This window comes from Tubulanus polymorphus, chromosome 1 (assembly GCF_964204645.1).
Source record: "Tubulanus polymorphus chromosome 1, tnTubPoly1.2, whole genome shotgun sequence".
NCBI lineage: Eukaryota > Metazoa > Nemertea > Palaeonemertea > Tubulaniformes > Tubulanidae > Tubulanus > Tubulanus polymorphus.
In genome coordinates, this window is record NC_134025.1 from 14,956,197 (window position 1) to 15,100,375 (window position 144,179).

A 144,179-nucleotide genomic window follows, 5' to 3' on the forward strand; every position below is an offset into this window, starting at 1 on the left:
TTCATATTCTAAGTGTATAACTAATTTATCTCCATATTTGTTAGTAACTGTAACAATATTTGTAATTAGATATTTCTTATGGATTATTAATTCTTTTAACTTCTTAAATTTATAATCTACTGATTTGACATTTGAAGTATTTTTTATTCTATCTAGAAATAATTTGTTGTTCTCACTGTGTGCTTGTTTACTCTCCATTTTAATAACATATTTTTATTAAAATTTGATTAACACGTTAGAATTCTTTTCATTATCTCCTTCTCTTTTGTTTCTTCTCTTTTGAACTTTAGATATACATCTAAATTGCATCCATAAGAAACTGTATGAATTCCATCATCTAAAATATATCCTTTATCATCAAATGGATTCAAACTAACCTTTTCTATCTCTTCAATAAACATTTCGTGATCTTCTGATATTAAACATTTCATCTTATGTTTTCTAACTTCTTCATTGAATATACAATTGATATAATCTTTGAAATGAATATTCTTTTCTACTACACTTTTAGTAATTCCTTTTGTATATATATATAATTCCTTTTAACTTTTTAGTATCATGTTCTTTAGTTTTATATGAATACATTTTAGATCTAATACCAATGAATTCAATCATTTCTTCACCACCTAATTCATCCTTAAACTTCCCGGGTCGCTTTTTATTATCATTGTTAAACAATTCATGATTTTTAGGATAGTTACTAAAATCGAAATGATGTTTTAATGTTTTTAAATCATCAGTTATGTTATTAGTTTTTATCTTTAATATGTAACTGTCAGTATCAAAGTATAGAATTTCTATATGCTTTTCTCCAAAATGAGGTTGTAATACATTATAATAGAATTCATACATCAATAGCTTTGATATTTCTAAAACTGAAGCACCAACATAGATTGGTTTATTAAATTTCATAGAAGTTCTTCTCATTTTAACTGCAGCTAAATTTTCATCAAATATTCTGTTACCTAAAAACTTAGGATATGATTGTAAATGCCTTATCCTTTTACCATTACTAACTAACTCAATATCATTTCTATTTCTAATATTTTCACAAGTCTTACCATAGAATGCATTGTTCATTAACTTGAAGAAATCTTTCTCAAAATCAGTTTTAGCTTCAGTTCTCTGTTTGGTGTCAAAATCTATATATTTTTCTAACCATTTAGATTGACTGAATGAAATCTATGTACTTTTTTTAGAACCATTCCTTGATTCAAATAAAACTTCAACATTCTATAATGTACTACATAATTATATTTATCTTCCTGAGTTACCATTAACTTTTCTGTATGAATATGATTTTCGGGTTTAATTCTTTTTTGGTAATTTGATAATTCTTCATGAGTTACAGTTTTATGTTCAGGGCAGTATGCTAGATTTCTAGATTTAAATTTAATATGTTCAGGATATTCTAAATCTACAACAAAGAAGTAACCAATATCTGAATCATCTGCAATATCTAGGATTCTTTTATTCCAATCAAATTTATCATTATTTTCATGTTGTAAAACTTCACTTATTTCAAATACTCCATAAGGTTGTGGTTCCATCATTGCCCAACCATACAAATTATTTGCATCTATATATAATAACTTATATACAGGGTTATCATTTACATTGAAATATCTATCCCCTAATACACCTGAAACTCCTCTTATAGATTTTTCAAATAATAATAATTGATCTATATTAGTTAACAAATCCATTTTTATATCCGTAAATTTTAATCCACAATCCCAAGTTAAACCTGGGCTAGAATAACAATGGCAATTATCAATATTGAAATATTTTGGGTTTACATCTCTAAACCTTCCAAATATATCCGATAATAATAATACATCTGATTTTAAATATAAATCTACTAATTGTCCATGATTTTTCATTCCAAAATGATTCCAAATATTCAATGTTCTATTATATACTTCATCTTTAACATATTCAGTTTTTAATTCATCATAGAATTGTTCTTTCAATAATTCAGTTATATTAAAATAATTATGATTTTTATAGAAAGAATATGGAATTGCGCCTTTATATCTCATTAATTGGAAATCATCATTATTTGGATAGTTTTGTTTTAATATTTTTAATTCATCATCAACTAATGATTTTGAAGTTATCTAATGAACTATTTAAAAATCTATATGAATCTATAAATCTTACGCAACCAAATTGGAATGATATATAATTCTCAGATATTCTAGCTAACATTTTAAATTTATAAGTTGGTATTTTATCTTTTGATCTATTTGAATTTAATCTTTCTATTTCATTATTAATTTCTTCTATTTTATGGCATAACTGTTTGATAAATAAATGTGCATCATATCCTGATAGATTATGAAATATAACTGGAAGAAAATTTACTTTTTTGGCTTGTAAATTGCAATTCTCATGCGCAGCGCCTCTAAACTTTCCATTCAAATGATCATAGTCTCTTACTTTTTTATCTTTATAATTAAATATCTTTTCACAATAATAACATTTACCCGTAAACACAAATGCTTCTTTATCTTCTTCTGTCATAATTATTTCTTTATTTGTATTCAATAATTTACTAAATCTTATTTCATATTCAATTAATAAGTCACAAAAATGATTGATAACATTTTCATTTCTATAATGATAATATTCACTTTCAATTAGTTCTGGATAATCAGATTTAATATATAACCCGAAAGCAGCAGCTGATTGATGAATCTTTTTAATTGTATTTGTTTTTGGTGGTTCATCTGAAAAATCATTTTCATTAGAATTTAATTTCTTTCTTTTATAATATATTTCTTTTCTATCTTGATCAGTTAATTCTTTATTTAATGATTCAAAATCTCCATATATTACAAATGGTACTTTATTTTTGTAATCATATTTTTTGAATTCTAATATTTTATCTTTTTCATTTGGTAAAACTAATTTACAATAATCATGATTATCACATAATTGTTTATGATTTAATAATGTACTTTTATTACTGAATCTATGTAAACATTTTCTACATATATTTTACGATGATGATCACTTTCTGTTCTAAAGAATAAATCGATTTGTTTAATCCACACATAATGATTTTCATAATATAACATATCTATAACATCATTTGAATCATAATCTTTTGATAGGTATAAAGGTTCTAATGTTAATTGTTTTATATTGTTGCCTTTTGTTTTTGGTAATTTGATTAAATCAAATACATTTATTCTCAAATTATTATCTCTTTCAATTTTGGGATATTTTTAATTCTAACTGGATACTTATCTATCTTATAATTATTTTCAAATGGTTTATAATTTGTTAATCTAAAACTATGTGTAATATCTTCTGTTGGATGTAAGCAACTTATAATTGTCCATAGAAAACATTTATCATCAAAATTTTGTACATTTATAACAGCATTAGTTTTAAATGGTAGTTTAATATAACTTGATGCTTCAATATCTGGTTCTTTATAATATGATACATTATTTTCATCTATTGGTTTTGATTTAGTTAACTTATTATATTTTGTGTTATACACATGTAAAGTCATAAATATTATTTCATCAAATATTAAACCTGATCCTTCAAAATATTTCTCTTCTATTTTAGTTTTTACTTCATTATAACATTTATCTAATTTATCATCTATATGTTGTTTTGAAATAATATGTTGTGAATGGGAATTCATATTATATATTGGTTTATCTTCAGATTTTATAAATTTAACTTTTGATGAAATACTTATTTTAGGATATTCAACATCAGTGATTATTTTTATAATATTTTTCATATTTTCTAAATGTTTTTTATTTTCTTCTAATGTTTTTCCTTTATGAAATTTAAACTCGATAGCTGCTGGGCCAATATCACTTTTAAATGCTTCGGTTATGTCTATATCTTTTTTATTATCTAATGAATTAATATAATTTCTTACATCTTCCATGTATGGTCTTTTATTGTTTAATTTATTTCTTATTCTTTCAATTGTCTTATGTTTCTTATCATTATCAAAATAATCCTAACCTAAAATATCATTATTCTTATTTCTAATATGACTTTTAGATTTTAAATGTTCATTATAATATCTTTTATCACTGAATGATTGATTACATGTATCACATTTGTATATTTCTTTTTCATTCTTTAATTCATCTAATTTAGTTTCTAATATATGATCTTCATATTCTAATTTCAATTTATTCTCTAAATGTGTTTTAGTTTTATTGTGTCTTGATTTTTGGGATTTATCTATATTGATTTTACATGTTGAACAGTAGTACTTATTTGTTTCCATTTTAATACTAATTTTTTCTAAAATTGATTTTACACATTTTATTCATTTAGAAGTTATTCATTTATATGTTATTCATGTATTATATATATGAATTATTACAATCACACTTTACTCACACTTTTAATGTTTAAAAATCTAAATCATACAAATATTTATATTGAAATATGTTTAAAATATATCTATATATCTATTTATAAGAGCTCGACCTCCGACCTCTGATCTAAAAACGCCATTTACTAATTTTTAACTTAGTTTAACTTTTAACTTAGTAACTAACTTTTAAGAGTAATAGGGGAATGTGGCTTTCATATCAAAGGTTGAAAGAGTTAGTGAGTAAAAAATAACAATAATTAGTCGCGCACACTCCTAATTCAACTGGAAATTATTGTTATTTTCATTTTTACGAGCTCGACCTTTCGACCTTTGGTATGAAAGCCACATTCCCCTATTACTCGAAACAATTCTGGAAATTGATAAATTCGCACAGCAATTCTAACATTCCAACTGACAACGTCACCCTTACATCCAATGACTTTTTTGATCACTTCGCTGACCTAAACGCTCACAATGAGACCGAAGTTTTGGATACGGAAACAGATCTACTTTTAGACGATATAGATGACTCTATGCTTAATGCTGAAATAACTATGCTAGAATTAAATAAAGCTATTCCTTCCTTAAAAAACAACAAAGCTACCGGTATGGATCTAATTTGTAATGAAATGATGAAAAATTTCGATGATAATTTACGCTCATTCTTTCTTCAACTCTTTAAGATGGTATTGATGAGTGGCATTATCCCAGAAAGCTGGACTATAGGCACTTTTAAACCGATATTTAAGAATAAAGCCAATATTGATTGTACGGATAATTATAGAGGTATAACGCTAGTTAGTTGTTTAGGCAAACTTTTTACAAATATCCTTAATAATAGATTAACATGTTTTATGAATGTAAATAAACTTTTAAGTGAAAATCAAGCAGGATTTAGAGCGGGGTATTCTACTACCGATCACTATTCCCACTTAAGTCTATTGTTGAGCTATACCTTAATCAAGGTAGACATCCTTTCTGTAGTTTCGTAGTCTTCCGCAAGGCCTTTGACTCCGTATGGAGAATTGCTTTATGGAAAAAGATGATGGCTTTAGGTATAAAAGGTCTCTTTTTTAACACCGTGCATTATGATTTAACAGAATGTGATTTTAAACCTTGCATTTCACAATTTAATAATTTTAAGTTAGAAATTAAAAATCATAATGGTTACTTAATTGATTTAAATAACTTTCCTGTGGTATATGAATTAGTTGTAAGATGTAACGAATAATTAAAGATTTTTTAATAATAATAGATATGAATATAACAGTAGGACCGAGTATATGTTTTGGGTTTGATTTTAAACATGGTAAAGAAATGAGAATTAAACTAAATGATGTAATTACTGATATTAAACGTAAACCATTTAATAATGCATCAATGATTAATAAAGAAAATTATAATATAGAAAAAGTAACTGATTTAATCAAAACATCTTTAGAATATTATGAATTAAATGAGGATGGAATTATCGATGATATTAAAAACATATTATCTAAAATATATGATAATCATAAAAGTAGTAATGAAATAAATGTTGAAATAATTATAACTAAGATAACTAAATATTTTGAAGAAGGTGATTTTTTTTGATAAATCAATGAATGATAATAAGTGGATCATAACTGGTTTATATAATGGAGCATTACTGTCAGTGGGAATGGTTGGTCATACAATGTTATTGAAGAAAGTATTTAAAATGGGTAATATTAATGTTGATAGATTTGAAATCAATGATATTTCAAAATTAACATTAGCAGTTACTTTATCTAATTTAACCATTGATTATTTAGAAAAACAAAAATATATTCCTCCTATTAACGCGTAATTTCTTTGTTAAATAAATGGCACCTGCAATTATAACTATTGTAGGGTCGGCAATTGTTAACGCTTTAGTATTTACAGGCGGTGGTTATTTATTCAAGCATATTGATAAAAATGGTTCATTTTCAGAATAAAAAAGACATAACTTAGCGTTAGAAAAATATAATAAAGCAGCAGAAGAATATAGAGAAAAAAGACAAAACTATATGGATTATATTAATAAAGAATTATATAACCAAAATATTTCACATAGAGATTTTAAGTCAGTTGATGATGCTATGAGTTTATATAATGCAGTAACAAATCGTGAAAAATTACATCTATATAAACCTAAATTATCAGATTATTATACACCAAGCAGTGAACAGAAGAAATATGAAATAATTTGGATTTTAGGTGGAACTGTTATTGTTATATTTGTAGCATATAAATTTACACTTAATTATTTATTATTTTTTGTTAAATAAATGGATGATAAAGTTGATAATATTGATATCATTCCTCATGATATAAATAAAACTAAATTAAAAAAATATTTAGAAAAACAATTATTATAATTAGAAAATGATTTTAAAGTTAATAAGAAAAATATTTAAAAAGTAAAATTATATATTATTTTATTATTAGTGGTTCAGTTACAATTAGTTCTGTTATAACATTTTTACCAATATTCAGTCCATTAACACCTTTAGCTATATCAATTGGCGTTTTAGCTTTAAGTTCAAGTGTTTTAACCGGAATAAGTTCAAAATTAAATATAAAAAGTAATAAAGAAAAAATTAAATCAAATAAAAAAGAAATAAATAAATTTAAAAAAAATACATTAGATTATATATTAAGTTTAAATGGTAATATAACAATTGAAAAGCAGGATAAATTATTAAAAGAATTAATAAATTATTAATTTTTTATTAAATAAATGGTAGATAGTTTTCCAAAAGCTTTCCAATATAATAAATCAATTAAATATAATATTCCAGCAATAGATCTTTATAAAAATATCACATATAGAAATGAAGTTTTAAATTCATTTATTAATTTAGATATTTATGTTACTGAAACTAATAATTTTAATGTTAAATGGAAAATATATTTAATGTATATACAATTAATTTTACAAATTTAAATGAGGCATAACAATGGTTATCAAAATCTAATATGAAGTATTGGCAGAACCAATTAAATTTTGCCGTTTATTGCGCAACAACAGGGTGTGCTATAAGATGGAATGATCATTTAAATAAACAAAGTTTATCATTAATATTATCACTTTTTATATTTCAAACATATTCTCAAATAAAATTAAAATTAAATGAATTAGAGTGTCCTTCACCAGGATCTAGATATTCTAAAGAATTAGATAATAATATTAATTTTTCTGAGTTCTATAAAATCTGTAATGAATTTAATATTAATTCAAATAATTTCAAAGCAAAAATTGGTACAATGGGTGGATTAGGAATATTATATACTAAAGAATTTGGTAAAATGATAACAAATTCGGATTTAAGAACACTAAATTGGAATGAATTACCAAAATATTATAATAATATACAACAACAAAATAATGATGGATGGATTAATTTCATATTAGAAAATAGTGAAGGTTTTACAAAATCAGGCATACAAAGAATAAATCAATCTATTCGAATATATTTAATTTGTATTTTAGGTGCACAAGTTGAAACAATATCACCAATATTTGGGATTAATAATACTTCATTTGATGCGCAGAAACAATTCAAAGTATTATTTGAAGATTCTATTCATAATGATAAAAATAGATCGATTCCAGAAAACATTGAAAGATATCAAAATTATTTATCAGATAAATCTCATGTAAGATTTAATTATTGCGTAGGTCCTAATTTATCAATCATTTCTGATGATTTAATATTAAAAATGAGAAATATAATTGGTTATAATAATTTGATTAAAACTGCAATAATAAATAATAAGTTTGGGTTAAATGATATAAATAAAAAAATTATCACTGCTCCAAAATTAATGGAAGGTGAAAAAATCAAAAAGAATATACAAACAACTGAAATTAAAACTAAGAATATTAAATTAAATAATGGTCCTAAATTAAAAGATTACAATACATCAGAAATATAAAAACTGATAATATTCAACATGAAATAATTGAAACTAATAATGATAATAAATCACATGAAAATACTTAATTAGCTATAACTTGTATAGGAATTGTAATAGGAGGAATATTATATTTCAAATTGTAAATTTTTTATTTTATAAATGGAAGGTGTAGAAGGAATTCCAATGGGAAGACACGGGAAATAATAATGATGGATATATTGATGATGATTATAATGATGTAGGTGTTAATGAAACTAATATTGATAATGATAGAATGAAATATAATTCTAATTTACCAGATAGTGGTTCTAAAGCCCTGTCAACAGAGGAGTTTGATAGAAGAACTAAATCGAGTATAAATACTGAAAATGAAATTCTAGATTTAGTAAAACAAAATTTAGAATATAGTGAATTTATTCATATATTCAAACCTTTATTTGAAAAATCTGGATATAATATAAATGATAGTGGTGCTAGACTTTTAGTAAAAGATTTGAAATTTTTAGATGGTGAATATTATTATCGTTTGAAAGATAATTCGGATTATTATATTAATATCACTTATAAAAATCAAAATAGAATATTAGCAGAATCAACTTTGCTTAAGTTAGAACCATCTAGAATTAAAAGAATAATTAATAGTAATGAAATCAAAAATGTTACACAAGAATAAAGAAATCAAAATATGCGAGTATTTAAACAAAGATTTGATAAATTATTTAAAGCAATCAAAAATAATTTAGAAACAGAAACAACTTCTGAACAGAATACAACTTCCAAAACTAGTAAACTTAAATCGAATAAAGTTCCAAATGAAAAACTTTTACTTAATGGATTACTTGCAACAGATCAAGAATTAGAAGAATTAGATACATTTTTTGATAATGCAATTAGAGAAATTACTAGTATAAGACTTGCATCTGTTAAAATTGCACATGATAAAAGTATAAGAGATTTTAAAATTAAAACTTTAGAAAATGAATTAACTGATGCAAATAAAGAATTAAATCAATAAAAAGTTAGATTTAGAACAACAAGTAATTGATGAAATAGAATATAGACAAAAAGTATTAAGTTTAGAAAAAGCAATTGATAATTTAAAAGATAATTTAGAAGTACAGACAGAAGAAATTAAATTTTTATCAAAATCATATGATTATTGTATAAATAGATTAAAAGTTATTATTAAAGAGTTAATAATAAAACCAGTTTCTGATATATCATTGAAAGATAGAATAAAATTACTATTTAAACTAGAAGGTTTAACGATTCTATCAATTCTAACAGCTGTAACTATGGTATTTACAACAATTGGTTTAGCTATTTCAAATTCTTTAAAATCTAGACCAAATCCTAAACCACCTGATGAACCCCCAAGTCATAATTCTATACAAAATAAAGTTAAAGATGGTTTGAAAAAATTAGCAAAATATTTATGTTATATATTTATTCATTTATGTTAAATATTTATATTTTTTTTAACTTTAGCAGATATACTAATTTCAGGATATTCTACGTCTGTAATTACTTTTATAATATTTTTCATATTTTCTAAATGTTTTTTATTTTCTTCTTATGTTTTACCTTTATGAAATTTAAACTCGATAGCAGTTGGTCCTGTATCACATTTATATATTTCTTTTTCATTCTTTAATTCATCTAATTTAGTTTCTAATATATCATCTTTATATTCTAATTTCAATTTATTTTCTAAGCGAGATTTAGTATCATTATGGCTTGCTTTTTGAGATTTATCTATATTGATTTTACATGGACAGTAGTACTTCTCATTAGCTTCCATTTTAATAACAAATTTTTTTATTAAAATTGATTTTATACTATTCGAAATCTATATCGTGGTGCCCTTTTTCATTCTCACCTTTATATATGAAAAAGAAATCACCTGATTATAATTCTTGAGAGAAGATACTTGCTAAATGCTAAAAATGAGTGTTGATAGAAAATCTTTGAAACGCAAGGTGGCCGAGGCAGAACGTCAGCGTAAACGTAGTAAAGATCAGAAAGAGATCTTTAAAAATCAAATCGAATCAAAAGTTCTAAAGAAAATGATCTTCTCGATGTTATGAAACAAGTAGTAAGCTGCGGTGCCAGTGCTGACCATAGACGACATACTGGAGTCTTGAACTCTTGTAGGACATAAGATGAATAACAAAATGAAATATAGCTGCAAAGCAGCGATAACGGGTTTTCTGGATGTATGTGATCGAAAGGAAAAATTAATTACCGGGAATTCGATGGAAAAAATAAAATGAGATGATTTGGATATTATCGGAGCAATCCTCTTTTTGGTTGAATGGTCTAACCCCAGTATAGTTCCCCGTGATTTGGAAATTCTCGGAGCCATCCTTTATTTACTTACTAAATGACGTCACAGACTGTTATTTCGCCGGTGCTTGTTGTCTAACAATTCAATTCAATTCTTTATTTACAGTAACCTAATAAGTAATTTTAAGTTTCAAATAGGATGGAAAGTACATTCAGACAATCTGTTGGTTCAGAGAGACCGTTATTACAGTATCATTTTATACATTTCGTTTCGAAGCTGTCAGTTGCCGAATCTGAATGAAGATGAATTTTATTTGACGAAATCGGCGGAAAATATATAATAATAATAATAATCAACAGAATTTCAAGAGGGTTTTCGACGAAAGTCTGAAAACCCTAAATATAGCTGCAAAGCAGCGATAACGGGTTTTCTGCACAGTCATTGAATCCTGTTCAATGGTTAATACAGTTTTATAAGAGGAAGCTCGACAAACAGTCAATTAGACCTTCTTGAAACCATGGACAACTGAACCAGATGTCCTATTTGACTCTAGAAAATCGACTGTTAGGCGATAATTACTCTTTATGATTTTGACAAAGCATTTAATAAGGTACAACATCAGCCATTACTAAACAAGGCTATTAGGAAACAGTATCAATGATAGGTTGCCGAAATGGCTCAGCATTATCTCTGAACGAAAACTTGTAGCTGAAATCAACGGAACGCTTCATCTTGGGTTAAGTCGTTCTAACTAGTCGAGTCACGCAAGGTAGTATCCTAAGTCGTCTTCTGTTTAATGTCCTGACAAATGACATGCACAGTTATCCAAAATATACCAGACCGAGTAAATTTCCAAAACGACCTTAACACGCTGTTCGACCAAAAAACTTAATGATCCGACAAGAAAATCTTGTACGCTTTTTGTTTGAACCAAAACTTTTCTTCATTCTGAAAGCTATGTTATTGTTGAAATGAAAAACTTTTTGTCCCGGCAAAAAAATTTGGTTGAGCGAAAACAATTTTTTCGAACGAATGTTTGAATGAAAACAATTCTGTTCGATTGAACGAAATACTTAATACTTTTGGTTCGGAGAAAAAACTTTTTACAATATACTTGTTCGAACGAAAAACTTAATGTTCTGAAAAGAAAATTCTGATCAAATTCAAACGATTCTGTTCAATCGAACAATTGTTCGAACAAAAATCCTTTCGTTTGGACAAAAAAAAGTTTGTTCAACTTTGTTCTAACGTTTTTTTCGAATTGGTTCAATCGAACAGAATATTATTGGTTGGAACGAAAGGTCTTTTTTCAAGCGAAAGGTCTTTTGAACGAAAAAAAAAGATATTTCTGGTGCTCCGCAGTAACTTAAAGCCGGACGTAGGTCAGCCTTGTGACGCGATGCGATCCTCGCGTTGCATCGCAAGTTTCGGTGCAAGTCGTGTCGCATCGCAGAAAGGTAGAACACGTGCGACTCCTTGTGACTGGCGTTGCTGAAAGTCGCAACCCGTTGCAAGGGAGCGTAGGTCGATGAGTCGTTGCGACATAATCGTCGCTGGCGGTCGCAGTGATAGGCGTCGCAGTGAATCACAAGCCGTCGCAAGGCCGACCTACGCCCTGCTTAAATCATAAGAAATTAATGAAATACCAGTTTCATTTATGATGAAAAAACTCAAATGAAAAGTCTGGCTTATAAAGCTGTCTGCTCAGACGAAATTTTCCAAAAAATCTTCATTTTTGGCAATAAAATTGATAATTGTGATTGATCGTTGCAAGTCACAACCAGTTAATCACTCATTAACATGCATTTTAATAAATCTTGAATCCTCCTTTACAGTGAACTTAGCTTTAACCTAGTAGAGGCTACTAGCCTATGTAGGCCTATGTATATGCGTAGGCCTAAAAATCTGGACAGATTGGTCGTAGGCCCATTGAATAACAACCCACCTAAATATCGTAAATTTTGTTTTGAAGTTCAATCCAATGAGTCCGTTAATAAACGCAACAATTATACTGTGTTTGTTTAGTAAAGCTCAGTACCGGTAGGCCTAAAGCCGCGTAAAACTCGATAAACACTTCAAGCGACACAGCGAACGATCTCCTTTCCCCCACAGCGAACGCTTACTCCGAATGTCAAGTGTGAGTCCAGCATACGGAAAGAAGTGTGTTATATACTTGTATTTAGTAAATACCTTGTGCATTTGACAATGATCGGTATGTACTGTAGGAAATATAGAGTATTGATGGTATTGATATAGAGGTTGAAGCCCGCGGCCGAATAAAGTAATATATTTTTTTTATTTTGATACCTCGTCGACATAACAGCTTTTCTCCGCTATATCTCTTCGGCGTGTTTAGTTTAGGCCTACGATTCCCCGGTACACTTAAGATTTATCTTAGTAAATACACGGTTAATTCGGTAAAGAAAAATAGGTATTGTTATTATGGTTATTATATGGATTGTATATGAAACAGCGGTAAGGTAACAAAGCCTATGTTCTTTTGGTAAAAATAGCGTGGAAGAAAATAATAATAATAATCTCGCGGATATCAATAGGGTTTTCTGTGAAATAACAGAAAACCCTAAATATAGCTGCAAAGCAGCGATAACGGGTTTTCTGCACATCCTCGTTCGTATTCTTGATCTTGTCTGAATACTGTGTCGACAATCGGAAGTTAGAATCCTGTTCAACTGTCAAAACGGTTTTATAAAAGGACGGTTACAAACAGCCAATGAGGCCTACTTTGAAACCATGGATGACTGGACCAGATGGTTATTTGACTCTGGAAAATCTACTGTTAGGCCTCAATTAGTCTTTATGGATTTCAAAAAAGCATTTGATAAGGTCCAACATCAGCGATTACTAAATAAGCTATTCGGAAACGGTATCAATGATGGGTCGTTTAAATGGCTCAGCAGATTTCTCTGAACGAAAACAGGTTCAGATTAGGAGAAGATTATTTTATTTGAATGAAGATTACTCATTGTAACGAAAAGACTATTTAGTTCGACCAGAATTTTGCTCTTTGGAAGGAAAAACGCTTCAATCGAACAACATATTTGCGGATCCGCGGAACGACAATGTAAAGAAACACGTTGATTATCGATCTTTACAGCTCAATAGTGCTTATGATATTCATAATATTCAGAGTAGTAAATATCATGTGGATCGGTACATCGGTGCACCGATGAAGAAATGGGTAATTGTTAAAATTACTGTTTGAAGACCGCGACTGAATGTGAAGGCTTGCAGCAGTAAATTTTTTTATTTACACTTGAATTGATAATTGAAGTGAGGACAAGCCTGCGGATGATTTCGGCATTACGACTCTAAAAAACATGTCGCCTCATTGAATGGGGCTCAATTTTCGAAGTTTACGGCCCGACAGTGCTTTTGTAACGTTGATTCATCAAAATTCCCATGCAGTAACTGTAGATCGAAGTGAGTTAAAAGAAAAAAAACGGATTGTATCAAAAACAGCAGTAGTTTGTAGTTTTGACGTCAATTGTCAAATAATAATAATAATAAACACGCGAATATCAATAGGGTTTTCTGTAATGTAACAGAAAACCCTAATTAGATAAGCTAGGTTATCAATTGAGTAGGTCGGCTCTATATACACGTCTTATCCCCCGTAGAATTGACAGTAACCAGGGTAAGAGGGATGTTCGTACAGTGCCTGTCAAGTTAAGACGTGCTCAGAATTCTCTTAGAAAAAAAAACACCAAAACGCTAAGTTTTGCGTCAAAGACGCACATTAAAGATATAGCTTGTATGTTTGATCCAGATTCTGTTTTCGTACTGTCTATTGATGGCAAGGCCACATAAGCAAACATCCATGCTCATGTGCATGGAATATGAGGTCAGACTCACAGACCACGATTTCGTGGTGGCCGGTTCGCACAAACTCACTCCGTCGGTGAATGCAGCATGTGAAATCAGAAGGCGCTTTTACGAAACTGAATCTTTGTAAATCGATTTAAGTTTCACGTTTACGGCACGCGGTTTAGTGAATCGGATTTGATAAATCAACTCGTTTATGGACGCGGTTTAGTAAACTGATTTATTAAATCGACTAACTTGCTCGGCGAGCAAGTTAGTGGCGATTTAGTCAGTGAAATCCAACATGGCGTCCTCTTCGGCCGCGGGCTTGAGACATCTATCGCAGACAATCATCTATCAATAATTCGGTCACCATTGACGCCCATTTTCTTTCGAATCGCAACCTAAGACTCATTTACGAAAAACGATTCGATTTACTAAATCTTTCGGTTTCCGACATCGAATCGGATTTAGCTAAACCGAATCAGATTCAATTTCGTAAAAGCGCCTAAAGCACCAACTGCTAAGTCTGATTTCGAAATTGTTTACTCAGGCCCAATGTATATATGTATCTGAAGTACAAATCATGATTCCAGCAACACTTTCACACATGGTCAGGATGATAGAATAATATAATATTATTATGATTATTAATTGGTATAATTATTTCATTTGTAATTTTAATATTTTGAAGTTTGCATAGTTCACGCTAATATTAAGCTTTGGATTGGTAATATCTGTTGTGTAGGAGAGTTCCATTCTTTCCGTGTCTGCGTGGTTGGATGTATTTCCATGTAAAAAAATCGGATTTTGATGCGTATGGTACGTAATAAATGAATGGTCCCAAAGGGTATCGAATTGAATGGGAGGACCTTCCTCCGGTGCAATAACTTTGCCTAAAATTATTCAGTTTTCTTGTAGTGAATCCGAGGCAATTGATAATTGGCTATCACAATTTTTACAGCGTCAGATTATTGAATTGGCTCACGAAAAAAAGGAGAGTTTATCTCGAACAGTTTTGTAGTTCCCAAAATGGATGGAGGTTATAGACTTATTTTGAATTTAATTCATTTAAATAAGTTTTTGAAATATTGTCATTTTAATATGAACTCTCTTTCTACGGTTCTTAAACTCATGACGCCTGGATGTTTCATGTCATCTTTAGATTAAAAAGATCCGTATTATTCAATACCTATTCGTAAAGAAGATAGGAATTACCTTCGGTTTTATTGGTAAGGCGTGCTCTATCAGTATACTTGTTTACCATATGGCATTTCCTCGGCGCCTTGATTGTTTACTAAGTTAGTAAAGCCGGTTTTGGAATCTCTTCGTAGAAAGGGTCATATTTCAGTAGATTATAACGATCATATCTATTTGCAAGATAATTCGATCAATGAAAATAATGCTAATACTTCAGAAACAGAGCTTCAATTAACAAAAGCTGGATATTTGATACATAGAACAAAATCAGAAAAAGAGGCTAGTACCCGAAGGAAATGGTTTGGTTTTTGGCTTAATTCGCTATCTTGGACAGTTTTCATTACAATTGATAAAGTTATCAAAATCCAAAGTGAATGTCAATCACTTCTTGATTCATTGAAACCCACTTCGTACCAAATTGCTAGAATAATTGGTATCCTGGATTCAGTTTTCTCAGCTGTTCCACTAAGATCGTTAACATTATTGGTATCTTGATAGAGATAAAGTGGTTGGACTAAAAATGTCTGCTGGTGATTTTTCAGCCAAAACGGATTTATCTTTGCAAGCTAAAGATAAAGACGAGAGTTCAGGTGCCCTCTAAATAGAATATTCTGTTTTCTAAATGTGACATGTTTTCAAATGATAAGTGTGTTACTTATTTCGATTTTAGTAAAGCCATTACTGAGAAATAAGACTTTAAAGTGGGATATTTTCACCAGGGTGAGTTTGCTGTAACACAGCAGGTGCGTGTTTGCTGTGAAAAACCCACGATCGCTGACGTCATTGTAGTCAAACACACATTTCCACGCACGTTGTACTACTGAAGAATAACAAACTTTTTGGTGCACTTTATGAATAGTAAAGCTATGGCAAACTAATAGATTTGATCAAATCGGTATAATTAGGAGAATTCCAGTCAAACATAAACTTACAGGTAAGTCTCGTTTAACTTCATAATCAATACAAGTTTCTAAGAACGAGGTCAAGGTTGTTAGAACGAGGTTTCACTGTATCAAGACCTCGATTGTTGAGAGATCATTTGCAATGCCATAAACACTACCAAGATGCAACATGAAAGTGATATATATTTTATTTACTCAAAAACCGATGATTGACAAATCAAGGCAAAATAACTGGGGTATCATCTAAAACCCAATGCAGCTAAATTAACACATTATCAACACTCAATTTCACTTGAAGTTATAGACCTAGGAATTCTCTATACTGCCAAATCGCAAATCTCTCTTGGCAGTACATTAAAACTTGCTTAGTTAGGATTTTGAATCCAGATCAGATAAGTGCGTTCTACTGTTTATCGAGGCATCCATGAACGGGTGTATGAATTAAATTACTTTACAACATCAAATGTTTACACATGTACTGCAAACCATATAGTATTAAAATAGGCACATGATTACTATACAAGTGATCAACCTAATTCAATTCTTTTAAGCCAATGCTTCTTATACCAGTCCACCAACAAATATGCACTGCATAATAGTGGACATACAAATGAGGAACATCTTCACATACCATACACCTCCTGAGGTGTATGGTATGAATACAGTGTGTCCAAGAAAATGGTTCCTCCGAAATGATAAAATATCTAAAATTTTTATATATAAATAAATTTGTGTGATGTATTGGTAATCAGTAATCATATTAAGGAAAATGGGTCATGTAGACCATACCTGGCTGGTTTTAAAATACTAATTATGAAGGGACTTTACTTCGAAACTAAACTTGATAAATTAAATTAGGCTGGCTTATGTCGACAAGCAACGCGATGCCTACCAACGCAACTGAGAGCAACCGCGATCGCAGCCCAGCTTATGTCGACTGCCCTTCGTTCGCAGCAACTGAGGCCGACTATTGGGATACGAGATCCTCCCCATTGCTTCCCTGCTTATGTCGGTTACGATTACTGGCAACTGCAACGGCTCAGATGGTCACGTGATAAGCATTGGGAGAATAAATTTGATTCATTTTGAATTATTGGGAAATCTACTTCTATTAGAAAAGCCATTTCTTTAAGATCTTTATCTTTCTGATTCTGTTTTGAATACAATGTGCTAGCGACATCACACCATGATTCTACCAATTTCGCTTCTAGATCTTCGGTCCAGTCATCTGCTGTGCTGAAAGTTTGGTCTACGTTTCGGAATTTGAAAGTTTATGACCAATTACGAATGACGCTAACTAGCGGTCATAATTTGTTCTATGTATATGCGGTCTCTTATTGGCTGGAACCCTTGCGCTCAGTTCCGTCGCGTCGCATATGAGCTTATGTCGGTTGCGATCGATAGCAACTGTCCGCCTACCGTAGGCCGGAGTAGAGCATGGGCAACTAGCTGGATACGGCTTGCGACGAGTCGGCAGGCATCGGGTTGCCGTCGCAAGCAAGTTTATGTCGAACTGATAGAGCAGCAACTGGCAGCCTCTCATAGGCGGCTAATTGGCGATAAACCCAGTTGCGTCGGTAGGCGTCGCGTTGCTTGTCAACATAAGCCAGCCTTAAGGGATCATTCATTTATTACATACGCATTAAATTTGACTTTTTCTACCTCCCCCTGTAGGCAAAATCGGTCAATTATTCATATACATTAAGCATTACAGTACGCAATTGCACTTACCCCTCCCATAATGCGTACATGAATGATCGTATCAATTAAGGGGATATTGAATCGAGTGACACATATTTACATTAATTATTCCTTGCTTAATTCGTAATCTAAGTTCGTATAACCACCCAATTCGTATAAAAGGTCCCAACTTTTTCCTTCATTATTCCCTTTAATTCCCATCTGATACTTTGAATTGTAGCCGTATCCACGGTCCATTATCTTCGAAACCATTGAAAAGGCGCTAGTAGTTTGAGCATGCAGTGACCACGCGACATATTTTCCCACCAGCAAAGTCTAACACAATGAATAGCCGTGACACACGGCATTTGTTCCAACGCCATGGGAAACAATTATTAGAAAGTTTTCATTTTTAGTTTATACGAATTAATAGATGAATCATTAATTCCACGAATTATACATAATGCATAGAAAATACCAATTACGTCTAATTCGTAGAAAGAACCACGGTCCTAAGAGATACGAATTAAGAGTTAATAGTTTACAAATTAATCATATGACAAAGGTTATATACGATCAGACAACAATAACACCTTAAAATCTTAAGCGTCTCATATTGACTGTAACGCACTGTGTCTAAAATGAACTGTATGTAAACATATGGACAGTTACTTATTGTCGTTAGAATTTTACAAGATTCTCAACATTTTCGACTATGTTCTTTTGATAAAATAATTTTCTTTATTACCAGATCTCTTTGTAATTGATTTGCTTTTTCGAGTGATCATTTCAATGGGGAACCGGTACACCAGCTATCCCGTCAGATGGCCCCACTGAGATATCAGACGTACTCCATCAGAATTAGTTCTTTTTGAAGTAACTTTGATCTCAATTTTCGGTCTTCCAATCCAAAAAATTAGGCAAATCACACATCGAAATAAACTCTAATTAGACTTTCGAGTTCATTTCTGCCACCATTTTCGTATATCATGCATAGAATTTGTGAGATTGTTGTTAGGTTTTAATTGCATTTGAGAAGAAATCTTGACGTCTTACTGTACACTAGCGTACTTATTGAACGTACTTAATGAACGGTCCCTTATACAATTTAGACTGCCGACATGGGCAAATATCCAAGTATTCTACTAATGTACGTATTACAATCGATTCAGAAAAAGATTGTCATAGATTAATAGGCCTATATGATACTAAGGCCTATGTGTTTCGTAATAGCCTATATCAGGAATAATTTTACACTTTCAAAAACTTGCCCTCTTCAATTATACATACTGTACTTACACATTAGCATTTAATAACCAAAAAGACATTCCTTAATTAAATGAGCAAAAAACAATGAAATAGGTCAACACAGGGGATATTATAACTCCCGAATCAGTTTTAAGGCAATGACAAACTAGGCAAATTTCATTGGGAAATCGATTTTTGAGGATTTTGCTTCTGAGAAAATCGAGTAATCTGAATTTGCACGAAGCAAATATGCCAGTATTTTCACACAATTCCTAATCAATAATTGCTAATTTAGCAAGTGCCACCTATACCTAATGATTACACAAACAAATATTTACGGAACCATGTGTATATAACCAGGACATCTTCCTTCGCAATGAATTCCCATTCATATGTCAACCTTTATCTCCAGAATTCAATCACAGGCAAATTACATGGCCCAAAGAAATTTGTATAGCTTTAATAACATATTATATTTCTGAAGGAATATTTTCATATACGATTCAATTCAAACTGATAATTTGTGTATAATGAATTTAATCATGATCCATATAAACCATGATTTATGCGCATAACTCCGCATAATATCCAAGTTATAAAGATTTAATACTTTCAATACACCATTATTTTCTATACTAAAAATTCATGTACAACAGCACAAAGACAAGTAATAAGTGAAAAGAAAAAGTGAAAATATCGATTATGGAGTTCGAATTTAACAAAGAAATCTAATAATAATAATAATATTACTTAAATACGGGACCAATCTATCTACTTTTACTCATTAACACCTCGACTGACAATGCTTCCTCCAGTTTATCCGTTGATTTCTTTTACACAATGCACATTCTTTAACGTATCATATTTCAGGCTGTCCAACTTCTCTCCAACATCGAGATTGGGTCATCATCAACACCTATCATCCGAATGGGTTGAGTCAACAGTCATTTGCAACATCTTACCGGCATCTTCATTATTTGGAAATAAAAAATCTTAAACCTTGACCATCAAACCAAATGAAGGTCCGGTTCATTTCCATTTCTTAATTCTTGGAATATCATCATATGCATCTTGATCTATATTCTACGCAGATTTCTCCTAAAATGAAGAAGTATTAGATTGGTTGATTGTCTGTGCTTTCTATTTGTTATCAAGACATTACTGTTGTCATTAAAACACCATGCCCACTTTCAAATGCTCAACCATCTAACAATTTCAATATTCATCGCCCCTGGTGACCATATACAAAGTCCAATGACCTTGAACTCACCACAATCATCGAACACGTCAGCAGCTACGATTTTTTAATTGACTGGGATAACAAAATATGCCTAGGTACCAATATAATAAGGAAATACTAAGTTATTCTACTATTACGCCCCCTGGTGACCATAGAATAACTAATGAGCTTGAAACTCACCACACTCATAGACCTTGTCATGAGCTACAACTTAACAACTTTGCGATTGTGGTAATAAAATATGCATAGGTACGAATACAATAAAGAAATACTAAGTTATTGTATTATTCATCGCCCCTGGAGGCCATACACAAAAACCAATGACCGTGAAACTCACAAGCATCATGTTATGAGCTACAACTTTCCGATTGATTGTGGAAACAAAATATGCTTAGGTATCAATATGGAAAAACTTTTTTCAACCTACAAATGAGTTCTGATGGCACCAAGATGGCCGCCAATTGTGTGATAATTGTCCTGTCTCAGGTACTTAAGATCTCTTTCCAAAGACCAAGTGCGCTAAAAATCCAGTGTCATCAAAATCATTGACCATGTCATGTTCTACACCTTGCAATTGATTATGGCATCAAATTATGCATAGGTACGAATATAATATAGAAATATTAAGTTATTGTATTATTCATCACCCCTGGTGGCCATAAACAAAAACCAATGACCTTGAAATTCAGCACAATCATAGAACACATTATGAGCTACAACATTCCAATCGATTGTGGTAACAAAATATGCATAAATATTAACATAATGTAGAAAAACTTTTTTCTACCTACAAATGAGTACTGATGATACCAAGATGGCTGCCAAATGCGTGATAATTGGCTGATCAAAAATACCTGTATCAGGTATAAAAAAACAGTCTTGAAATGTGATGGAATTAATCAGATTATCTCCATGTCAACAACATCAGGACTGAGACACCATGGGCTGCTTAAAGCACATCATATTCTAGCCTTTATTGCCTCTAAAGGCAAGGATTATGAAGGAACTTCATTTTGAGCAACTGGAGTTTGAAGTCGCACATGCACTACCCCTAGTTGTAGATAACAATTCTACAATCAATTGTTTGATGACATGATGGGTGTTACTAAACCTTAGACCCCCTAAACCTAACACCTAAGACCCATTAGGTCTTATGTTTAGTGGGTCTTAGGTTTAGTTATACTTATATATGATACACTAAACCAGGCACGGATCTAGGGGTCTTATAGGTGTTCTCGGAGACCCTCAGAATTTTCAAGTGCCCTTAAAAAATTTTGCTCGCGAAACAATTCCATGACTCAAAATTTATACAATTCAACATTATTTTGGGCAAAGATTTCAAAGATGTTTCGCTCGGATGTTCTTCACTTTTCAGTTGTCATAGTATTATTGCGCATCGAGCGAGAAGCTTAATTGTTGTGAGTGGGTGACGTCACACACATTCATCGATCCATTCATTCACAGCAATGAATATAGGCTAAAACTACGTAGGGTCTGTCGCTATCTACCCGAGATCGATAAATGGAACAAACTGACGTCAAATACAAAGACTTTTCGCTCAAGATTCGCATAGTCAGAGAGAAGCTAGTGAAAACAAATTAACATCTTTATTGTTAAAATCTATCAAAATGACATCAAAGCGATCTACTTGAACGGGAAATGACACACACAGGTTTTAAATACCGGTAGCCTGACGGATAGTGACATCTAAAATTTACCAGCCTGATCAAATTTCTACTAGCCTCGGGCTAGCGCTTAGATCGAACCCTGCAGGGTCTTACTTTTATATCAGCCTTCTAAATCGTGTATACATCCGCCATTGTGACCGAATAGTCCGATTTACTTATCATTTCGATATATGCCTGCCGCTTCTGATATAATCATACATCCATGACTATTACAATACGTGTTCTACTGATAATGAATGCAATATAACATTTCGACGTTCAGAGCTCATAATATAATCTCAGGAAGACATTCTACATCTTTGTCAATAATATTTTGCCAAATAGCTTGTATGTGTACACATAGACCTGTGACGTTTTGCACATCGATTTACGGTTCTCGTTTGTAAAATGACGCTGAATGGTTAACATTGTTTAGGTTTCATAATGCTTACGTTTTATAAGGCGCAAAAAATCTGACTCGGGCACGGTTAATGTGCATGTCAGCATAGCCATCTTTTGACAATTTAAACAGTTGTGATAAATCAATGTGAAGTCTTGATAAACGCAAGTGAAACAGCCACCTTTACCTTTTGGATTTTTGCTCTGATGTATGACTAGAAACAGCATTGATTTTTCGCTTTTTAACCTTCATGAAATCTAAAAGAGAGAGTGAAATAAATATCTTAAGCAAATCCTGCACACAACTGAAATCAAAACCATGTGAAATCAAAATGTTAGCAAATTTTTTATCACTTCATCCTATTCTTAGACGTATTGTCTAGACCAAAATTAATAGGATTTAGATAACTCAGTCAAAACTGGTTGATTTGACCAAAATATGAATACAACAATTCAGAAGATGGTGGTAAAACAAGCTGCTCCCTGTGTTTCAATACTCAGTCATCTTGGTTGTTTATTCAATCCAAGCAAACCCCTCATTGAATAGCTTACTTGGTTTGCTCAAACCTGGACATAAAACTTAGTTCATGAACCAGTCTACACACGTAAATGCAATCTTTCAGTAAACATCATCATTTTGTTCAAAATAAATGCACCCTTGATAATCACATGAATACCCATCCTACAGGCCTGTCCAGCCAGCGTCGCTCGCCGGATGATGTACCCATAAAGCATCTTGGGAATGGAAATTACAATTGCAATATTTTCATATCACAAGAAATTACAATTTATTACAAATTCTATCGAACAGAAAACACAGCGCTCATCTGCTACGACGATAATTCAGCCTGTTATCATACCAAACGTGCACGCGCCAAGCAGGGTTACAGCATCACCATATAAAAGTCTCTATGAGCATGTGTTTGTGTGCACAACAGTCTTATTTTAGCACTCCCGCGCACGTGGAGGCCTTGACGTATAGTGAACGTTTGCTTCACTTCAATCTCAATCAACACATTCACCGGGTATTAAAATGAAACAATACCTATGGCGATATGTGAAATGATTATATTCTCACCAGCAATGAGCATTTAAAATTCGCACATAGGATACGGCACCTAGTCCAATGAAACGTTTGCCATTAATGGCTTCCCATAATTATTTTAGTAGCGCCGGAATTCCACATATATCCCAAAAACAAATCACATTCGCTCATAGAGACAACGCCTCCCAATTGAGGTCATTGCAATACGCGAGAGCTAAGAATTTTCCAGTTTTTCGTTGAATTTAAACAAAGTTGACCATGACATCGACGGATGTTCGTCATGTCTTCAATCGCATCGATTATATGCCGTTTAACCCGAGAACCAATGAAAAAAGTGCTCATACTGCTGACAAAGGTAAACCAAAAATGAATATTGGAATTTTAAATACGTTGGAATAGATTTATATTTTAATAGATTATCCATTAAACTATGAAAAATATCCAATATAATCGTTACCAATATAAATAGGCAAATTGTAAACTATTCAATATCAACGGCGAGCATCAGGGATCCCAGAGAGCCTTCAGCAAATCCGCGGAAATTTCTGATGTAACAAAAAGAAGTATAGAAAATTGAATAAGGCAGTATCACGGCAAAGCACCCACATAGTAGGTGCCCTCGTGCCTTTCCCCCCCTCAAAGCTAGAGAATTTTAGAGTTTTCCAATCCAAGAGAGTGGTTTCCATGAAGATAGTGTATTTTTTGCAGCTGCATTACCGGCTTTTTTTAATCTAATATGTCGCACCATGGGGCCGCCATCTTGATTCTCACGTTAGTCTTGCGAGTCAGAAAATGAGATGGTTCCAATCCCAAAAACATTGAATGAGAACACTAGGGGCTGACTTTTATCGCGTCCAGATATCAATCCTGATAATGCGGTGAATTATGTGAAATAGTGTAAATGGAAGAATAGTGGAAACGACTGCGGTAACAGTTTATGGACTGGTTGCCTGTCAAATTCTGAGTCTAGACTGGTTGCCTGTCTAAACGCACATGTATCTTCTTAACCGTACGGCGCCACTATCCGCGTTTACACCACCTCGCCTTTTATAGTGCACTATTGATTTTTTAAATGTTAATGTTAGAACAACGATCGCGCTTATGATAGCGGCACCAAGTGAGCATCGTCATTCTTTAGCATTCATCACTAAGAATAACGATGCTGTTAATAGCAAATTGGAAGAGCTCACCCTACCACCCTTTATTTTTACATCATGATCTCGGAGACTACAAAAATGAGACTACACTCTGAGATTCCTGGAGCATACACGATATGAGATTTTAAGATAAATGATAATTCACTAGCATCAATCTTTAGGCAATAGGCCTATAGGAATTATATTTAACTAACTAGGGGTCCAGGGACGTTATGCCCATATGGCCCAATTCTCAATGAACTAACAATTTCAATATTTAACTGGTGACTATAAGTGATAGTTAGTATACCTTTCAACTCCCCCGGCCGGTGACCATACACAAAACTTAATGACCTTGAATCTCGTCACAACTAGAATTACGCCTTGCAGCCCTAAATATTACCCGCAATACACTTTCCCCCACTTTGTAAAAATTTAAGTCAAACACAGGTAAACCTGTCTCAACTCTTAACAAATTTCATGGATATCCATCAGATATTCCAGGCTGTCTCAACCTAAACAAGAAATTCAAGATGCTACCCTGGTGGCCATATCTGATGGCTGATGACCTCCATTTTCGAAAGTGATGAATATCTTACCCGCCCCAATCATCACACCAAGTTTCATGTTTGCGGGTAGTTTGGGAGATCTCTGGACAAGATTGCGTCCAGATGACGGATGACCTGACTCCAATAAACCCCCTTACACTTCGTTGCGGGGGCAACCCCCTTACACTTCGAGCTAAAATTTCGCAATGGATTTACAGTCACTAAATATGCCTAGGTACCAATATAGTCAACCCAAGATATAGCGCCCACATCAGTGCACACGCACGATTTTGGCGGTATGGAGAGTATTGTGGTATATCAGGGGTGTTTTACTCCTACTATGTATTCGTATCGAGATGCACATTGAAGTCTCCTGGCGGGTAAGCGGTGTAGGGGTATATGGGAGGGCGGTATATCGAAGGTTGTACATAGAAATATAGTAATATAGAAATACTAAATAGGCCTAATTGTGCTATTCATGACCCCTGGTTATAACCAATGAACTTGAAACTCACCACAATCATAGAACAGAGGGTTTCCGTGATGGTAAATGAAAGTCTGTAGTTAGTTATTATTGGGGGAAAAATTGTACAAGCCAAGTTTTGAGGATTTTTGGAGGCATTGTGCATTCTAATGGTATCATGTGGTCTATGCAGTAATAAAAATTACAACAGAGTAGTGCCTGTCAGGTGAACTTCATTCAATCATTGAAGTTTCATTGGCAGCGTATGGACAATAGGCCTACGAGTAATGGAACATAAAGGGTAGGAATGTCATTTGCCTACTGTCTGGGTGATAACACTATGCATTAGGGCCTATAGGGAACATAGGTATGGGCTATGCCCTATTACTACTACACTACGTTGTCAGCATGGCAATTTGTAATCAAAACAGATTGCGAGCTTTTGGATAGTTATTATTTGAATATTGTAGTGTCTTAACGGAATCTATCATCATGTTGATAATTGCTAGATTACTTATCGGATTATGTTGAAATGATTATGCATAGAAAAATGTACAGCTGAAAGAAAAAACGTGACTAACTTGAGTGACTTCAGGTGAAGAGAAGCGAACATGAAATAGATAGGAGCCAGGATTTTTCTTTTTAAAATAATAAAGACATTAAGCACGAATAAGTTGCATTTCCTTCAAATGACAATCCCCTACGATCGTCTGATAAAGTTTATTGCCACCATAGACTACCGCCCCCTGGCTCATTGAAGAGACCGGGAACCAGTCTCCAATTCAACTCAGAATTTATTTTACAGAAAAGCGGTTTTATTAGATATTAAAACTGAAAAATATAAATGTTCATACAGAGATTTTTCAAATGGCCACTAACGCAAGCACCCAATGAAAGTAAAAGAAAATTAATAGAATTTTGTAAAAACGTGAAAGTAAATGTTTTATTGTGAAATTTTGATTGTGTCAATAAAGAATGAATTGAATTGTCGGCAGCACTATGCCGCGCATGAATACCAATTTCAAGACTGATCATGCACGCTCAACCAAGGTTGGTATGCGCTGCTGAAATAGCAAAGACGATTAAACAAAATCATAAAACAATGAAAACGACAACCGATATAGCCAATATACGAAAGGAACCTAGATTTTATTACTGCATTAAATGTGTGTAAATATCAGAGCCCAAGAAAGTTTCTAACGAAAGTTATCGACTCCCCAAGCAAGTTATCAATCCGTGTGATAGCAATATGGGCTTGCAAGCATGCAAGCCCATGAAAATTGCGGAAAACAAATGAATATCTGACTTTAGCCGCGTTCACACTAGATTCGGCACTTATGAAGTACCGTACTTAGCTGGTGCCGAATTCACCAAAATACGGCGTTTACACAGCTAGTTACGATCATACGTAGAGTCCGCAATTCGGCACTTAGTAAGCCCAGTATAGTAATCACCCAGTCTGCCAATAGAGGGGAGTGTGATTAGTGTTTTGTCCTACGAGGATATTAATACGCAGCTAGCTAAGCGCCGAATCTGCGTTCACACTACAGAAAATACACGGCCAGCTCAGTGTCGTAGTGAGATTGGGTTTTCGGCGCGAAATCTCATTCCGTGCTTAAATAAGACTCTTTGCAAACCGTTCTTATCACTACAGAACCGGAATAATAGCTGTGTTCACACTAGGATTTCAGTACGGTAAGCGTTCACACTAGAAAATTATTCGAGGCCTATTCACGGCTTATTAACCCTTTAACTGGCAATCGGTCGCTAGCGACCGATTTGAATAGACCAGCTATAGTGAATAGAATAGTCAAGTATTGATTTCATTGAAGCATTCTAACTCATTTTCCTATCAGCAGATGGCGACACCAGACGGCCTACAATGTCTAACAAGGCAGGAAAGTGATATTTCATACATTTGGCATGTAGAAGGGGGTATGTAAACCACGTGTCACGTGGGTCAGATTTCGAAAATTGAGAATATCGTTAGTAGTAATGGCCAATGCACTAAAGACGTTCTCTAGTGAGTTTGGCTGATATTTTGGACATAGTAATGAAAGATTCTGATGATAATTCATATTGGGATGAATCTCATGACAGTTTTTTATTATGGGTGGCCCAAAAATCTGGATGACCTTGGGATCTGTGACCTTGGAGTCAGACCCTGAAGGTAACACCCAAAGTTCGCAAACATGGTATCATTTGAAAGCTTGTGAAAAGAGCTTTCATAAAATACATACAATATGGGGTTATCCCTCATATCTACTGAGTTATTAAATTTTCCCCTTGCAAGGTCCAAAATCTCTCATAGGCCGAAAAATACTTGCCAGTTAAAGGGTTAATCCAGTTGAATAGGAGAGAAAACCCTCCATTTTGTCAAATTTGAACATTGTCACCATGCTGACACAATGAAGTTATTTTTCTTGCGGGGTTTCAACAACTAAATCAGGGTTGGGTAGGCATGGTAACAATGTTCAAATTCAAGAAATCTTACAAAATGGAGAATTTTCTTTCTTATTTAACTTGATTAAAGGAGACTTTTTGCCAATGCTTCTTAATGGTACGGAACTGGAATAATATTGGATATTCCACTGGGTTCTGACACAAAAGCTTTTTGACCCCAGTATCCTAGGTACTATAGGCCTTAGTCTGAATACCAGTCGTTGATACAGGTTCCCTTCAACAGCTGACGTTAAACTGTCATAAGAGGTTAACACCTGTTTCTTGCAATGCAACTACTGATTTTAGTGTCAAATCAAATCTTTGTACTCAAATAAATTAAATAGTTACCTTGTTGACATTGAAAACGTGTTTTACGTTAATGATTTTGATGATTTAAATCGGGAACCCGAGAATTTATTGATATGATTTGAATTTATTGCCACGATCGGGATTTTCAATACGGACTATATTGATAAAGTCTAAAAATTTAATGTTTTTCCCTCAAATTACTCAATATGTTATTTTTTGTTGACAAAACCCATTAATTTTGGTGACTTATACCCTCGGAATTTGAAACAAGAAAAACATCTGCTTTGGCATCAATGTCAGTCCAAGTTCAAGTCCGACTCCGTAATTTATACTCCCATCATGCAACTCGCATATCCGCCATATTTGTTAAATATGTCACCAGATGGCATGCCAGTCAATCAGAAATATGTTCAGTTGTGCGCAGGCGTCATGACAAGTGAACTGTAATAAGTTTCTACGTATTAGGTTCCAATCCCGCAAATTATGTCGCTGGTTTATTTTGTTTGCCATAGGCCTATTAAAGGTTTCTCATAGGCCTATAGGAAATGATAAACTTTGAAAGCCCTAGTATCTATTTGTATGTACTAGGCTATAAGGTTTGACTCCGATATTGTGTAGGCCCTCAGTGTTCTCGCTGAGGGGTTTTAGCACAGCGGCCCGCCATGCTAAGGCACTTTACCGCCACGCAAATAAAAGATACGCCATGCTTAAAAAAATTCCACCATGCTTAAAAAATTATCGGGAGTTTATTTACTCATCTGGGTTTCTAAGACTGTCAGGTTCCAGGGGCGGATCCAGGGGCATGTTGTGACCATGTCAACCAATAAAAAGGGCACATGCCTATGTTCTTAATTTAGGGCAGGAAGGCATATTAGCAAATTTTCTTAAATTCTACTATCATTTTAGAGCTTTCTGAGCATATCTGAGAGGCATTTAGTCAAGAAACATAGGTTATATATTTTGGAAAAATATCCATTGTGTATCTCAGGTGGTTACGACGGCAAATTTTGATACAGAGAAAAAATAACTAGGGGTCCAGGGACACCATGCCCACTTGGGAAGTGGTTCGAAATGCTCAACAATCTAACAATTTCAATATTCAATGCCCCCTGGTGACCATATACAGAATCCAATGACCTTGAAACTCACCACAATCATAGAACATGTCAGCAGCTACGATTTTGTAATTGATTGTGATAACAAAATATGCCTCATTACCACTTTAATATGGAAATACTAAGTTATTCTACTATTCAACGCCCCCTGGTGACCATATTCAAAACCCAATGACCTTGAAACTCACCACAATCATAGAACATGTCACAGACTATAACTTTGTAATTGATCATGGTAACAAAATATGCCTAGGTACCAATATAATAAGGAAATACTAAGTTATTCTACTATTCAACGCCCCCTGGTGACCATATAGAATAACTAATGACCTTGAAACTCACCACAATCATAGAACACGTTATGAGCTACATCTTTCTAAATTATTGTGGTAACAAAATACGCTTAGGTATCAATATAATGTGGAAAAACTTTTTTCCACTTACGAATGAGTACTGCTGACACCAAGATGGCCGCCAATTGCGTCATAATTGGCTGATGAAAAATACCTGTCTCAGGTAGGCCTATAAAACACCCCTTTCCAAAGAATACCCATCACAAATTGCAATGAGAAATGATAAACCAGTAGGAAGCTACAGGACTCAGAATTTGGGCCAAAATTAACATTTTTGGGCACTAAAAAGGTCATAGGATGGCCATCTTGAGTCCGATCGACCCAATTTTTGTTATGCTGATGGGCCCTGGGGGAATTCACATATATCCGAAAGATCAAGGTAATTGATCAAAGCGTCTTCAAAATTTCCCTCAAAAAGTTCAAAAATGTGTAAAAAGTGCTGATTTTGGCGAACAACAATGGCTGCCAGTCGGCCATCTTGAATCTGACAGGGCCAGTTTTTGGGCGGAAGATGTGTCTGGGGTAGATACATGTGTAACCCAACTATCAAGACATTACCTTGAAGATCTTCAAAACTTCCCAAAATAACTGGATTCCGTCTACGGACGGACGGACGACGACGGACGAAAAGTGAACGCAATAGTCCCAAGTCCTAAAGTCCCAAGTGGGCTAAAAAGGCACTTTAAAATTCCGACCGTGTCGGTGACAGGTCTAAATCCGCCCCTGGGTTCACACGCTCAATTTTATAAGCCTACTGGTGCATTAATAATTGTAACACATTCTCATAGTTACTTATAGCCAAAAAAATAGCCTAACTGGATTCTGTCCACGGACGAAAAGTGAACGCAACAGCCCGCTGGTACAAGTCCCAAGTGGGCTAAAAATGCTATAGGTTCATGTCATCTCGCCCTCGGTAAATTGTGTCATCTTGGTAATTAGGTGGACACCAATGGCTCATTTGCATAAAGAAATAAACAAACACGAACAAAATGGCGATCTTTCTCGCCGATTTAAAGCTTAATTTCCGAGTGTAAAATGGATATAAAGACGATGATTTATCTGGACTGTATAACTCTGCTGATTCGATTAAGACCTATTTGAGGTATGCACACCCAAAAATAAGCGAAATATCCCAATAAGATCATGGACAATAGAAAATAGCCTAGACTATTTTAGTCAAAAGTTTTGAGTTACTACGATCGTCAAAAGCTACTTAGGATAATCAATCTAGGCCTATGCCAAAACAATAGTCCAACTTCCTAACTTCCATCGAATTACAGAACGGCCAGAAGGCCTATGACTGAGGTAGGTAAGTTGATGGGGGTTTATTTAAATGGATGAAATAGACACTCAAAGCCTAGTTCCTTTTTAGTCGGCCTACTACGTACCTGATATTTTTAATTGGACTAATTTTGAAGTTCGTATCTTCGGTGACGTTCCTAATGATTCTTTTGAAAGATAAGGCCTTGGCACCAATGATGACGACACTGCAACCCAATCAAATGATCCTGGCATGGACTTTTCATTCACACAGTCGAAGTTGTAAATGGCCAGGCACCTTTCTCTCTCCTCTTCGACCATTTCTTGTAATAATGTATCCGTATCCTTAATATCAATCTTACATCCGCTATCGTCTGAATCTTCGAAACATAATTTCCTACGAGCTCTGCTCTTAGAAGCCGACTGACGGCGTTTTAAAGACGAAATATCGCAAAATTCATTTCCATCCGCTGCGGAGCGCGCAACACACGCCATTTTCATGTCCGAAACAATGTATGCCTCAACACACGACACACACTACATACACTCACACTGTGAGTAGGCCCAGACACGCAGCGTGCCAGTGCTAAAGCGCGCGGCGCATTCTTCTGCGTTGTGATTGGTTGGATAGACAGTCCGAGTTCTATTGTTGGTTGAATACGCGTATGAACCGGCAGAGATTCTACCTTGGCAACGATCATCAGCTTAACTTTTGAGCCTTGAGAATGAAAATGGTGATAATTACTTACATACGTGCTTATGTCAAGGAACGGTGTATTGTAATTTAAGTATATACAGCTCTATAGTTCGTGCTCATCAATAATACTTAATTTGTGCCACCCAAACATACCAGGTGTTAGTTTGGCAGTCGTCTTGTATTTGTCAGTCTAGCCACGGTGCGACAAATTTACGACATGTCCGCACGGGGCAATTATTAAAAACCCAATTATAAGATCGAAAATTTCCATCACGATTTATTCCATGATTTTTCTTAAATCTATACTTCATCTTTTCTGTGTACCGATCTACCACAAAATAACTTAAAACAAACATTTGGAGAATTTATAACAGGGATCACGTGACCTGTTTTTTAAATGAATTATTTGAAGTTTTCAACACCAGTCTGGGACACTATAAAGGGAAATGCTAAGTAGGCTAAACAAAAGTTATATAACTTTTGTTTAGCCTACCTGTGTTATATAACACCAGGCCTATCATTTTTTCATTTAGTAAGAGTCGACTATCCTTTTAAATGAGTAATTTGTTCTATTCTTATAGCAAAACATAAACATATTCAGAAGTTTTCATTTCATTTTCGTTTATTTTTTACTCCGAACCGACCGACGGTAGTGTTTTACCGTAGAATGATCCGGCATTGGAAACGAATTCTATCACCAGACTTGCAGAGTTTACTACTCCACAGGACCCAGTTCCACAGTTGAGTTAAGATTTGAGTTAACTCATTGAAAATGAACTAATTTTAACTCAGAGTTAACTTGTGGAAAGTGGGTCCAGGTTAATACTTGCCAGAGCAAAAAGGATGTCAGGAAACTGGTCAGTGCTGCTCCGGCATTGGTCAGTTAAACAATTTTTTTCTAATCACACTTCCCTGGTTTAACTAATAGTCCTTATAACAGTAACAGTAACAGTAACAGTAACATTAAGTGATGGACCGCTTTTGCGATCTTAACACTGTTGGTTTAACATACACAGTTGTTAGATTTTTAAGTTAATGCACATTTGCCGAGATATCATTAGCGTGTATAGTTTGTAGTTAGTTTTTTGTTCATAGTCTTTCCAATAATCGTCCAGCCGAGCCTTGAACGAATTCACAGATGGTGCTTCCACAACTTCTGTCGGCAGACTGTTCCAGTAATTGATAATTCTATTTGTAAAATATTTCAGTCTAATGTTCTTGCGGCATCGTCTTTTTTTCCAACTTGAAGGACGACCTCTGGTGAAACGGCGTCTAGCATCTAACATGATAATATCATTATCGGTGGAATATACGTTAGTTATACTAGTTTGAATGTCTCGATCATGTCATAGCGTAATAGTCTATAAGTGAGACTAGGAATTTTAAGATATTTTAATCTTTCTTCATACGGCAAGTTTTTTACATTCACAATCATTCTCGTCGCTCTTCTTTGAATACTCTCTAATTTATCTGTTTCCGACAGAGAAATATGAGACCACACTGGATTGTTGTTCCAGGGTCCAGTTCCACAGTTCTGAGTTAAGATTTGACCCTAGGTTAAAACATTGAAAATGAACTGACTTTAACTCAGAGTTAACTCTAACTCTGGAACTGGATCCAGAATTGGTCGAACCAGTGATTTGTACAGCAACACAAACGCTTTGCTATCACGAACATTGATGGTTCTTTTTATGGTGTATATAGCACCCTAGCTTTCAGAACGACGTGGTTCACATGACGTTTGAAATTCAATTTATCATCAAATATTCCTAAATCGCGTTTGTATTCCAATGTTTTGATGACATTACCCTGAAGTTCATAGTTGAAAGTCGGTTTAACGCATCCAATTCGTAACCTATTTGCCTTATCAGGGTGGAATTTTAATTTTCACTCATCCGACCAACTCATTGCGCTATTTGACTATGCTGATCAGATCATTAGTCGTCCTAAAGACTTGATAACTTTGTATAATTTCGTATCATCCGCAAAAAAGCTGCACTGGAGTGGTGATTTTTGTAGGTAAGTCATCTATGTAAATCACGAAAAGCATCGGACCGAGCACGCTTCCTTGAGGAACTCCGCTTATCACAGGTCTCCAATTTGAAAAAGCTATCGTCGACACGAGAACTGTTTCCGATTACTTAAAAACGATTTAATTCACTCAGCGATTTTCCCGCAGATTCCGGTAAGCATTAAGTATATAGTCTGAAATAAAATGTCTCTGGTATGGGTGCTTGGAATCATGTCCTTAACTGTACGCCGAACTGTATCTTTGTACTGTATCTTTGTACTGTAGCAATACGGGTGTTAAATAGATATGGCTAGGGCGGCCCCCTGTTGAAAAATCCTAGAATAGATCCACCCTAGCATTTGGCCTAAGTTTAGAGTTCAGGATCCAGTTCCACAGTCATGTGATGAATTAGAGTTAACTCCGAGTTAAAATCAGTTTATTCTCAATGAGTTAAATCTTATTAATTCACAACAACTGTGGAACTGACTCCTGATTGTTGAATAAAGTTAATTTGTCTTTGATAACTTTATTATCACGTCCAGATGACGCTTTTGAGCTAGACCTCGGCCAATCAACGCCGACGGCGCCTAGCCTTATCAATTCCCGAGGCCGATATGAAACTACGCGGAGAGGGTAGCTTGCCCTCGGAAGATTGCATCGATAATACCGTAAGAAATAAATCAATAGAAAATATGGTCACTTACGGCTGAAACGAAAAACGCTTCTGGGGAGGGATACCGCACTCCCCATAGAAATCCTGCTTAGGCTAGCGCGACAGGGAAGGACAGACATGTTGTAATAAGATGAGAATAAACGCAGAAGCCTACCTTACTATAAACAAACTATACTATAGGAAGTCCTTTTACTTCCGTCTGGGATCGAGTTTTTGGGATAATTCACTTGATCGTTTGAACACATAGGCCTATGGGTAAAAGTGCAGATCTGCACGGTAAAGTGCAGATCCGCACCTCTCATGATTGACGCAATCTGCTGAATGACAGAATCCAGGCTAAAATCTTTCTACTCTCTCTAGTGAAGATATCTTAGAATTAGCCAATGGCAATGTACTGTTGAATTGCTGATGACATTTTGTATCTGAAACAATGATATTTCATGTTATTGATTGAACCGTTTATGCGAGGAGGTGCGGATCTGCACTTTAACCGATCTGCACCTGGGCATTCCTTTACTTTCGCACCGCACTATGTTCCACTCTGTCTACGTCCTTCAAACTTATGTCACTGGTGTATTTTTGTATGGGGAATCTTATGGTGAAGTCCGTTTTTTAATATCTCTCAACAGAAAATAAAATTCGCTTTTTTATAAAATTTTCTTCCTCCAGTTTTTACGTGCTGCAAATGGTCGCCATGTTGGGAATCAGTAAAAGTCGGACTATGGCCTCCGGTCTTACTAACTACCGACAGAAACAGTTAAAAAGACACATTTTTGGAATAGAATAGAAAAAATGATTATTATTATTGGATTAATAAAACGGTCAATGATGCCTAAGAAACATACATGATACAGAAAATAAAAATATACAAATATACAATATATACGTGCCTCTCGTCGAGTCACAGCGGATAAAATTGTCGGATCAAATCGAGCGCGCCGTCGAAAGAATTGTTACGCGTGCGGGTTCGACGCCATGCAAATTCCGCGAAGTACGTCGTCAGCAGACCCTCTGTAGTCCCGTGCATCCTCTTTTGCTTCGCTTTCGCACAGCTCCACAGATTTTCGACGTTGTTTGTATGCACTCCCGTGTTCGGATCCACGAAGTGCAAATTGTGATTAACAGTTGCGTGCTGATATCCAGCGCCGGGAATATTTCCAATTTGATTGTAAGCCGCCCACATATCGCTTAGAATCGTACTGCCCGGAGCAATGTGCTGCTGGATTAGTGGCAGTAGGGTTGCCGCATCCCTACGTCCATGTGGGCACTCGACAAGAAAAGCCTCCTTCGTTTCCACGCAAATTCCTCCGAAAACCCACCGCTGTGCGAAGGGGCGCGCGTGGTGGTTTGCCGCTCTACGGGCTCTAGAAACGAGTGTTTCGTCTATTTGGACCGTGAGGCCAGGACCACCTATCACCGGCGGGTTGATAAACAAGCGTTTTCGCAAAGATCCCGATGAAAATTGTTCCAATCAACCAGCGTTTTTTCCGAGAGCTGCAACATCTGTCCCATCGATGCTTGGCTTATATCTGAAAGCGACCAAAGATACGTAAGAAGTACCAATTTCTGTACTGTTACCCGCGAATTCCTGAACCAGCTACCATCCTGTAAACATAAATTGGAAACAGTTAACAATAATGGATCGAATGCTGCTGTGATTTGATATCAATAAAATTGCTGGAATGTCTCTTACTTTGACACTAATTGTTGAATGAGCCCGATTTGCGCATCTCCACACATATCCGATTGAATCACGCTGTTGTTGGCCTAAAACCATCGGTTCATTGCATTGTCTGCAATTAACCCTAGCTTTCAAAAGTCCGCGATCTTGGCACCACTGAATGATCGCTTCGTTGTCGTTGAGTTGTTGAATTAAATCAATGATAGTGATATTTTCGTGTGTTGGCCACTGTCCTCCGGCTCGAGCCATCTTGAGACGTATGATGCGAGGGCATTTTTACTTTCAGTATTTATTCATTTTGGAAATTGATGGCATCGGCGGCATTTTCCACAGGTTGTTAAACTATTGCTGTGGGTTTGTCTCATTCATCTCATTCCCACAGCAGTGAACTGCCGTGGGTTTATACATCGTTATATATATATACTAAAAGTCCTTTGATCATGATCTGTCACTCAGTCATTTGTTACATTGTATAAAAACAGAAGAGATGCCCAGGATCCCAGTAGCCGCCCGTGTGACTTTCCCATATCAAAAAGAAAAACAACCTATTTAAGGAAAATTGTAAATTTATTTTTAGGATTTTATGAACAACGTTACACATTTACAAACATTATTTGTTAGATGTTGAATACTTGAAATATTTTTCATACTTTTCTGTATCAATAAAATCAATTGAAATGAATTGATCCTATTACGACTTTTTAACACAACCAAAAAATAATTGCTGACGAGATGACCATCACCTGTGAAAAAAAAGCGAATTTTATTTTCTGTTGGAGATATTAAAAAACGGACTTCACCATAAGATTCCTCATACAAAAATACACCAGTGACATAAGTTTGAAGGACGTAGACAGAGTGGAACATAGTGCGGTGCGAAAGTAAAGGAATGCCCTGCACCTCTCCGCGTAAATGGTTCAATCAATTACATTGAATAGCATTTTTTTCAGATTCAATGTCATCAGTAATTCATACATTGTCATTGGTTAATTTTAAGATATCTTCAATAGAAAGATTTTAGCTTGGATTCTGTAATTCAGTAGATTGCGCCACTCACGAGAGGTGCGGATGTGCACTTTTACCGCCTATGTACCTCCATTTGGTCTTGATACGTATGACCGATGGGTGTTCGAAGTTCGCTGAATTGCTGAAAATGAAATGCTGAACATAATTACTAATGTCTATTTATTTTTGATTGCCCACGATCTTTTTGGGATATTTCGCTTAGTTTTGGGTGTGCGAACTTCAAATTGATCGGGCGTAGCCACCGGTGCGACAACTGCGACATTTGTCGCACCAATAATTAGGCCTATATAAGGCTTAAAATGGGACAGAGAAATGCTTAACTTCTCATCAAGTTACAAGTAACATGTAACATTAGGTTGTACTTCATTTTTGGAAAGCCATAAGGATATTTCCACGTTGTAATTTCATGTAATCTACTTTGCGAAACTCTCAAAGAATGCAAATATCCTAATGCAGTAACAGTCTGAAACCATTGTAAGTCAAAGTGAAATATGTGTAACGCTATGTAACACCCTGTAACATGGGTGTAACGGGCTGTAACGCTATGTGAAACCCCTGTTACTCAAAGTGAAAAATGTGTAACACCCTGTAACAAGGGTGTAACAGGCTGTAATGCCCTGTAACGCTATGTGAAACCCCTGTAACTCAAAGTGAAATATGTGTAACGCTATGTAACACCCTGTAACAAGGGTGTAACAGGCTGTGACGCCCTGTAACGCTATGTTAAACCCCTGTAATTCAAAGTAAAATATGTGTAACGCTATGTAACACCCTGTAACAAGGGTGTTACATAGCGTTACACATATTTCACTTAAACACGGATTTCACATGGTGTAACAAGAGTGTTACAGCCTGTTACTCCCTTGTTACAGGGTGTTAGATATTTCACTTTTAGTTACTCAAGGGTTTCATATATTTCACTATGAGTTACATTACACACATATTTCACTTTTAGTAACAAGGGTCTTATATCATGTTACAAGTTACATGTAACGCAATTAAAAGCTAAGCATTTTGTGGTCCCACTCTAAGCCACTCATGTCAATAATTGAAAAACCCATTATGCTAAAACGTTATAATGAACGTTATTCTGTATATTTAAATGGAGGGGGGTATCAAGTTCTTTTGAAGATGTCAGTGGTGCTAATATGGAGGCGTTGGTAATGCACTTGAGATTTTCGGTGTAGGCCACATCCAACCCAGTGACTCCAGCGAGTTTTGTTTATAGTGTTTATTGTATCACATATGGACCATGCACCCGATCTCACAGTATCAAAGTTGCCAAATTCAGAATACTTTTTAGGCCAGCCGTAGGCTGAGCCTATTACTATACAAATGGAGCGAATTTAAATGACATGGTTTCCACACAAAAGGCTCTTTTGCTTGCCAAGTGAGGGCATATTCGAACAAATCACGTATTTAAGCGTAATCCATTCTCGGAATCGTAGCGAGCAGAATTTTGAAATAGGGTCTCCTAAAAATGTTTTCTGCATTTTTCACGAAAGTTAAATCGGGAAAATTTCAATTTTTATCAGCCAATCAGGAAGTTGTGTCTTCCCTGTGATTGGTTTATCTGAAAATATCAGCAGCTGTTCACGTGAATTATCGCGATTTCATTACTGGCGCTTTTGCGCATGACGTCATGTATCAACACGCGACAATACTTCCGCGTTCGCTACGTGTTCGCTGATTGGCCCATTTACTGGGAAATTCCACAGAAGCCTAATGTGGTTTGTTACAAGCGCTGTGATTTGCCCGACCCGATTCTGGCATGGCTTTAGCTTAGTGGGTTCGAATCCCTTGACGGGTGAAGATGATGGATCCTATCAATATCTATTGAAACAAATAAGTTTCCCGGTTGGGCAGCCGCGGATATATACCGGAAGTGTTCCGGTTCGATATTTCGAGGTTTCTTTGAATTTTGGAGTGATATTGAAATCCGTTAAATACCAGCGGTAGATTGTGAAAACCCATTGCATGATATTTGTATTACTTAATCAACGAAAAGCGTCGGGGCCGCGCCAGGAGTTTTCGTGATTCAAGTAGCGCAATAGCCTACTTCTTCGTGTTCGTCCACCTCAATTTTCACTCCGCCGATCTCTGACACGGCTCTGTCCCCGTCGGCGCTGTGATTGCACTTTCGTACCACCAACATTTTTTATTTCTATATCAGGGAGGTCTGGAGAATAAAAAAGTCAAAATTTGGATATCACATAGGCCTGATTTCATCGAATAAGTCGACCATGGTCGTTACGTTTCCGTACTTATTACCACCTAAAATCGTCTGAACAATTTCGTCACAACCAACATTTCGTTTACAGAAATCAGGTGTTCACGTGAATCCGCGGTATCGTCTACTGTTTTACTTCCGGGTTTTTAAGATTTAAAATTGTATTTCAAGATCGATTTCTATGAAATCTTTAGTTGATTTGGTGTTTGGGAGGAATTTTTATTTGCTCTACAGAAAATTCATCCTTGACAATTGCGCAAGGTTCGCGAAAAAAAGGCTTTACCAAATCGGGTGTATGACCTTGATATGCTAATTAGCCATGTGCCTGAATTGCAAATTCAATCAAATTTTATTCTGCCAAAAAATGTTAAATACAATTCGCTTTCCGAGAGTTAATGGTATGCTGCATGGAACAAAGTTGTTTTGAGATGGGTCTTGAAGCTATTGAGGTCGAGAGATAACCATCTAGATAGTTCGTGAGAGTTCCAAAGTTTTGAAGACGCTTCAAGGTAATGTCTTGATATTTGTTTTATACGTGTATCTACCCTAGACACATCTTCAGGCCAAAAACTGGCCCTGTCAGATTCAAGATGGCCGACTGGCAGCCATTGTTGTTCGCCAAAATCAGCACTTTTTACACATTTTTGAAGTTTTCGAGGGAAATTTTGAAGACACTTTTATCAATAACCTTGATCATTCGTATATATTTGTATCCCCCGAGGGCCCATCGGCATGAGAAAAATTGAGTCGATCGGACTCAAGATAGCCGTACTGTGACCTTTTTTGTTCCCAAAAATGTCAATTTTGGCCTGAATTCTGAGTACTGTAGCTTTCTAATGGTGCGCCATGTTTCATTGCAATTTGTAATGGGTATTCTTTGGAAAGGGATCTTTTATATCCGAGAGGGTATTTTTGACCAGGCAATTATGACGCACTTGGCAGCCATCTTGGGGTCATCAGTACTCATTCGTAGGTGGAAAAAAAGTTTTTCCACATCATAATTGATACTTAAGCATATTTTGCTACTATAATCAATTGGAAAGTTGTAGCTCATGACATGTTCTATGATCGAGGTGAGTTTCAAGCTCATTGGTTTTTTTTATGGCCACCAGGGGGCGTTGAACAATACAATAACTTAGTATTTCTATATTACATTCGTTCCTGCTGTCTGTGTTAACACACGATTTTACTATGTAAATGATATTGAGCAGGGAGTGTATATTGATAAATATAACCCACAGATTACATCATTTATAAAAAGCAAATCTGACAGGCTGGCCATTGTGCCCCTTGGGGCTCTTGTTTCATAGTACTCTAGAGCGACTCAAACCGGTATTCTTCTGGTTATATTTCACTGATTCTGTAGGTTTTTTTTGTTCATGAAAAATGGACCATAATAAGGGATTTGACCAAAAAAATTCTGCTCAAGTGCCAAGACATGGAAACAGAAAATCGAGAGAGTACCGGTATTGATGTACGATAAGCTTACATTAGTTTATTACGTATTCATCAATAAATGGTCAAAGGCAGATCCAGCCTACCACTTGTATCGAGTGGCTTCTCAGGTTTGCCCTTCTATTTTTCTAGTTCGTGATTTTGACAGGCTCTTGTACTAACATGAATGTTCTATTCTGGGCAAGTATTCTGGAAGTAGTATAGAAAATGGTCGAAATGAATCTAAACGAAAATAATTAACTTCAAATGGGATAGATTTTATGCCCCAAATATGCTTAAATATTGCACCTCAGAACCTTGAAAAATCAATATTTTCTGGGGGAGTGCCCCCAGGTCCCCCGTTTTGTGCTATGATATAGTTGCCCTTCCAGTTCAGCAGTACTCAGAAACCGCTCTGGGATGGTGAAACATCTGGATCCGTCCCTAGACCAAAGATAACCTTAGAGGCATTATATTATCTAGGCCTACAGAAAAATTATTTAAATATGAGCTCTCATAGCCATCAGAACGCATCTCAGATGTTTTAATGTTCAAAATTTTCTTCGGGGAGGGCCCCCAAACCCCCCTCTAGACATTGCGCCTTCGGCGCTAGTTTGGATGTGCGCTCCGGACTGTTGCACCATTGAAATTTAGGTGGCTGCGCCCCTGCATTTTACATTGTTTTGAAGGATTGATGAATATTCTCGAAAATTGAGCTTTAAATCGGCGAGAAGGACCGCCATTTTGTTTGTATTTGTATTTTTTCTTTATGCAAATGAGCCATTGCACACATGCGCAATGAGGCGAAGATGTGTCAATTATATCATGGATGAAGCAGCTTCTTGTCGCCAAGAATCAATCAACGACTCACAATATTACCCTAGAAAGCTGTTTAGTAAATAAACAGGGCTTTGTCAAAGATATCAAAACAATGCGGTTTGGAAATGATTTAGGCCTATGATTGCGCAACCATTGCGGCCGTGCCCGCGTAGTGAAACACGTGCGAGCAATGTACTCTCCCCATAAAAAATAAACTTACCCTGATCACATGGTACACACTGCTCATTAACAAAAGAAGTAAACAAACTGGAACAAAATGGCAGTCTTTCTTGCCAATTTAAAGCTCCGAAAAAAATCTGAATCACACCACCTCGACAGAAAGGAGGTTTCGGAGACTCCAAAAAGTCACAAGACCAATAATAGAGTACAATTGCATGAGTGGCTTATAATGGGACCACAAAATGCTTAGCTTTTTGTTGCGTTACATGTAACTTGTAACATGATATAAGATGGGCTAACCGCCAGTGTAGCTCCTGTAATAGAAGATAACCCAGGAAGAAAGCCACTAAATATTTGGATGGATATATGAAAGCTGTGGGTACTGGAGTGTGTAATGGGTAGTGTAGTGTGATCTGTGTGCATTTGTGGCCAGCACACAGATCACATTGTTCATTTGGGTTTAGTCCTGGACTCGCGAGATTTTCATCAACACGGAAGTAACGTGTAATAAATGATGATTTGAATTGCATGACTACCTACCACCCCTCATTATTGTTGGAAAAGTAAACGTTCCGCACTGACTAAAAATTAGTAATAATAATTAATAACATTTTAGAAATGGCCAGAATTTTAACTTAGGTTCTATCTCATTTTTTTTTTTACAATTGCGATTGGTATAAATTTTTTTTAAATGGCCGATAAGGCTTCATGTTTCGTCTGCAATTCACTGCAAATAGTTACGCAACTATGCACATTTCAGTGTTTTTGGCAGCTGTACACTCAATCGGCACCGTTCGTGACTAGCTTCACTGCGGAATTATCATTAATTAACATCGCCATATCACAACATCAACTTATATTGTGCCTTAAAACCCTAACAGCCGAAATAATTGAAATGCACACACGATTTCTATCATTGAAAATTGAGAGAGTGGCCGTGTTTGTGTTCTGCTGCTTCGCGTAAATCCCGCGCGGTGGCGCCACTTAGCGGAGTGGGGCCGATACGTCTAGTCTGTGTGGGAGAGGAATGCCAGTCAGTGTGCGAAACGCCTGCTGATCTGCAAAGGTTGAGTGTAACAGGCTGTAACACCTGTAACACTATGTAAAACCCCTGTTACTAAAAGTGAAATATGATTGTGTGTAACTAAAAGTGAAATATCTGTAACGCTATGTAACACCCTGTAACACGGGTGTAACAGGCTGTAACACCATGTAAAATCCCTGTAAGTGAAACAGGCTGTAACGCCCTGCAACGTTACAGGGGTTTCACATAGCGTTTCAGGGCGTTACAGCCTGTTACACCCTTGTTGCAGGGTGTTACATAGTGAAACAATTTTAATGTCTTCGATCTTAGTGGCCGTTGTTTTCTTTTTGCTACGTCGCTTTCGCTACGATATCTCTTAAGTGAACGACTTATGTTATATATCTTACCTATCGGTATCTCTTGCTACCGATAACCTATTTATAAACGATTTGCCTAGCTCCTAGAATCCGGGATATAAAAAGTATACTTAACTTAACTCAGTAGTTTGCCTTTATCTGGTATAATATGATATATGTTTATTCCATTACCCGATATATAATTTCTTCTATGGTGTGGCTACAATCCTATAGTCGACCCGTCTGATCCAGATCCAATCCCTCGGCTAATATCCCGTACGATCCTGATCTGATCTCTCGGTTCTTCTCTCTCTACTACTCTACTAGTTCCCGTTCTCCTCTCTTACTTGGTCCCGTTCTCCCCGAATCTACTGAACTAACCTTTTTATCCCCAGAATATCACCCCAAGTCTCAATCCCTTTCCATTAGTTAATTACTAAATAAACTCCCAAACATTCTATATACAATAATATAACTAAAATACTCTATAAATCTCTACAAGTAGAGAGATCGCCACTCAAGACCATGGTTTCAACCAATGGTTATTAGGCCAGCCGTAGGCTGAGCCTATTACTATACAAATGGAGCGAATTTAAATGACATGGTTTCCACACAAAAGGCTCTTTTGCTTGCCAAGTGAAGGCATATTCGAACAAATCACGTATTTAAGCGTAATCCATTCTCTGAATCGTAGCGAGCAGAATTTTGAAATAGGGTCTCATAACAATGTTTTCTGCATTTTTCACGAAAGTTAAATCGGGAAAATTTCAATTTTTATCAGCCAATCAGGAAGTTGTGTCTTCCCTGTGATTGGTTTATCTGAAAATATCAGCAGCTGTTCACGTGAATTATCGCGATTTCATTACTGGCGCTTTTGCGCATGACGTCATGTATCAACACGCGACAATACTTCCGCGTTCGCTACGTGTTCGCTGATTGGCCCATTTACTGGGAAATTCCACAGAAGCCTAATGTGGTTTGTTACAAGCGCTGTGATTGGCCCGACCCGATTCTGGCACGGCTTTAGCTTAGTGGGTTCGAATCCCTTGACGGGTGAAGATGATGGAACCTATCAATATCTATTGAAACAAATAAGTTTCCCGGTTAGGCAGGCGCGGATACCTACCGGAAGTGCTCCGGTTCGATATATCGAGGTTTCTTTGAATTTTGGAGTGATATTGAAATCCGGTAAATACCGGCGGTAGATTGTGAGAACGCATTGCATGATATTTGTATTACTTAATCAACGAAAAGCGTCGGGGCCGCGCCAGGAGTTTTCGCGATTCAAGTAGCGCAATAGCCTACTTCTTCGTGTTCGTCCACCTCAATTTTCACTCCGCCGATCTCTGACACGGCTCTGTCGCCGTCGGCGCTGTGATTGCACTTTCGTACCACCAAAATTTTTTATTTCTATCAGGGAGGTCTGGAGAACGATTCAAAATTTGGATATCACATAGGCCTGATTTCATCGAATAAGTCGACCATGGTCATAACGTTTCCGTACTTATTACCACCTAAAACCGTCTGAACAATTTTGTCACAACCAACATTTCGTTTACAGAAATCAGGTGTTCACGTGAATCCGCGGTATCGGCTACTGTTTTACTTCCGGGTTTTATTTTAAGATTTAAAATCGTATTTCAAGATCGATTTCTATGAAATCTTTAGTTGATTTGGTGTTTTGGAGGAATTTTTATTTGCTCTACAGAAAATTCATCCTTGACAATTGCGCAAGGTTCGCGAAAAAAAGGTTTTACCAAATCGGGTGTATGACCTTGATATGCTAATTAGCCATGTGCCCGAATTGCAAATTCTATCAAATTTTATTCTGCCAAAAAATGTTAAATACAATTCGCTTTCCGAGAGTTAATGGTATGCTGCATGGAACAAAGTTGTTTTGAGATGGGTCTTGAAGCTATTGAGGTCGAGAGATAACCATCTAGATAGTTCGTGAGAGTTCCAAAGTTTTGAAGACGCTTCAAGGTAATGTCTTGATATTTGTTTTATACGTGTATCTACCCTAGACACATCTTCAGGCCAAAAACTGGCCCTGTCAGATTCAAGATGGCCGACTGGCAGCCATTGTTGTTCGCCAAAATCAGCACTTTTTACACATTTTTGAAGTTTTCGAGGGAAATTTTGAAGACACTTTTATCAATAACCTTGATCATTCGTATATATTTGTATCCCCCGAGGGCCCATCGGCATGAGAAAAATTGAGTCGATCGGACTCAAGATAGCCGTACTGTGACCTTTTTTGTTCCCAAAAATGTCAATTTTGGCCTGAATTCTGAGTACTGTAGCTTTCTAATGGTGCGCCATGTTTCATTGCAATTTGTAATGGGTATTCTTTGGAAAGGGATCTTTTATATCCGAGAGGGTATTTTTGACCAGGCAATTATGACGCACTTGGCAGCCATCTTGGGGTCATCAGTACTCAAAAAAAAGTCTTTCCACATCATAATTGATACTTTAGCATATTTTGCTACTATAATCAATTGGAAAGTTGTAGCTCATGACATGTTCTATGATCGAGGTGAGTTTCAAGCTCATTGGTTTTTTTTATGGCCACCAGGGGCGTTGAACAATACAATAACTTAGTATTTCTATATTACATTCGTTCCTGCTGTCTGTGTTAACACACGATTTTACTATATAAATGATATTGAGCAGGGAGTGTATATTGATAAATATAACCCACAGATTACATCATTTATAAAAAGCAAATCTGACAGGCTGGCCATTGTGCCCCTTGGGGCTCTTGTATAATAATAAGCCTAATGGATACTATGAATTGGAACAATGAAGCCTAAAGATGCCAGTTTGAAGGGTCTTGAATGTCGATCTACACTAAATGTTATAAACACAGCAGATGTTCTGCCCTAAAGTTATATGAAAAATATTTTACAAACAGCATTACTATTTAGCCAAAATAGCTAATTCGTAACAATAGCGTTACACATATTTCACTTTGAGTTACAAGGGTTTCACATAGTGTTACAGCCTGTTACACCCTTGTTGCAGGGTGTTACATAGTGTTACACATATATCATTCTTAGTTACTAGGGATTTCACATGATGTTACAGGGCGTTACAGCCAGTTACACGCTTGTTACAGGGTGTAACATAACGTTACACATATTTCGCTTTGACTTACAGAGGTTTCACATGGCGTTGTTGCACGTGAATTGAGTGGGAGCATTTTATTAAATTAAAGTAGCATTTTAATGTGATGTGATCACTTGTGCTCATAGAGACCATAAGGGATCTCAGGACCGACTTGACCTCTGCTCAAGGATACTGGGGCCCTTTATCACTTACTGAAAGTTTCTTCTCCCATGGAGGCCCAAGGTAAAGTCTTTATTTTCTATTGTCCACGATATTTTTTGTATATTTTGCTTAATTTTGGGTGTGCATACCTCAAATAGGTCTTAATCGAATCAGCAGAGTTGTGCAGTCCAGATAAATCATCGTTTTTAGCTCACTTGGGACTATTACAAGCGGGCTATTGTGTTCACTTTTCATCCGTCGTCTGTCCGTAGACGGAATCCAGCTATTTTTTGAAGTTTTGAAGACGCTTCAATGTAGTGTCTTGATATTTGGGTTACACATGTTTCTACCCTTGACACATCTTAAGCCCAAAAACTGGCCCTGTCTGAATCAAGCTGGCGCGAATCCAGACTATCGCACATGCAGCACGTGCGGTAGTCGCAGTTTTCGAATGCCCTTGAAAAATTGTTGTTACGGGAAAAAAGTAAATAAAAGGGCACACAATTTTTGGGCCATAAAAAATTATTTGCCATCAGTATTAGGACTAAAGCAAAATGTGAATGAAAATAAATTGCCCAAAATCAAAAAAGGCAATCTAAGGCATTTTCCTTTATTCAAATAGGCACTATTCTAAAAGAGACATTATTGTTGCTCTATAAATCTAATCGAAAAAGGGTAAATTTCACCAAAAATCTAAAAAGGCACAAGCAAATTGAATTTGAAGGCAAATTAAGTGGCATGATACCAATAAATTGCACTCAAACTCGCTCGCTGGGCATTAATACTGGCCCTTTTCAAAGTTGGTGCCCTTTTTCACTGTGCTGTAGTCACCGAATGGCCCTGGATCCGTGCCTGTCAAGATGGCTGACTAACAGCCATTGTTGTTCGCCAAAATCAGCACTTTTCACACATTTTTATGGTCGAAGACCACAGGGATCGTCACTGGTAAAAATTCTGCCGTTCACCGAACAACACCGGATATAGTCCCATAATGCTCTACTCCCATGGATATAGTCCCATAATGCTGTATCGATATAGAACTGATAATCCGATAACAAGTTGTCTGTAACATGCATTTGCCTATATCCATGATTCTAGCTATGAATATCATAGCCTGTTGTACCTAAGGTCCCAAAATCGTGATGAATTATGGAAAGTTTTGAGGCGCACGAAGGGCTCACCATATCAGTGAATTGACTATATCGGTTTTACTCGGCAATGAAGTGTTATACCCATCACTATCCTCACAGGTGCGCTTGTCTACTAATACATTCGTAAGTAGTTCATAGATGATGCGCAGTTTACACTGACAGGGAGAGTATCAGTAGCGTGGTCTCTGCTGTGTTTGTCAGTCGCTAGCCCGTATTTTATTTCTTGAAAGCACTGCGAGTGAAGGATTACTACCACTACCACTAGTAGTAGTGCCTGTCACATGAGCACTTCATTCATTGAAGCATCACATACATATAGAACAAAGTTTCATTGGTTAATGTGTGGGCTATACCATTATGGAAAATTACATGGACGATAACACTATGCTTTTTAGGGAAGGTAGACCCACGCATTTTATTATTGATAAAGATCGTTTTATTGAAATAAACTAAGACAAGAACACTACAATGTCTTTGGAGAACAAATAATCAGTTTATTTTCACAATTCATTTTTATCTCGGGCGAAGCCCGAGATGTTGTAATGGGTCCAAAAATCGAATTTTTGCTGACAAATGAGGTTATATCTTTTACACAAAGTCATACAATCTACTATGTTCATGTGCAAAATGTAGCTTGATCATGCGGCTAAAATCTGTTGGAAATGGAATTTTGAATATCGCGTACGTTTAAGAGAAATCGACGAATTTGTGGCGATTTTTCAAGAAATTTCAAGGAGCATTTTGTTTCATAAAACGTACAACGTTACATTGAAGTAAAATAACTGCTCCCTGCGTTTGGCTGAGCTCCCGCTGTCAATCAATGTAAGGGCATATTCGATTGACGCAGACAAACCGGTCTTTTAATCTTCTCATCTATTAATCTGCTCGGTTCTAGTTTCTCATTTCCCAGTCATGGGAGAGTCTTATATGTTTATTTTTAATTTGATAGCCGTAGTATCGATTCCGTCTCTCCATATCTATTTCATTATGCAAATAACCGAAGATTCAATCGATACGCTACTTCACGGAAGATTATGCGCGCACAATCGAATAAGCCCAAACCTCGTCTCGCTTCAAGTTTTTAGTTAGCGATATTTTACTTACTATACAACGGCACGCATAATCCTTTCAGTATGATATCCTGACAATGTGTTGAACTTGATAAAACCTCACTTTGAACGCTAAAGATCACTATAAATGTAAAAAAAACTACCAAAAATCACAAATTTAGCGATGACGCTCGAAGCAGCTAACGGATGTAATGACTGGTGCCGGGTGTCATCACTTTGTTGTTGAGTTCAAGACTCTTAAGGTGAATTTATTGCAGGCTACACTGATAAATATGAAATAATATTATGAAATAGAATTGATTTTTGAAGGACTACACTTGTAGATTCATAATAAAAATATGAAAAATACCAGGACTCGAACCAGCAATCGAAATTGGACCGTCAAGTGCTGCCACCATGTGATACCTGGCAACCAGTCTTTACATCTTCAGCCGTTGCAAAATGTTTTTTGATAATTTTAGGACACTTATAGTGATTTCTAGCCTTTGCAGTGAGGTTTTATCATATCCAACATAACGGTAGGTTATCATATTTAAAGGATTACGCGTGACGATATATATAGTAAGTAGAATATCGCTGATTGAAAACTTGAAGCGAGAGATTTTCATTGCAAATGAACTGGAGCATGGCGGATTTAGGTTCCAACTTCCGGTTCTGACTAGCGCCATCAAATGATTCAAGAACTTGCCGTATTGCCGCGATGATTGCTGATTAGATTTCAATGATGTTGTTGACCGAAATCAGCAGATTTTACACATCCATGAAGTGTTGAAGGAAAACCTTAAAGATGCATCAATCAGATGGCGCCTATACATTACAAAGATAACATTCTGCGCCCGAGATATTAAGATCCGTGGATCTCTTGTTAGAATTTTTCCGGATTTGGGGAAAACAGGAACATTTTTGTCTGGGGGAAATTGTCCATAATGGTTATAAGAAACCCTGGAAATGCGTGAATTTGTTTTGACTAATAAAACTGATATCTCCTCATGCACTCTCTTCAACCATATGGACGTTATGGTCCTCTTGTTGAAGTTTCGAAGACGCTTTGATCAGTTACCTTGATCTTCGATTATATTTGAATTAGCGGCCATCTTGGTGTCATCAGTACTCATTCGTAGGTGGGAAAAAGTTTTTCCACATTATATTGATACCTAAGCATATTGTGTTATTACAATCAGTTGGAAAGTTGTAGCCCATAATGTGTTATGATATAGGTGAGTTTCAAGGTCATTGGTTTTTCTATATGGCCACCAGGGGGCGTTGAATAATACAATAACTTGAATGATCGGTTGCAAAGTTGTAGTTCATGACATGTTCTATGATTGTGGTGAGTTTCAAGGTCATTGGGTTTTGCATATGTCACCAGGGGGCATTGAATAGTAAAGTAACTTAGTATTTCCATATTCAATTGGCAACGAGGCATATTTTGTTATCACAATCAATTGAAAAATCGTAGCTGCTGACATGTTCTATGATTGTGGTGGGTTTCGAGGTCATTGGTTTTTGCATATGGTCACCAGGGGTGTTGAATATGGAAATTGTTAGATTGTTGAGCATTTGAAACCATTTCCCAAGTGGGCATGGTGTTCCTGGACCCTAGTTTGCCCTTCTGGTTGCTCTGACTGTCATTCGCATGGGTGGATCTAGGGTTGTCTTGTATTAGGGGTGAACAGAGGGTGGGGGATCTGGGGGTCATCTGCCAGAATAGGCTATTTCAAATTCGATGTGCACAATTGTGCAATTTCCTGCATTTTTGAACTAATTTAAGTGTAGATAGAAATGAGTAGATAATTGCAACACAATTCTCAAGCCGGGGCTCGACAGTATTCTGGAAAATAAGAAATAGACACTCGGAACTTCGAGGCAAAGGGGCCCTGGTCCCTCGGGTCCCACCATTCCTAGATCCGTTTTTGTATATGGTCACCAGGGGGCGTTAAATATTGAAAAATTGTTAGATTGTTGTGCATTTGAAACCACTTCCCAAGTGGGCATGGTGTTCCTGGACCCCTAGTTCTATTTTAATGGGTTTGCATATTGCTATCACACGGATTGATAACTTGCTTGGGGAGTGGATTACTTTCGTTAGAACCTTTCTTGGGCTCTGATATTTTCACACATTTAATGCAGTAACAAAATCTAGGTTCCTTTCGTATATTAGCTATAACGGTTGTCATTTCATTGTTTTATGATTTTGTTTAATCGTTTTTGTTTTTTTCAGCAGCGCATACCAACCTTGGTTGAGCGTGCGGGATCAGGCTTGAAATTGGTATTCATGCGCGGCATAGTGTTGCCGGAAATTAATTCATTCTTTATTGACACAAAATTTCACCATAAAAAATTTTCTTTTATGTTTTTAAAAAACCCTTTTAATTTTCTTTTACTTTCATTGGGTGCTTGTGTTAGCAGCCGTTAGTAAAATCTATGAACATTATAAAATGTATGAACATTTATATTTTTCAGTTTAAATATCTAAAACTTAAAAACCGCTTTTCTGTAAAATAAATTCTGAATTGAATTGAAGACTGGTTGTCTCTTCAAAGAGCCAGGGGGGCGGTAGTCTATGGTGGCAATAAACTTTATCGGATGATCGTAGTGGATTGTCATTTGAAGGAAATGTAACTTAATCTTGCTTAATTTCTTTATTATTTTAAAAAGAAAAATCTATTTCCGTGTTCACTACTTCTCTTCACCTGAAGTCACTCGAGTTAGTCACGTTTTTCCTTTCAGCTGTTAATTTGTCTATGCAAAATCATTTCCACACAACCCGATAAGTAATCTAGCAATTATCAACATGATGATAGATTCCGTAAAAATACACTGCAATATTCAAATAACAACTATCCAAAAGCTTGCACTAACTTGGTCCGCGTCTACAATAAAACCATTCCGATTCCCAGTCCCCGTGTTTAACATTTCATGTAACGATTTAAGACAACACCGATCTCTTAGCTCTTTAACAGGTAATCAGTTCAAAGTTCGATTAATTCTACTACAGAAATAACCACCAAGCAAGCTTTCAGTACAACCACGTCGGCAAGCCCATTTGAGAATTTCTTTCTTGTTATTTTTTGTTTCAAGGTAATTAATTTCAGTATATGGTCACCAGGGGTGTTGAATATTGAACTAGATTGAGTAAGATCGTTAAGCATTTGAAACCACATCCCAAGTGGGTATGGTGTCCCTAAACCCATAGTGAGAAATTCGGCTATTACGCGATGATATATACGGTGTACATAATCAATGGATAGATTTATAGATGGACAGCTTTGAGCCAATGTTACAATTGCACAGTTCTTGAAATGAACTCCCTCACCTAGTATATTCTTGCCTGAAACTATCTCTGAAAATTCCTTTGAATATGTTGAAACTTTGTTTTTTAGGTAAGATGGCTACATATTCCGAAATACCAGTACAAGGTATGGTAACATTTAATGTTTTGTCATGGGATATTCAACGTTGGAGCTGTATCTACTGTCAGTTTGCATCCCCACTCAAATCCTTATTCATCAATCATATACAGAGGCATGTATCGCAGAAATGTTTTCAACGTGATAAACCTACAAGTACACAGGATAGCAATTATTCTTCAAGAACCACGTCGTCTTCATCCTTTCAGTCATCAATTGTGTTAGACCCCTCACAGCAGGAGTCCCTATTTTTTGATGATTCTGATTCACATGCTGATAATGATGATTTGATGCCACTGAAAGAAGGTCTCAATGGCTGTATCCACAAACCAATTTCAACGATTCCCGAAGATGATGAAGTTGTGAATCCGTCGACAACTGCTGAGATTTCTGAGGAAGAGTGTCTTCCTAAGGTTTTGGGCAAAAGTGATTCGGAAAACATTTCTTGTGAATATTCGGATGGTGTCAAAAATGCTATTGATGATATACATAATAAGCCTTTCCGATGTGGTATCAGTAAGACACATCCAAATATTTTGACACGGTTATTAAACCAACCAAAACCATTAACATTATTGGTTCAGCCATCAGCGTATGAGGTGAATCCAACAAGTCCTTTGGATATGACAAGTGAAGCAACCAAGATATTGACCAAGCAGAATCCGCTTGATGAATGTGATGATGTTCGACTGTATCACAGTCCAGAGAGAGACACGTAAGTGTTGTAATTACGCAAACGCATTTGTAAAAGATATAGGCCCTACATTTAGAAAGGGAAACAAAGATCGTGTTGACTTGTCCACTCGTTCACTTGTCCATTCCTTTATTTATCCTAAGTAGATCTAATCCCATTATTTAGGGATGTTTTATAAACACCTGTTGGGATGATATTTGGGCCATCCATGTATCTTCCATGGAGACATCTGCAGGCCAAAAACTAATCATTTGGAACCAAGATGGCTGTCTGGTTTATTTAGCCCACTTCGGACTTAAGTCTCAGCCCAGCAGGCTATTGCGTTTAATTTGTGGCTGGCTGGCTGGCTGTCCATCCGTCCATACGTCCGTCTGTCCGTCCGTCCGCTAACGGAATCCAGTTGTTTAAGTTTTGAAGATGCTTCAAAGGATTGTCTTGATCTTTGGTGTATACTTGTATCTACCCCAGATACACCTTCTGTCCAAAAACTGGCCCGATCCAGACCTGCTTACCCCTACGAGAATTCCGTATTTGCTACTGATTCTAATAGCTAAATACGGAAGTACGGATGCTCCATAAAAACTACGGTTTTTTAGCCCACTTGGGACTTTAGTCCCAGCGGGCTATTGCGTTCACTTTTCGTCCGTCGTCCGTCCGTCCGTCCGTCCGTAGACGGAATCCAGTTATTTTGGGAAGTTTTGAAGACGCTTCAAGGTAATGTCTTGATATTTGGGTTACACATGTATCTACCCTAGACACATCTTCAGCCCAAAAACTGGCCCTGTCAGAATCAAGATGGCCGACTGGCAGCCATTGTTGTTCGTCAAAATCAGCACTTTTTACACATTTTTGAACTTTTTGAGGGAAATTTTGAAGACGCTTTGATCAATTACCTTGATCTTTCGGATATATGTGAATCCCCCCAGGGCCCATCAACATAACAAAAATTGGGTCGGTCGGACTCAAGATGGCCGTCCTATGACCTTTTTGTGCCCAAAAATGTTAATTTTGGCCCGAATTCTGAGTCCTGTAGCTTCCTACTAGTTTGCCATTTCTCATTACAATTTGTGATGGGTATTCTTTGGAAAGGGATGTTTTATACCTGAGACAGGTATTTTTCATCAGCCAATTATGACGCAATTGGCGGCCATCTTGGTGTCACCAGTACTCATTCGTAAGTGGGAAAAAGTTTTTCCACATTATATTGATACCTAAGCGTATTTTGCTACCACAATCAATTAGAAAGTTGTAGCTCATAACGTCTTCTATGATTGTGGTGAGTTTCAAGGTAATTGGATTTCGTATATGGCCACCAGGGGGCGTTGAATAATGCAATATCTTAGTATTTCTATATTATATTCGTATCAATGCATATTTTGTAACCACAATCAATTGCAAAGTTGTAGCTCATGACATCATCTATGATTGTGGCAAGTTTTAAGGCCATTAGTTATTCTATATGGTCACCAGGGGGCATTGAAAAGTAGAATAACTTAGTTTTTAGGCCAGCCGTAGGCTGAGCCTATTACTATACAAATGGAGCGAATTTAAATGATATGGTTTCCACACAAAAGGCTCTTTTGCTTGCCAAGTGAGGGCATATTCGAACATATCACGTATTTAAGCGTAATCCATTCTCGGAATCGTAGCGAGCAGAATTTTGAAATAGGGTTTCATAAAAATGTTTTCTGCATTTTTCACGAAAATTAAATCGGGAAAATTTCAATTTTTATCAGCCAATCAGGAAGTTGTGTCTTCCCTGTGATTGGTTTATCTGAAAATATCAGCAGCTGTTCACGTGAATTATCGTGATTTCATTACTGGCGCTTCTGCGCAAGACGTCATGTATCAACACGCGACAATACTTCCGCGTTCGCTACGTGTTCGGTGATTGGCCCATTTACTGGGAAATTCCACAGAAGCCTAATGTGGTTTGTTACAAGCGCTGTGATTGGCCCGACCCGATTCCGGCACGGCTTTAGCTTAGTGGGTTCGAATCCCTTGACGGGTGAAGATGATGGATCCTATCAATAACTATTGAAACAAATAAGTATCCTGGTTGGGCAGCCACGGATATCTACCGGAAGTGTTCCGGTTCGATATTTCGAGGTTTCTTTGAATTTTGGAGTGATATTGAAATCCGGTAAATACTGGCGGTAGATTGTGAAAACCCATTGCATGATATTTGTATTACTTAATCAACGAAAAGCGTCGGGGCCGCGCCAGGAGTTTTCGCGATTTAAGTAATCAATAATAACAAGCAATAGCCTACTTCTTCGAGTTCGTCCACCTCAATTTTCACTCCACCGATCTCTGACACGGCTCTGTCGCCGTCGGCGCTGTGATTGCACTATTCGTACCACCAAAATTTTTTATTTCTATATCAGGGAGGTCTGGAGAATAAAAAAGTCAAAATTTGGATATCGCATAGGCCTGATTTCATCGAATAAGTCGACCATGGTCGTTACGTTTCCGTACTAACTACCACCTAAAACGGTCTGAACAATTTCGTCACAACCAACATTTCGTTTACAGAAATCAGGTGTTCACTTGAACCCGCGGTATCGTCTACTGTTTTACTTCCGAGTTTTATTTTAAGATTTGAAATCGTATTTCAAGATCGATTTCTATGAAATCTTTAGTTGATTAGGTGTTTGGGAGGAATTTTTATTTGCTCTACAGAAAATTCATCCTTGACAATTGCGCAAGGTTCGCGAAAAAAAAGGTTTTACCAAATCGGGTGTATGACCTTGATATGCTAATTAGCCATGTGCTCGAATTGCAAATTCAATCAAATTTTATTCTGCCAAAAAAATGTTAAATACAATTCGCTTTCCGAGAGTTAATGTTATGCTGCATGGAACAAAGTTGTTTTGAGATGGGTCTTGAAGCTATTGAGGTCGAGAGATAACCATCTAGATAGTTCGTGAGAGTTCCAAAGTTTTGAAGACGCTTCAAGGTAATGTCTTGATATTTGGTTTATACGTGTATCTACCCTAGACACATCTTCAGGCCAAAAACTGGCCCTGTCAGATTCAAGATGGCCGACTGGCAGCCATTGTTGTTCGCCAAAATCAGCACTTTTTACACATTTTAGAAGTTTTCGAGGGAAATTTTGAAGACACTTTTATCAATAACCTTGATCATTCGTATATATTTGTATCCCCCAAGGGCCCATCGGCATGAGAAAAATTGGGTCGATCGGACTCAAGATGGCCGTCCTGTGACCTTTTTTGTTCCCAAAAATGTTAATTTTGGCCTGAATTCTGAGTCCTTTAGCTTTCTAATGGTGTGCCATTTTTCATTGCAATTTGTAATGGGTATTCTTTGGAAAAGGATCTTTTATATCCGAGAGGGTATTTTTGACCGGGCAATTATGACGCAATTGGCGGCCATCTTGGGGTCATCAGTACTCATTCGTAGGTGGAAAAAAAGTTTAGCCACATCATTTTGATACTTAAGCATATTTTGCTACCATAATTAATTGGAAAGTTGTAGCTCATGACATGTTCTATGATTGAGGTGAGTTTCAAGCTCATTGGTTTTTGTTTATGGCCACCAGGGGGTGTTGAACAATACAATAACTTAGTATTTCTATATTACATTCGTACCTATGCATATTTTGCTACCACAATCAATTGGAAAGTTGTAGCTCATGACATGGTCTATTATCTTGGTGAGTTTCAAGCTCATTGGTTTTTGTATATGGCCACCAGGGGCGTTGAACAATACAATAACTTAGTATTTCTATATTACATTCGCTCCTGCAGTCTGTGTTAACACACGATGGTACTATGTAAATGACATTGAGCAGGGAGTGTATATTGATAAATATAACCCACAGATTACATCATTTATAAAAAGCAAATCTGACAGGCTGGCCATTGTGCCCCTTGGGGCTCTTGTTGATCATTAGTGTATATAGCTGCGTGCACATAGTCTATTGATTAGCGCACAGCAGACTAGCGCACAGCAGCAATGCTCAGACTGTGCCCGCGTGTTGTATACGTATCCTCAATCAAAACAAACTATTCAATAAATCAATACGGACGGATCCAAAGTGTCAACTGCCCATGAATGTATTTTTTTAAATATTCGAATAGAATTAATGATTACTATAGAAAAATATTTCTGCCGAGAAAATAGCTGCTGCTTCAACGATTCGAACCCGCTTTCTATTGTTCAGTTGCAACTGCCCACAATTCCAAAATTATCTTGGCGGAGGACCCACAAACTCCTGTGATGGCTTCGTGCCCACAGCGCTCGCGAGGAATCGAATGAGATCGAATTCATTTTTGATTGCTTTGGCAACTACTGTTGAGATCCCTCTGAAATTAAGGTTAACTGGTCATTTCGAGCCAGTGTCGACATCTGGCCAAAAGGGAGCATTCAAATAATACGTACAGTGGTTTTTCGGGGGGGAAGAGGGGGGTAAACAAATTACAAACTGTCTAGGGTTACAAGAGTATACTTAATTGGCTCTATAACACTTTCGTACCCCTCCCAAAATTTCTATTTCTGCATAATATTATTAATCAGGAAGTTCTGGAGAATAAAAATAAATTGATAAAATTCTGATAATTCAGGGCCGATTGCATTGATTAAATTCCTCCACTAATTACAAACTGAAAACGTCTGAACTGTTAATTCGCAATAAATTTGATTTAATTGATTTAAATTCTGTTTCTGGGCATATAACTTTCCTTCATCAGAACATCTATCTTTAAATCAATAAACATTTAAAGAGATGGTTTTGTTTAAAAATTAGGTTTTCGCCAAACTTTAAATGTCATGACATTTCAGTGACGGAAACTTTGATTGACATCCAATATGGCGTCATTCGTCGTAGCGAATCAGCGAATTTACATGCGATTTAGGGCCCTAAATATCAAAATTTTGACATAGAATATAGTTGCAAAGCAGCGAAAACGGGTTTTCTGCACAACCTTGTTCGTATTCTTGTTTTTGTCTGGATACTGTCGACCACGATTGCATGTATGCTGATGCAGACGCACCATGCTATTGAAAATGAAGGGAATTAAGAATCCTGTTCAACAGTCAAAACGGTTTTATTAAAGGAAGGTCTACATAGTCAATTTGGCCTACTTGAAACCATGGATTACTGGACCAGATGGTTAGTTGACTGGAAAATTGACTTTTAGGTCTTAATAAGTCTTTATGGATTTTGAAAAAGCATTTGATAAGGTACTACATCAGCGATTACTAAACAAACTATTAGGCACTGGTAATGACCACGGTTCGCTTATATGCCTCAGCAGATTTCTCTGAATCAAAATAGGTGGCCGAAATCAACGGAACTGTCTCAATTTGAATATAAGTAAATCTAACTAACTGGAGGTTCGTCTTCTTTTTGCTGTCCTGATAAATGATTAAATGTACAGGGCAATGATAAAATGTACATGACGGAGTAAATTTCCAAAACGACTTAACCCTCTAACAGGCAAGTATTATTTGGCATGTAAGTGATTTTGGACCTTGCATTGGGAAAACTGAATAACTCAGTAGATATGAGGGGTAATCCCATATTGTATGTATTTGATGAAAGCTCTTTTCATAAGCTTTTGAATGGAACAAAGTTTGCGAACTTTGGGGGTTACCTTCAGGGTTTGACCCCAAGGTCATATATCCCAAGGTCATCCAGATTTTTGGGCCATCCATAATCAAGCACTGTCATCAGATTCATCCCAATACGAATTTTCATCAGAATCTATCTTTACTATGTCTAAGATATCAGCCAAACTCACAAGAGAACGTCATTAGTGCATTGGCCATTACTACGGTCTTCTCCACTTCTGAAATCTGACCCACGTGACTCGTGCTTTGTATACCCCCTAATACATGCCAAATGTATGATATATCACTTTCTTGCTTTGTTAGAGTTTGTACGCCGTCTGGTGTCGCCATCTGCTTACAGGAAAATAAGTTAGAATGCTTCACTGAAATCATTACTTAACTATCCTATTCACTATAGCTGGTCTATGGCTATTGCTGGTATATTGTCACTATAGCTCAAGCTTTGTTCTGTACAAGGTCAGAAACATGGAAGAAGGGCTTCATCTGAAAAGGCATAACCCTTACAAAAAATCACACATGTTATTTTGTAAAAAGCATGTGTGATTCACATGTGTAAAAATGGGACATTATTTCAAAGATCACATGTGTGATACAGCCCTGTATGTGAATCACACGTGTGATTTTGTCCCAATTTTACACATGTGAATCACACATGTTCGAGCTCTACACGACTGTATTCACGAAGAAGTATAAATACACATTCATAATGGTCAAAATTTGACCACTTCTTTCTCTGGACATGATGGTTTATCCAAACTTCACAATATCCTAAAAACCCATTGCCTGAAAGGAGATCCACATAATGGCAAAACAAAATGTAGTTCCAAAATTATCAACCAAATGTAATAACTCACTTGTGTATATGTTAATGGGAATTCTATTTTCAAATATTTACAGATTTACTCAACGATTTATACTGTTGCAGGTTTTGTCCAATCTTCTTTCTAATTTCGGCCGCGGTAACCCAAGATCTATACTTCAAAACATTGATCTGGAATGAGACAAATTTATAAAACCTTTTAATCTTGCACACAATTCCAAACAATAAACCAATAAATCAATATCCCTAATATCAATCATCTGGTCACACCTACCATAACAGGACTCTTGACCTCTTTTTCAGTAATTTGTTCCGGCTGAAAGTATACTTTTCATTTTTCATTTATATAAATCACTACTCAAGGAAATGTATGTACTCATTCCCTAAATTAATAATGGAAAATTCCATTTTCATTTGTAAGTGATTAATTCATTTGTAGAAAGAATTGGCAAATACTGTTCAATACCGGCTGATCATTCAGTTCAATGTTAAGGAATCATAAGTATAGTATGCAAACGAGCATCCTTTTTCATGACTGGACAGATTGTGATTTAAAAAGAGTTCATGGTGTAATATAGGCCTACTTGAAAAATAGATTTTACCGATTACAGTAAATTCAATCATCATCACTATAAATATTTAATGAAACAATTATACAACAATTATAAAACAATTATATACTTGCCTTGGAGCTTGAATTCAAACACCAGACTGTTTGAACTAAGAAATTAACCATGAAAATTGACTAAAAATAGCAAAAATATCCTCAAAATAATTGCAAATGGCGATGTGCATGCCTGCATGGTCATTCCCAGTCCTTTGCTAGCCGACGCGAACGGTTCGTATCCCATAAATACCTGGTAATTTTTCGAAGGTTTTTTTGAATATTTATATTTTTTAAAAACTCAATAGCGAATGCAAAATCATAACCTTAATTTATTAATTTAGCCGAATGAAAAAAAAAACTAGGAATGGACATCCATACTAGGTTTTTGCACAGTAGGCGGGGCATTTAATCTAACCACCTACGTGTTGAAAATGTTGAAATAATGAGTATTATGGAAATATTTTTATTCCAAAATGGACTCTATGACTAAAATGCTGATGTTCAGAATTTGGAAAAAATTGTTTTCGTTCAACAAAATTTTTTTGTCTGGACAAAAAGTGTTTCATTTCATCAATAACAATTTTTTTGTCAGAACGAAGAAATGTTTTTTCAACAAAAAGCATGTTTTTCGATCAAACAATTGTTTTCATTCGAACGAGATTTTAGAACATTTAAGTTTCTTTTTGTTCGAACAGATATATTGTTTCATCGAAGCATTTTTCATTCCAAAGAGCAAAATTTTGGTGAAACTAAATAGTCTTTTCATTATAATGAGTAATCTTTATTCAAAAAAAATAATCTTCTAATTCGAACACAAAAGTATAACCGGAACCTGGGTATTCTTTGTATCTAATATCCATATCATGCCTTTAGGTTGAAGCCCATCTTCCATATTTCTGGCCATGTACGGAACACAGCGTGTTAAGGTCGTTTTGGATATTTACTCATTCCGGTGCATTTTAGATTACTGTGTATGTCATTTATCAGGACATTAAAGAGAAGACTACTTAGGATACTACCTTGCGTGACTACACTAGTTAGACCGACTTATTCCAAGATGAGGCTTTCCATTGATTTCGGCCACATGTTTTCGTCCAGAGATAACTGCTGAGCCATTTGAGCGACCTATCATTGATACCGTTTCCTAATAGCCTGTTTAGTAATGGTTGATGTTGTACCTTAACAAATGCTTTGTCGAAATCATAAAGAGTAATTATGGCCTAACAGTCGATTATCCAGAGTCAAATAGGACCATCTGGTCCAGTTGTCCATGGTTTCAAGTAGGTCTAATTTTCTCTCAAGTAGGTCTAATTTTGTCTCTTTTGTCGACCTTATAAAACTGTGTTAACCATTGAACAGGATTCTCAGACTGTGCAGAAAACCCATTATCGTTGCTTTGCATCCGAATCGTTTGCGTATTTATTAATTAAGTTATTTATTTGTTGTTGGAACTACATTTTGTTTCGAAAGAACACATGCCCTTTTATGTATATTCATGCTTCATACACGTGATAAAACAGACACAGACTTGCTGCAGTGTGGTGTATTGATCTGCGCATGTATGAGAAAAGTGCGCCTCGCGTGTGGCCTAGTTAAATTTTTTTTGGATACTGCAAATGATTCAACTGCCACGGTTCGTCGCGGGCGGCCGTGAAAAGCAGTGAATTTTATGGAAGGACAGTAAAATTGGGTAAGAGGGAAGTGAATCTTGGAAATTGTTCAATTTACGAAAATAAATTGTCTAACTTTAAAGAGCAAATGCCATCAAAATAGAATATTGTGTAAATTTCATTTTCAAATGTGATGTATTCACAAATATCCAATATGGAACTATTTCACTAGACATTTTGTGCGGTATTTTATCGTTTTAGGAGTGATTTGAATAAATAAACTCTTGCCATTGTAAGTGTTGCTACTGTTGTATATGCCATGATAATCGTGTATAAGTGAGTAGCACTGTAGGTCAGTGAATACGGTGAACAAATGATGTTTATTTTATCGATTATACATAGGCTACGCGTACTAGCGCGCACATGTGCTTTTGTTGATTGTCATAGTTAACATCATAAATAGCGCCACCCGCGGGTTGAATATGAACTATACGCACGGAGTGAAGGATAAATAGATAACTATTCCGCTAATGAGCTACCGGCTATGCGCGCACCTGCCGCTAGCGGCGCTGACTGTCAACTCGGTTATAGCGACCCCACATGAACCGGGATGTAATTCAATAGCGTACGGCTTTGAATGGGGCGCTTTGAACCGCTTTTCTCTTGAATGAAAGTTGGCCATGCCGACTGAATGCTGTGTTCCGTTGTGTGGGCAGCTCGGAGGACACGCTTTCCCGAAAGATGAGAGTAGGCGACGCATTTGGGTGAACGCAGTCCGACGTGGCGAAGCTCATTGGAAACCGTCGAGGCATAGTGTAGTGTGTCGGAATCATTTTACAACCAAAGACTACGTTGAAATTACCACTTCAGGTTTGTTTACACTTAATGCTCACAACAGGTGTTACATACATGGTGTTACAATGAATGAAATCAATTTGATATGGGATATTTAGAAGATTTTTTAGCCTGAGCAAGTCTCGTCAAAAGCCAGCAGAAGGGCTTGGATGGGTCGAGTTAAAAAAGTGTGGGTAGTCCTTCAATAATCTGGAAGTAGGGCCTCATCAGGCCTAAAGAGGCCTGTGAAATTTAAGTATCAGTTTACCGTCACCCGCCACGTGTGGACTGAAGACCGCTCTCGCATGAAAACATTCAATATGTACGTTTCAATTTTATGTTCTAAAAATCCGGAAAGTGGATATATAATGTACAAAACTTATAACAGTCATCGATAAAACGTTTTTTAAATCAATATTTAATGTGTTGATTGCCTTTTGAGGTTTGGATTGCAATGTTTATGTCTTGAAATTTAGGGATTATTATCGGGTGTGACTGCTTTAAGTCAGCTAACTTATTTTGATAGCTGAGCTACCACTAGCGCCATCTAGTGAACAAAAGTTGAAGTGTTGACAAATTTTACTGCCAACGCTGCCATAAATCATTGATTATGACTAGTCTCAGTTGAAGTTTAATATATTTATTGAATTATTCTATGTACAGGTACATCACCTCTGCAAAATCGACTGAAGAAAGATGCGGTACCATCAGTGTTTCCCTGGAATTCAGAAATTTCACCAGCAGGACTTAGCAGGAATGATAGATACATGAAACGTAAACAGCTTCTGTCGGAACAAGAATCTGCGGCCAAAAAACAATGTGAAGTGGCACTTTATCAAGTAGCAGCGCATGAAACAGTGGGGGAAAATTGTCAATGTAAGGACCTTTGAGTGAGAAATTGTGAAGATGCATTCCAAATTTACACTCAACAATAATAATCTTGCCTTTTCAGATCTTCCCGTTACTGTGTGTGAAGATTTGCCTGATTCTGCACCACCGATCACAAGTATTGGAGTACAGTGTGAAATTGTTTCGGTTTACTCTCCCTTGGACCATTACAGGAAAAATGATGACTGTTTTCACTACTACACTGGGTTGGAATCATGAAAGAAATTTTATTTTGTGCTCAACGTGCTAGGACCTGCAGCTTACAAGTTGAACTACTATCAGGGAATAACACCGATTATATCTGTCGAGGAACAATTTTTTTGTGTCTCATTAAATTAAGGCTATATAGATGTGACTTTGAACTTTCTCAAATGTTCAATATATCTGAAAAAATTGTGCGGAACATTTGCATAACATGGATTAATTTTATGGCCCATGAACTGGATGAAATCAATTGGTGGCCAGAAAAGAAGTTAGTTCAGTTTTACATGCCAACCGATTTTGCTATCAAATATCCGAGTAGGCGAGTTGTTCTTGATGGCACCGAATGTCCTATAAAAAAACCAAAGCACCCTTTGGTACAGCAGTCGACTTACTCCACATACAAGAATAGAAATACTATGAAGGTGGTAGTAGGAGTTAGTCCTGCTGGTGCTGTAACTTATGTGTCATCAGCATATGGTGGATCTACTAGTGACCGTCAAATAACAGAAAGGAGCGAATTGTGGAGACTTTGTGACAGTAATGACAGCATCATGGTGGACAAAGGTTTCAATGTTGACGTTTTGTTCATTCCCAGTAATGTCAAAATCAATATACCATCATTCTTTCGCAAGAAAAATCGCATGTTGGGTCCTGAAGAATTGCGTCTTGTGACTGAGACTTAATCAATATAAAGAAAATGATGAAATGAGAGAAACTGGTGCTGCCACCTTGTCCAGTCTAATAAAACAATTTTGAAATATCTAATTACAATTTGATTCCTTTTTAATTGATTTCTATTGAATTGCTTTTCAATCACCATGGGTCGAAATGTGAAATAAGAAAAATAAACCATTCGATTTGAGCTGTGTTACTCTTTCATGGGACTGCCTTTTATAAGACTGCCCTTTAGTTTTGGAACTGCAACACCTGAAAATCCAAGAAACAAAATTATAGTAAATAGTGTGCAGGTGGATCTTGCCCAGCCCCACATTCACACTGGCTTTCTTGTACCGCGCCAGTTACACCTAATGGGGGAACTGCTTGGCGCCCCTGGCAAGTGACTGAAAATTTTTGGCTATAGATGGCGCCACCATTTACAATATTTTAGCGTCTGCTTTTATGGGATTTACGGTAGTTTTTACGACTCTCCCTGTCACAATGAGTGATTTAACTCTCGAAGAATTGAAAAAAGAGCTTAAAGCAAGAGGAGCAAAAGTTTCAGGAAGGAAAAAAGAGCTCATAGAGAGGTAAATCATGTTTTTAATCCGGACTAAAACATAGACACTATAGACTAGTCGCTTTACATTCCCGGAATCCCGGGTTCGAGTTCAACCTGGGCCGGGAGTTCAAATGACTGAAAAAGGATATCTAAAGCATGTTTAGCACAAATTTACCCCAGCCATTGTAAATATCAACTTATCAACTGTCCATATTTGTGTGGGTGGTTGGCAGAGAAAAAATCCTATGATGATACACAGGCCTAGAGGCCCGACTGAGCTAGTCAAAACTTTCTGGTCTGCATGTACGCCTTCAGAAAGCTTTTTTGTTCTTCGTGTTAGAATTCTATAAGATGACACAGCAGTCTGATGAGCTGCAAAGTGAATATAAGATGGACCTTCTTGCTGCAGATGAATACAAGGATCTACATCCTGGGATGGTTAAAGATCTACCTCCAATAAGTGAGACACTGCTGTGCGAATTTTTAATCTTAGATGATCAGTGGCTTGATGCCAAGATCAAACAAAGACTTATACTAACAAAGGTGAGCGTGACTTTGATGTTTCCTAAGCTGGTAACACTAGATTTTCATCAAACTATCACTTTTGTTCTCTTTTTAAAAAAATATTAAGTGAGCTTTTTATCTTATTTTTTAGATTTCTCCGACATATACGTTTAGCGACCAGTCAGTTACATGTAGTTTTTGTAAAATCATCTGAAGCCCGCCCGCCTGCAGATGAATACAAGGATCTACATCCTGGGATGGTTAAAGATCTACCTCCAATAAGTGAGACACTGCTGTGCGAATTTTTAATCTTATATGATCAGTGGCTTGATGCCAAGATCAAACAAAGACTTATACTAACAAAGGTGAGCGTGACTTTGATGTTTCCTAAGCTGGTAACACTAGATTTTCATCAAACTATCACTTTTGTTCTCTTTTTGAAAAAATATTAAGTGAGCTTTTTATCTTATTTTTTAGATTTCTCCGACATATACGTTTAGCGACCAGTCAGTTACATGTAGTTTTTGTAAAATCATCTGTGTGGGTAGAGATGAAGAAAACTGTTCAATATTGTGTTGACATCAAACTTGATATGAACGGGGTTCTCCTTGAAAGCCAGTGTGAGTGCGGAGCAGGTCAGGGCCCAACAGCCCATTGTAAACATGTCGCGACAGCACTTTATGGTCTTTGCTCCATCCGATCTACTGGTGAAATAATCACAGAAACAACTTGCACTCAGGTAAGATAAATTTCTATCCAGTTTAATTTACTTAGAAACTGTCTCTAAAATGATAGTATAAATTGATTTAAGTAAAAGAGGGGCAACATGAGGTAACCGATTTTCATCACTTAGTCTGGCAGTAAAAAAAAGTCCAGATTTCTGTTTGCCAATACACGTGTTTCTATTTAAATAAAGTTTTGACCTACCTGTACAATTTTTTTTCAGGTTCTTCAGACTTTTCATAGAAGCAAAGCATTCAAGGGTAGTCCTATGAAAGACTCCACCATTGCTGAAGCCCGCCAACAAACAGCTTTCATATGATCCAAGACCAGATAATTTGAGAGGACGAGAAAATAGAGTGCAAAGTGTGACAAACTTGATCTTAAATTATCAGCTACAGTGATCTGTTTACAGTCAGATTTATTTCCATATGTCGAACCTGCGCCTACATCATGTGTGTACATAAAAATTACCAGACGATGCCAATAAAATGCACTCGTCCATCTCAGGGTCTGTGAACATAGGGTGTTGAAAAAATCAATTTTGAGTGGTCATATGGAGATATTCTAGAGTGTGAAGCTAATTCATTTAATTAAAAAGACTAATGTTCAGTTGCATTCTCTAGTTACAGGATATGCCATTTCTGCAGTTGTCAGAACCAGCTAATCCATATGCTGCTGAAAATGACCATATTTACATGAAAAAATCTGGTGTTGAGGAATTTTGAATTAGGGAAAAGGTAAGATAATCATAAAATAAATGTTTTTTTTCATTATGACGGCAGTGGAACCTCATTATAACGAACTCATGAACGGAATCGAATCTTTTATTTTTCAGTCAGCAATACTGTTTGGTCAAGATGGGTACACCTAATTTAAATTTTCTGACTTAATTTCAGATTTTACCAGGATCCGTGTCTGATATAGATGTAGAAGTAATAGAGAATGCTACATGTGGGCAATCTACAAACAAGACTTGGATTTCTTTAAGACTGAAACGCATGACAGCATCCTCATTTGGAAGAATATGTAAAGCCACTGCTGCCACTGATTTTAAAAAACTAGCATCTGATTTATGTTCCCTGCAGCCAGAACTCAGCGTTTCATCCATCGTACATGGGAGAAAATACGAATCAACAGCTATCACAAAGTTTGAGTCAGTGTTTGGCGTTAAAGTTAACAAATGTGGATTGTATATTTCAAAGGACAGGCCGTATTTAGCTGCATCTCCTGATGGTACGATTGACTCTGATACATTGATTGAAGTTAAGTGTCCTTATGCCGCACGCAATCAAGCAATTAACGAGTTAACTCTAGCGTATTTTATAAATGAAAATGGCTCTCTCGAACTGAAGAAAGATAATCCCTACTATTACCAAGTTCAAGGACAGTTATTTTGCACAAATGCAACAACGTGTTATTTCATTATTTATACATTTAAGGACATGAAAGTGATAAAAGTTATAAACAACAAAGACTTCCAGGATCAGATGTTCCAAAAATTTGATTTTTTTTTCGATGTATATTTCAAAGATGCTGTGCTGGAGAGGTACTTCTTCAGAAATTATTCAAAATATATGTAAATGCATTGCTGAAATACGTCTTTATTCTGTCTATGCATCTCGTGAAACAATAACAAGTAATTTAAAATTACAGAAATAGAAACAAATTATTTTCTGATTATGCTTCCAGCCATCATTGTTTTCGTATAGTTCATTGGATGTGTTAACATCTTGAAAGTTTTAGCAAGTCCAATGATTCTCAATGTGGTTCAAGTGCTTCATGTAAAACAGAGAAAAACTTCTTGCGCGACTCTAATCCTGTGTAGAAATGAATATTCTCATCTGTTTTTCCATAGCGGTCCAATGGGGTACAGTCAGCAAGAAGTTCACACCACTGGACACCCTAACTAACGGAAGATCGAACTGGAGTCATTTCAATTTCGCCAGAATAAATATCTGAAAAAAAGTTTGAAAAATAAGTTAAAATCTGTAACAATTTTTTTTTGCTTTCAATATTTTACTAAAGCTGTTTTATTTACTGTACAGTTTCATTTCGAAAGTCACCATAAACTTATCAATATTTACCTTCAATTTGCTTTTGATCGTCCAAATCAGTGATCGTTTCATTGGCTGCAACTTGGTCAAGGGCCTTCTTCCTTTGTTGTTCGGCTTCATAGGCCTGGGTCCAGTTGTACAGTTCCGAATCAAGATTTAACTCTTGAGTTAACTCATTGAAAATGAGAACTTTAACTCAGAGTTAAATCTAACTCACAACTGTGAAACTGGGTCCGCAGCAGCAACTTGTTTGGCAGAGAGTACTAAATTCCATTACTGGCTGATTACTGCTTGATGCCTTATTTCTTCGATACTACTCTAATCTGAAAGACAAAAGTTATAAGGAAATAAGTATCTCCATTATGTAGTTGTTAACATTCACAGTTGTTAACATTCACCGTTGTTAAAAATCGATATTACACGTCCATTTTAAATGTTTTATAAAAAGCTAGGCTACTAGTAGCTACTGGCTAAGAGATTTAATTACAGACTAGATGTAGCCAGTAAACTCATAAATTAACCTTTTCAGCAATTACAGAATAGTTCACAGACATCATTTAACAAAACGGGCAATATTAATCGTAGGCTATAGTACGTCTTATTTATGGCAAATTTTATACCGATGTTAAAAACCGGAACTGATAAAAAAAAACCGGAACCCCGAGACGAGAAAGCGTGTCAGGTATAAGTGCCAGATCTGCACCTCTCGTGATCGACGCAATTTACTGAATGACAGAATCCAGGCTAAAAATCTACTTTCAAGTGAAGATATCTTAAAATTAACCAATGTACTGAATTGCTGATGACATTTGAATCTGAAATACGCCCGGTAGCGAACCACCCGGAGAGGTGCGGATCTGCACTTTTTTACCGACACGACAGTGTATTCTGTTCTCGCGATTTAAAGCAAAAATTCAAATAAATACCTTTCGATCAGCTCCTTTTTTCTCCCAGACACTATAACACCCCGAAATCAAGTATCTTCTGGTTAAGAAATCGCGGAAAGTACAATTTTGATGGCATTTGCCCTTTAACAAACTTCGTAATAATGAAATAAATGATATCGTATCAAGCGACAGATTTTCATGGAAACTTCTTGATTCATTGAAGGGGGGACATCTTATAGGCTTTTTTTTATTACTTAGAGCACGGATTCTCTGAAATTCTATTGATGTACCACTTACGTGTAGTAGATGTGCATCAACAGACTCATATTTTAATTGTCGAATGGTCATGCGAAGACATAGTGTCACATTTAAAAACGTTTAAGCTTGGGCCTTAATTGCTTTACTATTAAAAGCTATCATGAATGAAACTATTGAAAGCCACATTCACTCAGTTGCTGAACTTAATTTTTCGTAGTCTCTCCTACTGTTCGCAGAGGGCGTACGGGTCTGCTGGCATAGCCACTGACTTGAGTTGTCAGTTGATACAGTTCGAGTTACTGCTGCATTTGTAACGCGGCTGGCGGGTCACAAAACAGTTTTTCAACTGTACTTAATATATTTTTTGCTATCTATAGTTCTGTTTCTGGTGGGTTTAAAATCTTCAGGACTGCCTACAATTCATACATCATGAAATGATCATATGGGTACTTTACATAGGCCTATTTGTTTCTAACTATAGTTCTATTACCTTGGGCCTCCATGGGAAGAAGTTTTCAGTATGTGATTAGGGACTCCAGTATCCTCGAGCAGAGGTCAAGTCGGTACTGAGATCCCATATGGTCTCTATGGGTTACTGGTCTGACAAGTTCAGCCAAGGTGTTAAATCGGTATTATATTAACTCTTCAAAAAATTCATTGTTGTAGCCATGGAAACGCATTAATCATTTTGGTTACATAATGAACGATGTCACTCATTATTTGAGTATATTTCGTTGGATACAAAAATATTAAACTAATAGAAATTATGTTTTGTTGAAGAAGGGTTGACTACGCATCTAACGACACCGAGTTTGAGAAATTTGGACATTCCAACTAGATTCTATGTACCCCTGAATCCAATAATTTGCATATTTTTGGTGGCAATGTTGGCAACATTACGTAGTTCAATATGTGGAATAGCGATGGTGACTTTTTGATAAAATAATTGAAACAACATTTTTTCGATGTACCATTCCAAAATTTTATTGAGAGTAATTAACCCACCGATAAATTATATGATACCCATCCCCCATTGTTATTGTACTGTTACCATGGCAACATGTACATATAGAATATAGTATATAGAAATGAACCAAAATCCTGGTTCCAATCCTTGTTCATCAGAAATTGTGTGTGGAAAAAAATTGATAAAAGACTCAATTATATCGTCACATTACGGATTACATCTACACATATCCATTACAACGAAAAACATTTGAATCAAAACAAAGCTCATTCAAATTAGAACAAAGCTGGATCTTTGGGTTTAAATTTCTCATGGATTTTTTTAATTCGGCCATGACAAAGCAGATCATCACTTTTGAGGTTCAATCACTACGTTCATTACATGTACAATGTATATGTTCATGTATCATAAAACTGGACATAGGTGCGAGTTAAGATTTTACTTGGATAACTCATTGGAAGATAAACCAATTTCAGCTCGGAGTTAACTAATGTGGAACTGCATCCGGAATGACAATAGCAAGATAAGCTCCAATTCTACTTAGGAAAATTATATTCGCGACATCCAAAATTAGGCTTAGATTCCCGAGATGTCCCTTATCTACGTAAAGTAAAATAAATGTGGCAAAAAGCTCTTAGATATCATCGCCTTCAACATCACACTCATCCTCATCCTATATATCACCAGTGTTCTCGCATTTTTTGCATTGACAGGCATCTGTGCATTGCAATGCATTTTGTGCGCACCTACATCGTCCACTACAGGATACTTTGCATTTACATGAAATTAGTTCTAGAATTGACTTCGGTGCTGGTTCATTAGACATCAGTTTAGGTTTTATACCACTATCATCTTGAACCAATCCTCTACCATCAGGTTTTGAATTGATCATCGGGACTTCTGCACTTCGCCATAATACAGCTTGATAATACGCACGGAGGATGTGGTAATGAAAGCTATCTGATGTTGGAGGTAGAGATTCTGCATTCGATCCAAATTTACTTAAGAAAATCTATCTGAGTTAATCCAGTGTTGAAACTATTGCTGATGATTTGTTTTTCATATAGCAAAGCACAATAAATTTCTCACATGTTCTGTGGATTGAATCAGTTAAATCAGCAGATATTCCCAGATCTTTTAGAGATTCAAGATCATTGAAATGTTCTTTTAGTTGTTTCCAGGCTGTTAACTTACCGATGCCCCTAACATGACTAACGCTATCACAACCGGTTAAACTATGCAGCGGTAACACAAATTCTACTATGTGACCCAATCCATGTACCACTTCATTGATATCGTATGTGCGCATCTTAACTCCCGATCCAGTTTTAAAATGAAGATGCTGCATATTTCAGAGTTGCCACTTCTCCGGATTTCTCCGGAATTCCGGATTTTAAAAACATCCAGTTTCATTTCCTTGCTTTTCGGGAGAAGTCAACGAACGTGAAAATATAGTGTTACAATCAAATCAATCCGGGATTCGACCCTAAACATCAAAACGTAACGGTTCCGTAGAGGGTTCGAAAAAGCCGTATTGTGCTGCCACGTAGTGGCAACAACCCCGCAGTACACGATTAAACCAAGATGACGCGACGATCGAAATCGACTGACGCTTCGTTTGTTTTTGGCTCTGGTTTGTATATGAGGTGTATTTGACGGAACCAATCGCTATTTGAAAAAATGATCTATACACATTGTTGTTATTGAAATATCTTGGAAAAGGTGAGTGAGTGTATAACCTTTGAGGAAATGCTTACTGAAAGTTTGAAGCGACAGAGTTTCATTGGATTGTAATTGACAGACGTGAAAATTGATACACACTTCCGGTAATGAAAGTGAGGCCTAAAACGCGTATTGCGTCAGAACGCATCTCCTGGCGTTCTAATTTCAAAAATTTCAAACCCCCGACTTATTTTCGGAATTTTTAGCATCACATAAGTGGCAACTCTGATATTTAATTTCTTGGCAAAATGAATGCACAGAACAAAGACGTCGGTATCCGGTGACCGAATTTCAATGTGTGTATTTTTCTCTGGCATATAGAGCATGCAATATTAAACGGCAGTCAGCTTCATCAACATTTGTATGCAACTCCAGAATATCATGTATATCGGTGTTAGATATCAACGTGGAATTACCGGCGGAAAATCCACCCATGATAACTTTTGTATCGCCAGAAAATTTGTGAGCTTTCACTTTATCATATAGGTACCGGAACATTTTTTTCTTGTTTTCAGGCAAAGTGATCATCTTGTTCCATATATGAGCTAATTTTGTTCCATCATTGATGATGTGTATTTTCAATCCATCCTCTTGTCGTCTGCCTCGCACCATACTCTTGACACTATCATTTTCATCTATGTATTGATCCATTACAACATGTACCTCGGCAAAATGTGCCAGATTTGATTGGATGCAACCAATAAACCATGCAGCAAAATCATGAAATGTCTGTTTCGGAGACGGTTTAAAACTGTGAAATAACATCACACCATCAATGATACACAGAGACTGAGAACGTTCACTGCAAAAGTCGTTGGCTATGTAAGGATTGGGTACCTCAATTTCGATGGCATCAATGAGTTTACTTTTATCATTGTGTAAAAGGGATCCCTTCACTGAAGCTAATGAAAGTGGAACAGACGTAAGTTCAAAACTCAGCATATCCTTCAAATCAACTTTACGATTTTGGCCAACAACCAACAAACGGGGGAAAAGTTCATGGTTCGCAAACTTTATCTCCTTTTCAACTTTTGAATTCCCGGTTCTCTGTTTTAAGCTCTGAAATGTTTTCAGCATAATTTTTTTGATCGGCCATTTCAGATCAAGCGTTCCATTTCGTAGCCTCTCCTCTATAAATCTGTCCATGTGCTTTTTTCCAACTTCCTTGACATTCATCAAATCACTCATATCATCAGGAGCATATATCCCTACAAATCAAAATCTTTGTCATCAGACATTTGAATCTACAAACCATGATTAGAAGTTTAGCCGATGGTTTCTGTACAGATGAGGGAATCGACCCAGGTGGCGGATTTGATAGGGGTAATGATGGTAAGCTTCAATCATCCGGGGGTGTGCAAAAAAATTTGTTATTATTAGATTCATTATTATGTGAGTGCAGAGCACTATACTGACCTGTAGCAATATTGAAGAGATGATCACCGTGTTCTACATTGAATGGGTTGTTCATCGTCGTTTTTATTGTGGAAACAATCTTCATCGCATCATTCTCGTCTTTTGAGATTCTAGGTTTTGTTGACTCTTTATGAGATGGTTTTTCTTTGGAAAGTCCGCATAAATCTCATACACATGTGGTGTGGTTACTCTGGATGTGTGTATTTTTCACCCATCTTTTGAAAAATTAAAAATATGCAGTTTGATTAGGACATATTTATCTAGCCTACCGGTATGTTGGCTTTGGCGCTGTAGACTACGCAAATGTATTTAAAACTCGTGTGAAACGCTTTAGAGGAGAAATATCTCAACAAAACGTGATAGATATATCATGATTTATCCATATAATTAAATTGATATAACGCGTTGATTTTCGCGATATCAGCTTTTTCAATATATCGATTTCACTAAGTGGACTTGATTTGAAATATCGTGATGCTGACGTCGATCTTGTGATATTGTCTCATACAAGTAGTGATTATCATATTCAGAATAATTGTATTTAAGTATTTACCTATCTCAAGTATCAGGATGGAGAGTTTTTCCAATCATGCCAGCCACACACTTTGAGTTGCGATTCAGTGTTTGTTCCAGTAAATGATCACTGGAAACACAGCTGAATGGTGATCCAGAACGACTGATGGCGTGTTCACCATCCATCAAAGCGAAGTGAACATCTGGTGCGATTGCTGGTAAATTCTTCATGTCAATCAAGTAAACCAAACTCCACCTGAAATTGTGTATATTTCATTAAGCCTGCTTTGGTCTGTGTTACCTTACTGTCGACAAGTTTGAAAAGGAGCCATTCTTAAAATTTGATTCAAACTTAGACATACCTACTGTAATTAGGACGATCAGCGACAAAAAAATAGGGCACCATTTCTGTCATGGTCTCCAGATGTAATGGCCAATTCGCAGTTCTTTCAGCACGGATGAAATTCAAGAGAATCCCGACCATGTCTAGATACTGTTGCCAGAATCGAAATGTTTTGGACTTCGTAATTCCTTCTTCTCTGAACTTTTTTAGTAATATCATTGTTGCGTCGATGCTGTCTCCTTTTTCTAGAAACTCCAATAGCAGTCTGGTCAAGGCTTCAAACATTAGTTTATGGCTACGTACACACCTATTATAGTGTGCTCCGTCCATTATTCTTTTCACAGTAGCAGTACCATACACATCAGACTCAATGAGAACATCCTCAATTCCACTGCATCGATAGAGTTTCCCGATCACAGCTAAGAAACAAAGTATTACATGAAATCCTCCAAGTCGTATAACTGTGTCTTTGAATACATCAGGGTAGTGAAATTGGATATCCTTTGCTTTCACGTATATTCCTAAGTCGAATGTTATTACACTATTCATCTGTCCTATCTGGTACATCATGTTTCCCAATTTGGCCGGCACACTAAATACAGTCTCATTTAAGGTTGGTGACTCAGGAATAATGTCACAGTATCGTACGTTGCAAAGAATTGGATCTATTCCACAACTTTTCATATTGTATACTGTCCACCCAGGAACCAGTTCGATTACTTCTAAATTAAACAGTGTATTAGAGACCGCGCGTTGTATAAGCCATATTGTATCTTCAGAGTTTTCAAATCGTTCTAATCCCTCAAGCCATTCAGGATTAACTTTTCCAAACATCTCCTTTTCAACTCGTTTCAGGGGTTTGAATGGTATTCCTATTTTTTCATTCGCAGGGTGGATCATATCAAATGGATACCAAGTCCTTGATTCTGATGGTCTTCTTTGGTACAAAATCATTGATGTAAAGTGTGATGTATTTTTCCCATCAATCGTTTCTTCGCTGAAGTCTAAATTATCAGCTACAGCATGAACAAACGTCCCGGGTACTATATTTTTTGGAATGTTACCAACTTCTCTTGTTTCTGCTTCCTTTTTGTCTAATAATTGCAGTTCTTGGTAACTGATGGAATGCCCCATTCTGTTCAACATCGATACTATCTGTTTGGAACCAGTGATATTCTTGATAGCAAATGCTAGTGAAATGTGCTTCGCAGTCTTCACACTTCCACCTGATATTGCATGAATTAGGTCTTGAGCAAAAGACAAAATAAGTCTATCAGTCTTCGAACTTGTAATAGGCCAGCATTTATCACCGCTACCACAATCACTTAATAAAGGGTCCAAAAACAAATACAAGTATTTTGGCAAACTGTTCCTGATGTCTTCATCCGTTGTTGATGGAGTTGCTGGAGGGTATTTTGATTCTTTAATTGAATTTCTAATTATCTTTGCAGTATGGTATATCGATGAGTTATCTACCATTTCATTATTCCACATTCCATCGCCGACATTACTTTCCACGGACCCATTCCAATTCTTACTTATTTCTAAAAACCAGTCTTCTTTAGAAATATTGCTGCTACACACTATTTGCGAATCCTTTCGATTGAAACTGTCATAGAATTCAATTTCGTCGCCAAAATAATTGATCAGTCTTTCTTTCAAACTTCTTGGATAATCTTCTATCACCATACCATTCAGATGTAGATAAGATATGTACATTTCATGGAGCTCTGAAAGCTTGTTAAGTTGCTTCTTAGTTGTCAAACTTTCACCCACTTTTCCAATCAACATCTCAAACGATGTGTCATACGGTGTAGTGGAATCGCAAGATTTTCTTTTTTCAGCATGTACAAACTTCGACATTGGGGATGGTAAATAGCTTTTGTGAATTTAAAAGAATCTGTCAGTAATACTTGCATCTCAACATCATGTTATGTTTGGGCCTGCTTTAGGAAAGGTTCTATAGAACCTAACGAGCTCAGCTTGAATGTTTTCGAGAATCCCTTGCATTTATCTTTTTGACAGATGAAACAACGGCTCCAGTGGTGAGTTATCCTTGGTTTTTTACAATCGGGCTCATCATTCTCATCAAGGTTCTGGAAAAGAGAAAACAATTAAAAGCAACTTAAAATTACCAATTCACGTTGTCTTCACCAAGCTACATTTTGACTACATATTATCGCACCACACACACGTAGGGGCTGATCTAGCGTCTAAGTTTCTTTTTTGGGGGGGGGGAGGGAAGGGCACCTACAGTAGACACCATCATCTGCGTCGCACTAAGAAGGGGCTGTCTGAAAATCTTGGAATTATCATGCCATTTAAGTGCATTCTGAGCACAGCTGAGAACATTTTACTATACAATTTCTACAATTTTAGGGCACTTGAACATTTTAGGGGGAGTGCGCACCCCCTGCAAACCCTTAGATCCGCCCCTGACACCAGTCACGACACACATGCACCACACATCAAAAACACAATTGGGCGAAAACGGCCAGTGCTGGATATGAACTAGGCTAAGGCAATCTAAATGGTAGCCTACCTAATTTGAGTATTATGAGGTGGCTTTTTTATCCTTTTTCTCATATGAAACACTAAAGGCTACGTAAACAGACCTTAGGGTTGGAAAAGTTCTTGCAAATTACATATCACTTGTTTATTTCATGTTTTAATTAAAGATTTATGTCTTACCATTTTGTACTCCATCCTGTTTAATTCATCAACCTTCATATTTCCATTGATCTTCATATTCATCAGTTTATATTCTTTAAAAATAGTTGCTATGCGGTATAAACTTTGTCTGTTGTCAAACTATCATGGAAACAAAGATATAGGGGACTGGTCACAGCTACCTGCTAAAAACTTTCTTATGGCAAACTACTAAATACTTCCATGTTGCCATGGTAACAGTTCAATAACAATGGGGGATGGGTATCATATAATTTATCGGTGGGTTAATTACTCGCAATAAAATGTTGGAATGGTACATCGAACAAATGTTGTTTCAATTATTTTATCAAAAAGTCACCATCGCTATTCAACATATTGAACTACGTAATGTTGCCACCAAACTATGCAAATTATTGGATTCAGGGGTACATAGAATCTAGTTGAAATGTCCAAATTTCTCAAACTCGGTGTCGTTAGATGCATAGTCAACCCCTCTTCAATAAAACATAATTTCTATTTGTTTAATATTTTTGTATCCAACGAAATATACTCAAATAATGAGTGACATCGTTCATTATGTAACCAAAATATATGATTAATGCGTTTCCATGGCTACAACAATGAATTTTTTGAAGAGTTAATATAATACCGAGTTAACACCTTGGCTGAACTTGTCAGACCAGTATCTCATTTAACCATCCGTTTTGATATCCATGCCCAAATGATAGTGTTTTAATCATGGAAACGACATTAAAATGAATGAATAGTAGTTGCTATAGCAACGATTTTCAAGGTCACGCCTGCAAAATCTTGACCAATGATAATTGGATCCCGGTACTTGAGATCAAGGGCTACCTTCAAAAAACCTTCCGAGTCCTGTAGCTTCCTACTGGTTTGCTATTTCTCATTGCAATTGCTGATGGGTATTCTTTGGAAAGGGATGTTTTATACCCGAGACAGGTATTTTTTATCAGCCAATTATGATGCAATTGGCGGCCATCTTGGTGTCATTAGTACTCATTCGTAGGTGGGAAAAAGTTTTTCGACGTTATATTGATACGTAAGTATATTTTGTTACAACAATGAATTAGAAAGTGGGTTTTGAATATGGTCACCAGGGGGCGTTGATTAGTAGAATATCTTAGTATTTCCATATTAAATTGGTAACAAGGCATTTTTTTATCACAATCAATTAAAAAATTGTAGCTGCTGACATGTTTTATGATTGTGTTGAGTTTCAAGGTCATTGGTTTTTGTATATGGTCACCAGGGGGCGTTGAAAATTGAAATTGTTAGATTGTTGAGCATTTGAAACCACTTCCCAAGTGGGCATGGTGTCCCTGGACCCCCCTAGTTTTACTTTTAAACAGGTCCTTAAGTAAAATTGCTAAAAATATTTTATATCGTTACATTATTAACTGTGTTTGTAATGACAAATAATGTGTTATAATCAGGACTTTATGTAATGTTAATTTTTCATTGAGAGATTTTATATTGCAATATTTTTGAAAATGTTATCAATAAAGTTTGATGAAGTCGGACAACCATTTTTCGTCTTCTCTGTGAAGTTTTTGCTGTGACTGTTATTCACTTAAGAGGTTTAAGAGGTATTCACTGATATGCAGTTTGAAACTGAAGTGGTTGTATAGAGCATCAAAAAAAAACCTCAAAAGGAATTACCAGCAAAAAGTTTCAGCTCATATGGATCTTTGTGAAAATAAGCCCAGAAAACAAGCATATTTTAAAAATAGGACAGTTTTGAATTCTAAATTACATTTCAGCACAAGTGATGACATATGTATTTGTTCTACATGTAAATGTAATTGATACGTTTAAAAACATTGATCCAGCCAGCCCGGCGAGGCGGGACCTGTTCCTTTTCCCAAACTGGAACTTCCGATTATCTCGACAAAGTCTCAAGGTCCATGGACTTCTTGTTTCGGAATATTTTTTGTAGTCTTCATCCAGATAATGAGATGAATAGGACGTAATCCATTTTATGAACATATGATTTTATTTGGATATATCTTTCTCATATATCCTTACAAACAAATTAAGCCTAAAAGACTTTTAGAAACGATGTGTTTTGAGAGTAGCTGTTATGGTAGGAGTTACTCTGACATAGTCACTATTTACAGGCGAGTGGTTTTACAGTCACATTGACTGCTAGGGTGCACTATCGAAACCAGATGTTTTAAAATGGTCACTTTTCAATAGTAGACTCTTCGAAAACAGCCACTATAAAAAAAACAAACCGAATTGAAAGGAATACTATTTCAGGGTGACTGTTTTGAAATGTATACTACTGGAAAAGTAGCCAATATCGTTAATTGCTTATTTTTCTCAAGTGTCTACTAAGTAAAAGTAGACGTTTGGGCTCGAAAGTGCGATAGACGTGTTCTTGGATTCAGCCTTTCATATCTAGCCAATCAGATTCGTGCTAATGATATAATGACTCTGCCGGTGAAAAACGTTGCATCCGATAGACTTAGTATCTAGACTCGTGGCCGCATTTCAGAAGTATAACAGGAACAAGGGCAGAGAAATGTTTGGGGTGATAGAGTTGGTGGGAAGGACGCTATATAATCGCGATTATTCCACTTCATTTGACTTTTGTTGTCAGGGCACCACAGTACTGGGGAATCCTGCTTTGTTGTGGTAACAGAAGTGCACGTTTACACGTCGGGGATTGAATCAATTTGGCAGTGTAGGTCTGTACATGAGAAGGTACAAAAATAGTACTTCAAGTACTATTTTTAACTTAAGTACTTAACTTAAGTAACTAAAATATATTTTTGAAAGTGGTTTATTTATTCACAAAATTTCTTAGGCTTACAGGATACTTTCCCACCATTTAACAGAATAGAAAATTATGTCCCCTATCGTACTGCTCGGAAATCGTTTTTCTCTGAACAATTTAGGTAGTCCCGAGTATTCCAAGATATGCGGAGTCTACTGTATTATCAGATTGTTGAGCATTTTCGTGCAACTTCTCAGGTGGAACATTGCTGTTTCCTGTTTCAGTATGGGATAGTGCGATCATATAATGGTTTTTACTGATTTTTCTTTTCTATTTGTACATCTGAAATCGTTTGCTTCTATCACTCGCAGACTAAAACAATCTTATGTCCCTTTTCACCTGGTGACATTCTTGGAATGTTTGTGTTATGTGCAATATTTTGTAACTTGTTTTCATTAATTTCAGAGCGAAAGTACATTCCGATTCGTCAATGATGAGTTCTAGGGTTTACAGGTGTAATCTCTGCGATTATCGAAGTGACCAATTAGATGAATGCAGACGCCACATCAGAAGTCATACGAATGATATATTTCGTTCAGAGGAAATCAGAACTCATGAGGCAATATCTGTCAGCAAAGCATCCATTGAAGTTGAAGAAAAACAATGTGACTCGCAAGATCAAGCTTTTTCTTGTTCTGAATGTGGTTTTCTCACATTGTCAAAATGTGAGTTGGAAAGCCACCAGTTAAGACATTCGGAGGATGAGGATTTTGAATGCTACCTTTGTTCATTTCGTTCTGGTACTTTATTAGATTTGCACACTCATTTAGAGAAAAGGCATGATCAACAGGCAGTTCATATGGCATTGCAGCTTCGGCGCTACTCTAAGGATGTACATCAGAGTACTTTGAATGACAAATACCGCTTAAAAGTTACAAAAGAAGGAGATTGTAGTGCATATAACGGGAACAATGCAGGATATAACTATAACAATAATATTGATGCTGTTTATGAAAAGACGCCAGAATCTGATAATGTACATGGCCATGAGATAGAGATGCACTGTTTCATAAATTCAAATTTGGATGGTGAAATATTTCACGAGACAAACAATAACAATGGCGATAAGCAGCAACTCATATCTCCTAGGAAAATATTTTGTGATGAAAATCTGGGATCTAGGAATAATAACACATCCAGATATCCAACAAGTTTGCATGAAACAGAATATTCAATGCCATTAAACGTTTCAATAGCACACCAATCCATGTTGGTGACAACTGGGCAGTACCTATCTTTTCCGAGTGGAACAAGTATAGTAAAACCATCTTTATTTTCTTCAGTGCTGAGGCCAACATTCAAATTCCCAAGTCTGGCATCACCGTCATCAAATAATGTAGAATTTACTCTACATAAACCTCCAACTGTGGAATATCAGTCAGCTGTAGCATTTTCTCACATGCCCAGCTCTTCTAGTCAGATGTCAGAGGAATCGATTGAGATAAAGAAACTGTCACCAAATGAGGATGAAACAACTCTAAGTGATAAAAGTCCACGTAGTTTCAATAAATGTAGAATATGTAAATTTGAAACTTACAATCGCAAACTTTATCGTGATCATCTACAAGAGTGTTATAAGAATCGTCTACGACTGGGGAAAAAGATGCATCATTGTCAAATATGTAGTTACATGACTAGTCGGTTGGGGAACTTGAAACGCCACGAATGGACTGTTCACAAGAAGCCAAAGCCTGTAAGACTTTTATCTTCCCTTCTCCCCCACCAATTACACAATATCTGTCTGGATACAGATAAAGAAACATCATGACATTTCAGTCAATACAGTTAAAATCCGTCATCTTTTATAATGCCACAAATTTGATCAATTTTACTTAAACTCAATTATAATACCATTCTTTCTAATGCTAAATTCATTATGACGCCATGTTTTTCATTGGGCCCAACGGTGGCGTTACAAAGGACTTTTAGTGTACTTAATTACCCAAAGATTCCGTATACTAACAAATACATCTGAACACAAGCTTCCGTTTTATTGGTTTTGATTATAACTCTTTCAGTGCCCAGTTGACTTGTTGACAGATTATTTTAGGTCATACAGTGCCCTGTCGACGGAAGTCATTATTTCAAAAAGCAGTTTTATTTTTCGTTGAGAAATCAGGTGAGAAACCTGCTGCTAGATGGCTTGATTAAATGGCGGTGCTCATTAGTTTGTTTTGATGATGCGTTTTTGTGCTGTTGCGATTGAAATTATTTGAGTTTTTGTTTTTAATAATTTATTGTATGTTTAGCTTCGTTTGCGATAGTGGAGCAGGCTTTCAACTTATATAATATTGCGGTACGTTTTTCAAATGGCATTCAGATAAAAAGTTTTTTGAAATAAAATAATTATAATTTATCGTGAATAATTATTTAGAATATTACAGTAGAAGGTGAGAACTGTGTTTTCTGTTTAGTAGAAATTGTAATAGATTTAAATTTCTGACCGGAGTTTATGACCTGATACTAAGCAGCAAACTATTGTTTCGCTGAGTGTGTAAGTCGAGGTCAATATTTTAGTGGCAAGATCTGGGGTTTAAAATGATCCACTTACATATAGGTATATTATATGGTACCGATAGCTTGCACAGCCCTAGATTGGAAGAGGTTGCCAAGACTTTCAATATTCAGCCACCCTCTGATTGGTGGTATCATATGAATTTTTAATCTAATTTTTTTTCATATTGTGAAGAATAAATATTTTCTCGAAATTGTTATCCTACCTACCTGTACCCTACAAATTTTGGATATGGGCCGTAAACAAATGTATATTTTCGGCCTTATTTTACTTCAAAATAATTCTTTGATAAAGATTTAGGCCTAATACAATGTAAAATCGAACTTGTAAAATGAACTTATGAACTCAGTAAGTTTTCATAGGTAATGCCCTTGCCAAAGAAGCTCCAGTATTCAAGGTAAACCACTTTGCCCATGGGCGATATTTTGCATTTGAAAGTACCCGTAGTGGGTACCTATCCACAAATAACAGAACTGGCTACACATAGGTCACATAACCTGATTATAGGCTCATTTCCTAATTATGATAACGTGTAATCTTGTTTCTGACAGTAGAAATAAAATATTCCATAGTGCGTTGTTAGCTGATGCTAGATACCATATTTGTTCATTTTCATACTTGAAATTTAGGGAATTATCAAATAAATAGGTTACTGAGCTATAATTCATGCAAATTAGTTCATTTGCATAAGACGTAGATCACTTTCAGCAAAATAAATCATTGCCAAAATCTTCAAGAGCCATACCCTACAAACCTTTCAATTAAAATAAAGTTCTATTCATATAGTTTTCACTTGACAGAGCTCCAAAGGTACTATTGATTTTCCTACTCTTTAGTAAAAAATGTTGGGCACTCTGAGGGCTTTTCCCAAATCACATGTGGACACTGAAAGAGTTAAAATAACCTCAGGGGCTCGTATTTGAAGTTTGGGGGTGAACTGTAGCCTAGATCATCCAATATCCAAGATACTATATGTATATAAAGAAAAGGGTGGAAACTCGTATACTGACACTTCGATTTAAATTTGCTATTTCTCCTAAAATATCCAAAGGATGTTTTCTTGAAGGCCATTGGATAAAGTTTCACCACTCATAATCGCGATAAAATGCGTCGTAGATTGCAATTGCTGTGGCAGCAAAAATCCAAATATATATATATATATATATATATATATATATATATATATATATATATATATATATATATATATATATATATATACACATATATATATATATAGTTACTTGGATATTGGATTATCTAAGCTACAGTTCACCCCCAAACTTCAGATACGAGCCCCTGTGAAAATAACTTGCTTACAAATGCATATAGGCGAGGTCCATTTGACAAAGAGTGACCTGGCAGATTAAAGTCAGTTTAAGATTAAAGAAGGAAGTCTCGGCGCATAGATTAGTATGAGTTATGCGCTATATAAGTAATAAATTATTATTGCTATAATGATAATGATAATTATTATTAGTAAAGCAGTGAACGGCGTTTCTCTGTGATTGGCTTAGCAACAGATATACGCAGTTGTGCACGTTAGCCTACGGTATAATATATTCTTTCATAACCATTGATGAAACACTATGTCCGTGTTTTGACGAATTAGAGCCCCACCCTAACATAACAGGAAAGATGAAATCCAAGAAAAAAGTTTCCTTCACATTACAGTTGAAACGTCGAATCATTAAAATTATTAGTTTAACGGAAACTTTAAGGATTTCATCTTTCTTGTTATATTAGTGTGGGATCCTCTATTTATATAATATTTTACTTCCAGGTTTATTTTACGATTAAAAATTGTATTTCCAACTCGATTTCTGTGAAATTTATTTTAGAAGCTGATTCAGGTTGTGGGAGGACTATTTAAGTGCACAAAAGACACTTTGCCTTTGATTCATGTGTATTTATAAGTAAAATGGCTATATGTCATATATATAAGTTCAGCGCATACATGAATGCTCAAATGATTAATTTGCCAGATGTTTGATTCCAGCTTCCATTGAATTTTTTACACAGCAAAAAACCCACAAAATCCAGTTCAATTCATTTTTGTTTTGAAAAAATCATGAGATCTAATTAAATTAGTTTTATTCAGAAAAATCAAATTTGAATTATATTCAGCAAAAGTTATGCAAATTGTTTAGACAAATAAATCTGAAATATTTGTCAGAACGTTCCATTGGCAAATTAAGACATTGAATGTAGAATTCAAGAATAAGTCAGTCCTATCTAATCTATCTAATGAATTCAAGCAGATACAGTGGAAACTCGTTACGAACTGCTGGAGGAAAAATAAAAAGTGCGTAATATCCGATGGTTCGTTAGATCCGTTTCACATCATGTATGAAAAGAGAACACCCCCTGGTGTGATGAAACACGAACCAACTGGTTTCATTGGAGTAGGCCTACTATTTAAGTATAAATACTGTCGGCTAATTAATCGCTAATTGACAAATAAACTATGAAATAAAATACAAGTTTAAACCAAATTCAGATATGCTCTCTGTTAAATTTAATGAGTCCCTCCTAGGGGATGCGACGGAATGAAATGAATATCCAGGAAATATATAAAAACGCTATGCCGGTTAAAACGTCAGAACAATAAACTTCGGAGCGTTAAGTCCCTTATTCAATTTCTCTGATGGTCTCAATCGTTTTGCGAAGTACGTTTTAATTATGTGCATATCACTGTTTAAACTGGCTGAAACAATGACCGACTGCTGTGCTTCAAATTGTAGCAGCCAGCAACATATTGTAAATCTGTATCGCTAATCTAGAATTAAATAAAGCAACACTGTCTCTCGGTTTGAAACTGACAATAAATAAACAAGTGTGATTGATCGTGGCCTAGTGATCGTAAGAACCGATGAAAATATGTAATAGGACTTCCAAAACTAAGGCATCTTCACCCGTCAAGGGATTCGGACCCACTTCGCTAAAGCTGTTACCCGAACCCCTTGACCTCACGAGTCGTTGGAGTCGTTACTAGCCGACCAGAATCCGGTCGTACCAATCACAGCGCTTGTAACAAACCGTCAGTAGACTTCTGTTGGTTTTCCCGTTAAATTGACCAATCAGCGAACGTTTTACCGAACAAGGAAGTATTTCGCAAATCGGTATATGACGTCACGCGCAATAGCGCCAGTAATGAAATCACGCTTCGTGAGGCAAGGGGGCTGGTGGAAGCGAGTTCGGGAGTGATACCGGACCCCTGGCAAGCGAGGATGAAACCAAGGTCGTTATAACCGAAAGTTCGTTAGAAAAGGGTCGCATGTTTCCGATGATATTTTACTTTGGATGTGAGAAGGATTTGGCCGGGGACTTTTAGGCCAGCCGTAGCTGAGCTTATTACTATACATATGGAGCGAATTTAAATGACATGGTTTCCAGAGTAAAGGCTCTGCATATATTCATACAAATCATTCATTAGAGCATTAACTATTCTCCAACCCCTATGAAGCTGAATTTTGAAAGAGGGCCTCGTTAAAATTTATATGACATTTTCCGCGAAAATCTGATCGCAAAGATATCTGTTTTAAAAAGCCAATCAGAAAGCAAAGACTCCTCTATGATTGGCTTAGCCGCAGAGATCAGCAGGTGTTCAATTCAATTCAATACATTTATTTGCATAGAATACAATATGTAAACATATATACAATCTACCCAGGCTTAGCGAAGCCAGAAAGGCCGCTTAACGCTTGCACCCATACAAAAAACAAAGCAAAGTACCATAACAAAAATATACACAAGTTATACAAATATAATTAACATTATGACTCAGCAGAATGTGGATGCTAATTATTTTGTGATTGATTAATTATTATACAGTTTGGGGATTCAATAATTTAAATAACAGTTATAGCAGTTGATATTATTGCAACATTTAGATTACTATAAGTGGAGATGAGATGAGGTCTTTAACATACATTTTATGGATGATTTACTTCGGAGGTCGATAACGTTTCTAATTGGTAATGTTCTCCATATATTTGCAAGATATTCTTTCGGTGATTTTGTTTCTTTAAAATGTGGGTTTGTAAGTGAAGAATAGTTGTGGTCGAGGTGAATGCTTTTAATGATTAGATAGTTTGTTGAGAGAAGATCTGCAGTAAAAAGTTTTTGAAGTATTTTGGAGGGTTGTATTTCCGTCGAGTACTTTACCCTTTCCTATGGTTTTTGCCAATATTTTCTAAATTTGGATTGATCGCCAATGGTTTTTCTATACGACCCGGCCCTGCGGTATTGCATTTTCGCCATAAAAATCTAGGAATTAGGAATATAAGGGAGTTTTCACGCTCATAACGGTGAGTCCGTTCGGTTTGGGGGTTATCCCTGGTTTCTATTTTTCCGTAATAATTTTATTTACAAATATAATTTAATTGAATTGAATTAATTATTGTGACAGAAATAATTATGCCGCCCCCTCCTAAGGGTCAACATCGTGGCGGTGAGGGATGCGGGCATTTGTTCGGCGCCTGGGACAATCACGATTCGTGTGCGTCTTGCAGGCGCAAATCTGGACAAATCTGTGCAAGGAGTAATCCTTGCAAGATTTGCGAGGTGTGGTCCGAGGACCTTAGGCTTCGGGCCGATAAGGCTCTGAAGCTAAGAGATCGTCGTCGATTTAATAGTAGGCATTCGTCGGTTTCGGCCGACGTCTCTAATTATATTACTAATCGTATAGCGGAGCGGTCGCCGATCGTTCTGGTACGATCGGCTTCCCAACTCCGTTCACCGGGGAGGAACGCCGTCACCGGTCTCCGGTCATTCACCGGTCGTTGGTCGTTCGCCGGTTCGGCCGGTTCAGACTATATGTTCTGAACCAAGCGCGCATCGCGGTAGTCGGGATCGGCCGGCACCGGTCCGGTCCAGACGTCATCCGGTTCAAAACTTCCGCTTCGTACATCGTCTGATTCTGATCGTCGCTCCGGGGATAGAGCTCGCTCTCCCACTAGATCCAGACGCCTTGAGCGTAATAAACGCACAAGGTCTCCTTCTCGCAGATCAAGGTTTGATCGCGAGAGGGATTACGATCATTATTGCAGGAAGTTTCGCCGTCGGTCTTCTCATCGTTCGTCGACGTCGGTTAGCGATGAAGGCGATTCTTCTAGCAGGTCTCGATCCCGTTCGAGGGACCGTCACCGAAGTCGGGATACGGGAAAAGGTAAGATTCAAGAATAGGGGACTAGGTTGTTAATACAATTTATATCAACCCGCCATCTAAATAATTACCTCCACTGTAATTTGCATTAATTACTACAACAGCCGACGTTTTTTGGTCAAAGTAATAGACTACTTAGAAACCACAACAACCCAAACTAATCCGTCAATATAATCACAAATAAACGAACACGGCCCGCCATGACCGTCAAACCATCCGACTACTATCATCTGAAGCGGGGTGTCCAGCGGGCGCAACGGAAAAGCCGCCAATGATACAATATCAACCAGTAATTTAACACCCGTTCTTTGGATAAATGGAAAACAACATTACGGTGACAAAAACAGACACCACACAAAAATGAAGAGACAACAAAATAAGGGGGCACCTCCATATTCACAATTCACATGCCAAAGAACAAGGACTTTGTGTAGATATTCCCCCCCCCCCCAATTTTCATGAAACAACCACAAACAACTCATCAATTACTTATTCATAACAACTAATTTTATTTACTTACGGTACATAAAACAAAATTAATACAATCCTCAAATTTAATGCATCAAATTAAATAAGCAATCAAACCTACGATCTTAACACACAGTCCCAGTACCGTACACTCACTCTCACTCACAGTACACGCTTACACTCACACTAAATTATTAGACACTCATTCTCACTCGTACTCAAACTACACACTCTCACCTACGAGCAATTATCTAGTTTAGATAATTGCTCGTAGCTCTCACAGTACACACTCTCACTCACCGTACACGCTTACAGTCACTGACTCTCACATTACACTCTCACTCAAACACTTTCACTCACTGACGCTCACAGTACACACTCTCACTCACCGTACACGCACACGGTCACTCACTCACAGTCTCACTCTCACTCAAACACTTTCACTCACTGACACTCACAGTACACACTCTCACTCACCGTACACGCTCACAGTCACTCACTCACAGTCTCACTCTCACTCAAACACTGTCACTCACTGACACTCACAGTACACTACCACTCTCTCACTCACCGTACACACTCACAGTACAAAGTACACAGTACACTGTACACAGTACACTCACTCATCTTTTATCTGAATCTGTTCAACATTTTTTGAGGTGTAGTCGTAGAGCTGCAGAGTTGTCTGTACATGTACCACGTTCTATATATATATTTTTTTTTTCAGTTGTTGAGGTGTCGAGGTGTAGAGCTGTAAAGTTGTCTGTACCAAAACCACATTCTCTCTATATCTTTGTCAGTTGTTGAGGTGTCGAGGTGTAGAGGTGTAGAGTTGTCTGTACCAAAACCACATTCTCTCTATATCTCTGTCAGTTGTTGAGGTGTCGAGGTGTAGAGTTGTCTGTACCAAAACCACATTCTCTCTATATCTCTGTCAGTTGTTGAGGTGTCGAGGTGTAGAGCTGTAGAGTTGTCTGTACCAAAGCCACATTCTCTCTATATCTTTGTCAGTTGTTCAGGTGTAGAACTGTAGAGTTGTTAGTCATAAAAGCCACGTTCTCTCTTTATCATCATGTGTAGGCTATGTCGCACCGCCATCTATCCACCAGTCCCTTTTGGATTGCTAAGTATCGCCAGGTACCATCTATAGACAATTTACGGGAGCTACCACCCGCTATAGTCCCCTATTCTTAAATCGCACCTCGCTGCAACCTCTACAACAGGTAAGCCTATTCCTGATTGTCTGGTTAGAAGTTCGCCAGCCCACTCAGTTGTTCGGAATTCTGACACTAAATTCCTGGATGCTGGGGTAGGGTCTGATTTCAATGAGGATCCGGTCCCAGAAGCGGCAATTCCTTCTGGGGTCGTTCCTGTCGCGAGCAATTTTGGGTTGCCCCATATGATGGGGACTTCCCTGGCTCGCAATGTATCTCAGTCCCGTTCAGTTTTATCCGAACCAGCGGGGGACATGCCATTTAGAGCGATGATTATAGAGTTTTTTGTCAAACACGGGGCAACTCGCGCTAAGCCCACAGCAGCTCCTCTGGTCGGTGAGTCAATGGAAGCTTATCGCCCTCAGGATTCCGATCTTAACGTTTTACGGGAATCGTCAGCGGTTTCAAGAGAATGGGCTCGATTGGATACGCAATTATGGGGCGAATGTCGCCCTGGAACGTTTTCGTTTCCCCCTCCAGAACGGGGTATGAAATCTGGGAAATATTTTAGTTCAACCGATCCACCTATAGGCGCATTTCGCTCGGCGTATTACGCAACTCCAGGTGCTGTGGATCACAGTCATTGGTCGCTCCACTTCGCTACCGCTCCGCTCCGCGACCAATTGATTTATTTACAATACACAAATTCATATAATCAAATGTATTCAAATAATAATAATTATTCTGTTATTCAACTGAAATACACACGGTTATGAAAATATATTATAGTTTTAAATTACTTTTAATATTTGTTTTTAATGAACTCGACCATTCAACCTTTAACCTGAAAGCCCATTACCCCTATTACTCTTAAAATAATCATATACATGAATAACATTTAAATTGACAGATTATTCAATATAAAAGTATATATTTACAACATTATTTCAATATTCATATTTGTGTGAGTTAGATTTTAAACATTAAAAGTGTTAGTAAAGTGTGATTGAAATAATGCATAGCTGTTTATACTAGAACATGATTCTATTTGAGCCTATATACATTTCATGTAATGAACTATTGAATAAATCTATAAATTCACGGCTGTTACAGCTGTTACTATGACGCCGAGACATATGAGTCATTATTGCAAACGTGTAGAGAACACTCTAGAACCGGAACCAGATGACGTGGCAAGAAATGAACAGGCGCTGTAACATTACGCTCAGGATATTCTATCTCTCGAAACGAAATTAGGAGTTTATAGTTTACAATTCTAAATCTAAATGTAAGTACTGTTTTTTGTAGTTATTGGGGCTATTAAATATGAAACCTTTAGATATATTTAAGTGTATTTAGTATATCTTTTAGATGGCTAGAGTTGCCGCTAATATCTTTTAGATAAATAAAACGCCATACGCATCAAGAAGTGATAGAGAAACTCAAGATACTCTTTCTGACCAGGGAAGTGTGATGAGATGGAATACGGACGCTATTGTGCAGCTCTTGTCGAATGTGCGTTGTAATTGCCCTAAAGCCGATAACGGTTCGTCGCCGAGCGCTTTGTTACGTAACGCGCCGATAAGCGATAACCAGCGAGATCGGGAATCTCCGTAATAAATCAGTTGTTTCCGAATATCGGTTTTTCATCCCATAATAAACTTATATAAAAATTCCTCTGTAAACTGGTTAAACTCAACACCTGATTTCCCCTCATCAATTTTAGTCGATCAACTTGTATTCACAATTGTCTTAAATTTAAGTGCCCCCTAGTTTGTCTCTTAACTGCTTCTCTTTAATCTGTTTTAGTGTGTAACTGTTTCTACGTTAATTTTCCTTTAGTTAGTATCATCTCTGATTACTTGAATTAGTCTCTTTGTCTCTGGATTGTATATATCTTTCATAATTTCTGTAGTATTCATTATTTCTGAAGATGACTATTAGGACATGGACGAAACGTTGAATAAACTACTAACATTTTTGGACTTTTTCGTTATCATTGTGGGATTCTCTCTACATCGCTTCAGACGGATATAGTGTTTTATCAATCGTGATATCGGTTCTTTCCGCTGTATTAAAATGGCAGCGGTTGTCAACGAAATTATAAATGATGACGATTTTGACGATCTATTCTTTGATAGTGACGAATTGGTTCAGATCGATACGGAAATATTACGGGAATCCTCTGGATCAGGATCAACTAATTCGGCCGATTCTAGTGAGTGTTATTCCTTTTGAATCAATGAAATATCGGAATAGTTTCCACCTAATTGCAGGCACTTCTTTCCTTTTCTTATTCATATAGGTACTTCTCAGGCTCAGCTGACCAGAGACTGCGATCTGAACACGAGAAAACACACATACAGGTATTTTTTACATTTATTTTTATAATCAATACAATCCTTTTAGGTTATAAAATAATAAACGAATACAAAAAATAATACATAAACATAATATAAAAAATCCAGATAAGTACATGTTAAAATAATAATCATTATTATTATTTTCGCAGGAACACTATATATTTGGAAAAGGCTATGACTGAAGTGATTAACCATCGAGTATTTAAATTCAGTTCAAATGGAATGGCAGCAGTACATTATGGAAAATCGATCGATAAAATTTTGACTACAAATAAGTCGCCGTCCAGACTTGGAATTAACCAGTGGTTTACATGTCCATTGTTTTAATTTGATAGTAACAGGGACAGTTTTTTTAACGTTTTTGTTCTTACGCCATTTTTGTAATTTGACACGACACATATTACAGATATATATCGGGTACTGTTCAGTATCATCATCAAAATCAATGTTGAACAACTCCTTCACATGGCTTTTGAAATTATTTTTATCGATAGGACGACGATCCGGAGGTTTCGCATTTTTTCCACACAATCGACAAAGATCCATGACTAAAAACAAAAAAAGGTTAATTAAATGAGATTGCTGATGCTATTTAGGCAACTTTGTTTATATGGGGGACAATAATTTGTAGGCCTAATGTAAGCGTTATTAAGTAACATTATTATGTAGTAAATACACATTTTAAAGATCATACTTCGTGTATATGTTTGTGTCGTAACATAGCAACATGACGTCAGAAACGAAAGCTGCGCGAGTCTGGGCCGAAATATTTGACATCTTCAAGGCCCAAATAACGCTAAACCCGGAATCGGAACGAACTGGCAAAAACATATGTTTAACACATAAAAACAGACTTTAATCACAATATAAATACTTAATGTTCCGATACCGGGTTTCGGAGATATAGAAGAATAAAAATACATACCTTTTTGGACAAATTTTACGAGAAATTGTTGAATTTCAACCGATTTTCGATAGAAAAATATGTGCATACAGAGCCACTTCCACGTTGTTCAATGAACTGCAGTGCGCATGCGTAGTATCGATCGCAGAACATTTATCTGGCTAAAACTATTGCGGGTTGTTCTGCGACCGAATCAAAGTTGATGTTGACTGGTGTTCAGCTGGTAACACACACTCGATAAGCGTAGCTTACTGCTGTTGCGGTAACCTTTGATGTACGGGCTGAATTGAATAGCCTACATCCGGCAATTAAAAGCGTCCGTATTCCATCTCATCACACTTCCCTGTTCTGACTGAGGAATCAACAGCAATGGATATCGAACCAATAGAAATTAGCACAAGAAACACAAGAATCGCCAAAAGATCGACGAAGAAACTATATAAGAATTTCAAAAACATTAAGACTCCAATGATTAGGTTTAACATTTATTGATGTAGTTAAATATTTACCAGCAATTGAAAAAATGTTTGTAATTATAAATTGTATTTATAGAAATCAAATGATGTATTGGAAGAAACGGCCGAACAACTTGTATAATGTATTGTGTAAATCTGATTGGTGAATTTTTATGTTCAGTCGTTTCTATTATGATTAGCGCATGCGCATTAAGCAAAAGCGCGCATAAATGGCCGCATGTAACGCATGTGACGAGGACATGAATGCGTTTGAATTTTCTATGTTCGGTCGTTTCTATTTTACAGAATTTATAGAATGAATATATAATTATGATTAACACATGTGCATTAAGCAAAACCGGCCATAAATGGCCGCATGTAACGCATGTGTTGTTTCTATTTTACAGAATTTATAGAATGAATATATATTTATGATTAGCGCATGCGCATTAAGCAAAAGCGCGCCTGTATGTCCGCATGTGACGCGGGTATTGTAACTAGTATGATTTAGATATCAAGGAATCGAAACTGACTTATCAAAAGCAGCGAGGAATGAAAAAGGATGACGTTGGTCGAAGAAATGGAAGAGGATTCTAAAATATTAACCAATTTAGTAAAAAATACGTATAATAAATGGAACCAGAACAACCACAAACTATCAATATTACAAATAACACTGGTGTTATAAATATATATTACAAGAAGTGTTCTAAATGTGAATTAGATAAATTAGCTTTAACAGAATTTAGTAAGCGTAAGATTAGCAAAGATGGTTTTCAATATTGCTGTAAAACTTGCACTAAACTATATACCAAACAATATCGAGAAGATAATATAGAACATTATAATTATTATATGGCAGAATATATGAGAGAAAGATATCAAACAGATACAGTCAAACAGTTACCAATATCTAAATTTAACATGAATGATGAATACAATAAAAAACTTATTTGGGGTTGGAAAAATTTAAGACCTTTAGAAAAGAAGGAAAACATAATTAAATCTAATAAACTAGATTTACAGTTATATTTAGAACAGTTAACAAAGGCAAAGAAATTTATTGATCAATGGAACAATGATCCAAATAATGAACAATACGTTGAGGAATTTGATATCAAGGATCCGAAATGACTTATCTGGACAGTTATAATTACTGCTCCTAATAGATAAACAAAAGTAGTGAGATATCAAATAGAATTCAAATAAAATATATTAAAAATTACATATCTTCAACAAGCTAGTATTAGTTATTGTTTTTTTAATACTTTCTTTTCAAAAAGAATACTTTATATCACAAATAAAAAATACTAAAAAAACAATAACTAATACAAATTCTTTACCTTTAACTAAGCTAGTATTAATCTAAAGAGATACTGGTATCATTTTATAATACTTATAATATTTTTCTTATTAAATTTCTCTAATATAAATGTCAAAGAAATCGAGTAAGAATAGTATTGATATTGAAAAAACATTAGATGATTTGGGCATTAGTGATAATAAGGATATTCCGGCCAAAATTGAAAATAATATTCAAGTTAATTGTAATATAGATTATGAATACTATTTATATTGTAAACACCATCTTGAACTATTCAAGAATTAGATGCTATGAAACCAGATAAAGTAATAAAATATTTTAAGATTTATGAAGAAGCTAGATTAGCTAGAATAAATGATTCTATTTCAGATGGTATTGTCAAATGTTATTCTAAGTTATGTAACCAGTTAATACCAATTGATGATGAAAATAAATTATATAGTGATTTGAAAAATGACTACTTAGTTATGACTGAATTACAAAAATGGGTTGGTTATGCTTCATTTCAATTAGGATCGGTTATGACATTAATTTCTACTGGTGTCATAACATTTTCGAACATTAAGCCTATGGAATATAAATCAGGTAAGAACGAAACAGATGAACGAAACGCTGTACTACAACCAAACGTCGAAACAGAAAATGAATCAGAACAAAAATTAACTAAAATAAATGAGTGATAGCGTTAAGAAAAAGGCTAGATCCGAGAAACAAATTAAATGGGCAAGAGAATTAGGTAAAAGATCTTCAGAATTAAAAAAAGCTAAGAAAAAGAAATTAACTGATATAAATGAATCACAGACTTTATCTGATATTGATTCAAATAATAATCCATCTAATTCTTCTAATGCTGGAAGTAATTATAAATTATATATTACAATTGGATTAGTAACAGTTATTATATTATCCGGTGTAATATATAAATCAAAATTCAAATCTGACGATAAAGATGATTCCAATGACAATAAACCTATCATACCAGAAAATAAGTCAAATGATAAAGTCATTGAAAATAAACCAAGATTATTATTAATGGATTAAAATAAGATGAAAAAAGAACAATATTTAAGAGAGTTATATTATAACCCAGAAAGTGAAGTATCATATTCTAACGTTTCAGAATTATGGAATAAAATTAAATCTGATAATGAAAATGGTGATGGTGCCGTATGGCACCCACATTGTGGTATAAAATATAGTGAATTGAAATCATGGTTACAAAATCAACCAACATATCAAATCCACAAGAAAATGGATAAAACTTATTTAACAAGAAAAGTTATGGTTTCATATATCGATCAACAATGGCAAGCAGATTTAATTGACATGAAGAACTTAGAAGAATACAACAAAGGATATTTCTGGATACTGAATGTTATAGACATATTCAGTAGATACGCATGGTCAATTCCAATCAAAAATAAAACTGGTATAGAAGTAACAAATGCTTTTAAATCAATATTTAAAGAAGCTATTCCAGATAAGATACAATTTGATGAAGGTAAGGAATTTTATAACAAACATTTCAAAAAACTATTATCTGATAACGATGTAGATTATTTTTCAACACACTCAGATAAAAAAGCATCTATTATAGAAAGATTTAATAAAACATTGAAAACTAGAATGTGGAAATATTTTACTGCTAATGAAACGTATAAATATATCGATGTATTAGATGATTTAGTGAAAGGTTATAATAATTCTAAACATAGTTCTATAAATATGAAACCTATACAAGCTAGAAAAGAAGATAATTCGGAAATAGTTTGGAATAATTTATATGGAGCATTTGTTACACATGATTTTGGAGAACCTAAATTTAAAATAGGACAACACGTAAGAATATCTAAATATAGAAAAACCTTTTATAAAGGTTATACCCCAAATTTTACAGAAGAAATATTCAAGATTAAAAAGATAATATTAACTAAACCATTTGTTTATAAATTAGAAGATCTAAAAGATGAAGAAATATTAGGTTATTTCTATGAACAAGAATTATCACTTGTACCAAATCCAGATGAAATAGAATACAAAATAGAAAAAGTATTGAAAACAAAAACTCTTAAAGGAAAAAAGTATTCTTTGGTGAAATATAAAGGATATGATGATAAATTTAATGAATGGATTTTATCTAGTAAAATTAAAAGAATAAATGAATAAAGATTTATTTATATTTGAACCGCATAATATGTTAGTTACTGGTGTAACCAATTGTGGTAAAACACATTTCATATTAGATTTGTTAGAAACTGTTTATAAGAATCATTTTGATAATATAATATTATTTTGTCCTACTTATGAAATGAATAAAACATATAATAGAGATATAGTTAAGATAAAAAAGTTTATTATATTAGATCCTAAAAAAGTAAAAGAAAATTTAGATAATTGTATTAAAATAGCAATTGATACTTATAAAGGATCAAATACATTATTCATTATAGATGATTGCGCAAATTTACATGATTCAAAAGTGAGAGAAAGTGAGTTATGTTATCTAGCTTTCTCTGGGAGACATTTTGGGATAACAACATGGGTTTTAAATCAAAAATATAATTCAATTGTTAAAGACTTTAGGGAGAATATAAGATTTCTTTTATAACAAAGATAAAAAATCTATGCAACAATCATTGGAAGAAAATCAAATTATACCTACTGAATTACATGATGAATATATGAATAAATTAAAGAATAATAAAGGTTCAAAATTATTACTGAGACTACAATTTCCCTATGAATATAAATTTATAAAATAACTATTTATATATCTATCTATCTAATACGTATTAAATACGTATTAAATACATTAATACTTAAAACCCCCTTTTTTAAAATAAATATTATTCATACAATTTTCAACCAATTTATTTTTATTTTTTTCAACTAATATATGAATAAGAAAATAATAAAGGTTATTTATTATTACTGAGGTTTCAATATAAATTTAAAAAAGAAATATAATTTAAGGTATTTTCAAATAATACGTATTAGATACGTATTAGATACGTATTAGATACGTATTAAATACCTTAATACTTAAAACCCCCTTTTTTATTTACTATTATTTTATACAATTTTCAACCTTTATTACTTTTTGAGTGTTAGATAATCACTTTCTGAATCACTTTCACTATCAGACCCTAACAATTTATTCAAATGCTCTACCGTATCTTCATAAATAATTGGTTTATTGATATACTTATTAGTCATCTCAACTATATCTTTATTTTCTGATTTAAGTTTGATAGAATCTTTATTATCAATGCGCTTTCCTGTATTTTCATTATTATCTTTATTAGTGTTTGCTCCTAATATTTCATTTACAGTGTTTGATCCTAATATTTCATTAGCATTGGTTAGATCTAATTCATCTTTATTAGGTGTTGCTAATAATAAATCTTCATATATTTTTTCACCATTTACTTTTTGATTAGAAACAAACTTTGTAACATATCTAAATGGGTGTTCTATAAATTCTTTTAAACCAACACGTTCTATAACATTATTTATATGTACCCTTGTATTCATATGTTTATTCCAATTTGATGGAGCGTTTGAAAATTCACTTTTACAATATCCACAATAATTTCTATTTTCACTAACATTTAATATTATTTCATTATTAGATGTAGAAGGTATTACATTATTAGATGTAGAAGGTATTACATTATTAGATGTAGAAGGTATTACATTATTAGATGTAGTAGGTATTACATTATTAGATGTAGTAGGTATTTCATTATTAGATGTAGAAGGTATTACATTATTATCAATTACATTACTTAAATTATCAACAACTTCACTTTTATTATTATTGATTTCTATTAGTTTAGTTTTATAAATTTTGAAAATAGGATCAAATATCAAAGCTATATTACAAGGTATTACATAATATAAACCATCATTATTTTCATGTGTATCGATGTATGGAATATGTTTATATACTTTACCTCCTTCCATTTATATAATAAATTTTTATTAAAGTTAAAATTTTAATACATAACACTATTTAATTGAGAATTTACAATATTTAATTGCGCGTCAGATATAATATAAATATGCATTTTAAAATTTTTGATTCCTTTATTCTTTGTCATGAATAATTGTATTCCATCTTTAGTGTTCTGTAGTTTTTTTCCAGAACCATGTAATCTAAAATCTAACCATAATGCATATTTATTACCGGTATAATAATCAATTTGATTAATATTACAATTTTCAGATGATTTCACTTTTTCATTCATAAAATGTTTTCTAATTTCTGGCCATTGATCAATCATTCTCATTCCTTGACAAAATATTTTATTTGCTATTCCTTCGATAGTTATTTCTACTTTTGTTATTTCAGGATTATAATAATTATCAACATTTATTGCGCCATTAGTATATGTTGCAATGGTAAAAAATATTAATATACCTTTAATAGATCTTCTTGGGAAGTTATTATTCTCATTAATAATTTCATCATTTGCATTAATAGTTACAATTTTAAATTTATCAATATAATCATATAATAATGAAAATCCTTGATTGTATTGAGTTTGAATTATACTTGAAATATTTTCATCAGTTACTGTGTCATATTCTAAACATATATTCGATAATTTATAACTCATATCGTTATTAACGCTAGATATTACAATTTCATTAACAGGAGCAAATGTTATCTCAAATATAACGTCTTCTTGAATTGCGTATTCATATAAAGGTGCATTGTTATTTATCAATTCAAAGTCTAATGGAATTGACAGCTGGATATAGCTGGAACTGATTGGATTCCTTGGAATATCATATTATTTCTATTTTCTTTAGTTAACCATAAATCTTTATAATGCATAAATAAATTATAATCATCTAATGAGAAAACAGTTTCTGGACCAATCTTTATTGTTAATTTTTTAATCAAATATCTTCCAACATTATCAACAACATAATTATTATTATTACCGATTACTTTTATATCAGCTGATAAATAAATACTATTTGGAACATAAAAAGTATTTTGTGTTAATCGAGGAATTCTAACATATAAAGTTTCATCGGGATTAATATTAGAAGGGTTATGAGTAATTATATGATGTGATCTTTCTGCTTTAATAGCATTAGATATTCTATGATTCTTCGAAGGACTTATATAACTCCCACTCATTTATTTAACAAAAAAATTAATTATTTATTTTTTATCATATTCACTAACCCAAAAATAATAGCACTTACAACTGTAATTAAAAATAAAATAATATGTTCAGCAGCAAAGTTAATAATGTTTCCTGCAGATTTCAATATAAAACCAACAATTGATGCAATAACTCCTGGTAAAGCTGCAGCAGATTTTTTAGATAGTTCCCATAGATATTTTGCTAATTTCTTTAAACCATCTTTAACTTTATCTTGTATAGAATTATTATCATTCGGGGGTTTATCCGGTTTATTTGGAGTAGGAGTAGATTTTAAAGCATTCCATATTGCTAAACCAATTGTTGTAAATAACATAGTTACAGCTGTTAGAATTGAAAGAATTGGTATTCCTTCTAATTTAAATAATAATCTTATTCTATCTTTCAATGATATTTTAGAATCTGGTTTTATCAACAAATCTTTAAGAACATCTTTTAATCTTTTAAAATTATTACCAAATTCTTTTAATAATATATCTCTTTCACCTTTCAGTACTTCTAAATTATCTTTTAAATTATTAATTTCTTTTTCTAAACCTAATTCTTTTTGCCTATATTCTATTTCATCAATTGCTGGATGGTCTAAATCAGACTTTAATTTTTCTATTTCTTTATTTTTATCAGTTAATTCTTTTTCTAAATTGTTAATTTTAATATCTCTTATACTTTTTTCATTCGCAATTTTTTCAGCCGATTCTTGCATACCTTTAATTTCTCTACGTGTTTGTTCAGGATATAATTCTAATTCATCATCAGTTAAATCAAATAATCTATTTGGTAAAAGTTTTTCAGTTTGAACTTCGTTTGATTTAGGTTTACTAGTTTTGGAAGTTTTATTCTGTTCAGAAGTTGTTTCTGTTTCTGGATTATCATCGATTATTTTAAATAAGTCATCAATTCTTTGACTAAATACTCTTATATTATCATCGCTTTCTTCTTGTGTGACATTGGTTATTTCATTACTAATACTTATTCTCTTAATTTTATCTAGACCTAATTTTCTCAAAGTTGATTCCGCTAATATTTTATTTAGTTTTGTTCTTTGATCAGTGATATCAATATAATAATCACCATCCAAACGATAATAATATTTACCTTTACAAAGTTTTAATTTTTGTACTAAAAGTCTGGCGCCTCTATCATTTATATTATATCCGGATTCTTTAAATACACGTTGAAAATCATACATAAAATCAATATTTTCAATATCTTCCTTTGATAAACCTGGGTCTAAATTTTCAGTAGGTATTCTCGATCTAGTTCTTCTATCAAATTCATCTGTTTATGGGGCTTTAGAACCACTATCTGCTAAATTAGAATTATATGCTGATTCATTACCATCATCAATATTAGTTTCATTAAGATTAGCACCTGCATCATAATCATCATCAATATATCCTTCATTATTATTTCCCATGCCTTCCATTTCATAATCTCCTCCACCTTCTGCCATTTACATAATAAAAAAATTAAAATTTAAAATATAATATTCCTCCGATTACAATTCCTATACAAGTTAAAGCTAATTTAGTATTTTCATGGGATTTATTATCATCATTTAGTTTAATTATATCATGTTAAATATTATCAGTTTTTATATTTTCTGATGTATTGTAATCTTTTATTTTAGAATCATTATTTAATTTAATATTATTAGTTTTAGTTTCAGTTGATTGAATGCATTTTTTATTTTTTTCACCTTCCATTAATTTTGGAGCAGTAATAATCTTTTTATTTATATCATTCAATCCAAATGAATTATTTATTGTTGCAGTTTTAATTAGATTATTGTAACCAATCATGTTTCCCATCTTTAATACTAAATCATTAGAAATAATTAATAGATTAGGGCCTATACAATAATTTAATCTATTATGTGATTTATCTAAATAATTTTGATATCTTTCAATGTTTCTGGAATAGATCTATTTTTATCATTATGAATGGAATCTTCAAATAATACTTTGAATTGTTTCTGCGCATCGAATGAAGTGTTATCATTTCCAACTATTGGTGATCTTGTTTCAACTTGCGCGCCTAAAATACATATCAAATAAGTTCTAATAGATTGATTTATTCTTTGTATACCTGATTTTGTAAAACCTTCACTATTTTCTACAATGAAATTAACCCAACCATTATTATTTTGTTGCTGTATATTATTATAATATTTTGGTAATTCATTCCAATTTAGTGTTCTTATATCTGAATTTGTCATTATTTTTCCAAATTCTTTAGTATACAATATTCCTAATCCACCCATTGTTCCAATTTTTGCTCTAAAATCTTTATTTGAATAAATATTTAATTCATTACATATTTTATAAAACTTAGAAAAATTAATATTATTATTCAATTCTTTAAAATATTTTGAACCTGGTAAAGGACATTCTAATTCATCTAATATTAATTTTATTTGAAAATATGTATGAAATCTAAAAAGTGATAACATCAATGGTAAACTTGGTTTGTTTAAATGATCATTCCAACTAATTCCACATCCTGTTGTTGCACAATAAACAGCAAAATTTAATTGGTTCTGCCAATACTTCATATTAGATTTTAATAACCATTGTTTTGCCTCATTTAAATTTTTGAAATTAATTGTATACACATGAAATATATTTTCCATCTTTACATGAAAATTATTACTTTCAGTAACATAAATATATAAATCAATTAATGAATTTAAAACTTCATTTCTATATGTAATATCTTTATTAAAATCTATTGCTGGAATATTATATTTAATTGATTTATTATATTGGAAAGCTTTTGGAAAACTATCTGCCATTTATATAATTAAAAAAATTAATAATTAACTAATTCTTTTAATAATTTATCTTGTTCTTCAACTGTTATATGACCATTTAAACTTATTATATAATCTAGTGTATTCTTTAATTTATTAATTTCTTTTATATTAGTTTTAATTTTTTCTTTATTACTTTTTATATTTAATTTTGAACTTATTCCGGTTAAAACACTTGAACTTAATCCTAACACGCCAATTGATATAGCTAAAGGTGTTAATGGACTGAATATTGCTAGAAATGTTATTACAGAACTAATTGTAACCGAACCACTTATAATCAAATAATATATAATTTTAGATTTTAAATATTTTTTCTTTTTTATCTTTAAATCACTTTCAAATTCTAATATTTGTTTTTCTAAATATATTTTTAATTTAGTTTTATTTATATCATGAGGAATAATACCAATATTATCAACTTTATCTTCCATTTATTTAGCAAAACAAGTTACTAATTAGTAAACTTATAAGCAACAAATATAACAATAACTGTTCCCCCTAAAATCCATATTATTTCATATTTCTGTTGTTCTTTACTCGGGGTATAATAATCTGATATTTTAGGTTTGTATAGATGTAATTTTTCTTTATTGGTTACCGCGTTATATAAACTCATTGCATCATCAACTGATTGAAAATCTCTGTGTGAAATCTTCTGATCATATAATTCTTTGTTAATATAATCCATATAGTTTTGTCTCTTTTCTCTATATTCTTCTGCAGCTTTATTGTATTTCTCTAATGCTAAGTTATGTCTTTTTTGTTCTGTTAATGATCCATTTTTATCAATATGTTTAAATAAATAACCACCACCAGTAAATGCAAAAGCGTTAACAATTGCCGATCCTATAATAGTTATAATTGCAGAAGCCATTTATTTAGTAAAATAATTACGCATTTATATGGGAGGAATATGATTTTAGTTAAATTAGATAAAGTAACTGCTAATGTTAATTTTAAAATAACATTTATATCAAATCTATCAACATTAACACTTCCCATTTTGAATACTTTTTTAATACCATTGAATAACCAACAGTTCCAACTGATAGTAGTGCGCCATTATATAATCCAGTTATTATCCACTTATTATCACTCATTTATTTATCAAAAAAATTACTATCATCAAAATATTTAGTTATCTTATTCATGATTAATTCAACATTTATTTCATTACTACTTTTATGATTATCATATATTTTGGATAATATGTTTTTAATATCATCAATAATTCCATGTTCATTTAATTCATAATATTCTAAAGGTGATTTAATTAAATCAATTACTTTTTCTATATTATAATTTTCTTTATTAATCATTGATGCATTGTTAAATGATTTACTTTTTATATCAGTAATTACATCATTTAGTTCAATTCTCATTTCTTTACCATGTTTAAAATCAAACCCAAAACATATACTCGGTCCAACAGTTATATTCATTTATATAGTGAAAAAAATTACTCTCTACATCTTATAACTAATTCTTAAATTACAGGAAAGTTATTCAAATCAATTAAATATCCATTGTGATTTCTAATCTAAAATTATTAAAACGAGGAATGCATGGTTTGAAATCACATTCTGTTAAATTATAATTTATTTGCGTTCCAAATTCTTTAACATTCTTCAATTGTAAAATGTTTAGTAAACCAGAATTACAAGTTATATATTTAGTTGCTTCGAATGTTTTTGTTGGATCGATTAAATTGCAATAAATATAAAAATGCGTGTAAGGTATTAAGTTTGGTGTAACAGCATCAATATTTGTAAAAGATCTATCTGGAAGAATTCCTAACAGTTTAGCTATAGGTTTTTTTTACCATAAATTTATGTTTTTCACTATTAGACAACCTTATCTTAATTCTATCAGAACTATCACTTTTTAAAAATCTAATACTAAACCCAGAACTACTACCTAATTTGTGCCAGGCTTTTCTATTAATTTCTTGTGCTAATGTATCTACATTATATAACCCCGGTTTTAAATATATATAGACCCATGAATCTATGTGTCTATTAAAAACTAAAAAGGCTCTATGTTCAATAGTTTTATTCGATATATTATAAAAAGAATTACATAAACTTATATTAACTAATTTTAAATCTACACAATTCTTGAATTCTCTATCTAATTGTACTAGTAAATTATGTGATTTATAATTAGTAAGTCTTCTAGAATCAACAAATATTCTGTATTCTTTTAATTCTACCATTTATTTTACATATTTTATTCGAAATCTATTTCATGGTGCCCTTTTTCATTCTTACCTTTGTATACGAAATAGAAATCTCCAGAACATAATTCTTCTAAAGTCTTCACTTGATAATCTATGAAATCTATCCGGTAAATATGTTCTGAATTTATATGTATTTCCTTTTAATCCTTCATATTCTAAGTGTATAACTAATTTATCTCCATAGTTATTAGTAACTGTATCAATATTTGTAATTAGATATTTCTTATGAATTGTTAATTCTGTTAACTTTTTGAATTTATAATCTACAGATTTTACATTTGTGATATCTTTAATTCTATCTAGAAATAATTTGTTGTTCTCACTGTGCGCTTGTTTACTCTCCATTTATAATACATATTTTTATTAAAATTTGATTAACACGTTAGAATTCTTTTCATTATCTCGTTCTCTTTTGTTTCTTCTCTTTTAAATTTTAAGTATTCATCTAAATTGCAACCATATGCAACTGTATGAATTCCATCATCTAAAATATATCTTTTATCATCAAATGGGTTTAGACTTATCTTTTCAATTTCTTCAATAAACATTTCATGATCTTCAGATCTTAAACATCTCATCTTATGTTTTCTAACTTCTTCATTGAATATACAATTGATGTAATCTTTGAAATGAATATTCTTTTCTACTACACTTTTGGTTATTCCTTTTAACTTTTTAGCTTCACGTTCTTTGGTTTTATATGAATACATTTTTAGATCTAATACCAATGAATTCAATCATTTCTTCACCGCCTAATTCATCTTTGAATTTACCGGGAACTTTTTTATTATCATTGCTAAACAATTCATGATTTTTAGGATAGTTACTGAAATCAAAATGATGTTTTAATGTTTTTAAATCATCAGTTATGTTATCAGTTTTTATCTTTAATATGTAACTGTCAGTATCAAAATATAATATTTCTATATGCTTTTCTCCAAACAATGGTTGTAATACATTATAATAGAATTCATACATTAGTAATTTTGATAATTCTAAAACTGAAGCGCCAACATAGATTGGTTTATTAAATTTCATTGATGTTCTTCTCATCTTAACTGCGGCTAAATTTTCATCAAATATTCTGTTACCAATGAACTTAGGATATGTTTGTAAATGCCTTATCCTTTTGCCATTACTAACTAACTGAATATCATTTCTATTTCTAATATTTTCACAAGTCTTACCATAGAATGCATTATTCATTAACTTGAAGAAATCTTTTTCGAAATCAGTTTTAGCTTCAGTTCTCTGTTTGGTGTTAAAATCTATATATTTTTCTAACCACTTAGATTGACTAAATGAAATATATCTATGTACTTTTTTTAAGAATAGTTCCTTGTTTTAGATAAAACGTTAACATTCTGTAATGTACTACATAATTATATTTATCTTCTTGAGTTACCATTAACTTTTCTGTATGAATATGATTTTCGGGTTTAATTCTTTTTTGATAATTTGATAATTCTTCATGTGTTACAGTTTTATGTTCGGGACAGTAAGCTAGATTTCTAGATTTAAATTTTTTATCTTCAGGATATTCTAAATCTACAACAAAGAAGTAACCAGTATCTGAATCATCTGCAATATCTAGAATTCTTTTCTTCCAATCAAATTTATCATTATTTTCATTCTGTAAAACTTCAGTTAATTCAAATACTCCATAAGGTTGTGGTTCCATCATTGCCCAACCATACAAATTATTTGCATCTATATATAATATCTTATATCCAGGGTTATCATTTACATTGAAATATCTATCACCTAATACACCTGAAACTCCTCCTCTTATAGATTTTTCAAATAATAATAATTGATCTATATTTGTTAACAAATCCATTTTCATATCTGTAAATTTTAATCCACAATCCCATGTTAATCCTGGACTTGAATAACAATGACAAGGATCAAAATTAAATAATAATAATACATACATGATTTTCTATTTTGAAATGATTCCAAATATTCAATGTTCTATTATATACTTCATCTTTAACATATTCATTTTTTAATTCATCGTAGAATTGTTCTTTTAATAATTCAGTTATATTAAAATCATTATGTGATTTATAAAATGAATATGGAATTGCGCCTTTATATCTCATTATTTGAAAATCATCATTATTTGGGTAGTGTTGCTTCAATATTTTTAATTCATCATCAACTAATGATTTTGATAAGTTATCTTATGAACTATTTAAAAATCTATATGAATCTATAAATCTTAGGCAACCAAATTGGAATGATATATAATTCTCAGATGTTTTAGCTAACATTCTAAATTTATAAGTTGGTATTTTATCTTTTGATCTATTTGAATTTAATATTTCTATTTCATTATTGATTTCTTCTATTTTTTTGCATAACTGTTTGATAAATAAATGTGCATCATATCCTGATAGATTATGAAATATAACTGGTACAAAGTTAATTTTCTTAGCTTGTAAGTTACAATTCTCATGTGCGGCGCCTCTAAACTTTCCATTCAAATGATCATGGTCTCTTACTTTTTTATCTTTATAATTAAATATCTTTTCACAATAATAACATTTATCTGCAAACTCAAATGCTTCTTTTTCTTCTTCTGTCATTATAATTTCTATATTTGTATTCAATAATTTACTAAATCTTATTTCATATTCAATTAATAAGTCACAAAAATGATTGATAACATTTTCATTTCCGTAATCATAATATTCACTTTCAATTAGTTCTGGATAATCAGATTTAATATATAACCCGAAAGCTGCGGCTGATTGATGAATCTTTTTAAAAGTATTTGTTTTTGGTGATTCTTCTGAAAAATCATTTTCATTAGAATTTAATTCCTTTCTTTTATAATATATTTCTTTTCTATCTTGATCAGTTAATTCTTTATTTAATGATTCAAAATCTCCATATATAACAAATGGTACTTTATTTTTGTAATCATATTTTTTGAATTCTAATATTTTATCTTTTTCATTTGGTAAAACTAATTTACAATAATCATGATTTTCACATAATTGTTTATGATTTAATAATGTACTTTCATTACTGAATCTATGTAAACATTTTCTACAAAGATATATTTTATGGTGATCATTTTCTGATTTAAAAAATAAATCTATTTGTTTAATCCACATATAATGATTCTCATAATATAGTATATCTATAACGTCGTTTGAATCATAATCTTTTGATAGGTATAAAGGTTCTAATGTATAATGTTTTATGTTGTTACCTTTTGTATTTGGTAATTTGATTAAATCAAATACATTTATCTTTATATTATTATCTCTTTCTATTTTTGGGATGTTTTTAATTATAACAGGATACTTATCTATCTTATAATTATTTTCAAATTGTTTATAATTTGTTAATCTAAAACTATGTTGTTTATAATCTTCAACCGGGTGTAAACAACTTATTATAGCCCATAGAAAACATTTATCATCTTCATTTTGCTCATTTATTACAGCATTAGTTTTAAATGGTAGTTTAATATAACTCGATGCTTCAATATCTGGTTCTTTATAATATGATACATTATTTTCATCTATTGGTTTTGATTTAGTTAACTTATTATATTTTGTGTTATTAACATGTAAAGTCATAAATATTATTTCATCAAATATTAAACCAGATCCTTCAAAATATTTCTCTTCTATTTTAGTTTTTACTTCATTATAACATTTATCTAATTTATGATCTATATGTTGTTTTGAAATAATATGTTGTGAATGAGAATTTATATTATATATTGGTTTATCTTCAGATTTTATGAATTTAACTTTAGAAGATATACTTATTTTAGGATATTCAACATCAGTTATTATTTTTATTATTTCTTTCATATTTTCTAAATGTTTTTTATTTCCTTCTAATGTTTTTCCTTTATGAAATTTAAACTCGATAGCTGCTGGGCCAATATCACTTTTAAATGCTTCGGTTATCTCTATATCTTTTTTATTATCTAATGAATTAATATATTTTCTTACATCTTCCATGTATGGTCTTTTATTGTTTGATTTATTTTTTATGCTTTTAATTGTCTTCTGTTTCTTATCATTATCTTTATCAAAATAATCTTCACCTAAAATATCATTATTCTTATTTCTAATATGACTTTGTGATTTTAAATGTTCATTATAATATCTTTTATCACTGAATGATTGATTACATGTATCACATTTGTATGTTTCTTTTTCATTCTTTAATTCATCTAATTTAGATTCTAATATATCATCTTTATATTCTAGTTTCAATTTATTCTCTAAATGTGTTTTAGTTTTATTGTGTCTTTTTTTTGGATTTATCTATATTGATATTACATGTTGGGCAGTAGTACTTATTTGCTTCCATTTTAATACTAAATTTTTTATTAAAATTGATATTAGAAGTTCAATGATTTATATCATGCATTATTTCGATCACACTTTACTAACACTTTTAATGTTTAAAAATCTAACTCACACAAATATGAATATTGAAATAATGTTGTAAATATATAATTTTATATTGAATAATCTATCAATTTAAATGTTATTCATGTATATGATTATTTTAAGAGTAATACGGGTAATGGGCTTTCAGGTTAAAGGTTGAATGGTCGAGTTCATTAAAAACAAATATTAAAAGTAATTTAAAACTATAATGTATTTTCATAACCGTGTGTATTTCAGTTGAATAATAGAATAATTATTATTATTAAAATATATTTGATTATATGAATTTTTGTATTGTAAATAAATCAATTGGTCGTGGAGCGGAGCGGTAGCGAAGTGGAGCGACCAATTGATTTGATACAATATGCTTTTAAAATTTAAAGTATTGATATCTTAGAATCTATATTTAGTTATAATATAAAATGCACACGGTTATGAAAATGTATTATAGTTTTAAATTACTTTTAATGTTTTGTTTTTTAATGAGCTCGACCGTTCGACCTTTGGCTTGAAAGCCCATTACCCCTATTACTCACATTCCGTTGTCGGCTCGGGGTCAGGCTTATCTTGTGTTAGCCTCCCGTCAGTCAGTTATGGACTCCAGTTCCAAAGCTCGTCTACCGGATATTGTGTCCAATGCTTTGCTGAGAGCTCCATTGGGGACGTCTTCACGTCTCTTCCCCGGTTGGTGCGCTCCTGTTTCCGTCGAGCTGAGGAAGATTCGGGAGGTCCAGACCAAGTCCGCCGTCCGAACTCCGTGGAAAAAGCGTTCTGGTCCGACGCCGGCGGCGCAAGGTTCGACACGGACGCAAACAGGACCAACTCAAACTTCAGCGCTTTCTCAGGTGGCAACGGATGCCGGTTGGAGAACTAGCGCGCAACTTCAACAATCATGTCAAACCTTGACCAGTCGTAACAGTTCCGGTTCGTATCGAGGCAAGGGGAAGGCTCCAAAAAGGGGCTCTTCCTTTTGGAAAAACTCGAAATGAATTCTCGGGACCAGTGGGAGGTTGTCTGCAGCAGGCAGCAACCCACTGGTCCGACCTTTTCGAAGACGGTTGGCCCTCCCGGGACGTCTCTTGTGGCTACCGTCTCCGTTTCCCAAGGCGACCGCGCCTGACGAGGTCACCTCCCGACATGCGGCCAAAACCAGGTCAGGAGACTCTAATCTCTCCGGCTTTCAAGGAATTGGCCGAGAAGGGAGTGATAGAACCAGTTTGCAACGAAACTTCTCCCGGCTGGTTTTCTCGAATATTCATGGTACCAAAGGCCACAGGGGGTCAACGGACGGTGATAGATCTGTCATCCCTCAATCGGCACCTAGACATTCCAAGGTTCCGGATGAACAAACCCAAGGACGTGATTCAAGGGCTCCGTCCGGGTCAATGGGCGGCTTCGTTGGACCTGAAAGATGCTTACTTTCAGGTTCCAATTCACCCAGATTCCAGCGATTTCTCAGGATAAAGTGGAAAGGCCGCCAGTTCCAATTCAGGTCTCTTCCATTTGGCCTCAGTACGGCCTTGTGGGTTTTCACCAAGTTGGCCAAGTCAGTTCAGAAGGTGCTTCAGTCAAGGGGTGTTCGACTGTTCGTTTACCTCGACGACTGGTTTATAGTCGCGAACTCCGCTCAAGAATGTCGGGATGCAATGACCTCATTCTTGGACTTAGTCCATCAGCTAGGGTTCCGCGTAAACAGGGAAAAAATCTCAGTTGACGCCGGCCCAACAGTTCACTTATCTCGGCATGGACTTCGATCTCCGAATCGGCAAAGTCTTTCCTCAATGGCTCGAGTAGCCAAACTTCAAGAAGCTGTAGCGGGAGTGTCCACAACCCCAAGAACAGCTCGTTACTGGTCACGGCTTCTAGGTTCCATCAGCTCCATGGGTCTGGTGGTGCCCTTTGGCCGCCTCAGAAGCAGGCGCTTGCAACAATATTGGAAGGTCTTCTGGTCTCGGTCGAAGGGCAACTGGGAGACCTTGATTCCCGTACCTCCAACCGATCTAAGTTCGGATCTTCATCGGTGGGCGGCAACTACGAATCTTCGGCGCGGGGTGTCACTAGCCCCGTTAGAGGCTCCAGTTCGTGTATTCACGGATGCCAGTCACCAAGGATGGGGGCACATCTGGAGAACCGAGTCAAAGCCGGGAGATAGTCTCGCTACGAGGCCACCAACCACATAAATTTCCTGGAAATGGTGGCCGTGTGGAAGGCCCTGAAGTTCTTTCACAGGAGAGTGGAGGGCCACCACGTTTGGTTAGCCACAGACAATTCAACAGTGAGGGCTTACCTTCAGAACCAAGGGGCACACACTCAGAAATCCTCACGGATCTGTCGGCCAAAATTCTTCTTTGGTGCCAGACAAAGGGCGTGTCCCTGACTGTGGCACGTTTAGCAGGGAAAAGGAACGATGATGGCCGATGCTCTTTCTCGTCGAGGTCAGGCTATTGCGACAGAATTGGTTCTCCACCAAGAAGTAGCCGATCGGGTTCGAGGCATGTTTGGCAATCCGCTGCTGGTTCTGTTTGCCACCCGGTTCAATCGGAGGTGTCCTCTGTTTGTTTCCCCGTTTCCAGACGCAGAAGCGTGGGGGGTCGATGCCTTCTCTCTGGACTCGTCGGGGATGCATGCATGTTCCCGCCCACACCAGTCCTGCCGCGCTTGCTGGATCAGATAGAGAGATCAGTCAATTGCAACATAGTTCTGGTAGCACTATGTTGTCCGGCTCAGAAATGGTTCCTACCACTTCTCAACCTACTGTGCGACAACCCCCAGGATTCTTTCGAATTTCCCATCGCTTCTGTCTCAGGGGAACTTTCGGCATCATCCAAACAGCCAGTGGTTAAATCTGCTCGCCTGGCCAGTGTCCAGTGATCCTTGTCAGCTTCAGGCTTTTCAGAAAGACTTTATTTTTGCTGTTCTTGGCTTGCTCGGCCCGTCGCTCTTGAGATTCATGCGCTTTCAGTCCGACAAGTTCTGTTGTCTTCGGGCCAGCGAAGGAATTTGTTTCGCTGCGGCATGCTTTGGAGTTTTTGGCAAAGAACCCACGGCCAGGCTCGGTTGGGCGTCAATGGCGAATTGAAGCCCTAATACATCGAGTGGAACCGGGTCTTCCGGACAGGACATTATGTCCTGTGCGGGCGTTGTGTTTCTATTTAGATCGCTCTGCTCCACGGAGGGGTTCGCGGGAGCGGTTATTTATTCCGCTGCTGGATCACCTGAAGGGTGATATTTTTCGGGACCCAGTGGTCCGATGGGTCTCCTCACTGATCAAGGACATTTTATTGAAGGAGAATCTTTCCTCGGAGGTAGTGGTTTCTCATCAAGTGAGGTCTATGGCTACTTCCTGCGCAGCCTTTTCAGGTGCTCTGTTGGAGGAGGTCTGTCGTCAGTCTAGCAAAAACCATAGGAAACGGTAAACAGTACTCGACGGAAATATTACGAAGTACTTACCCTTTCCTATGGTTTTTGCCAATATTTTCTAAATTTGGATTGATCGCCAATGGTTTTTCTATACGACCCGGCCCTGCGGTATCGCATTTAGCTACCGGCGAAATCTGCCATCTTTTTACGTCATAGCAGACCCAAAAAATGCAGCTATGCGGGGCAGGTGGGCGGGATTCCCACCATAGGAAAGGTTAAGTACTACTCGGAAATACAAATTTTAGTTCCAAAAATTGTAATTTTTGAGCGTGTCATAGATGAAAAGAGTGGCTTTAAGTGTGTAGAGATCATTTATTTTGAGAAGATTGAGTTGTTTGAAGAGTGGTTCAGAGTGGGCAGTAAATTTAGACTTAGTAATAATTCGAGTTATTTGTTTTTGAAGTAAAAGACATTTTTGCGTGTGTGGTGAGTGACCCCATGATTATATACCATAGTTTTTTTAAGTGAGGAAGGACAAGTGCATTGTAGATGAGGATGGGGTGATTTCGATTTAGAATTTGACTGCATTTATATATGATACCTAGGCCTTCGTTTGTGAACTTTTTCTATGTGGAGTTTCCAGTTAAGGTTTTCTTGTAAAGTAATGCCTAGAAAATTAATGTTATCTACTCTATTTATCTCTTTACCTTTAATACAGAGTTTTAGGGGATTTCTCAGTGCATTACTAATGAAAGGCTTAGACGTACGTTGACTAGAGTGGAAGAGGATAAATTTGGTTTTTTTCCACGTTGAGAGATAGTATTTTAGCAAGTAACCAATCGTGAAGAGAGTCTAAATCCTTATTAACCTTTGTTAGAAGAGAATTTATGCCCCTGTCATACGCCAACCCTGTAGTGTCGTCTGCAAAAAGAACTAAGTCTAAGTTAGGTGTTGAAATGTACAAGTCATTGATATAAACGAGGAATAATAATGGCCCGAGGATAGAACCTTGAGGCACTCCACAAGAAATCTCAGGAACGGATGATTTAACGGATTGAAAAGAAACATATTGGTGTTTGTTTGATAAAAAGGAGGACAACCAATTTAGAGCAGTTCCTCGTATACCGTAGCGCTGAAGCTTATGAATAAGAATATCATGGTTGAGCGTGTCATAAGCTTTAGAAAGATCAAGAAAGATTCCAATTGACCAGTATTTGTTGTTGATAGCTGTGGATATACGCTCAGTTAACTCCATAATGGCATGTTAAGTTGAGTGGCCCTCTCGGAAACCATATTGAGATGAAGAAAGGTTGTTATCTAATTAGCTAATTAATCCATTATGCATGAGTTTTTCATGAACCTTTGACAGAGAGTTTAATAAAGATATTGGTCTGTAGTTTTCTAAGCTCGATTTATCCCCTGTTTTGTGAAGTGGAATTATTTTTGATATTTTGAGTGAGTTCGGAAATATACCTAATTTAAATGATTGGTTTATGAGATTAGTTAGCGGGGAAGAAATTAGTAAGATAATTTGTTGTAGCAGAAATGTGGATAGCGAGTCATCGCCGTAACTGTGTTTCGATTTAAGATTGTTTACCGTGCGAATAACTTCCAATTCTGTGACTGGCGTTTGAAAAAAATTAGTATTGTGCCTAGGTGTACGATTTTGATAGTCAATGTATGACTGCGTTGGAGTAGGAAATTTTCCGGCAAGATTTGGCCCTATGTTGTTGAACTGTTTGTTGAATGAGTTACCTATTAAATTAGGGTCCGAGGTTTCTTCATTGTTTATGTTGAAGGTGTGGATAATGTCAGACTTATTGTTAGTTTTACCGATGATAGTTTTGAGAATGTTCCAGGTTTTTGGTTTACCTTTGTCAGCGATATGTAGTTGGCATTGAGCCAATTCATGTAAAATCGCGGAACGTTTTTTTATGTGAGCATTTGTTTCATTGTTTCTCGGCTTAAACGACGTATAATCGATGCGATTGAAGACATGGCGAACCTCCGTCGATGACATGGTCAACTTGGTTGAAATTCTACGAAAAACTGTTTTTGGCGTGAAAATTCTTAGCTCTCGCGTATAGAATTGCAATGACCTCGATCGATTGGAGGGCGTCGTCTCTACGAGCGAATGGGATTGGCTGTTTTTTGGATATACGGGGAATTCCGGCGCTACTAAAATAATTATGGGAAAGCCATATAATGGCGTACGTTTCATTGGACTAGGTGCCGTATACGTGCGAATTTCATATGCTCATTGCTGGTGAGGATGTACTTATTTCACACATCCGCCATAGGTATTGTTTTATTTTAATACCCGGTGATTGTTATGATTGACATTGATTGAGGTGTAAGCGAATATTCACTTACACGAGGCCCCCACGTGCCCGCGGAGTACACGAAACACGCACAAGCTCGTACAGTGCACTAATAAGGGTGATGCTGTAATGCGTGCAAGTTTGACATGAAAATATGCTGAATAATCGTAGCAGAAGATGAGCGCTGTGTTCGATAGAATTTGTAATAAATTGTAATTTCTTGTCACCTGAAAATACTAAGCAGGAAACTATAAGGTCTGTCGAGGTCTGAATATTGTAGTGGTAAATTCCTTGATTTGAAACGATCTTATAGCCGATTTCTTCTGTTCCGGTATTTTAGCTTCCGCGGCCAACATTGGAAGAGGTTTCCAAGACCCAATACTCAGCCACCCTCTGATATGTGACATCATATGAATTTTAGGCCATCCCAAAATAATGGTCTGTTTGCCGTTACCCGACCGACCCGACTTCAAAGGTACCGAGTGAAAACTTTTTTCTGATTCATTGAAATAAATTTCATTTTTGATAAAAACGGCTGACCGACCGACCCACTGCCGACGTATAAGCTACGTAATGATTGAATTCAAGTGTGCATCGTGTGAAAACATGACATGTGGCCTAATTTAAGTTTTCAGGTAACTGGCAGTGTTCCAATAAGCTGCCATTCATTCTAATAGTGAATAAATTAAAGCTGGTAACGTAAAAGCGCGCACATATTCAATGTACTGTTTCATTTTTGGTTCGAAGAACGAGAACCTAAGCTATCGTCAAGTTGCAGTCATGAAGTCACGTGACAGGATCGGAAGATTTTTTTTTCAGATTGAGTGATACGCCTCAATGAAATAGGTCCGCATACGTAATTCGCTTGTCTTAAGAATATTATAATTATCATGATAGATATATTCACATACTCTGAATAATATCATTTTCTAAAATCATGCATAATGAATGCCGATTTAGCGGTTGGTAAAAAAAAATCATTACATCTACTCGCGCATAAATAAACCATCAATGCTGAGCCTGTTAAAGCGACAGTACCCGTACGTACAGCCATACACACGTTGATGCCGACACCGGCTTCCACTTCAAAAGTTAAGAATAAAATATTAGAAATATTTGTAATCCGATTTACACCAAATAAACCTTTAAAGTAGGTATTTAGCATCGGATATTGTGCCGAAAATTCTAGTTTGATACACTACATAGTTTTTCAAGTAAGCGCATTTTTAGTGTAAACCAATTATGTTGATTGACAGGCAGGCTCAGCTGCGCGCCTCATTTTATCGATGACATCAGATGTTAACAATAACATTAACACGTGCGCAATGCAAACGGAAAACAAATTGAATTTTTTTAAACAAACTTCTCTAATGGAATATCAATTTCTTTTCATAATTTGCCTCTCTTTTATGTGATTTATAATTTGTACATCAGACTTTGCTTCTTCGAACCCCAGGACATTGAAGTCCTCTTGTTAACAGAGATGACGCTCTGGACAAAGTTATAATTTTAGAATTATTCTTGAAATCTACGCTATTAGACAAATTTCCCTTGCACAACGTAGATGATTTTTTTGTGATATTGTTTCCATGTAAAAAAGCCCAAAGGTGAAAAATTCGTTTTTGTTGCCCTTAAATTTTGCAAAAAAAGATTTCTACCGACTCATGCTGAAAAGTTGAATCGGTGTTACGGCAAACAGACAATTATTTTGGGATGGCCTTATTTGAATATTTTTTCATATTGTGAAACATATTTTTTTGAAAATATAAAATAGTTTCCCTGCCGCGCCTACCTGTACCCTACAAAATTTTGGACGTGGGCCGTAAACAAATGTATATCCTAGGTCTTTTTTGACTACAAAATAATTCTATAAGAATGATAAAATACAATATAAACTTGCGGAACTTTGAAGTCACGAAGATTTTTCAAGCAATGCCCTTATTCCAAACAACCTCTAGCTTTCCAGGTAAACCACACTTTGCCCATGGGCAGTTTATTTAATATTCCCATTTGAAAGAGAAAGTGCTTTTCGAACATTAAGTTTCTTGGAAAGTTTAATTATCTCATTAAGTTTGTTGCGATATTTTTTAAAGAGAAAGAGTTCGACTTGATAGGCAATTTCATTTGTTCGGGCCAGTAGATGTTTATATTTCTTATCACGATTATACATAGATTGTATGATACCCCTGGTTATCCACGATTTTTTGCCATTCTAAATTTGTGGAATTTCTTTTTGGTGGATGATGCATTGGAAATTTGACGGTTAATTACTGAGGAGAAATTGTCAGAGTTAGTGTTTACTGATAGAGATAGAGACTCATCAAACGAGGTAAGGATATTTGAGTCTAAAATGTTGTCGTGAATCTTTTTGATGGCAGATTTATCTAAGAAATTGTTGGAAAAGGAGAATTTACTGTTTGGTGCTTCTGTTATAGTCGTATTGCAGGTGAAAGTAAGAAAATGGTCAGAAAGCGGAGACGTGACTATACCAGAAGAGTATTTGTGTGAGCGGTTTGTGAAGATATCTATTAATGAAGAGCTTTTGTGTGTAACTCTCGTTGAAGAGTAATTAGGGGTTTGAAGGAATTACCAACCATCAATTCAAAGAATTGGGAACTGTAGTTTTCATCGTTACACTTAAGAAGATCTATATTGATATCACCGCGGATAATTATTTCCTGATTTTTGTTTTTTGATTTTGTGAGAGTATGTTTAAATTTAGTAATAAAGTCGGATATGTTGCTATTCGGGGGTCTACATACTGAGCCGATGATCTTTTAATTTTTTCTAAATTTACTTCTCCAAACATTCACAAATTTCCACTGGAAGATATCATCCTTGCAAGACGTTAAATCATTCATTATAGAGTATTGAAGGTTCTTACATATGAAGAGACCTACCCCACCTCCATGAGCATTACGACAGAAGGCTTCAAAATTGTATGAATCTAACTTAATAGTACAAATCATTTCGGAATCTAATTTGATCTCTTGAAGAGAAATAACATCAAAATGAAAGTTGCACTTAGATTGGAGCAAATATAAGAAAGTTGATAAGTCCTCAATTTTACTTCTTAAACCGTTGCAGTTCCAATTCAAAATTTTAAGGTTACTGGTTCTTAATCATTTTTTCTGGAGTTCAATAGTATCAATTAAGGTATCTCATTCATAATAAGGAGAGGGCGTAAAATTGAAAATGTCATCGTTCGTATCATTTTGAGATGCTGCTAAATTAATTTGGTTTACAACTAAGTTGAGGTCAAGTGGCTGAGTCATTATTATACAAATTCAGTCTAAGAGGTGGTGACATTGGATATTCAAAATTTTGATTCAGGACCAGTGTTCACGTGAACCCGCGGTATCGTCTACCGTTTTACTTCCGGGTTTTATTTTAAGATTAGACTGGTTACCGGTCTCTATCTTCAATTAGAGACCGGTTGTGCCCATCCTCCATTTTACATTCTCGATGCATGTCAAATAAGGTCAAACATGTGAAGTAGCAAGTTATTTTCTGGTTAACATGGCGTCTCTTCGAATCATCATCATCATCATCACCATCATCTTTATTTTCCTTTTCAATTTCAGTTACATATAATGCAAAAACATTATTTACGTGTAGCTGGTGTTATAGCTTCCATTGTAATTTGCTGTTCTCAAGCCAATAAACCAATTCCCGGTTGTTTTTTTAAATTTTTACAGATTTTGTTCTGTTTTTTCTTTCGGTCGTTATATTCATTTGACGCATCAAAATCGCTTTCAACGATCAAATAGAGACGATTTGGCCCAGGTCAAGTTTGGCGATAGCGCGTTCACTCGCAAATCACCCATTCGATACAAAATAATGCTTAAGCAAAGCGAAGAGAGTCATTTCCGGAAACAGTTGCAATTCACGCAAAATAATTTGAATTGGGCTCGCGCTAAAATTTGGCTCGAATAAACAAAGGACACAGTCGAGCCAAACAGACACGGCTACGGGCCCATTTGGCACCCGGTGAACAATTTATCCGGGCCAGAAGCACTCGTCTGATTGCGGCTATGTGTTATGCGACCCGAAGAAATAACCAATCTGGGCTGTCTTTTTCATACACAACGATACGACTTGAAACGATTTGAGACAAAAAGGGAGAAGGTAAACGACTTATTCCAAATAGGATATTCATGAAGTTCTCAAAATACTTACGTCAGATCGTTCACTGTGTCCTTTGTTTATTCGAAACATATACCGAACTGATTATAAAGCAAAGAGGACATGTTTCTCAGTCGAAGAATGCCCGAATTTACGGTAGACTGCGTTTACCCCGGAGTTGATTACGCAATAATACAAGAGCACCATGGGGCCTTGACGCGTAGCTTCACGAATTATAAAAGATCTCAAGACCTGGCCTTCAATCAATTTCATACTTCGAATGCTCGAAGAAAAGGCATAAATCATTTCCATGACTTTTTTTTGCAGAAACTTGTTTTAAACGGAAATATCAAGATAAAAATAAAAGATTGCTTTTTTCAGAATTACATATGAATGATGAAAACACACCTTTTTCAACGTGATGTTTTGGTAGAATATCAGAGGGGATCCATGCTTCAAGTAGTTAAAAAGCCTAACATTTCTCCACTTGAACCAAAGAATTCTTATATGAAAATGCGTCAAATGAGACGATCTCAAAATACATCAGGCGAATACGTGGTAGTGGGATTTCCCCAATGACTCAAATAGAGATCTTCCGATGCTGAAGGATTTCATTTATTACATACGTACACTGTATGAAATTGAAATGAAGTTTGTTAGACAATTTATTATTATAAATATCAAAATTTCTTACAATAATACTTTATTACAATAATCAAAATTCAAGATTTCAAGATATTTGTTTATTTAGCCAATCAGCGCACATTAAAAAATATTTAGTCAGGGCGCGCTTTCTCTAACACACTTCAGATCGTCCACAGTTAACATGGGTTTAACCACTTCGCATAAAAATTATTAGTTTGAAAAAGAACTGAAATCATCAGGCATTATACTTTTTATCAGCACAATTTTTCCAAAAAAGACTGATCGACCATAATTCACTCATGGTCTGGATTCCATCCGAGATTGTTTTATTGGAAATGGATTGAAAACCCCAGACATACGATACTTTATAAGCACACTTGGAGCAATTCCCCGCAACCTTTCAAAAGTGATCAATAGCGAGCATGAGAGGGTACCAGATTTCCGAGAAATGTTAAGTCTTATGTTTAGGGGGTCTTAGGTTTAGTGACACCTATATATGATATACTAAACCTAAGACCCATAAACCTAAGAATAATGATATCATAGATAATGTTAATACAATTGAAACTAATGACACCATAGATAATATAAAAGATAATGTCGATACAATCGAAACTAATGACAATGAAACAATTGATGATTCTAAAAAACATTGTAATGTTTGTAATTTAGATATTTCTAAAAGTAATTTTTCGAAGCATAAAAATCTCAGGCGCATATAGAAAATGAAAGGGAGTTAGAAGAACATGAAAAGAAACTAGAAGAAATAAAAAGAAATAAGACGTGTCAATATGTTTGTAATTTAGATATTTCTAAAAGTAATTTTTCGAAGCATAAAAATCTCAGGCGCATATAGAAAATGAAAGGGAGTTAGAAGAACATGAAAAGAAACTAGAAGAAATAAAAAGAAATAAGACGTGTCAATATTGTAATAAGAAAAAACCTGTTGATGAAAATACTCATTATAAATCAAAATTACATCTAATTAATGTTTATAAAAATGTAAGTATGATACCATCGTTAAATAACCCAATGAAATATATCAAATATTTTGATCCTAAAACTAAACAATATTATATATTCTATAAGTTGTTATTTGAAAAATTATTAGCTTATGCAGAAGATAATCCTAAACAAATATATAAATTATTGTATTCGAGAAAAATTGATTTAAGTTATCTAACAAAAAATTTTGGATATCATTTTGATTTCTATTTTGATGAATACTTTGAAAAATTAAGAGAAGGTCAGATACATACTAATTATCATAGAATGATCGCTCAACTAAAATTAATAAATATACGTAAGCATTATTATGAATTAGATATAAACAAAGATGATTTTATAAACTTACTAGAAACAAAATTAGAATAATTATTGTAAAACTATTTATGATATTTATGTACTAGACGTACGAGTAAGAATCTAAGAATTCTTACTTTCTTACTCATACGTCTAGTACATACATATATAAATTAGTTTTTATGAAAATTAAAAATATAAATTATTGATTGAAGTAAAGAAATAGTTATAACATAATCTATTTTTTCTATTTTTATTCAGTGAAAACATAATTTATTCATTTATATATATTTCATTTAATAATTTAAATTTGTAATTATTATAAACTGTTTATATATCTATGTGCTAGACGTACGTAAGAATCTTGGTAAGAATCTTGGTAAGGATTCTTACGTACGTCTAGTACATAGATATATAAATAGTTTCAGAATAATTATTCTAAATATAAATTATATATTTGTACCCCTGTGTAAACATAATTTATAAACATAGTTTTAATTTATTCATTATTATATATTTCATTTAATAATTTATATTTATAATTTTTATAAAATAAGGTATTTATATATCTATGTACGAGAGGTACGAGTAAGAAACCAAGATTCTTACTTTCTTACTTTCTTGGTAAGAATCTTGGTTTCTTACTCGTACGTCTAATACTTAGATATATAAATAGTTATTTTAAAAAAGGGGGGTTTTAAGTATTAAGGTATCTAATACGTATCTAAAACATAAACGCTTAAAATACCTTATTTTATAAATTTATATTCATAGGGAAATTGAAGCCTCAGTAATAATTTTGAACATTTATTACTTTTTGATTTATTCATATATTCATCATGTAATTCAGTAGGTATTATTTGATTCTCTTCCAATGATTGTTGCATTGATTTTCTATCTTTATTGTAGAATAAAACTAAAAATCTAATATTCTCCCTAAAGTCCTTAACAATTGAATTATATTTTTTATTTAAAACCCATGTTGTTATCCCAAAATGTCTCCCAGAGAAAGCTCGATAACATAGTTTACTTTCTCTAACTTTTGAATCATGGAAATTTGCACAATCATCAATAATGAATAATGTATTTGATCCTTTATAAATATCAGTTGCTATTTTAATACAATTATCTTTCACTGTTTTTGGATTTAATATAACAAACTTTTTTATCTTAACTATATCTCTATTTTATGTTTTATTCATTTCATAGGTAGGGCAGAATAATATTATATTATCAAAATGATTCTTATAAATAGTTTCTAATAAATCTAATATGAAATGTGTTTTACCATAATTTGTTACTCCAGATACTAACATATTATGTGGTTCAAATATAAATAAATCTTCATTCATTTATTCTTTTAATTTTACTAGATAAAATCCATTCATTAAATTTATCATCATAGCTTTTATATTTCACCAAAGAATACTTTTTCCTTTAAGAGTTTTTGTTTTCAATACTTTTTCTATTTTGTATTCTATATAATCTGGATTTGGTACAAGTAATAATTCTTGTTCATGAAAATAACCTAATATTTCTTCATCTTTTAAATCTTCCAATTTATAAACAAATGGTTTAGTTAATATTATCTTTTTAATCTTAAATATTTCTTCAGTAAAATTAGGAGTATAACCTTTATAAAATGTTTTTCGATATTTAGATATTCTTACATGTTGTCCTATTTTAAATTTAGGTTCTCCAAAATCATGTGTAACAAACGCTCCATATAAATTATTCCAAACAACTTCTGAATTATCTTCTTTTCTAGCTTGTATAGGTTTCATATTATTATAACCTCAACAAATCATCTAACACATAGATATATTTATATGTTTCATTAGCAGTAAAATATTTCCACATTCTAGTTTTCAATGTTTTATTAAACCTTTCTATGATAGATGCATTTTTATCTGAGTGTGTTGAAAAATATTCTACATCGTTATCAGATGATAGTTTTTTTAAATGTTTATTATAAAATTCCTTACCTTCATCAAATCTTACCTGGAATAGCTTCTTTAAATATTAATTTAAAAGCATTTGTTACTTCTATACCAGTTTTATTTTTGATTGGAATACTCCATGCGTATCTACTGAATATATCTATAACACTTAATATCCAGAAATATCCATTATTGTATTCTTCTAAGTTCTTCATGTCAATCAAATCCGCTTGCCATTGTTGATCAATTTATGAAACCATAACTTTTCTCGTTAAATAATTTTTATCCATGTTCTTTTGGATTTGATATGTGGGTTGGTTTTGTAACCATAATCTTAGTTCACTATATTTTATATTTTCTTTATCAGATTTAATTTTATCCCATAATTCTGAAACACTAGAATATGATACTTCAATCTCTGGGTTATAATATAACTCTCTTAAATATTGTTCTTTTTTCATCTTATTTTAATCCATTAATAATAATTTAGATTTAGTTTCAATGACTTTATCATTTGATTTATTTTCTGGTGTAATAGGTTTATCATCACTGCTATCATTATCATCATATTTATACTTATATTTCTATATTACGCCAGAAAATATAATAACTGTTCCTAATCCAATTGTAATATATAATTATTATTACTTCCAGCATTAGAAAAATCAGATGAATTATCATTCGAATCAATAACAGATAATTTCTGTGATTCATTTATATCAGATGATTTCTTTTTCTTAGCTCTTTTTAATTCTGCAGATCTTTTACCTAATTCCCTTGCCCATTTAATTTGTTTCTCAGATCTAGGTTTCTTCTTAACATCATCACTCATTTATTTTAGTTAATTTTTGTTCTGATTCACTTTTATCTTTGTATTCTATAGGTTTGATATTAGAAAATGTTATTACGCCAGTAGTAATCAATGTCATTATTCCTTCTAATTGAAATGAAACGTATCCAACCCATTTCTGTAATTATGTCATTACTAAGTAGTCATTTTTTAAATCACTATATAATTTATTTTCATCATCAATTGGTATTACTCGGTTACATAATTTAGAGTAACATTTTACTATTCCATCACTTATAGAGTCATTTATTCTAGCTAATCTAGCTTCTTCGTATATTTTGAAATGTTTTATTACTTTATCTGGTTTCATATTATCTAATTCTTGAAAAGTTATAATTTTGCCAATAAACTCATTACATTTGCTGCTAGCAATTAGTAACTCAAGATGGTGCTTACATGTTAAATAGTATTCAAAATCAATATTAGTATTATTTTGAGCACAATTAGAAACAACTGTATCTTTATTATCTGTAATACCTAAATCCTCAATTGTCTTTTCAATATCGGTGTTATTTTTACTCGATTTCTTTGACATTTATATTAGAGAAAAAGCGAAAAAATATTATAAGTATTCTTCAAATGATACTAGCTAGTTAAAGTTAAAGAATTCTAGTATTGACTACTGATACTAGCTATTTGAAGTTAAAGAATTTTTATTCAAATCTATTCAAAATATAAAGTATTCTCCTTTTGAAAAGAAATAATAGATTTTGAATAAAAATATAATAGAATTCACTATCTATTTGAAGATATGTAATTTTTATTCAGTTCTTATCAAAATCTATTCAATCTAGCGTCAATTAGAATTGCAAAAGAAAATATTAAGAATATAATAGAATTCACTATATAGTTGAAGTTATTGTTTTTCAAAGACTTAGGATTCAATATCTCACTACTATTGTCTATCTATTAGGAGCGGTAACTATAACTGTCCAGATAAGTCATTTCGGATCCTTGATATCAAATCCTCAAACTGAAAATCAATTCAACGAAACACCGGGTGGAATTACTATTTCATAAACACATATATCTATTATGCAAATTGTAGCGATCGAAGATAGAACAATGGAGAACAATAGAAAAGCAGTCCTAGAAGACCGCTTTTCCCCAGTGCGCATGCGTCAATTATATAATTTATTCTGTAAACTACAACATTCAAACATAGAACTGTAAGCAATCAATACAGAACAGCCGTCACCATCAACAACGACCGAACGTTTAATGCATAACAATACAATATTAAAGCAGATTTACACAATCAAGATTACATTTTTGATATCTATATTACAAAGATCTTCAGCGTTATAATTTATAATTTCGTCCAGAATTCTTTAATTACTAAATCGATTTTAATCATTTCTTCAATTTCTGGCAAATAGTTGACAACTTCACTAAATGTTGGAATTTTTCATATTTTATCCATCTTCCTACTCTTCTCAATTTTCTTTCATAACCGGTGCTGATTTCTATATACTTTTTAACCCAAGCCCCCCAAGAAATCCCCTCAGTTTCTTTCTCGAACATTTCAAACCCTATATTCAAATAAATCCCGAAAATGATGTTGTCCCATAGGTGATTTGCTTTTCTTTTTAATATGGTCTTATAACTTATTTTTATTATATTAGTAATTTTATCAAATGAAATAACTTCACCACTTTGTATTTCTGGAAAGCTTAAATGTTCTGTTTCAATAATTAATTTAGATTTTAAAAACGTATTCAACTCTTCTCCACTCATTTTCTTAGTTTTCAATTTCTCAGAGTCCCGACAGCAATTCAGATTCCTTGAGTCCCAACAGCAATTCCAGGTTTGTTGTTGGTAATTGTGATAATTGTGGTTCGCGTGGTAATTGTTTATTACGAATTACATCACCCAGCATTTTCGCCATTTCTTTATGATAATCCAAATATTTTTGTAATTTTTTTAAAGTTTGTTTTTCAATAACTTGAGTTCCTTCCTCCATTTCTGTTGAATCCTGGGTTTCACTATCCATCCTTTCTGATTCCCCTGCTGATGGTTGACTTGGAATTTCTGGTCGATCTCTATTCCATTTTAATCTAAAAGATGTCGTGAAAATGAATTACTGTACTTAAATATGTTTAAAGTACCCCCTTTCCCTACTTCATAATAACTACAAAAACGGTACTTACATTTAGATTTAGAACGGTAAACTGTGTTTTGAGAGAGAATATCCAATACGTCCTATGTATGTGAATGTTGATTTCTAACTGCCAACGCGGCGCAGGTTCGACCAAACTGATTATTTCTGTACGTTCGCCTGGATGGTAACAGGTGTTTTTTTATGATGAAATTAATTAATTCCTTAAAATTGAAAACAATCAAGCGACAGATGTTTTTGTAATCAACTGTATACATACAGGGCTCAAATAGAGTTGTCGGTTTTCTAACCACTGATTAAAACCTCAGAATGCGGTTGATTCTGCGAGCTACTATTCCATAATTCAACAGATGTCTTTGCTTCATCTAATTGCTCCTAATATAACTGTAAATCTAGTCTGTTAGATTTAATTATATTTTCCTTCTTTTCAAGAGGCCTTAAATTTCTCCAATTCCAGATTAGCTTCATTTCATCATTGAACTGATATACAATCCATGATTTTAAGAATTCATCTGTACAACCCAATAAATTAGATAGTGTTGCTGAATGCGTTTGTTTGTTGAATAATTGTGTTAATCTAGACCGTAAACATTGTTTCATTTTGAAATTAAGATCTGTTTTATATCTTTCTCTCATATATTCTGTCATATAATCATTATAATGTTCTCTATTATCTGCCCGATATTGCTTAGTATATAGTTTAATACAAGTTTTGCAGCAATATTGAAAACCACCTTTGCTAATGTTACGCTTACTAAATTCTGTTATAGTTAATTTATCTAATTCACATTTAGAACATTTCTTGTAGTATATATTTATAACGCCAGTGTTATTTTGTAATATTGATAGTTTGTGATTGTTCTGGCTCCATTTTAATATCAAATTTTTTATTAAAATTGATTTCATATGTTATTCATTTATATATAAATATATATGAACATTTTAAGAGTAAATAGGAATAAGTTGTTCTAGATTAAAGGTTGAGGGGTCGAATTCATAAGAAATGAAAAATAAATTCGAGTGTGCGAGAATTTATTTTTCATTTTTTATAAATTCGACCTCTCGACCTTTGATCTAGAACAACTTATTCCTATTTACTGGCATTGTAATTGAGCATTACAGGGGCACTGAATCTGATTCCATGTATAAAATTGATCGTTCTGAATACTTTGAAGTGTGGTACTTGAAGTCAGGCGAATTTACGCATTGCCCACGTGGTAAATGGCTTGACAACCCGGAAATTTTAATATTCAACACCCCCCTCGGTAGGCAAATAAAGTAATGTAATTGATTGGGCCAATGCTAAAATGGGCCAGGTGTACAAAAGCAATGATAACAGACACCTACCTCTGTTACCTTTACTTAGTGGAGTTAGTGTGTTTGATCGATTAGATGACATTGAACGAGTTCTTTTTAAAATTTGCGGTGCTTTCATGATGGTTGAACGACTCGGGGAAGCGGTAAACAAACTTTAGCTTGAAAATGCAATCGAATAACATTCAAAATCAATCTATTTCCATTTAATACCCAACAGAAAAATTCGACAACAATGTATGTCTTAATAGAAATACCTAAATTCAGTCATATATATATATAGAGAGAAAAATCCTGTTTTAATATGGGTACTTTTTTCCAAGGAATCAGCTAAGTCAAGTCCATCCATGAAATAAATAAAATGTTGTTAGAGGAAAAATGTTGACTACCGCATTAGCGGCAAGTGCGGTAGGCTAAATCCGCCACTGATTAACAATAGTTTTCATATCTTTGGTTATTCAAAGTTTTCACGATTAAATGTATTCGAATTCAGTAATGTATATCAATTTGTGACTCTACGATGGGGAGTCGGCGTACTATTCCGCACCGCGGCGCTGCTACGCAACTCGGTTATTCACCGACCGCTACGTTTTCGGCATCGCTGCGTCGAATGTTTGAACTTATTTTACGTTAAATCATGGATTTAACCATCGAAAAACTTAAAGAGGAGCTCAGAGCTAGAGGGGCTAAGGTGTCTGGACCGAAGAAGGAGTTAGTTGAAAGGTATTTATCGACTTTTTAAGCGATTATCGTTGACAAAATGGTTATATTTTGCGCGGTTTTTCAATTTTGAATTTTTGCGTACGCGAGGCCGACCCCCGATCCGGCTTTGCCCGCCAATCTAACTTATCCATATTCAGACAGCAAATTCACGTTTATTACTCTTGAGAGTGAGTTTCGAATGGTTGGCCTATGAAATTGAGGTATCAAATTCGTCACCCGCCCGCATGGATCGTCAGGTCCCGCATGAACATTTTCATTATTTCATTATTTTTCATTTTTTATGTTCTAATTTGTTTGTTATTATGATCCAGAAAATGAACATAATGCTGAAAACATACATAAATCATTGACAAAATGTTTTTCAAATCAATATCTAAGATGTAGATTGCCATTAGAAGTTTAGATGGCAATGTTTGTGTGTTGATATTTAGGGATAATTTTCGGAATGTGACTGTCTTGTCAGTAAAGTTATTTTGACAGCTGAGCTACTACTATCGCCATCTATCGAACATAAATTTAAGCTTTATTCAGCTTATAGAGCTATTATCATTGGACTTCAAGCTTTTTGGTTTTGCATATTTTGTGACTCAAAATAATGAATAATGAAAAAAAAACCTCATAAACTTTTGATATTTGAGGTGACGGTAAACTGATTCCCTAATTCCGTAGGCCTAATTGTCAATCTGTGTTTGAAAACAGCCCTTATTCGTTATTGACAAAAGGTCCCGTTGAAAAAAAAAGAAATCTAACACCGTTAGGCCTAGGCCTAAGCATAACCCTCTCAGTCTTGTCCAGGTTAGCCTATGGGCCTACGTAGCGGCATTTTAAAATGCATGATTTCCATAGGCAATCAGGCAGGAGGCAATCAAAACCCTGGCAAGCCAGTATATTTGAAATAGTGAAATTCGTTTTTTTACACGCAGTCCGCTCCAAAAGATAGGCTACTTCTTTCTAATTTCCGGCCAGTAAAATAAAAACCTGCCAACCGGGTCGCTGAAAATTAGTTACGTTCTTGGTTTATAAAAAAGAACGACACCCACCCGAACGGTTCTTAAGAACAGTTCTTAAGAACCTAATTTGACAAAACGCTGTATGTTCGACACCCCATATTTTTCTTAATTCAACGTTTTAGTTTTTTCCACAGCCATCCTACAATATATGTCAGAGATGTTCACAAATGGTTAAAAATGTGTATATAATCATGTATTACCATGTGATAATGGTATCCTATGAAAATAATTTTGTTTTTCTAGAAAAAAATACATACTTCAGTTTGTCAAATTGTTTAAGTCGACGCGTTAGATGTCGTCCTGTAGTATGTTTAAGTAACTGCATTTTGTCATAAAAAATTTATGAGATGCCGCTTTCTGTAAAAGCAGCTATATAAAAATATACTAACAATATGCTTTAAGTTGAAATGAAATGATTTAATTTTAATTTTGAATAATTTCATTTGAACAATTCATCAATTAAAAAAAAGTATATAATTCTAATAATTTATGCAGTTATTATTTCGCCAATTGAAACCGTTTGAATTTTCACTGAAAAATGATTTCTAACAGTTTAGGCGGTAATTTCTCAAAACACGGTACATTTCAACAACCTTTTTATGTAATAGTCTGCATCAATTAAGTCGGCCGAATTTTCACTGACAAATAATGATTGCCAAAAACTCCTGCGATTTTCAGGCATGATTGGGCAGAGCTTGTCAATAATATCTTGCTTCTTACTTGAAGGGATACCTCTCGGCTATCTTCACATTTGCCAACAACGGCTCATTTGTATATTTGCCGCTGGATGTCTCATTTTCATACAAAATGAAATCAGCCGGTGACATGATTATACTTTTCCCACAATTGTCAATAATTTTGATAAAGTCGTCAAAGTCGTAAACGTTTTTCGGGATCTCATCCCAGTTTCGACTTTCGAATGAAAAATATCCGCACTCATGAAAGTATGGCCTTTTTCTAAGTATTTAATAGTTACTGATTCAACATTTGGGTTTACATTTGCCTCCCAACAGAGAGCCGTGTAGAGGGTCCAGTTTTCGTTTTGACCCCCACAGTTATCGCAGTAAAACTGGAAATGCTTTATATCTCTATGATCTCTAATGATCTCTAATTTTATAAAGGTGCTAGAGATATCTTCGTCATTACGAACACTCAAGCCCTCATGCCAATGGGCTTAATCTTTGCTTAATTTCTCCCTAGAGGTGCACAGGTTTCATTAAAAACTACTAATCGCCGAGTAAATATTGCAGTTTTTACCCCTGGTAGTCTGGGTAACATGATTACTTTTTCAAGATCTACTGAACATACTAGAGTGCCCCCATTGAAGGGTACATCCGCATCATTTCTATACATTTCACGGGCCAGGCATGGTGACAATGTAAAAATTCAAGAAATTTCACAAAATGGAGGATTTTCTCTCTCATTCAACTGGACTTAAGGAGTCTTTTTGCCAATCCATCTGATTGGTACAGAACTGGAAATATATCGGATATTCAGTTGTTGTCCGCGACTTTTGGCATTCTGTTAAAACATAAATGAGGTATGTATCCCAAAAAGTAAGCATAATATCCCAGAAAAACAGGTCTCATCCATTAATAAATAGACATTAGTCGTTTTGTTGGGTATATTTTAACATGGTTGAAAACCCATGCTCTCCTCCTATCATCTTCCTCCATATCCCAAAACAATTCATGGATAACAGCTCTTCTTGCTTCAGTAAACTTTTCGTTACACTTTTCACGGGTGCATTTGCACGTTTTCAAAAGTGGGAGTTCCGCCTTTAATTTAAGATTTTGATCTCTTTTGCTGAGGCGTTTTCGCTTTTTGGTACCAACAGTTTTGGCTGGTGGAGATTCATTGTCAGGTTCACCAGTAGCAGCTGCTGGGGGTTGAACTTCATTAGACTCACCGGCAACAGCGACACGTTGCACTTGCAAATCTCCAGCAGGCTCATTATTATCAACTCGGTTTTCTGGCTCGGAAATAGAAACTTTGATTTCGGGCTCACCAGCTTGGTTAGAATTGCCTATCTGTTCAGTAGGCCTTTTGGTATTTTCTGTCCATGGTTTTTTCTGTAACTCCGTGTACGTATTATTTCCTGGTGGCGAATAATTGACAATTGTTGTTGGTTCTAAGGCGCTGGTTTTGGGGCATCTATCACGCCTTCCTCTCTTAAAGCAATGAAAATCATTGAGAATGACAGCTGAGCCATCTTCCAAGTCCTGTAAAATAAGAGTGAAACCTATATAAAAAGCCCTACATAAATAGGCCGATTTAGTACACTTCAGTGTCAAATTATCAGTGTAAAACGGCTGTCATTTTATTTTGGTTTTTGAAACACATCTTACCTTGAAATGTATTGCTCTTGTAAATGAAAACCTAAAAAATCTTGCCTGTTCTAAAATGCTAGACCTCAAACCAAAAAATCCTTCAATTGCAACAATTAAAGCTGTTTGATTTTATAAAAAAACACTACTTTACTTTTACAAAATGAAGTATGTTGTCAGAAAAAATTGACAAAACGCAGTAAGTCACAAGCATACTTCATTTTGTCAAATTTTGGATACATACTTCAGTTTGTCAACTTTAATACCAATTGCTTAGGTAACATACTGCGCTTTGTCAATTTGTATCTCAAAAACTATAGGAGATATTGATTTTAGGTTTCCGCCATTGAAAAGAGCGGGTTAAGTTTACCCAGAATCCATAAAAAAGTCATTTTTTCAGTCTGAATTCGTTTGACAAAATACAGTTAATATATATGGTGTTGTGAGTGAATCTGGACACGGGTACTCAAGACCTGTCTGCCTTGGTCCTTCGTGTCAATCAACCAAGATAGTCAAGGCATGTCAATGTAACAAACTATCGGTTATAACGAACATATTTTCTGGTACCGTGTCGTGAAGTTTGCTTTAACGAGGTTCCACTGCATCATTTTTTATGCCTTTGTGTGCGACTTCAGTTTTTAACCCCCTCCAACACGTTCCCAAATGTTTTGATACTTTCTCAGTTTGTATCAAAAATATTGCCAATTTTTGGTCCTTAAGTCCTGAAAAATGATAAATTTACAGCGTAAAATCGTACAAACGTGTCACTTATACTTCTAAACACTTTATTTGCGGACCAGTTTATGAATTGAGCGTGGGCCATAGAGCGCTATAACCGCCTTATAACGACTTTCAATTATAATTACGTAAGCTATTCGTGAACAAAATGCGACCGGCGCACAATAGAAACTTCGCTCTATGTATTCTTTCATTACCGCCGACAAAGAGGGCCGATATTTTGCAAATTGGATTCGGGAGGTTTAAACCTCCAAAGGTCAAATCACTAAAATTGTGACCTTCGTGGAGATTATCTAAAAAGCCGATCGTAATCAATTTTAGCAGAACTTTTTACCTAAACGTCCAATGGTTTGAAAATGGCGTTCCTAAGTATTTGATGAAAGTTGAGAAATCATAAGATATTCACATAACCATGGACTCCTACATCGTTTTCGTGTCCCCGATAGAAAAAAAACCTTTGCATAACGAAGAAGTAAATATTCGAATCCGATTCATCTGTTTTGAATTGATTCTCATAAAATGGAAGCAAATTTCATTGATTCGTTCATTAATTGTACATTGTACAATCTGTTTCATTTGTTGACCGTAAATCGTTGACATTATATCAATTTCATTCAAATAACTTTGCGGCTTTATAACGGCTATTTTTACTGGTTCCGCGTGACGAGATAATTCTGATAAAAGTTATTATATTAATTTCTATATGTATGTACGTAATGATACTCTTTTCTGAATAAAAGATGCACGTTATTCGAATCCCCAACATTGTTCTCTATGTACGTTCTTCAAACTTGTTGAGATAAAACCAGAGTTGCGCATGTTCACATCCACTGGCATGTTATAGTAGTAATAGGGATAATAGGGGTTCAGGCCAAAGGTCGAGAGGTCGAGAAATTTTCCAAATATGAAAATAACAATAATTTCTAGTTGAATTAGTCGCGCACACTCCTAATTGAACTAGAAATTATTATTATTTTCACATTTGTAAAATTTCTCAACCTCTCAACCTTTAACCTGAACCCCTATTATCTCTATTACTCTTAAAATATTCATATACACGAATAAAATATAAATGAATAACATATATAAGTAATAGGAAAAGTAGGGTTTCAGATCAGAGGACGGAGGACGAGCCATTATAGATAGATATATAGATATATTTTAAACATATTTCAATATTTATATTTGTATGAGTTAGATTTTTAAACATTAAAAGTGTCAGTAAAGTGTGATTGAAATAATTCATATATATACATGAATAACATATAAATGAATAAAATATAAATGAATAAAATGTGTCAAATCAATTTTTAAAAAAATTTTATATTAAAATGGAAGCAAATAAGTACTACTGTTCAACATATAATATCAATATAGATAAATCTCAAAAATCAAGACACAATAAACCTAAAACACATTTAGAGAATAAATTGAAATTAGAATATGAAGATGATATATTAGAAACTAAATTAGATGAATTAAAGAATGAAAAAGAAACATACACATGTGATACATGTAATCAATCACTTAGTGATAAAAGATATTATAATGAACATTTAAAATCTAAAAGTCATATTAGAAATATGAATAATGATATTTTAGGTGAAGATTATTTTGATAATGACTGATAAGAAGCATAAGACAATTAAAAGAATAAGAAATAAAATATAGCTGCAAAGCAGCGATAACGGGTTTTCTGCACAGTCTTAGAATCCTGTTCAACGGTGGATTTCAACAAAGCATTTGATAAGGCTCAACATCAGCCATTACTGAACAGGCTATTAGGAAACAGTATCAATGATAGGTCCCCCAAATGGCACAGCAGTTATCTCTGAACGGAAACTTGTAACCGAAATCAACGGAACTTTTCATCTTGGAATGAGACGGTCTAACTAGTGGAGTCACGCAAGGTAGTATCCTAAGGCTGTTCGAATATCACGGATACCGGACACCGGACACCTAAATACCGGATACTCGAGATTGCGGAGTATATAGCGCATCGGGTCTAATGATCAGCGGTAAACGGCAGTTCGTGTGAGATCTAGTAGAAGAATAAAAGGCCTATATTATTTTCATAATACATCGGTTTATGCTTTTCAAGTACAGTAGCATACAAATGTTACCGGTTTAGACAATTCAATACCGATTTATTGCTTCCGAGTAATAACACGATTACATACGACAGACACGGTAACACACAGTGGACAGAAAATATTTTTTATCATTCTGCCAATTTGAACGGATTACCGAATAGACCGTTACCGTTTTGGGCAGAGCTACTGTACAATACAAAATATCTTTATCATTCAGTTTCACGAAGAAGGCCATTTTAATCAAGTTAAGCGTTATTGACGATCTATATTTTCATGATCTTTAGAATCAAATTTAACATCAGGGTAAATAGTCACTTCGAACTATGGTAGGAACCGGTATTCGACGAACTGATTTTTGAAGGTTATACTCAAACAATTGGTGTCCAGTGGTGTTGATTTTCGACGACCGCCATGGACTCAATTTCATTTTTAGGGACATCGTGATTGAGAATGAAATGTAGACATATCGTCCAATAAATAGAATATACCGAATATTCTCCTCCATAAAATAAGAAAACGAATTTTTATTCTTTGTTTGTAAATACTTGTATTTCATTGGTGTTCAGCTCAACTATTCCATCGTAAATCAACAAAATGTACAGATCTTTAAAACAAACTTTATTAGAAGGAACTTTAGAACTGCCAGACTCGCTTATGGCCTTCCAACTTGAGATATAGGGCCTAGCAGCACTCAGTCCTATTAATGAAAGGATTTTACAGAAAAACCAAAAAGGGCCACCAATACATATCCATCACCGGTGAAGTAAGATAATAAAAAATGAATATAACGTTTAACTTCACCTAACTAAAGAAAAACAGTATTCAGAAAGAAATATGTATAATATTGAGATCGATGATGACACTAAAAACGTGAAAGCAGGCTGTATATTAAGACAAATAAGTTGGGTAGCCGCTGTAACAATTTGACATAAATGAATTGTGTGTCGCGGCAGTACTACTTACAACAGCACGGAAACGAATCCTTAGACCCGACGCGCTATATACTCCGCAATCTCGAGTATCCGGTATCCGGTATTTAGGTGTCCGGTATCCGGTATCCGTGATATTCGAACAGCCGTATCCTAAGTCGTCTTCTGTTTAATGTCCTGACAAATGACATACACAGTAATCCAAAATATACCAGACTGAGTAAATTTCCAAAACAACCTTAACACACTGTTCGACCAAAAACTTAATGTTCCGATAAAACCAAAATAATGAATTGTCGCGGGCGATAAAACCACAATAATGAATTGTCGCGGGCGTTAAAACCAAAATATTGAATTGTTGCGGGCGATAAAACCAAAATAATGAATTGTCGCGGACGACAAAAACAAACTATTGAATTGTTGCGTGCGACAAAACCAAAATAATGAATTGTCGCGGGCGACAAAACCAAACTAGGGGTCCAGGGACACCATGCTCACTTGGGCAGTGGTTTCAAATGCTCAACAATCTAACAATTTCAATACATAACGCCCTCTAGTGACCATATACAAAAACCAATGACCTTGAAACCCACCACAATTAAAGAACATGTGAGCAGCTATGATTTTGTAATTGATTGTGATAACAAAATATGCCTCGTTACCAATTTAATATGGAAATACTAAGTTATTCTACTATTCAACGCCCCCTGGTGACCATATGCAAAACCCAATGACCTTAAAACTCACCACAATCGTAGTACATGTCATGAAATACAACTTTGCAATTGATCATAGTAACAAAATATGCCTAGGTACCAATCTAATAAGGAAATACTAAGCCATTCTACTATTCAGCGCCCCCTGGTGACTATATGGAATAACTAATGTCCTTAAAAACTCACCACAATCATAGACGATGTCATGAACTACAACTTTGCAATGGATCATGGTAACAAACTATGCCTAGGTACCAATCTAATAAGGAAAAACTAAGCTTTTCTACTATTCAACGCCCCCTGGTGACTATATGGAATAACTAATGTCCTTAAAAACTCACCACAATCATAGACGATGTCATGAACTACAACTTTGCCATTGATCATGGTAACAAAATATGCCTTGGTACAAATATAATATAGCGATACTAAGTTATTGTATTATTCAACGCCCCCTGATGGACACATACAAAAACCAATGACCTTGAAGCTCACCAAAATCATGGAACACGTTATGGGCTACAACTTTCCAATTGAATATAGTAACACAATATGCTTAGGTATCAATTAATTGTGGAAAAACTTTTTCCCACCTACGAATGAGTACTGATGACACCATGATGGCCGCCAATTGCGTCATAATTGGCTGATCAAAAATACCTGTTCCAGGTATAAAACATCCCTCTCTAAAGAATATCCATCAGCAATTGCAATGAGAAATGGCAAACCAGAAGGAATCTACAGGACCTAGAATTCAGGCCAAAATTGACATTTTTGGGCACTAAAAAGGTCATAGGACGGCCATCTTGAGTCAGATCGACCCAATTTTCTTATGCTGATGGGCCTTTGGTAGATTCAAATATAAACGAAAGATCAAGGTAATTGATCAAAGTGTCTTCAAAATTTTCTTTGGGCGACAAAACCAAAATAATGAATTGTCGCGGGCAATAAAACCAAAATAATGAATTGTCTCATGCAACAAAACCAAAATAATGAATTGTCGCGGGCAATAAAACCAAAATAATGAATTATCGCGGGCGATAAAACCAAAATATTGAATTGTCGCGGGCGATAAAACCAAAATATAAAACCAAAATAATGAATTGTCGCGGGCGTCAAAACCAAAAGAAGAATTGTCGCGGGCGACAAAACCAAAATAATGAATTGTCGCTGGAGATAAAACCAAAGTAATGAATTCTCGTGGGCGATAAAACCAAAATATTGAATTGTCGCGAGCGACAAAACCAAACTAATGAATTGTCGCGGGCGTCAAAACCAAAGAAAGAATTGTGGGGGCAACAAAACCAAAATAATGAATTGTCGGGCGACAAAACCAAAATGGTGAATTGTCCAGGCGACAAAACCAAAATGGTGAATTGTCGCGGGCGACAAAACCGAAATAATGAATTGTCGCGGGCGATAAAACCAAAATGATGAATTGTTTCGGGCGATAAAACCAAAATATTGAATTGTCGCGGGCGACAAAAACAAAACATTGAATTGTCGCGGGCGACAAAACCAAACTATTGAATTGTCGCGGGCGACAAAACCAAAAAAAGAATTGTCGCGGGCGACAAAACCAAAATGGTGAATTGTCGCGGGCAACAAAACCAAAAAAAAATTGTCGCGGACGACAAAAACAAAATATTAAAAAAAAATAATGAATTGTCTCGGGCGACAAAACCAAAAAGAAGAATTGTCGCGGGCGACAAAACCAAAATAATGAATTGTCGCTGGAGATAAAACCAAAGTAATGAATTGTCGCGGGTGATAAAACCAAAATATTGAATTGTCGCGGGCGACAAAACCAAACTAATGAATTGTCGCGGGCGACAAAACCAAAAAAAGAATTGTCGGGGCGACAAAACCAAAATAATGAATTGTTGCGGGCGATAAAACCAAAATAATGAATTGTCGCGGGCGACAAAACCAAAATGGTGAATTGTCGCGGGCGACAAAACCAAAAAAATGAATTGTCGCGGGCGATAAAACCGTAATAATCAATTGTCGCGGGCGATAAAACCAAAATAATGAATTATCGCGGGCGACAAAACCAAAATAATGAATTATCACGGGCCATAAAACCAAAATATTGAATTGTCGCGGGTGACAAAACCAAAAGAAATTGTCGCGGGCGACAAAAACAAAATATAAAACCAAAATAATGAATTGTCGCGGGCGATAAAACCAAAATAATGAATTATCGCGGGCGACAAAACCAAAATAATGAATTATCGCGGGCGATAAAACCAAAATATTGAATTGTCACGGGCGGCAAAACCAAAAAAAATTGTCGCGGGCGACAAAAACAAAATATAAAACCAAAATAATGAATTGTCGCGGGCGACAAAACTAAAAAGAAGGATTGTCGCGGGCGACAAAACCAAAATAATGAATTGTCGCTGGCGATAAAACCAAAGTAATGAATTGTCGTGGGCGATAAAACCAAAATATTGAATTTTTCGCGGGCGACAAAACCAAAATATTGAATTGTCGCAGGCGACAAAATCAAAATCAAAATCATTGTTTTCACAAAACCAAAAAAAAAAAATTGTTGCGGGCGACAAAACCAAAGAAAAATTGTCGCGGGCGACAAAAACAAAATATAAAACCAAAATAATGAATTGTCGCGGGCGACAAAACTAAAAAGAAGGATTGTCGCGGGCGACAAAACCAAAATAATGAATTGTCGCTGGCGATAAAAGCAAAGTAATGAATTGTCGTGGGCGATAAAACCAAAATATTGAATTTTTCGCGGGCGACAAAACCAAAATATTGAATTGTCGCGGGCGACAAAATCAAAATCATTGTTTTCTTGCGTTATTTTATTTTTTGTCGTTTTGTCGTAATGTCGCCCTCGTTTGCATATTCGTGTTTTTTATCGTATCAGCCACCATACTTAAGCCTTAAGGTCGCGTAAAACTCGATAAACACTTCAAGCGACACAGCGAACGATCTCCTTTCCTCCACAGCGAACGCTTACTCCGAATGTCAAGTGTGAGTCCAGCCTACGGATAGGAGTGTGTTGTATACTTGTATTTAGTAAATACCTTGTGGATTTGACAATGATCGGTATGTACTGTAGGAAATATAGAGTATTGATGGTATTGATATAGAGGTTGAAGCCCGCGGCCGAATAAAGTAATATATTTCTTTATTTTGATACCTCGTCGACATAACAGCTTTTCTCCGTTATATCTCTTGTTTAGTTTAGGCCTACGACTCCCCGGTACACTTATGATTTATCATAGTAAATACACGGTTAATTTGGTAAAGAAAAATAGGTATTGCTAAACTAACTGCTTGACGCCCGCAGCCAAATCACTGGTAGTTATAAATTAATTTGTACTCGATTTGATTCTCATGATGGGGAGAAACTCGCAGCTGATCCCCGGAACGACGATAGTAATAGGGAATATCTTGTTTCAGGCCAAAGGTCGAACGGTCGAGTTCATTAAAAAACAAAACATTAAAATTAATTTAAAACTATAATATATTTTCATAACCGTGTGCATTTTATATTAAAACTAAATATTTATTCTAAGATATCAATAACCTAAAAAGCATATTGTATTAAATCAATTGGTCGCTCCACTTCGCTACCGCTCCGCTCCGCGACCAATTGATTTATTTACAATACACAAATTCATATAATCAAATATATTTAAATAATAATAATTATTCTATTATTCAACTGAAATACACACGGTTATGAAAACATATTATAGTTTTAAATTACTTTTAATATATGTTTCTAATGAACTCGACCATTCAACCTTTAACCTGAAACAAGATATTCCCTATTACTCTTAAAATATTCATATAAATGAATAACATTTAAATCATTGAACTTCTAATATCAATTTTAATAAAAAATTTAGTATTAAAATGGAAGCAAATAAGTACTACTGTCCAACATGTAATATCAATATAGATAAATCCCAAAATGCAAGACACAATAAAACTAAAACACATTTAGAGAATAAATTGAAACTAGAATATTTACAGTTATATTCAGAACAGTTAACAAAAGCAAAGAAATTTATTGAATTATGGAATAATGATCCAAATAATGAACAATACGTTGAGGATCCGATGTTTATACTAGAACATGATTCTATTTGAGCCTATATACATTCAATGTACAGAGCTATGGAATAAATCTATAAATTCACAGCTGTTACAGCTGTTACTATGACGCCGAGACTTATGACTCATTATTACAAACGTGCAGAGAGAGAACACTCTAGAACCGGAACCAGATGACGTGGCAAGAAATGAATATACGCTGTAATATTGTGCTCAGGATATTCTATCTTTCGAAACGAAATTAGGAGTTTATAGTTTACAATTATAAATCTAAATGTAAGTACTGTTTGTTGTAGTTATTAAGGCTATTAAATATGAAACTTTTAGATATATTTAAGTGTATTTAGTATATCTTTTAGATGGCTAGAGTTGCCGCTAATATCTTTTAGATCAATAAAACGCCATACACATCAAGAAGTGATAGAGAAACTGAAGATACTCTTTCTGACTGAGGAATCAACAACAATGGATATCAAACCAATAGAATCACCAAAAGATCGAAGAAGAAATATAATAATTTCAAAAACATTAAGACTCCAATGATTAAGTTTAACATTTGTTGATATAGTTAAATATTTACCAGCAATTGAAAAAATGTTTGTAATTATAAATTGTATTTATAGAAATCAAATGATGTATTGGAAGAAATGACTGAACATATTTGTATAATATATTGTGTAAATCTGTTTGGTGAATTTTTATGTTCAGTCGTTTCAATAATAAATATATAATTATGATTAACGCATGCGCATTAAGCAAAAGCGCGCATGAATGCGCGGTTTTACCTAGTGCGAACACGTTTTGATATTTTATATCGGTCGTTTCTATTTTACAGAATTTACAGAATGAATATATAATTATGATAAACGCATGCGCATTGATCCAAACCGGGCCTGAATGCGCGGTTTTGCCCAGTGGTATTATTTAGATATCAAGGAATCGAAACACTTTATCAAAAGCAGCGAGGAATGAAAAAGGATGACGTTGGTTGAAGAAATGGAAGAGGATTCTAAAATATTAACCAATTTAATAAAAAATACGTATAATAAATGGAACCAGAACAACCACAAATTATCAATATTACAAATAACACTGGTGTTATAAATATATATTACAAGAAGTGTTCTAAGTGTGAATTAGATAAATCATTAACAGAATTTAGTAAGCGTAAGATTAGCAAAGATGGTTTTCAATATTGTTGTAAAACTTGTACTAAACTATATACCAAACAATATCGAGAAGATAATATAGAACATTATAATTATTATATGGCAGAATATATGAGAGAAAGATATCAAACAGATCTTAATTTTAGATTGAAACAATGTTTAAGATCTAGATTAACACAATTATTCAACAAAGAAACACATTCAGAAACGCTATCTAATCTATTGGGTTGTTCAGATGAATTTCTCAAATCATGGATTATATTTCAATTCGATGATAAAATGAATATAGATAATTATGGGGATTATTACCATATTGATCACGTGTTACCAATATCTAAATTTAACATGAATGATGAATACAATAAAAAACTTATTTGGAATTGGAAGAATTTAAGACCTTTAGAAAAGAAAGAAAATCAAATCAAATCTGATAAACTAGATTTTCAGTTATATTTGGATCAATTAGATAAAGCAAAGACATTCATTGATCAATGGAACAATATTCCAAATAATGAACAATACGTTGAGGAATTTGATATCAAGGATCCGAAATGACTTATCTGGACAGTTATAGTTACTGCTCCTAATAGATAAACAAAAGTAGTGAGATAATCTAAATCCTAATTTAAATAAAAAGTATTTAAAAAACAATAACTTCAACTAGCTAGTGAATTCTATTATATTTTGAATACTTTCTTTTTAAAAAGAGAATACTTTATATTTTGAATAGATCCGAATAGAAATTCTTTAAATTCAAATAGCTAGTATCAGTAGTCAATACTAGAGTTCTTTAACTTTAACTATCTAGTATCATTTGAAGAATACTTATAATATTTTTTTTGCTTTTTTTCTCTAATATAAATGTCAAAGAAATCTAATAAGAATAGTATTGATATTGAAAAGACATTAGATGATTTAGGTATAAGTGATAATAAAGATACAGTTGTTTCTAATTCTATTCAAGTTAATAACAATATAGATTATGAATACTATTTATATTGTAAGCATCATCTAGAACTATTGATTGCCAGTGGAAAATCTAAGGATTTCTTGGGAAAAATAATAACTTTTCAAGAATTAGATGCTATGAAACCCGATAAAGTAATAAAATATTTTAAGATTTATGAAGAGTCAAGATTAGCTAGAATAAATGATTCTATTTCAAATGGTATTGTCAAATGTTATTCTAAGTTATGTAACCGGTTAATACCAATTGATGATGAAAATAAATTATATAATGATTTGAAAAATGACTACTTAGTTATGACTGAATTACAAAAATGGGTGGGATATGCTTCATTTCAATTAGGATCGGTTATGACATTAATTTCTACTGGTGTCATAACATTTTCGAATATCAAGCCTATGGAATATAAATCAGGTAAGAATGAAACAGATGTACTACAACCAAACGTCGAAACAGAAAATGAATCAGAACAAAAATTAACTAAAATAAATGAGTGATGGAGTTAAGAAAAAGGCTAGATCCGAGAAACAAATTAAATGGGCAAGAGAATTAGGTAAAAGATCTTCAGAATTAAAAAAAGCTAAGAAAAAGAAATTAACTGATATAAATGAATCACAGACTTTATCTGATATTAATTCAAATAATAATCCATCTAATTCTTCTAATGCTGGAAGTAATAATTACTTATATATTACAATTGGATTAGTAACAGTTATTATATTATCCGGTGTAATATATAAATCAAAATTCAAATCTGATGATAACAATAATGATTCCAATGACAATAAACCTATCATACCAGAAAATAAGTCAAATCATAAAGCCATTGAAACTAAATCTAAATTATTATTAATGGATTAAAATAAGATGAAAAAAGAACAATATTTAAGAGATTTATATTATAACCCAGAAAGTGAAGTATCATATTCTAACGTTTCAGAATTATGGAATAAAATTAAATCTGATAATAGTGATATAAAATATAGTGAATTAAAATCATGGTTACAAAACCAACCAACATATCAAATCCACAAGAAAATGGATAAAACTTATTTAACAAGAAAAGTTATGGTTTCATATATCGATCAACAATGGCAAGCAGATTTAATTGACATGAAGAACGTAGAAGAATACAACTAAGGATATTTCTGGATACTGAATGTTATAGACATATTCAGTAGATACGCATGGTCAATTCCAATCAAAAATAAAACTGGAAAGTAACAAATGCTTCTAAATCTATATTTAAAGAAGCTATTCCAGATAAGATACAATTTGATGAAGGTAAGGAATTCTATAACAAACATTTTAAAAAACTATTATCTGATAACGATGTAGATTATTTTTCAACACACTCAGATAAAAAAGCATCTATTATAGAAAGGTTTAATAAAACATTGAAAACTAGAATGTGGAAATATTTTACTGCTAATGAAACATATAAATATATCGATGTGTTAGATGATTTAGTGAAAGGTTATAATAATTCTAAACATAGTTCTATAAATATGAAACCTATACAAGCTAGAAAAGAAGATAATTCGGAAATAGTTTGGAATAATTTATATGGTGCGTTTGTTACACATGATTTCGGTGAACCTAGATTCAAAATTGGACAACACGTTAGAATATCTAAATATAGAAAAACATTTTATAAAGGTTATACCCCTAATTTTACTGAAGAAATATTTAAAATTAAAAAGATAATATTAACTAAACCTTTTGTTTATAAATTAGAAGATCTAAAAGATGAAGAAATATTAGGTTATTTCTATGAACAAGAATTATCACTTGTACCAAATCCAGATGAAATAGAATATAAAATAGAAAAAGTATTGAAAACAAAAACTCTTAAAGGAAAAAAGTATTCTTTGGTGAAATATAAAGGATACGATGATAAATTTAATGAATGGATTCTATCTAGTAAAATCAAAAGAATAAATGAATAAAGATTTATTTATATTTGAACCGCATAATATGTTAGTTACTGGAGTAACCAATTGTGGTAAAACACATTTCATATTAGATTTGTTAGAAACTATTTATAAAAATCATTTTGATAATATAATATTATTCTGTCCTACTTATGAAATGAATAAAACATATAATAGAGATATAGTTAAGATAAAAAAGTTTATTATATTAAATCCTAAAACAGTAAAAGAAAATTTAGATAATTGTATTAAAATAGCAATTGATACTTATAAAGGATCAAATACATTATTCATTATAGATGATTGTGCAAATTCACATGATTCAAAAGTTAGAGAAAGTGAGTTATGTTATCTAGCTTTCTCTGGGAGACATTTTGGGATAACAACATGCATGGTTTTAAATCAAAAATATAATTCAATTGTTAAAGACTTTAGGGAGAATATAAGATTTCTTGTTTTATTCTACAATAAAGATAGAAAATCTATGCAACAATCATTGGAAGAAAATCAAATTACACCTACTGAATTACATGATGAATATATGAATAAATTAAAGAATAATAAAGGTTCAAAATTATTACTGAGATTACAATTTCCCTATGAATATAAATTTATAAAATAACTATTTATATATCTATCTATCAAATACGTATTGAATACGTATTAAATACGTATTAATGTATTCAATACTTAAAACCCCTTTTTTAAAATAAATATTATTCATATAATTT

At 34.4% G+C, this 144,179-nt stretch overlaps 3 protein-coding genes across 8 annotated transcripts; 2 read left to right on the top strand and 1 right to left on the bottom strand.

The window, feature by feature from the left end:
• Window positions 1-16,674: 16,674 nt before the first annotated feature.
• LOC141914764 (uncharacterized) lies at window positions 16,675-31,938 on the bottom strand. Its single transcript, XM_074806056.1, has 3 exons — window positions 31,532-31,938; window positions 22,921-22,990; window positions 16,675-20,524 (listed from the first exon to the last, which is right to left on the bottom strand). Exons 1-3 carry the CDS (start codon window positions 31,902-31,904, stop codon window positions 20,503-20,505), a joined length of 465 nt encoding a protein of 154 aa, XP_074662157.1. The 5' UTR covers window positions 31,905-31,938; the 3' UTR covers window positions 16,675-20,502.
• Window positions 31,939-34,679: 2,741 nt separating this feature from the next.
• LOC141898313 (uncharacterized) lies at window positions 34,680-91,691 on the top strand. Of its 6 annotated transcripts, XR_012618546.1 has the most exons (6): window positions 46,756-46,885; window positions 52,409-53,150; window positions 80,169-81,456; window positions 91,209-91,285; window positions 91,373-91,433; window positions 91,580-91,691. XR_012618546.1 is itself a non-coding variant. In XM_074784185.1 (4 exons), the coding sequence occupies exons 2-4, from the start codon at window positions 52,470-52,472 to the stop codon at window positions 81,529-81,531; spliced, it is 1,950 nt and encodes a 649-aa protein (XP_074640286.1). In that variant the 5' UTR covers window positions 34,680-34,779; window positions 52,409-52,469; the 3' UTR covers window positions 81,532-83,406. The 6 variants fall into 6 exon arrangements, 5 of the variants coding, with proteins under 5 accessions (XP_074640286.1, XP_074640269.1, XP_074640274.1 ...); XM_074784185.1 differs by lacking the exons at window positions 46,756-46,885; window positions 91,209-91,285; window positions 91,373-91,433; window positions 91,580-91,691 and adding an exon at window positions 34,680-34,779 and having other exon boundaries at window positions 52,409-52,550; window positions 52,645-53,150; window positions 80,169-83,406; XM_074784173.1 differs by lacking the exons at window positions 91,209-91,285; window positions 91,373-91,433; window positions 91,580-91,691 and adding an exon at window positions 88,641-89,810.
• LOC141915082 (uncharacterized) lies at window positions 62,125-63,983 on the top strand. The gene is made up of 3 exons (XM_074806490.1): window positions 62,125-62,631; window positions 63,259-63,471; window positions 63,548-63,983. Exons 1-3 carry the CDS (start codon window positions 62,442-62,444, stop codon window positions 63,700-63,702), a joined length of 558 nt encoding a protein of 185 aa, XP_074662591.1. The 5' UTR covers window positions 62,125-62,441; the 3' UTR covers window positions 63,703-63,983.
• Window positions 91,692-144,179: the final 52,488 nt, after the last annotated feature.

Bases quoted from the DNA above. Each gene is read 5' to 3' on its own strand.
- LOC141914764 (XM_074806056.1), bottom strand. From the start codon at position 31,904: ATGAAAATGGCGTGTGTTGCGCGCTCCGCAGCGGATGGAAATGAATTT. The intron at 22,991-31,531 runs GTACGTAGTAGG...TCTCTCTTTTAG, and splicing joins AGTCCAATTAAAAATATCAG to ATTTCATGAAGGTTAAAAAG. The intron at 20,525-22,920 runs GTAAAGGTGGCT...TCTTCATTTTAG, and splicing joins TCAGAGCAAAAATCCAAAAG to GAGAAATCTGCGTAGAATAT.
- LOC141898313 (XM_074784159.1), top strand. The intron at 53,151-80,168 runs GTAAGTGTTGTA...CATTAATTTCAG, and splicing joins CACAGTCCAGAGAGAGACAC to AGCGAAAGTACATTCCGATT.
- LOC141915082 (XM_074806490.1), top strand. From the start codon at position 62,442: ATGCCGACTGAATGCTGTGTTCCGTTGTGTGGGCAGCTCGGAGGACAC. The intron at 62,632-63,258 runs GTTTGTTTACAC...TTCTATGTACAG, and splicing joins CGTTGAAATTACCACTTCAG to GTACATCACCTCTGCAAAAT. The intron at 63,472-63,547 runs GTAAGGACCTTT...TTGCCTTTTCAG, and splicing joins AGTGGGGGAAAATTGTCAAT to ATCTTCCCGTTACTGTGTGT.